Below are 144,179 nucleotides of genomic sequence, written 5' to 3'. Positions count from 1 at the left end.
GAAAGATAACGTGGCTTCCCAGAACTCTAAAATGGCTAGACATAAAAGATGTTTGCACCAGGTTGCAAAAGTACTTAAACTGGTTCTGGTTTAACTTTTTTTTTTTTCTTTTTTTTTTTTTTGAAATTATGTGATAAAACAAATCAAGGAAAAAATATGGAATGGTTTCAACATGTTTTGCAAATAAAATGTCACTTTTATACGCCTACCATAAAATTCTGTACTGTTAAATCCTTCATCTCAAACTGCAAAGAACATTTCACAGAAGTGGTTCTGGTCAGATGAGACCTAACATGCATGGAAAATCTAAACGGCGTCAAAAATGAACAGTGCACATCAACCTGAGCACACCATCCCTGTGGTAAAGCTCGATACTGGCAGAGTTACGTTGTGGAGGTGGTTTTCTTCAGCAGGGTCTCAGAGGTTGGTCACAAGTGTTTCTAGTGCTGCGAAAAATTTTATCCACCAGGACAAGGACCCTGAAGTTTACAGCCAGAGCGATAATTGAGTGTGAAACTCCAGTTCTTGAGGGATGTCGTCTGAAATACTTAGATGTGCCCCTGGGGCCAACACACCTGAATAAAATGATTGAATTCCCTGCTAAGGATGCAGTAAAATACTGCAGACTCCAGTAGAAAATCGAAAAGTTGCAGGATTCTGGACCTTGAGGAAAGAACCTCAACGCCTGTGGTGGATCAAAGCTTATTAAGGGTTAGGACTGCCGAGTCAAAGCTCAGACCTAAATTCAATTGAGAATCAAAGGCAAGAATTTAAAACTCGCATACAGTTTCTGACTAATATGACTGAGATTTTTCAAATTCAAATTAACTGGTTGAACACAGAGAATTATGGAGAATCAAGTAAATATATATATAAAAAAATACAGTCGTGAGAACTCTTGATAAAATAGTCTTTCCCTTGATGTCCTTGATGTCTGTCTACTTTTGACAGTAAGAGCTTGCCTGTAATGGTCATTTTTATTTTTTCACAAGACCAAACCAGGGCGGGCCCCAGGCCTCAGCTGCTATCTCAGCGTGACAGTGAGTTTTCTGAATGTGAATATTTATTAAGCTGACCAGATAATCAGGCGCTCACCGATATTTGTGTTGTCGCCTCAGGGGCCAGTTCGACGCATGAGGTTAAGTTTCTTTTTTTTTTTTTGCTCCAACAAAAGACCGAATGCGTCTCCTATGAGCAATACATCATCGCTTCTTGGACGTGATTTCAAACGTTAAGTAGAAGCTCAAGATTCTCAGTCATAATTACTGTAAATTATGCTGCGGTCTTTGGATGCACTCCGAGGAGACGTGAGAGCGAAAAGCCACAAATTGCCAAACTAAATGCTAATATGGTGCGGGTAAACGCATGCTTAACCTAAATCCTTCTGGAACAGTTTCATCACCAAATTTCGTCGAAAACCTTGGCGGGATCTGGCTCGGCTGACGGAAACCAGAAGATGATGCCCTGGTTCTTTCGGCCCTTGTGAGGCCAGACGATCCTGCGGAGGCCAGGATGGCACTGGGATGCTGAGCAGCGCCCGGAGCCTGCTCTGCTGAACCACATAATTCCCTCTCTGCTGGAGGTTTATAGAGCAACACCACTTCCTGGGAAGATGGGCTTTGAGCGCAACAACACCCGCAAATCACTAATTTCATGGCTTGACTTCCCCTACAAAGCCAGCGCATTCTCCCCTGTGGTATACTTACAGAGAGCGTTAATTTTCAGGTCTCTTTTGCCCAGTGCTGTTAATAAAATTGGGACCTCTGACTGGACAGGAAAAAGACTCTATTTGGGGGGATATGAGTAGGACCAGATGGTCAAATGCCCACAATTTGCTTCCCCCTGCAAATTAGGTTGAATGACATCAAGGCAGCTGCTGATGGAGAACTGCAGGAGATTAGGTGGATTTTGCGAGTTGAAATGTGTGTGTGTGTTTTTTTTTTGTTTCTCGTTTTTTTTTTTTTTATCAAACTATGTATTTTAAGAAAACCAAAAAAATAAGAGCCGCATTCTCACTTCCAGCAAAAAACCAAGAACCTCTCTGCAGATTTCAGGCCCCTCCTTTGGTACTACGAACCCTCTTTGGATAATTAATCAGAGTGTTTAGGTGAACATACCGCAAAGCACAAGTGTGGGGATCGTCTTTCCTTTACCAGTGGTCTCTTCCTTTTATTTTAATCCCATCCTCCCTCCACCGCGGCCAGAAGTGGCGGCGCGGTTGGCGGCACGCGGGATCTTCCAGGTGAGGTTTCAGCCAAAGCACCTTGAATAATTAACCACGTGGTGGGCGAGCCTGCTCGGGTTACGCAGCAAACTCGGGTTACCGTGTGTGTACAAACAGATGGAAGCGAGTACATGAGCACGCACACGGCCACGCAAGCACTCTCCTGCATACACACTCGTCTTCCTCCAGTGTGTCTTTGTGGGAGGCCATCTCTCACACCACTTTTCTGGCCACCGTCGGCCACCTCCCCTCCCTCTTACTATCTGCTGTATAATCAAACACGGCTTCAAAAAATAAATAAATAAAAAAAACAGCTTAATCCTTCCGACTGGCACACTGCGCCGTGTTGTTGCTATGCCGCCTAGATGTCCTGCATCAGGGTAAAATTTCACACTACTGTATCGCGCTAAGTCCGGTATTCACGTTTATCCTTAAGTGTTAATGAAAATGCGCTTTTCCTTGCAGAAGGAGCAGTAGCATTTCAAAAATGACTTAAACACACTTCTTTCATGCTGTGGGACCCTGTAGACGTGCGTTGACGGGTTTAGGTACCAGATTCTTTGTCAGTTCTCCTCATGGCTCCACAACTTAAATCTGTCATGTGGTGTAAATGTATGCGGTTCGTTTATGATCCACTGACCTCCACTGACCTCTCTTCCACGGATTATGTTCACCTAAATAAGGGTCTACAAATTCTCAACAGAGACTGGAATTAGTCGCTGTTGAGAACTCGGATACGAACTGGAAGCGGTTCAAACACGTAGGATATAATTGTAGTGTGGGTAAGGACACTCGCATTTAGAGGGATGCTCATCATTCTTTGAAGCAGAAACTTTTTTTTTTTTCCCCTGCAATCCACTTTTCTGAAGCACATCTCAGGCTACAACATGGTTTGTTATTGTAAGCATTCAGATGAAGCAATCTATCAAAGTCAGAGTATCATTATAACAGTGTCAGAACAGAACTGCTCCTGAATAAGCACGAAAACCAAAAGAATCCACTGCCACCCTAAATTGTTTCATATTTGTTGTTGAAAACGAACAAAGGCTACTAATTGGATTACAGAAAGAAAAGTTAAAGCTTAACCTTTTTCAGATTTATGTCTTGTAACAACCTCGAACATGAATGAATTTGATCAGAATTTTATTTGTTAGACCAACACAAAGTACTCCATAGTTGTTAAGCATAACAACTATGATACCATGTGAAAACTATATTCAGCTCTCCTGAGAAAGTTATATGAGTTATAATTGTATTTTAAAGCATTTTTGAATTGAACTGAGTTGGCACTTTGAAGAACTATTCTACCTAGAAAGTTAAATGCAGAAAAGCTCAGTCAGACTGAATAGAGAGCGTCTGTGAACATCAGTTTCCAGGTCTTTCCAAAACTTCTCTGCTAGATTTAGGTCTACGCTATTCTACATATGATTAGGATAGATTTTATATGGTGCTTTTCTAGTCGTAGCTGGCTACACTTTACTCATTCACCCAATCACACATTAATACTCAGATCAGAAGGAAAATTAGGAATAAGTGGTTTGCTCAGAAACAGGAGGAAGCTGGAATCGAACCTATAACCTTCTTATTGTGAGACTTAGCTCCATGCTAACTCGCATCCTCACACAATAAAGCTACCAGCACCATGTTTCCCCTTGGAGATGATGTGATCAGGCTGATGTTCAGGTTTCCATTTCTAATGAACTACACTGTAGTTTCATTGTCTAATATGACAAAATGTGATCAAGTTCAAAGGTCATTATTACTTTTGCAAAGTACATTTCGTTTTGGTACTGCTATACTTGCTTAACGTATGTGTAGACACGATAGGTATTTCTAGTCTTTTTTATTTTACAAATGCAATGGAAGCATGTTTTTAAAGACCCTATATCCAATGGTTTCCTTTTGTTTAACACTCAAATTATGTAATTTAAAAAAAAAAAGTCCACTGATGATAAGCTGTTGTTATTAGACTTCATCATGAACTAGAAACTTTTGACAGATTTGGTGCTGAGACCTGAATCAGTGCTTGACCCGGGCAGCGCAGGGGTAAAGCAAACGACTCACATACTGAGGCTCTAGTCCAGTGACAGGCTCAATGACCTTTGCCGTTTGTCTTCCTTCTTTCTCATAACCCACTTTTCTTTACGACAATTATTAAATAAAGGCCACTAGAGCGCCAGGAAAAAGCTTGAAAAAATACTAAAGACTCCCTCCCCCCACATACACAAACATGAATTGGAATAAAACAAATATAGAGAAATCCTGAAAGACAAGTTTTAGTTATTCAAGTAGTTTTGTTAATAATTTGTTTTGTCTTCCAGACCAGATTCAGAGAATTTGAGGGCCACTCCTGGCGACCTTATTTAGCCCATTTGTGGTTTGCGAGAGAGAATCCGAAACAGACGACTGATTCAATAAACGTTGTTGTACAGTTGATATTTCTGTAAAACTAAGTTTGCTAGTTGCTAAGGTTTTAAGGTTTTATTTTTAATCGAGATACAAAAAAATACACCCTTCACACCTCCTTCTTTTCAGCCAACTTCCTGCTTTGCCAGGCCGGCATCACCTGTCTAGGCTGCGGGATCTGGTGATGTGAAGCACCTGACCTGCTGCTGTGACACCCGATCATGTTTGGCATGGGCTCTGCACTGTTCATGGATGTTGGAACAAGTGTAATGTGACAGCTCATTCCTTTCACATGGCAAACCTCTGATGTCGTCTTCACGATGGGCCGATAGGGTGGTTGCTACTTGGTTACAGCTCTCTTTGGTTGCCAGATCACAGGAAGCGGCCCCCGTCCAAGCCATTGGGGGCTAGCCGGGCTCCGTGTACGCGTGTGCATTTCAGAGCCTTCTGATCGCTTTCATTACTTAGATCCAGATGGTAAATGTAACAAATACATCGCCTCGTTCGTGTGTTTGCACCTCCTGAAGTTTCTCTCGTGTTTCGACTACAAATAATAAATGCATTTCATTGGTATTCTACCTGACAGACCAACAAAATGTGGCTCATAATGCACAAGTGGAAGGACTATGATACACAGTTTTTTTAAAGATTTTATACAAATAAAAATCTAAAAAGCGTGGAAAGCATTTTTAAAGCACGTTTCAAAGTCTTGAGGTTCATTATACTCAAACTTTTATAGTGATGAAATATGTCTCAAGTAAGATTTACTGGAATTAAGACCTCTTATACAAACAAATTCATGTTTATTTATTGGAATATTTAATTGCAGAAAACTGCCTTCTAATGGCCCAATTATCGATGGAAGTTTATTTTAATTACCTAGAAAAGTTCTGCACTGTTCAACTTTAGTTGTTTTTTATTTGCTATATCTTAATACCTGCATCCAACCAAGGACATTTTCTGAATTTCTGACATGTTCGCAGTACGCGCTGCCATGCTGACAGGACGACAGAATTGAGCGTTTTGCACCTGGTAAAGCAAACAACCATTGGCTGAACGCTGCGATGGGTGGGAGAGCCTCTGGGCTTCCACCACCTGCTCCATTTCTCACATTCTGTCACACCTAAGGGGGACATATCTCATCCGGTCCACAACCCAATTACTCTGCAACACGTCTAACTGCCATCAAACGCTGCACAGCAGGGGTGCGAGGGAGCCACGGAGAGCCGGGCTGTTGCCATGGCCGCTGTCACTCAGCAGATTTCCGAAGATAGAGGAAAGATACGAAGAGCGCTATGATTGGTCGGGGTAGGATTTCGAACAACATAGCCACAGCCAATACTCACAACAATCACAGACACTGTTGTTATGTAATTGAACAATTAGAATATGCACATTTGTGGATACTGGCTGGTGCGACTTGTTCTGTTGGAAGCGTGTCAGCAGAAAGTGGATGGAGACAAATTGCAGCATCTCTCTATGATTTGCAAATCAGATAAAACATTAATTATTACCATGTGCTCCCTCATATGATCTGTGAAACTACAGTATAAGTAAAACGGTGGACGTTTTAACAATCTCCAAAATGAAAAGCCCCAAAAAGAAAAAGAAAAAATTAGAAACCTTCCCACAGTAATTGTTTGAAATTAAGCAAATGAAAACGAAAAACTGTATTCTGCTCGTGGTTGTCGAACATGCTGAGCGTCATAACAGTTGCACGTTCCTAGAAATTAAGTAGGAAACCAGATTCACACTGTGAAGCCTGGGAAAATAAAATCTGGGGGGGAAACAAATCAGATGGGCAGAGACGAGGAAGAGGGGAAAAATGTAGTATCAACAGCTCATTTTACCAACTGAGGTTTCCCACTTAAATAACAAAGAGATATGTAAGTTAGAAGTACTTAACCTTAGAAAAACATCGTGCATGACAGATATATTGACAGAAAAGGGAATTAGTTTTTCCGAGAAGAAATTCAACTCTAGTTTTGGAGTTTTACAGTTTTTTTCTTTTGCTCTACATCGTTACCGAGAAAGTATTACACAGGTCAGATTATCTCTGATGTTTTGATGTCAGGTTGTTTTGTTTTTTTTACATTTTTGGATATTTATGTGTTAATCAAAGAATAAAGAACTTCAAGTACAGCAGGATTATGTCTCCGTATCCTCACTATGTTTTCGTCTAGGAAGTTGTGGATGTAGAAATGAAGCTATGCATGCAGATGTTTATGGCAATCTCACATCCCTAGAAAGTTTTCACAAGCTTCTAGATGTCAATGTATTTTATCTAAGTTTTTACATGAAAGCCATTGTTAGAAGGAAGCCATAATGAGTCCTGTTTGGTCTAAGATTTTATGGTGTCAAGATTTTTAAAGGATAATGTTTTGGATGCTCTTTTGGTGCTATTTTACAATAGCAAAGAAAAATTGTGTCTAAATGTTCAAAACTGGACAAAACTGGGGGTCCTGGGAGGCTTCCATGAGGGCAGGGCTGAAGAAAAAGGCAAACCGCACTTTGTACAGTTTTTATAATTTCCCTTCCACTTCACAACAATGTGTGTTTGTCTGTCATTAACAACTCCACTGAAGTTTGTGGTTGTAACGTAACACGATGTGGGAAATGTCCAAGATTATCAATCATTTCGGAAGGTGAGGTATCTTTATCTTTCAGCCTTGCCTAAAAGGCTGTGACAGAAGAAATAAAGTCGTGTTTATACTTGCTTCTTGGTGGTCACGGCAGTCTGCCTCACAGGATGTGAAGGCATCAGAATGTTTAGCTGCTGCGCTGCACGTTAACAAATGCACAAATGTACGTGTGCAACGTGCGGCGTCAGCTTGGACGAGCTAATCCAAACCTGTCATGTTACATGTTGATGAAAAAAGAAAGTGTGAACAGCTTTGATTTTTCATGATTTATCAAAGCCTGTCTGAGACAAATACTTACTGAGCTTTAATGGTCCTTGGACAGTTTTTTTTTTTCACAAATAAAGGCATTGTGCAAACAGCCAAAAAAGGGGAAAAGTGAAAAAAAAATAGGGAAACTCAACATTTGGTTGCAGAAATTAAATGAGAATTCATTTGCCTGGAAGGTTTTGGCAACAGAAAGGCTATCAGAAACTGTGTTTCTTCTGAAGCAATCAATTTCTGTTGAATCCTGCAAAAACAAACAATTTGGTGAACTGCTATCAAGTTCGGCATATTATATTTTTCCAATCCAACGTTTGCAGAGTGTCACATTTTCAGCTGGCTCCAACAAAACATCTCCACTTTCTTCACTGCTGACAAGAGCGCTGTGGGATTTGTGCAGACAGTACCTGCAAAAGTATTTATGTAGAATTGTATATGATAAATAAAGAACAAAAACAAAGCTGTGAGAATTATGCCTGCTTTCTGTTTTCAAAAATGTTCAAATCTATAGAGGTTGAAATTATTGCCAGTTCTATGTTGAAAAATAGCTCCGGCTCAGTCATGTCTGATGGAAAGTATGCGAAAGCATCATTTTTTTCAGTAAGTCTAATTCAGATTCAGGTCTGCTGCATGAAAAATTGTTCTCACAGCATGAGGCTGCAACCTCTATGGTTCACCCTGTGGGTGGTGCATCAGAGGAATATGAATTTTTAATGTTCTACCACTTAGAGAAAATGTACCCTGTATAAATAAACATGGCTGATTTTTTCTTAATGACTGACATTAAATCCAACTTTACTTTTCCTGCTTTGGTTAGTTATAATTAGTTTATTTATATTTGTTAAATGCCAAAACAATGAGAGTTTCTTCTTTTTTCCTCTTTTTTTACTTTTGACAAATTCAGAAGACTGCGCTTTCTTAGCTTTTGTTAGACTTTTTTTTTTATTATTTTTTTTACACTGTACGTCATTCTGTAAAACTTTCTGAATTGTCTTTACACTCAACGCCTCACAACAGATTCCTGAAGTTGTGTCCCACTCATCCTGGACAGAATTGGTGTAACTTAGTCAAGTTTGTAAGCCACTTTTGTCACACACACATACGCACATTCAGATAACATATTTGTCGAAGACAATCCACTTTGCCCTCTTTAAGTCATTGGTATCTTGAGTGCAAACTTTAGCTTCCAGCTGCTTTGAAATTCTGCTTGAATATTTCCACATAATGTTTTCTTTCCTATGAAACAATCTGTTTTGTGAATTGCGTAAGCACTCAGGAAAATAACGATGCTCACATACACTCATGCCAAAGAGGAACTTAGAGACAGCTGTGTTCATGCTGAGATTAAATTACACACTACTACTAATTAGAAACTGCTTGCACTGGAGTGGAAAGGGTTAAATCCAAATGCGGGCCACACCTTCGACATGTTTATTGTTACAAAGTTTGAAAACCATGTTTCATTTTCCATCAGTCATGCGCTGCTTGTGCTGGTCTATGAAATAAAATCCTGATGAAACACATCTTTATGACAAAACAGGGCAAAAAGAAAAAAAAAAGCTTTCATGAATATTATTGCAGAACAGACATGTTCCTCCAAAGGACAGAACTGAACTGATAATTGTGTTAGGCCTAATCACTAACGCACAGCTGCAGAAACAGGTCTGCCTTCGCAGGACTGTGGTCGGAGTGACAACAGGATGAGGACCTGACTAACACGCTAATTTCCTCAAGTCGTGTTTCCTCTGACTCATTGTCTTGAGCCATGAGAGTAAAGCGAACTGAAAAAAAATGCAGCCAGTTGTTCAGCAGACTAAGGACTTGCACTTAATGTCCCTGTATCTAAAGAAAACAGCTCTTAAATGGGCAGCGATAAATAAAATCAGAGAACCCTCTTCAAAGAGGTGGAAACGCTGCGGCATTCAATCATCGTGAAGTGCTGCAGGGTAGCACTACAAACACAACGCTGAAGCAAGATACCAGGCCCAAAAGCTGGAGCAGACAGAGTCTTTTAACTGTCCAGAGATACCGTAAGGGGGTGGGGGACTAATGGGGACCAGAGGTCTGCAGGCTACGTGATGCAGGCCAGAGGAACCAGATGACCGATGACTGATCTGGAAGGAGCGAGAGAGAGAGAGAGAGAGAGAGAGAGAGAGAGAGAGAGAGAGAGAGAGAGAGAGAGGAGGGAATTATTAAGAAGCCGCTCTAACTCTAATCATGCAAAACCACGCCTTACCTCCAGCTCCACCTCACAACAAAAACCAAAAAAAAAAAAAGTAATGCGAGCATCAGCGGAGCAGTGAAGTTCACTGATGAGCGTCGATGGAGAAACATCTGGAAACCATCCACTTGAGATGGGACTCGAAATGAGCGCAGCCTGCCAAAACAGGGAGGATTAATTGGATTATTGCAAGGAGTAGTTGTTTGCTGGACTCATTATGTGAATCATGATTTATATTGTGTAAGAAAGGCATGACTGCAGTGTATCATTCTGTAGAGTAAACCCTCATTCATGCTTGCCAGAAATATGTATAAAGTGTAGGGTTACTTTATTCGGGAAGGAAAGGCCGGCTTTAGGTTGAGAAGTTGGCTGTAAATCCAAAGAAGCATCAAAATGTCTGAAGAAGAAGAAAGGAGGCGAAATGTCTTGAAACCCATGTGTCGCCGCTCTGCACATCGGCAGATGAAATCACAAGCAAAACGCACGCTCCGATCCACCTCGCTAATCTGGTCAGAAACACCAGACGAGATGAGTGAATCGGCTCATTCGGATAATTTGCTTTGACGTTTTCATTGCCAAACGGCCAGCAGATCCAAAGCAGATCTCGAACTGATTAAACAAGCTCTGGGAGCGAGCGCGCAAGGAGGGCATTAGTTAAGAAAACAGAGGCAGAGGCCCGAGAGCGACAGGGGTTTGGCTTGCCGACCCTGCGAGCCGGGGCGCTTTTAATTCGCTCGGAATGAGCCCGGTCGTGTGTGCTGAAATAATCGCCCCTTTTGTTTATTTGCGTAGATTTGGGCGCAAGACGTTTTCTAGGATGGTAGAGCGGTGACAACACCCTCACAGAATGCTGCCTCTCTCGACTCTGGTCTGTCTACCGTAACGCCGTGTGGAAAAACCAAGGTCTGATTAGCAGGAAGCGTTGGACTGAGGGGTCACTGGAAGCCCGTTGGACGAAATCACCACTTGCTTTCTGCAGGCCTCGCTCAGCCCATCTGTAGCTGGAGAGCGAAACTGGGTTGAGTCACTGACAAGTCCTAAAGGGAAAACCTGCCTGTCAGACCAGTGTTTTCATTTAAAAATGACCCCCACACCCGCCACACACACACACACAAGTTGGACTGTATCACTTATCCTTGGCATGACAAGCAAATTAGACTGTGACTGAAATGTAGGTATTACTCCATATGTGGGATGACAGCGTGAAAACCAGAGTAAAAAAAAAAAAAGAACCTTCCCCACCACAGTTCAGCTGCTTAACATAATAATACAGACACACGCTCCAAGTCTGACAACCTGACTCATGGCTAGAGGCAACATTTGGAGATGTCAGTTTTGTTTGTTGCAGCACAAAAACCTGCGCTAATCGTCCGCGACACACGTTCACCAGAAAGCCATTATGGATTGTCTGCAACCACAAGGAAACCATGAAACGGTGTGCAGCACGCCTCATTAATTGTAATTGTAAGACTGATTCACTTATAGGGGTGCGCAAACATCCCAGCGACAGAACAGAGCACAACGGACAAATCCAGATGACAGTGATCTGCCTGATTTCAGTCATCACCCAGAGGAAGAAAACAGGCATCTGTTAGTGAGCATCTAAGGCTCTGAAAGCGTCTTGTGTCGATGGACCACAAGAGAGATTCTTCTTGATCGAGTCAAACCTCAGTCGTCCAGCTCTTGTGATTTCTTTTCCATTCCTCGCCTCTCGCCCCGTGAACTCGCCGTTTGAAAACATATCGCATAGCCCATTTCGATTTCTATTGTGAATGAGTCAGTCATTAAGAGCGCAAAAACAATGGCTCGAATGAGTGGTGCCACAGTAAACAGCTCCCCTGTGAATCCACGCTCAACAGTTCCACTTTGCGGGATCTGGGTAGCATGTGACACTCGTTCCCGAGCTGCAAATCATCTTACGGCACCTCCGCATGCATTCTCATTCCCACACAATGGCTTTAAATCAAGTCTTAACGGAAAAGGGCGGGTGACTGCAAAGATGATCATTTAGAAAGCAGCCCGTCTTTTGGTCCTCTGCGCCCGAACCATGACCTCCCGGTGGTTTGACTGGTACAATCCGGATTGTGTTGGGGTGGGTGTGAAGTGCCAAATGTACAATGCCGTGCTGCTTGAAATAGCTCTCATTTCGTCACATTACAACAGCAATTTTTCATTTTTTTTAAAATTGGAATTTAACCTCATAGACCAACTCGAAGAAGTGCGTAGTTGTAAAACAGAGATAAAATTATACATTTGTGGGGTGGGGGGTTTAACAAATAAAAGTTTGAAGGCACTTATTTGACATTGAGAGTGAAAGTTATGTTTGCCAATGAGATTTGTCAGACCAATTTCTTTACCAAACTAAAACTAACTACCAAATACTACCCAACTCAACTCAGTCCAGTCCAGGTCCATTTGAATTCTTCTGTTATTTTACAATTGAAATCAAAGTTGTTTTCTTTTTTTAGATAATCATGAGAAATGATGTAGCGACTATTTATTTTGATGGGCAGAGCCTACGTCTGAAAAAAACAAAAACACATTTTTTAAACGGTAAAAACAAAAAACAGACCACAAAAAAATGAGCTTTTCTTCTATCTAACAATCAGTAATGTAGCAGATGATGCCTGTTAGTCCAATATAAATAATTTACTACTTAAAAAGTCTTAGTTGGAAACCTGTCAAACATTTATTCTACTATTCTACTCAAACAAGCCCATTAGCAACACATATAAGTCTGCCTGGAAAGGCTGCAGAAACTTGGAGTGGAGCAACAAACTGCAACTGGTCTGAAAACAATCGCGATAATAAAATGCCTCCAGTGGATTGACGAGAGCAGGTGAGTTGTTTGGTGTGATTGAATTAAGCCACACTCATCCTGCATGATGTGTGAAATCAGGCTGGATGCGGAGAAGCCTCCGCCTTTCATCGGCGGCTCACGGATGTTCTCTTGGGGCAACGGGGAAGTGAACTGGCAGAAACATTTCTTCTGTAATCTGAGACTTTTCAACAAGAAACCCATTGTCCTTCAGTCAAACTCTTAATTCTGGAAAGCAAATGTATTAAAACTAGCCTGACTTGTGCTATTGTTGTTAATGAACGGAACAGGACACGTGTTGGAGTCGTTTTGTTGCAGCAGTTGTCATTTGCTGGAGCAGGTGTTGCAGTGGGACAGTAAAACCCATTAAAAGAATTAAGTCCCAAGTGAGAGCTAAACTCGTACTGTTATCACTTGTCAGCACCCCACAGAAAACACAATACTGCACGGAGCAGTTTTTCCACTCTATTACACTTCAGTGGCCCTTTAGGGCCCGCCACTGTCAGCAACCGATTAAATGGTGCACTTCTCCGTATACTGGCAAACACCCAACCATCTCTTGCACCGAAACGTTGCTTAATATTTGAGATGGGAGTAATAATTGGTGCCGATTAGCAGAGAACGATAGGGATATTGATAACGGCATAGCGCAAAATGCAATTAAAGCTTTTACCAGTTTGTGCAATGTGGCTTAAAAGATTTAAAATTCTCTAAAAAGTTACTCATTGACTCACATGTTCTCCTTTCTATATGTCTCTATGACGGCGTACAGAATGTGTTGATGGGATGGGTTGATGTTCTTGGTGAAGCCTGGAAGGCAGATCCCGTCTCTCTAAAATCTCTCTGTATTCTCAAATATTTAGCCTGAGGACATATGGACGTTTTTTTGTGTGTGTGTGTGTTTTTTCACATGTTGTTTGTTCTGAGTCGGAGCCATTCCCAGCAACTCCATCACATGTGTGTCAGTGGAAACAGAGAAATATTTTGACTTCGCTCGTTTCGGTTAAGTCGGGAACGATTCTCAGACTGACGTTGATCCAGCGTTGACATTAGGTTTAGTCGGACCATCTGGGGCATCTGTCTGTCAGCGTAATCTTTCAAAGCTGTGTGCTTTTCTCGTTCAAAACACTCAAAGTAAGACATTCTGATGATTTCCAACTGGAACAAGAAAAATCATTTGCCAAAACGGTGACGTTCAAACAGCAGCAGCAGAAAAAAGGTTGTTAAATATGATTGGTGCATGTTTGCGGAACGTTTTCAGCATCGCTTCAGAGTTCCAGGTTTTCATCAGCTGTTTCTCCCATTGTTCTGAAAAAGGTATGCAGGTCCTGCGAAGTTGGAAAGGAGTGAATAAACTACATCCTGGCTTCCCTTTCCATTTCACCAGAGGCTTCCCACCTGTCAAACACAAATCCTAAAATATGAAATTCACTTAGTAGCCTATGGGTCGAGGAGACGAGGAAGGATCCAAACAAATACTGAAATATGAGCGCTTCTCAAGATCTAATGATGCCCTGGCTATATTTGAAATGAGCTATTGCTATCGAATAACTTCTATTCAACTATGTGCCACTTCAAGTTGTGACGCATTTGTAATTCTTAGAACTGGGGATAATCACAACATCTCCGAGGCATGTCTGCACAAATTCAAACACATTATTTGGGCTCTTAAGGTACGTAGGGCTGCAGAGATGCATTTTAATCAATTTATTTTTTTACTCATTTTAAATGGAGTACTGCAACTCTAAATGACCTGTTCAAAACGACCTTCAACTCTTGTGAAACCATGAATAAGTCTGGTTCATGCTTGAGTTCCATTTCCATCTTTACCCTTTTGCACATGAAGGCACGCTCTTCAGAAAGTGTCATGGACATCAACACAACCTATGTGAAGCTTGTCAAAAAACAGACAGTTGGCAGATTAAAATTGCTTTTATATGTTCAATTAAATTTTAACAAAAATTTACTGTGCTGCACAGTCAGCTGCACAAACACTCAAGGAGAAAGAAGACGCCGACGGATAGCAGCAGTCAATCATAAGATCTGGCAGGAGCTAGCAATTAACACTTTTTACAAGTTAAGAAGATTGACATTCATATAATTTATAAGTAAATAAGATTAGTAAGATGCAATCAAACACTGAATTTTGAAGGAGGTATGTGTCTAATCATCTTAACCACGTACAAAATTCCTACCATACACAAAAAAGCTGGCAAGCAGATAACATTTTACACGATTTAAAATCTGCTCCAGTGTTAGGGGAAACATTGTTTACAACATAGTGAGAAAAAAATCACGTAGCCCGAATTGAAGCAGATTTGATCAAAACAACAAGTCAGCTGTTTCTAACTTTTGCAAAGCCCCAACTACACGTCCTACTTCCACAGACAAATCAGCTATAGGCTACAACTTGGAAAAACTGTTGCAGTTTCTCCCTCCAAAGCTCCCATTCCTCACTTCCGACGTACATAAAAGAGTCTCAATGCTATTAGATGATGTAGTTGCAAAAGGGTCAAAATCTGAAGTTGCCACATTCATCTGTCTAAATCTTATCATCATAACATTCAAGAGATTTTCCTCGGGGATGAACGTGTCATGGTGAAAAGTGCATATCAACCTCATAGCAAAACCAGAAAACCTTATGAAGATTTTATAGACTGGGAAAAATAAGAAAAGTCCAAGAAACAGTTTGATATGTTTCCTCATCCTGAAAGCAGCTTCCACAGTTTGCAATGGATTCCAAGATTTTTTTTGAGGAGGGTTCCGGTATCTGTAGAATATACTCATTGTGCAAAACTGATTTAGTGTGCCTTCGAAAAGTATTCATTGACCCTTGAACTGTTTCATACATTGACCCTCTACAACCACGAGCTGTACTTTGTCACAGAGCAACACTAAGCAGCTCACATTCATGAAATGGAAGGAAGATGATTCAGCTTTTCAGCTTTGTGTGTGTTTCTTTACCTGTAACTAAAATCCAGAGCAGCCAACTTCTTACAGAAGTTACTTGGTAAAATCATCTGTTTGTAATTTATCTTCAGTATAAATGCAGCTTTTCTGTGAAGACCTTAGAGGTTTGTTGGAGAACATCAGTGAAGAAGCAGCATCTCAAAGACCACAAAACAGCAAGACGTCATGGATGACGTTGTGGAGATGTTTAAGCAGGGTTAGATTGTTAAACAATATCCAAAGTCGTGGACGTCGTGAAAAACACTGTTCAACTCAAAAATGAAAAGAGTTTGGATAATTCTAACAATTTATGAAGGTCCACTTTAGCTAACTAGTCTGGTAAAAGCAGTATTTGTCAGTGAGGAAGCCAAGATTCCCTTAGTAATTCTGGATGAGCAACAAAGATCCACAGCTCGGTTGACGCCACAATTCATTCAACAAACCGCACTGTAGTGAAAGAGTAGAAATTAGAGTCATTGTTGAAAGGAAACTGCAGAAACAAAAAAAATCCTGTTGTAGTTTCATTCAAGTCATTTCAAGAACATAGATGCTTCTGAAGAAATTCAGAGAAGGACTAAATATATGTAATTTCCCTTTCATCTTACAATTATGTCCCATTTTGTGGTGGCTTGTCCCACACAATTCCTCTAAATTACTGGAGTCTGGGGTTGCAATTGTGGCCAGCGGGAAAACTTTTATTTTATGTGTACTTGCAAAGCACTTTTAATGTGTTTTAAAATTTTAGTCTTGCCTTTATTTTACTAGTATCTACTTTGCCCTGTTTTCCCCCACAGACTGCCTTTCTCTCTGGTTACGGGAAAACTTTCACAACTGAACCTTCTTGATTGCATTACGGGTTGCTGATGGGAGTTTCAGAAAACGAGGGTTTCACTTGAAATTCTTGGGAAGCATTTTGCTTTTGATGAAAGTATTTCTGACCCCCTTCTCTTGCGAGCAATCACCTCTGAAAATCACTCTGATCTTGTCCAGTATGTCATGGTTTGACTCAAGCGCAGATTCAACCATGGACTACAGAAGAAGTGTTTTATTTGGAAAGAGAAGATGATCCTTCTCTTTTGGGGAAGTCAAAGGAAGTAGAACTGGTGAAAATATATGATGAGGAGATGAAGAATAAAGATTATAAACTGATTTTATGTTTTCTTACTTGAATCTTTAGTATGATGGTCAGGAGGAGAGCGTGCTGAATATCTGAGGTTGGCTGGAACGGGTGAGGTTTGGTGGTTTTCTTTTTGCTTTTCTTGCTCTTGTGAAGCAGTGGAGATGCAGGCAGATGGCAGACAAAAGTTTTTTTTGTTTTTGTTTTGTTTCATTTGTTTTGTTTTGTTTTCCAGAAAGAAGGCAAATTCAATCAGCTTAGAGATGAAGTTCGGGTGAGCGGCAAGGAGAAAAAGGAACCAGGAAATTAGCTTTGAAGCCAACAAGTTACAAATCCAGGGATCATCTCAGGAGCTGTGGAGAAAAGGAGAGAGATCAACAAGTTAAGTAGTGAATAGATAAATTATTCTATCCTGTTTTCCAGCTTTTGTCAAATATGTGCAATTCATTTTCTAAGCCTTTAGATAGAGTTAAAAGACATTTGAAAACAATAACTCCATTCTAAATGGAAATTCAAAACAGGACTGTTGTGATTAAATAACATGGCACACTGGCTTGATTTAAGATATTTTCATACTTTAGATAAACAGGAAACGTAGAAAAAGAGACATGGCTGCATCGGTTTTCTGCTTTCGCTTTGCACCCAACTCCATGCAGCAGTGTGTCCAACTGATTTTAGCAGTCACTTCAGACCAGTTCAACCAAGATCAAGCATTGTTGGAGCTCTTGTTTGTGATTTTTGGACTGCTGTGAGCTCATTAAACTAATTCTTCGTTCCAATAAATTCTCTAAAGGTAAATACGGCATTACGTCTGGTTAAAGTCAACCTAAGGCTGCTGTCGCCACTCGTGAGCTGGAATAAAAAGCTCTTTGGAGCACAAATGTTTTCACTTACATGTGAATTATGTGAATCAAACAGTGAGTGACAAATTTGAAACTAATTGTTCCTGGGATCAGATCAAAGATAAGGGACTCAAAGCTGCATATCTGTGTTTAAACGTGCAGACTGGGGCAACATACACACGTCTGACAAAAAAATATATATATTTGTCTTTTTGTTTAACTCGTCACTAGCGCACGCTGGTAAGTCTTCAGTCAAGTGTTTCCAGTTAAACGTCACTTTCGTTATATTAAATGACCTTACTGTATCAACAGAAGGGGCCTCCGCTGCTTTCTGCCAAACCTTTTCCCTCCCATGCGAAGCTAAATGAGAACAATGTGTATCTCTATTTGAAGGTAGCGCTCCTTTTGTGTCTGAGGAACACCCAGATAGTAATTTGACCTCCTCACCTATGAAACAATTTAACATATTCAAAAACACAGTTAAATCCACACTTTGGGAGAGCAAAAGCAAACCTTCCCAGAGAAAAAGAAAAGAGAACCGTGCTCGTTCACAGTCATATGTATCCCACCCAAAAAGGAAATTACATTGCTATCAACAAAAAAAAACGTTGCCCCAAGGCAATGACTTTATTAAACTTTTTAAAGGCTTAAGTGGAAATGTTAATAACTCAAAGTAAACTCCCAGTAATCCCTCCATAGAACATCATTAAAGTGTAACTTTTTGCGTTTTGGCCCTGGGTGAAGCAAAACTTGTATTAGACGCTGGTGAAAACACACTGCGCAAAAATGCTCCTCTTAAACAGAACAGGCCAGACGTAGCTTCTGTGAAGAGCTGAAACGCAGAGAGCGTAGTGATCAAAGCTGAAATGACAGGAGGTATCGCAAAATCGGAGAGTAGTAGGAAGAAATGGAAAATTGAGGAAAAGTGGTCCTCCAGCAGCCTAAGCCATCTCCCATAGCAACAGATAGCTTAGGATAACTTAAACCGCTCAAACTAAAGACTTTATCAAAAAGGAAAAAAAAGCTAAACTAAAACGAAAACTGGGAGCTGGTTCCACAGGAGAGGAGTCTGATAACTAAAGGATCTGCCTCCCATGCTAATTTTAGAAAACTCTAGAAACAACCAGTAAACCTGCAGTGTGGGAGCAAAGTGCTCCACTCTTCACTTAGACAGGAAATATGTAAAGACAAGAGATTATTGCATGGGTAAATATTGGCAAGTCATGGAAGACATAACGCCACATGGAAACATCATTGATAAATGTCACATCAAAAAGTGGAAAAATGTTTCCTTTTTTTTTTCTTTTCTTTTTTTACATCCTAAACCCTGACGTTTCGACAAGGGCGCGTAAACTTTTCGACAGCCACTGAACGCAATCCCTCATCATCCCCCAGGAAGAGCACACATCTGGCCCATCTGGCCCACTGTATCGGTTCACTGTGTCACAAATAGTTAGTTCCAAATGTTTAAAATATTTCCAGTGTTTGAGCCAGCATCTGCTTTTTATTTACCTTCTATAGAAAATCCACAACAGGGGGAAACAAGGAACCAGATCACACTGGGCGAGCGGTTCTTAGAAAAAGGTGTGTTTGCTAATCACAGCAGTTTTGGAAAATGCTTTTCATTTAACAGGTTTGCCTCAGTCGTGACCTATGGAAAACACTCGAGAGCGCGCTTTCTGTTTGCTGCTTCCATTCACTAATCATAAAACTTTGAAACGGCATTTTTTTTTATTTTTCCAGCATGCTTTTATTTAGCCTTTAGATGGATCTCTAGGGAGTCTCTTATTGTGTCTAGGAAGACAGATTTAAAGTTTTTTATTTTTTTATTTCTTGCCTGCTCTGCTTTACACATTAAATCATAAGTGATTCTCACATAGAAGACACAGATGGGAAGAGGAGTCGCTATGCAGACGCTTTGTGTGTGGTGGTGAAGATTCTCTCACCTTGGCGTGTTAAAAGTTTGGGGAAACGCAGTCAAACCTATTTTGTGAATAATTAATCCAATAATAATTTATAAGCATTAAACTTTGACTCCAAGATGGTGAGATGATTATAAAGTATAAAAAGAATCATTTTCTGTGGCATTATCATAACTAGATGTCAAAATTCAAACATTAAACATGTTTCACATTGGGATGACCTAAAGACAACAAAGAACTAACTTACTTTCTTTCTTTCTTTCTTTCTTTCTTTCAAAATTGCAAAACTGTTGCGCTCCAGAAACCTGGCATCTTGCAGGTTGGAGGCAGTAAAACAGTCATTAAAAAATTCTTAAAAGATCCTGCGAGAAGTTTAGACTCAAGAAAGGTCAAATGGTTAGACAGAAAAATGTTATGTGTGTACTGGCCATCTTTTATGGTTCCTTTGAGCTAGGCTCCTTTGAAAACATTGGGATGGATGTTAAAGTTAGCTTCCAAAATGGACATCAGTTCCAGACTTTGGACCACATGGACATAATGATCCTACTAGCCCACTGGAAACCCTCATTTTAAGCTTATTTAAAGGGAATCTATCTGTGGTCTCATTTTTCAGTCACTACCAAAAGCTCATGACTGTAGATGAAGGTAAGAATATAAATCAAACCATTAAATGAAGAGCTTCACCTTCCGACTCAGACACAGCACCAATTAATCTTTCGATCTCCCGCTCCATTTCCCCCCCCCCTCATTCATAAACAACACCCAGAGATACTTGAACTCCTCCACTCGGGCAGGACCTCTTCCCTGATCCAGAGAAGGCACTTTGCCCTTCTCCGGCTTGAGACCACGGTCTCAGATTTGGAGGCACTGATCTTCCTCCAGGCCGCTTCACACTCGGCTGTGAACTGCTCCAGTGAAAGCTGGAGGTCACGATCTGATGAGGCTAAAAGGAGAACATCATCTGCAAAAAGCAGAGATGCATAAGGCAAAACGGAGTTCCTCAACACCGTGGCTACGACTTGGTGACAAAGGGTTAGCTTGGAGGAGTCCAACTCTCACCAGAAACGAACCCAAATTACTCCTTGCAACGATCCCCAGGCTCTGACACCGGTCATACAGGGACCTAGCATCCTGTATCAAAGGACCTGGTACCCCAGAGGATGGGAGGAGACCCACCCAGAGGAATCTTCAGGAGACTCAGTCTACCTACTCCACATCTACAAAACCCATGTAGGCTGCTTGGACAAACTCTCATCACTCAGCTGGTGATTTATTTTATTTGTTTATGTATTCTTTTTGCATTTTGAACTTCAAGCTACCACCTATAATTTCGAATAAAATTCAAATACTTATTTTTTCCCCCCAGTTTTAAGACTTTGTCCAGTAGTGAACTTCACTGAGATAACAAAAAATGTATGTTTACGACATCCGTTTTGTTTTTTACACAATTAGTTGTTTTTTTAAACATGATTTTTGTTTTTTTGGTTTAAAACAAATGACAATATAAAAAACATTGAAACATTTCTGTATGACTGTCTCCTCATTAACGTTCACTTTCCATAAGCACACAAATGACAAATGATAAGACAAACAATAAATGCAAATCCAAATATAGGAAGGAGAAGCATTTAATTCAAGGATGTCAGAAATGAGGAATTGTAAGAGTGCATACCAGGCTCAAGCATGTTTAACAAAAATAAATACAACCACTGGTTAATCTCAAAGTTTTTCTCCCTTATTCTATGACAGATTGACCTCTGGAGACTTTATACACGCAAAGCATTTCTGCCTTGTTCGGCTTGTTATTTAAGACAGCTTCAGAAGCCAGGATCGCAGCGTCTCTTTTCTGGCCAGGTTGCTCAACAAGCGATAAGAGCTGAGCTGCGTGTGACTGCATCGTATTACAGCCACGCAGGTCAGTCAGGTCGGCCGCAGGTAACACATATACTGCTTTAGGCAACAAAAAAACCAACAAAAAAGAAACAGTCAAGTCAGTGAACTTTGCTTAAAAGATTTACAAAAATGAAGGAACATATGCATGACTACTAAGCACATCAAAATATCCAAGGCTTTAGGAAATCTCAGATGGTAAGACGTCGACCTGTACACCTGTGCTGTTACTGCATTGATTGGTTCGTTATTTTCAGACATCACAGGTAGGCTTTGTAAGATCAAACACCTCTGAACACGTTGGTATATAGCTCCAGCGTGCTGAGCTTTCCATGTGTGAGTTCTTGTGTAAAGATTTTCAAGGAACCGGAACAGCGCTATATAAATTCCCCCCCATTGCGGTCTGCATATGTCGACCTCTGCAGACGTAAACGGCGTCCCTTCTGCCCATGTTTCACTCAACTAGAACAGATCTTGACTAATGGATAAAACAGAGAGGGAACCACCTAAATGAGTTAAAGTCGCTCAGACGTTCTGCGAGGATATTTGAAGCATTGAACTTTTTCACATTGTAATGCTACAACCGTAACGATGTGGGAATGCTTTTTCTTTTTCTTTATTTTTTTTTTAAGTCTGCTTTATAGACATTGACATTTGTGATAAGTGGTTTTAAAAATATATATAGATATCAGAAGGGGGGGTGGGAAAAACACAAAAGGTGTTAAAGCTGACAGTTTTGTGAAATTAATACCGTTTACGTTTGGAATGTGCTCAAAAAAGACGAAACCCAATCGTAAGAGCTCCTACTGCTTTTCATTGACCGAGCGGCATTCTGGTCTCTGACGGACCAGAACGTCTTCACGGTTTCAGGCAACCCGCTTGTGTTTCCACGTCCCGCACATGTGCGCCGTGTCTTCTTTACGGCCTCGAGCTGTATTTACAATAAAATATTGGAAAAGTAAACTCCACCCTGACCTGTCATAACTGTCAACAGGCTTAGCTGTTTCTGCCTCTGCCCGGCAGAGACTGGCAAACGGCTCAGATGTAAACACACACACACGCACACACACACACTAGACCGCACGCTCCAAAACAGGCCCACAATGTATGCGCACACAGCGGTCTTAAAGGGCCCTCAAAGAGCACATTCTGTTTCCTTTTTTTTCTTCTCATTGTGCCCCAGTGTGTTTGTTCGAGGGGCATGGTGTCATGAAGATAAGGACAACAATTCACGAGGAACCGCGAGTGGCTGAGAACAGTTTACGAGAGCGTTTCTGAAATGCGTATGCCATATTTCGATAAGAGGCATTGTATATTATTTGGATTGTTCTTTATAAACATGTGTCCATGCAGCGGTTTCAGCTCATGGCAGCTTACAAAGAGAAATACTGCATGCCAAACTCTCGTTTCTTTTCTTTTTCTTCCTTTTTTTTTGGCTAATTAGCCACTGGAACATTACAAGCTACTAAAGCTGCGGGGTGCTGCATAAAGCAGTTTTGTTGTTTAAATACAGAAAAAAAGGAAAGAAGTCAGTCCTAAAAGATATGAATCTGAGCAGATAGGATTGTTCGGGTGGCGGTTCCCCCAAATTAAGTCCAACAAAAAGTTGGACAGGGTTTAGTTGTTTTGTTTTTTTTTTTGTCTTTTTTTTTTGCTGATATGGTCATGTCATACTTTTAAATAGTTCCTTCTCACATCTAAATCATTAAATTATGGCCTATTTAAAATGGAACTGGAATGTTTTGGTCTGAATTCCTTGTTATTGTAGCTCCGCAGGACCCTCGTTGTATCCCGTTCAATGGTGTTGCGTTTGAGAGCGGCTCGTTTTTGGTGCCATCTCTTTAAATGCCACAGAAACTCTCACTCCAGCCCCTGCTGATCGTCCCACACCACCCAGCTCAGCTGTTTGTGTAATCTGACAGTAGAGATACGATTATTTAGCTGCACTAAAAAATGTTTCCCAAATTAAGTAAGAGACACCAGCAGTGTTTTAATGCCTGTTCATTCATTTTTCTGCCCTCAATGACACCTCAATCAGACAAAGTCTTTTGGCAAATCCTTCTCAATACTGGTGGAGCTTACTGAAGCATTCATCCTTGAAGTGCTTCGTGAAAACAAAGAGGATTTTCCCCCCCTGATGTGGGTAGATTTCTAAGAAAAATTAAGTTAGCCTGGCACTTCAAAGAGGTTCTGACCTCTGATGTTTGGGTCAACAACCAAACACTTTGACTCGTAGCTTCAGCATCCTTGAACTTGGACCACAAAATGGCCGTGAGAAATAAAAACGTGGGATTCACAATGTTTGTTAGCTAGAAGTCCATGACCCTGGTTAGTAACACTACAGCAAATACTGTAACGTAATAGTTCAAAAAGCATAATAATAGAGAAAATTAATCGTAGTGGAAAATATGACGCAAACAGAAAATAAAGATATAATGTTTCTGCACTCCTAAAGAATAATCACATGATAAACTGTATTCAGAAGCTAAAGAAGTGGGTTTTGCATGATATGTCCCCATTAAGTGGTAAAATTGGGCATTTTTATATTTTGAACCATTTCAATATTTACATTTCATATGTACGTAAAAGTTTATATAAGAATAATTTTTTGGAGGCACTTTCGAGAGTTTTACTTCATTCTTTCTTATAGAGAGAAATATGCGTTTTGAGGGTTCCATCATTGTTGCTCTTTAGCCTGCTGTGTTTTTTCTCCCTTCCATTAAAACCCCAGATCCAGACGATCACCAGACGAGCTGTCATATTTCCAACCTCTGGAATGTCTGACAGCCTCCTCCTGATTTCACACGTTACAGGGAGCAACAGTGAAAAAGAAAAAAAAAACGTGGCCAAAGCTTATTTATGACAACCTGGCTTCTGCTCAAACAAGCCGTAAAAGTCCAGATTGATTAGGATTGTTTTTTAAGACATTTACACAAGCCTTAAAACAAACTGCTAGTGACCCCAAGATGCCACTCGTCGTTGCAGTTCTCTTAACATTGAGCGTTGGAGAATTTTTTTACTTCTTTTTTTTTTTTACCTTTTTTTGCCATCCTCGTCACTGTGCATGGTGCCAAGATAAATCTCGGTGACCCTCACGCTTCTCTACATCCGCAAAAAATCAAAATACTCTGAACATCGTTTGCGATTATCAGAAAAGCACACATGACGCCACGATGATTTGTTGATTTTGGCTCATTTCTCAGGTTTCTATTAAAGCTTTTCTTGGCCGAACCCCGGAACTGAAAGAGATTGTACTATTTTTATTATGACTCAGCAACATGAATGTTTGTTGACAAGCGTTTCACGACCTGGACTAGCAGTTCCATTCAGAGACGCGCCGCTTTAAGCATCCAGAGATTCGAATTGATTCAGGTGTCTTAAAAGGGACAATCGCTTAATCAAAACAATGCTTCTCACAATTTTTGTTCGTTTTCTTTTTCCTCAAACAAAAAGCACCCCGAAACCTTCCAAAAGTCCCTCAGGCTTTTTGCAGTTTGTTGATTTTAGATGACTTTTTAAGATGACAGTGCCCGAAAACAAGATCATACACGCTTCGAGAGATAAGGACTGTAAAGCAAGGGAGAAGGAAAGTACCTGACATTGATCTATGATCAGGTAGATAGAGGGGATGTTGTCAGGAGTGCTGCAAGGGACGCAGAGCAAGTCAGCGCAGGACAGAGGCTGTGATCTTGAAACTGTTGCAGTCCTGAAGGAGAAAGAAAAATTAGGCGTCGGGTTTTAAGCAAAGTAAAATCTGACCGTGTCGGTGCCTGAAAGTCGCAAATCCATATTATTATTTTGTGTATGTTATATTTGTTACTTTTTATCATGGTAAAAAAAAAATAAAAAACACACTTCAGAGTGTATTGGCTGGTACAGCGCTCTCTTTGACTGCTCCTAACACGAATGGTGTGTCTACTGAGAGAAGCTGCAACACTATTCATCAAATGTTATGATGTGCAAACAAAGACCAAAGTTTATGAAGGACCACATCGTTTTTCTGGAAGCAGTCTCCACTGGAATAACTCTGAAATGTGTTACAGATTGATTAATCAAAGAGTCATATAAAAACTGAAAGTAAAAATGCCAACATTAGCTTAGCACTTTATCAAGCTGCCAAACACAAGGTCATTGTATATGGTAGCTGTATTTTTTTTATCTTTAGAAACAAGATTCTGCTTGAACAAAGAATCTGATTGATTTCAGTTTGAATTCATGCCTACTATAAGTGACTTGGATAAATAACTAAGACAGAAAAAAGTTCTGACGTGTACATCTGTTTTTCCAAAACTTTATTTTTGTTTATTTTTATATAATTTCTTGTTAAAATTCTCTTAAAATGGCTGAATTGGTTTCGTGTGATTCTGTGTAGAAATGTCATATCAAAAACACAAATCAGCTGCTCTTTACCCTTGAATCATTTCATACTGTGTTACATTATATTGCTGGGTAAATACTTGTAAAAGGACAACATACTCCTCCAACACAGATGGATTAATATTTCTTTATGCAGAAAAACAAACTCTAACAAAAAATGTTTTATCATTTCACTGTTTTGCTTTAACATCACAGGATACCATTCTGACACACTGACTAGTGCAATTGCTCTCACTACCAATTCAAATTATAGGTTGATACTTTCAGCGAACACAAATCAGCTACGTGGGTAATTTTGAGGTGGAGAATATCTGTAAATAGCGGAAGATGTTCATATTTTAAGGGCACTCAAATGTAACTTCACACAGATAAAAAAAACTCATCCTATGTATGTTATTAAAATTGGTGTGTGTGTGTTAAGTTCATCGTTTTATAGCTAGAATGTTTAAAATGTCTGCCGATTTGGGGGAAAGTATTGTAAACATTATTTGTGAACTATAACGCAGGGTCAACAAAATAATACAAAATTAATAAACATTTAAAACCAACCCTCTCAAGTTGTTTTCTCAGCTGCATTTTGTTTGATGTCCTCCGACAACAATCCAGTTCGTTTATGATGGTAATTTGTCCCACAACTAATTCCAGTTCGGGATCCCAACTACTCCAAAAACCTTCAGTTTCTCAAGATCTACAATTCCCAGAGCACTCAAGGAAACATGTGCATATATGACTGTGACATCTTGAAACAAGTGAATTATTTGTTTCTCACAGCTGGAATATTTCAAGGTAACTGAGCCAATGTATCAGCAAAAGAGGAAGGCAACAGCCAAAGACTTTGGATGTTTAATTTGTTTCGTACGCAGACTTTTACGTTTGTTTATTGGCGTTGTGGGAGGCCTCTTTAGGCGTTTAAAAAAAGTTAGCAGAGAGGAAACTTATTCCACATTTATTCTGACAAAAGTATCCAACGCTTTTTGTTTTTGTTATTGATCTTATGACATCAGCTCTGGAGAGACACAAGGTAAATTTGATGTAATTGACGCCTGCTGCTTTCCCCCAGATGACCCATTTGCTGTGTGTGTGTGTGTGTGTGTGTGTGTGCGTGTGTGCGTGTGTGCATGTGTGTGTGTGCGTGCGGGTGTGTGTGTGTGTGTGGGGGGGTGTGTGTGTGTGCGTGCGTGGGTGTGTGGGGGTGTGTGTGCGTGTGTGTGTGTGTAGAGTGTGTGATTTTTTGTGTAAAAAAAAAAAAATTAAAATAGGCCATGTGTTTCACTGCATCATGCAGGAGCTGCATTTCTCCCACAAAAATCCCACTCTGGCCTGTGTCACTCTTTTGCCTTCAGGGGTAAAAACAAAACAAAATCTGGGAACCCAAAGCCACTCGTGAGAAGATAAAGTAACGTAAATCACTTTACCCAAATATTATAGCAAATAGGATGATTTTCTTTTTACTGAATATTTGTAACAGACGTGATATTTTTTTTATTTAGTTTTTGCTATTTCAGTGATAAAGCATTTAGTTGTAGGGGTCACTAATTTGACCCCCAATCAGCTTGCATTTATTTTTTTATCTATTCCACCTCGTCTCCCCATATAATCAGCATACAGCATCACATTTGTTGTAATCCCACTCGAGTGCCCTGCCTTAAATTAGACCTTTCTCACGTAAGCTCTCTAAGCATCAAAAGGCCACTTGAGGCTTGAGGGAAAAGAGCGAGAGTTCATTCTAAGAAGGATCCCTGTAAAGTACAGGGCATTAACAAACAAACGCCATCAAACCAATGCCCCATTAAAAAGGAAAATTGCACAAAATTCCCCCCTCTAAAGTCATTGGCTCATTAGTTTTTTCTTCTGTTTTTTGGGGGACAGGGGGACGCCTTAAGGAAACCGAGTGAGCTTTGATGGTTGCTTGTTTCAGCCAGCGAGGTCAGAACGGGGGAGACGGAGGGGCTGAAACACCTGCTTGATAACAACATGGATGTACGCCTGAACCGTCGTGACTAAAGTGCCAGCGAGGCGCAGCAGCATTTACGGGAAGGAAGCGACTTGCTTTAAAGGGAAACAGAAACACAGCGTGTTCTTTGATGGTAATGGGAGATTTCTGTGAGCTTTTGTTGCAGGCCAGATGGTCGCGACAACACAAGCGCCTATCTAGACGCGATAAGGGTCTGCTCTGGTGAAACAGGGCCATATTCTTCTTTTTGTTATCTCCCCACAGAAGTTTTCTAGTCTTAACTGAGTTGTCGCCGTCCCAGAGGAATCAAAAGTGGTTTGGCGTTTTGTTTCCAACGCACGCAATGTCTCCTTTGGCTCCTGCGCTGCGACACATCTGCAGTGGCAGAATATAAGAACAGATTCAGGATGACATGTAGTCAGAAGTTTACTCCAAACCTGCTAAATGTCCGTTTACCCGTCTCTACGATGTCGTGGTGAAAGTGCCCAGTCTGTGTCATGTGACCTTCACTGTGGACTGCGCTCAGATGTCCCAACACAAATGTCCGTTTGGAAGAAGGCTTTGCAGAGAGCAGCAGAGCCACGAGTTGTTAGAAAATAATTATATTCAAAGAAAGGCTTTAATCTCATGAATTAGGACAACGTCCTTCTCTGTAAGAGTTAAACTCAAAAGGATTATTTGAAACAACACTGACAAGACTAATTAAGAAACAAGCCATATCAAAACAGAGAATAGACATCTGAATATTAGCCTACAGTCAAGTAAGACACCGAGACTCTTATTAAACATTTAAGAAGTGAATTAACAAACGGTCAGAAAAGTCAAGAATGCTAAATATAAACAGATGGAATAAAATAGAGTAAATCAAACAGATATTTGAAAAACAAATAACATCAGCAACAGTAGTTTGATTTTTTATGTGTGTGACTTTTTTTTATGTAACTGGGGGAGAGGGGGGTTTAAAGCTAATTCTGTAATAATTACTAAATCCACTGTAAGCCTATAATAGCACATCCACAAAACAATACTCCATGAGCTTCTGGGAGATCTCTCTGGGGAACAAGAAGACAATAATCATAATGGCTCTCAGGCTTTGTGGGAAATATTGTGGAGAAAGCACGGCTGATTACAGTAATTTTCATAATTGCTTGAATAGTTCTCCTTTGAGTCAAAAATAAATAAATCAGTGTGTTAGGCAGATAAAGATGTGTGTTATTTCAATACCATCGTGGTTAAAAATCCTGTGTGGAAAAACGCATTACTTTTTTTATGATAAAGTACATATTATTAAATAAATGTCATCATATTCGGAAAACTGCAGGCTATGTCTTCTCTGCACTAAGTGTCTAATTAACACTGGCCAAATCTTGTGGAGTATCTATCGCAACTTTTGTTCAAAGATCTTTTTGTCAGGGTTAATGAAAGGCTTTAGTTGATATGGCGTGCTTATGGGAAAATACGGTTGCTATGAATTATTGCAGAAGAAATGTGCATTACACAGCCTTTCCTTTCAATAAAAAACCTTGAAAAACTTCTGATTTTATAATATAGCCATAGTTATTTTACTGCATTAAGAGGCTAAATGATTTGTGTCACAAGGAAGTACGGCATAAATAAAACTAACTGAGTTGAACGTTAAAACATAATCATACAGGAACGTATAGGCACTTTGGATTATTTAAAAGGATGCCATGGCTCTCAAGTACAAATCCATCCACCTCCTTCTGGTATAAATATTGGTTCAGGTGGCTTTTTTTTACTGCCTCCACAAGTTAGTCTGACAGAGTCGAAGAGAAAGCGAGCCCTGCCACCAACGAAAGTAATTAACTCACTACTTTTAAGGCCAGTTTGATTACTGCCGCGCATGAATGCACTTTCGTTAACGTCCTAGAGCAGCTGGGACGCCGTTAACTGAATAATGTCAGAGTTCGACCATGTTGGAAAGAAGAAAAAACACACTTTTTAACCATACATTGTTGCTTTCGCATATTCTTTTGTCTATGGATCTAGCCTTTACAGATCCTAAATGCAACAAAGATGGTGTGGATACATTTTTTATGAACTCCATAATAACTTCTCCAAGATCCCAAGAGAGTTTTAAAATGAACTCACCAGACGGCTCTTTCTGGAAATGGATCCAATTTGAGATCCAGGAAACAGTGTTTTATAACAGGTCAATACCAAATGAGATCACCGAGAGGAAATGTCATCACAACCAGCTTCTGATTTTCACTTTAATGGAGGTTGTTAGGCAGGAAAGAAAAGAAGGGTGTAAGTGATGGTCTTTGCAGTTTTTCTGTTTCTTTCCCCTCACATCAATCGGAGCATTGGCTTCGGCAACCCACCTGTTCCCTGCATGGGACCTGAAAATACAGTGAGTCGACTTCGAAGGGAGAAAGGAAAAAATCCTGCTGATAGGCAAAACACAGTTCAAAACCTCTGTGGCTAGAAGGTAGAACAAAAAACACAATGCAAGCATGATGCATGTTTGCTGTAAGCAGGAACTTATGTGAAGGACAGCGGGGGTTCATTGATCAATTTGTTTGGGAACGATACGTAGTAAGTGCAAAACAATCTGACATTGTCTCTGTTTGGTGGTCGACAAAAATATTCCCGACCGCACAAGTCCTGTTTCTGATGCAAAGAGATCCATTCAGTAAAGGAGATTATTCAAAAGTTTCGTTCAAGAACTTTACAAAAAAGTGAAACATCTCTTTTTCTATTAAATATGACGATTTTTCGCTTACGTTTACTGAAAATGTGATATTTTAATGTAGGATATTACAGCAGCTATTTTTAAAAACCGCTTTTAAATGTGGTCTTAAAGAACATCGTGTGTAAATATTGAAGAGACATTGTAAGATACCAGACAGTTAGATCGAGTTTAGGCAAAATTTTGTCTTTCAAATGGTCAAGCAGCCTAAGTAGATCATCAAATTAGTTACAAAGTGGCTTAAGATCAACGAGCCCAATGTTTTAGAGAATCACAAAACCCTAATTCTCAATCTCATACGAAATGTGTGGGCAGATTTGAAAAGGCACACTTAGAAATATATGTAACTTTTTTTTATTTCAAAGGGAAAAAAAACATAATTGTCTCTCAGTCATCTACTATTTGGCATATAGATAATTTAAGTAATCCTAACTGACCAAAACCAGGAAATGTTTAGTTTTATTACTGTCAGACAGTGATTAGAAAGAGCAAAGGAACTTTTTATACGGCTTATGTAAATATCTGGTTTCGGATTGTGTTTTCCAAATTATCTTTTCTGTCATCAACTTTCATGATATGCATCTGCAGACAATGGTCCCTACTCTGAAAAAAACCCACAAAAATTTCCGACTCCTTTCAAAAAAGTCAGAAGACATTCCAAAGTCAGAAGAGATAATCACTCTTCCATGCTCTGGATCTTTGTTGGGGTTTCCTTCCCCTCGTCCGGAAGTCTGGAAAATTACCAGAAGTCTTCAAAACAGATCTAGATGTATTTAAAATGTCGCATTCATGCAAACAAGTTGTTGTTTTTCATTGTTATAATCGATAGTCAAGCTATCTGTCTGCTTTTTAACAAAATTCTTCTCATAACTTGCCGATAGTATTTTTTTTTAAATGGATTAGCTAAATAAAATTAATGGATGGCATTTCTTTGGTTGTTGCCTAACAATTGCTTGTGTTTTTCCACAATCAGGCATGCTTACATGATTTTCAAAAGTAAAAAAAGAATGTCTTTTGTATGAGGGAGGGAACAGTCACTAACAGTATGCAGCAACAGGGATACTCTGTTACTCTCCATACAATCTGAATCTCTGTGACATCTCATTAAAAGGACTTTAAACCACAGAAACAGTATGTTGGAGCATGTTAGGGGTTTTGAAATAGTGTTCAATCTTTTCATACCTTGATATCAGTAAGTGACCCATCTACATGTTTGATTAACTAGATTACATGCCATATCCTTCCAACCGTTGCTTTATACTTCTGAGATTAGGTCACGAAGGCTTACAGGTTCATCCTGGGAGCTCAGACACCCTCTCCACAGCATATCTTTCCAGCTCAATATGGTAATTCCCAAAGCATTCCCCAGGCAAGGAAGTATACGTATAGCCTATCCAATGTCTTCTTGACCAGTGTTAGGGCCTCCTCTGAGCAGGATGTTCCCAGAAAGCCTCCACAAAATTTATGCTTCGAGGTGAGAGACCTATCAGAAACCTTTCCTGACCTGTTCTGTTCAGGATTGTTGGGAATTCTGTTCCAGTAATCCAAAGCTTTGAGTCTTTGCACACTTCAGTATGATTCATGTCGATCGCCTTCAAACTGCAAATATGAAAGTGGTTCAGGAAAACACTCTGTTGACACGGACATCGATGAACAAAACGGAGTTTTATTTCAAACAAGCTTCACATTGCTACACTCATCTGGAGGAGTCGTATGCTGACTGTCCGCATTCATCTCTAATCTCAGCCTTTTTCATAACCTTGCAGATCGTACCTATGCAGTATCAGCATTTCCCAACACATGACTATAATGTTAGGCATGGTCTTTTCTACAGGCACACACTTAACATATTTGGCACTCCACGGTCTGTGACGTCCACTATCTTTAGGCACGTTGAGGCATTCTTTATCTCGCATGTTTTACCCTCTTAGCGTATGGCTTTGACTTAGGAATGCACTCCAAGTTCACCCTAAGGACTCAAGATCTAAAGTGCTATCAGAAACTACACACGTTTAATGTGTGCTAACGTTGCCAACTGATGAGTGAAAATTGATGAGAAGCACCACTGTGCTGATTGCTCTCCGTATGTATACATAGAAAGTTGAGAGCGCTACTTGGCTTCTGCTAAAACGGCGCCTAACGCGATGCAGATAAGGGCTCGTTAGCAATACATGTTGCTTATATATTGCTCATAAATGAAGGAAAGAAAAATGTAGAAAAAAACTTAAAAATTCACAAAGTGGCTTGTCTCGTGTCTGTGTATTACTAGATTGCATGTTGGCTAATTCGCTTAACATTTAGACAAATTTATTTTAGAGAGATTGCGCTCCACTTTTCCATGCAACAATCCGCTAATTCTAAGACTGAACATGATAAGAAGCGTCTCACAAGCCGAGTCAAACGATAGACCTCGGGAGAAGTGTGTGCAAGACAACAAAGATCAATGAGCTCCAGCAGAGGAACAGGAGGAGTCTGTGCCGGCCAATACCGGCGGACCGCAGGGAGCAGCATCTGACGCAAACCAGGAAGCCACCTGATGTGAGAGGGGTCAGATAAATGCAACACAACCAACGGTCACACGGGACAGGTGCTTCCTTAATGATACACACCACACTCGCACACACATGCACATCACAAACAAGCACATGCACCAGCATGCTATAATAGGCCTTTTGCTCATCTCCTCCCTAGGATGTGTCAGAGGCTTTCCCAGACATCCAGCCCACGCACATGCACACATGGATCCTCAGACAGCAGGGCCAGGGTGTAGAGGAGGGGCGGGGGGGGGGGTAAGGTGGACGGAGGACAGGGCACGCACGCAGACAAGCCCGACAACAGGCAGGAAACTCTAGAGAGTGGCCGCTGCTATTTTCTCCCCTATTTCCAGTCTCGGTTTCCACTTTCGTCAGTGCAGGTAAGACGTGAAACGTTTACGGACGAAACCCCCCAACCCCCAAAAAAAGTAAACAGGAGCACAGTGGAAAAAGTCAAATAAACCTGGAATAAAACTAAAAGGAAGCCAAGCACAAACATAGGAATGTCTGTGTTTTACGTACAAAAGGGATTAAGATGGGTCATCCTTCCGATCCCGTTTCCTCCTTCAGCAGTCTACAGGAAAGCATTTATTGAATACACAGTTTGGGAATTCTGCCAGAATGCCCTGTACCACCTCCATACAGTGACTGACATGCGATAAGGTGGTGAGGAAAAGGGCGTGGGGGGAGTTTGTGAAGTGTCCATACGTGCAGATTTAACACCGAAGGAAAACAATGGGACTATCAAAGCTCTTAAGGGGTCCTGAGAAGGGGACCGCTGGGGTTAGCGGTGGAAGTGGAGTGGGAAGGGGATAACCTGGTGCACATTGTGCTAATCTGGACTGCCTTCTAAAGAATCACTGCAAGACACACATTTGGAACTTATTAAAGCCCCAACCTCAGGAGGGCTGCAACCAAAGATGAGGGACTCCTCGTTCCGATCTAAAACTGGGCCAGACGTCTTCCTGCCTTCCGCGAAGCTTTGTGGAAATCTGAAAAAAAAAAAAGCTGCCGCAATTTACAGAGTCACAGGAAATAAAGGTTTCTGTAAATATGATAACAGAACTGCATCCTTTCTGTCAGTGTGTCATCCTATCCACTTTAATAGTAGCTGTCTGTGTACATAAATAGGACTCTATCATTTAGTGCTGGGACGCGGTAATGCCTCAGAGACATGATTAAAGCCACCAACGGGCTTTCTCTTCAGGAACTATTTAAGTGAACTGGAGCAAAATGGGTTTGGTCACATTTGAAATTCCATGCTTAAAAAAAATAAAGGGCCTCTCAAAACTGCTCTTTTTCTGTTTATATTCAGTCATATTGCAACCACAGACTTTCATTTAGTTGGATTTTATGTGATAGACAACAAAAAAATAGTGCACAGTTAGGAGGTGGAAACAAAATGAAAATTGTTTTCAAAAATGTTTGCAAATGAATATCACAAATGGAAACGAACACAATTTGTGTCAAGTTTCCTTTAATAATGCAGTATGTATTAGTCAATGCTGAAACTACTACTGCTGCTTTTTAGGTATGTCTCAGTCAGCTTCTTCTTGACACAGACTCTCAATTTTAGATGAATGAAAATGCTTTCATCAAAACTCTGCTTAAGATTATACTTTATTTTTTTCTTTGTCTTTAGTCTTTTCAAGAATCCAGTAGATTTTTGTACATAATTGCCCTGGTCTGAGCTCCTTCTCCCTATCAACTCTGATCGGCCTCCCTGACTCTGATGACAAAAAGCATCCCAACATCATTATGCTGCCATCAACTTGTTTCACCACAGTGACAGTGTATTCAGTGTGTTGTGTAGTGACAGCTTGGCATTTTGGTCTCACATCTGGCAAAGCTTAAACAAGACTTTGTTTTGCTTTCTTTCAACACTGCTGACCTTGTCGAGTACACAACTCATAGTCTCATCTGCGGGTCTCTGCAGGCTAACACGGTCCCTTCATTTTCTTTCCACTGTACAACTACAGACTTCTTTGTGTTGGTCAAAGACATGAAATCTTGAAAAGATACGTAGGCATGACAAACAGTAAAAAAGGTGAAAAGTGCCTGAACACTCTCTTTGTATGCACTATTCCTGTTGTTTTATTACACGTCCATCATCTATCTGGCCATCTTTGCAGAGTCAGCGTGCCTATCTCTGGTCAATAGTGGAGAGGTAGGAAGGGTACATCCTGGACAGTTTGCCAGGTCAATACAGACACACACTCTCTTCTACGGGCAATTTAGTGAAACCAAACAACCTAACAGAACCATAACAGAACCCACACATGCAGAGGGAGAACCTGCAGAAAGTCCCTTGCTGGCATATGAACCTGGAACCTTTGTTCTAAAAGGTAAGATACTAACACCAGGTAAGTGCACATTTAAGTCATGCACAGATAGTTTATGAGGGAAGTGGGTTGCAAAAACGTGTAATTACTAAAGCATCAGCTATCGTTTTATATGACAATATTCTACAACAAAACAGGTTATGCTGATACGCCAGCAGGCGGGCTCTCAACCGGGTCAAGCCCACTTGGAGTGATATAATGTCAGTCGGCTGTTTGTTTGAGCCACTGTCGGTGGGGCAAAAGTGGGATCTTTTCTTTTTCTTCCTTATGTTTTCTTTCAATGGCCCATAAACAGTCTGGATAAACCAGAGTAAAAAAAAAGGCCCCTTCCTCCTCCTCCTCTTTATTTCATTTCTCTCACTCTCTCTGTGCGCTTACGCCGCTTGCCTGCCTTGCCAAACCCCGTACCCACAAACACCCTGGGATTGTTTTGAGCTGTCTGGTGGAGGAAGGAAAGCAGTGTGAGAAAGTGGCTGTTTTTTTGGAGCGAACAGGAATTGGCCTCACGGCGCACGGTTCCTCTCTGCGCAGCGGGAACAATGCCGTGGCGTCACACCCCTGCGCTGACCCTCGCTGTTTCACATGGAAAAATGTTCCCAGAATTCCGCTCCCAGGCTTGGAGGTATAAGGCCGACACCAGGGAGGGAGAGAGAAGCAGATAGAGAGAGAGAGAGGGGGATGTCAGGGAAGGTAAGTGTGCAGGAAATCTTTGCTACCAGAAGCATTTGTAGCCATGGCGACATAAGCTGACTCCTGAATCTGATTTGTTGGATTGCGAGGAAGAAGGCGGGGCCAGAGATTCACGCAGCCAGGCCCATCAACAGCCAGATATTGGAGATGCACTCACCGTGTCAGGTGAACAGAGTGAGTTGCATGGTCACGGTCCTGACGTCTAAAGTGGCACACAAATATTTTCTGCCTTCTTTAAGTCGTCTGACAGAGCTGCAAAAGGATAATTCAACAGATAACATTTAAATTAATTTTATTTTAACTGCTGGTTTGAAGCAAATTAGAAATATTTGTAGGCATTAATCCATCTGTAATGTTCCACCCACTTTGTGGCGTTTAAGGGTGTCAGGTTTTCAGCAGTACATCTTACTTATCACTCTCTTCATGTTAATTAACAGCCCAGTTCACATTATCTGTGGTGTACCAGGACATTTTAGCTAATGTTTACACCTTGATGGTTTGTGGGTTGTTCTGTAACATTAGAACATTTGCAGAAACAATTTTTTTCATCAGTGGTGACAGCTTGGATGAGATGGTTGAAACATGGCCACTGTAGGGTCAGTCAACAGGAAAGGGATCCTAAAGAACTCCTTTCAATTTTCGATCTTTCTCCGATGTTAATATCGAACACAAGTTAACTCTTAGTATGCCCTGCTTTGCCATTCTCAACTAGGTGGATGTTTACAAAACCAATCATCGTTCTGGTATTTCTTGCTCACCCGTTATAAAGTGATCATGCTCGAGGCCTTCTGTGTTTCTGTTGAAAAGCAGAACGGCAGTAGAGGTCCTCGAGTTTTGTAGCTTTGCTAATTAAATTTGCTGCAAAATGACATAAAGCATTCACTGCTAGACACAGCTACAAGGTTTATTTGTTTGGAAAAGCAAAATTGACAATGTTCGCTCATTAAAAAGGTGCACTCAAGTGTTCATTTAAAATATTTCTTGGCCAATGTTGAGGCAAACTGCATTCTTTTCAGAGTAAAATGATCTCTTTCCTTCCTGTACTGCACCTCAGGAGAGTTTAAATATCTGACAACATGTCCAGGGGGTATAGTTAAGGCTCTTTGTTTTAGAAATAATGGAAGCCTTTGCTTGCCTTAAAGGTATTGTTTCCTTATCTTTCTGTGAGTCAGTTAAATATTAAATCTAATTGCAGGAAATCTGAGGTGGAGAAAATGTGCCTGAGGTTTCAATTTAGTCTGCCAGTGAAAGTATTCAGACAACAATTAATTTAGGGCAGCTACACAACTATGCAATGGTGGAGTTTTATTGGCTTTCGCCTGTGAAAACGTATCTCGTGCACAGCTTGGCTCACACACCTACGGTTTTATATGTCCTTGTGAACCTGGAGTGTTTTCCATCCTGTGTTGAAAATATCAGGAAAAATATCAGTTGACTGAGTAAGCGCTTGACAGGTCAGTTTGTAGTGAATCAAAAAATATGTCTGTGTGTTTATTTTCCAATAGCGAATGTGACCAAAACATTAGCCTTTACCAGTTTGGCGCCCTTCACCTGAAAGTCACGCTTCAGAGACCGACAACGAAACATGCTGAGTGGGACAATATGGGTGATAGTGGTGGAACTGTCAGGTATTTTATGAAGGACTGGGTGTTGTGGGTTGTTGATCGATGAATCTCAATGTTTTAGGTTGACTGGGAGGCCATTGAAAAGATCGGTTTTGCCAATCACTTTATGAAAATATAGCTAATGCAACTCAACACCTAAATAAAGCTGTGCAATGAACTAATAAATTGAGACGAATGAGGAAGCTATGCTCTATATGGAAATGAGAGAATGTTACAGAAAGCCAGGAGGAGAATCAAAACTTTGTGGTTGATTAAACTTCATGCACAATGTCTAATGCAGTCATGCCAAAAGGTTGATCACATAAAATATATATATATATATATATATATATATATATATATATATATATATATATATATATATATCCACAAAACAACCACATGAAGTTATCCCAAAAATTCAACATTAACGATGTCAGCCCCGCTTCTTCACGCATATTTGTTATCCAGGCAAAACTCACACTGGAAATTCATTCAAAACTTCTTTAAAAGTGTCGACTCAATGTGGATAAACCACGAAGGATGACCATGCAGTCTGGGATCTTCTGAAAATGACACGGGGGACATCTGAGGAGGTTTTTTCCATTTTTCCAACAACTCAGCAACAGATAAGCACCCAAAAAGGCATATTTAAACTCTTTGGTTTCTAATGGTCGGCTACACTTCCATATTTAAATGATAGTCAAACAGGAAGTGTCTTGCCCAAGGACACAACAACAGAGGCGGGTGGAAAGGGGATTGAACCAACAACCCACTGATTGTGGGGTTGAGCTTCTAGCACCGCCTAAAGTATCAATTGCAAAAAGTCGCCAGTTCCTCTTATTTTATAGATAACTTGAGGGTGGCTACAATGATAGCACAGGCGATCTAGCAAAAACAAGTAGTAATATATTTTCCTCATAAATATTTTTCTAAATTTGTCAGTTTGGGACAAAAAGCGGGACATTCACTGTAATGCTTTTAATATATCTTAAACAAAAGTGCTAATAAATAAAGCTTAATTATAATTGATGCACAAAGGATACTGTCCATTTGTGATTAACATAGAGAATAAAACCTGCATACTTCTGCAGCTAATATGCCTTTCCTTTCCTATATAGGAGTCTTAAAAAAAATGTCTTACAGTTTACTCGAAAAGGTCAAAGGTTACATGATGTCTTTACACTCCTCATAAAAATAGCTTACCTTGGACCACGTATCCCCCCACGCAGACCCCCGCCGCCCCCAAAAAAATAGTGATGTCCGTGATGATCTCGGGGCCAGGATGAGGGCAATAAACAGGAAGTGTTCCAGCAGCGAGCTGCATCCCATAATAATCCCGGCAAAAACATATACAAGCAATCACAAAACGCCGCACGACGTGACAGAAAACAGACAAGCCATCGCCAAATAGTAAGTTACACAAACTTATAGCAGGCCTAAAAGCAAAGCAGAAGAGGAACATAAACAAAACCGCGTTTTCATACAGCGAGCCTGAATGCACAGATCTACAAAATCAAGATAAAATCCAAACAATCCAGAAAAACAGAGAAACACACATGCAGAAACAACACAAGGTGTGTGCAGTGCCGGATAAGCAATAGCTAGTGTGAAAAACAACGTTGGAAGCATTGTAAACCATCCATCCATCCATCCATCCATTTTCATACACCCTTGTCCCTTAGTGGGGTCGGGAGGGTTGCTGGTGCCCATCTCCAATCACATATTTTATGTTCAACTGCTGAAATTGATAATACTTTCTTATTAAATAAGTCGATGAGAAGTCACTACATTCGAGTTAGCTCAGTGTCTCATGCAAAGCAAAACTTCTTCTTTCGTCAACTGATCTGTCAAAATTCACTTTGCACCAACTGCTTTACCGTTGACCAGAGATGGTTGGTGCTTTAATGCACTACAAATACAAAGAGAAAGGTCTCATATACAGTCACAATTTTCACACATTATGTCAAATCACAAACACAATCTTCAATCTATTTTACTGGCTTTCATGTGAAAACGAACACAAAGAAAAACATCACTTTGAAGTGGATAGAAACTGGAATACGTTTGTATAAGCCGCACTTTACTCACTAAGTCTACTGAATCAAAGACCAGTGCAACAACTGCCTTTGTGAGGTCACCACAAAGGCTGGTGTTCCTGGCTCAACACACCTGAATCAAATGGACACTGGGAGTTGCTTAAAGTCTTAGAGGTTTGTGCGGCCGTTTGGGTAGACCGTCTTTCTTCATGTTGTTGATTACAGCCACCTGAGAAAAACCATCTGCAATCAATTTCTTCCAGAGATTAAGACGCGATGCATTACCATTTAAAGTTGAAGGAATAATCTTGCGATCCTACAGCTTTAATCGAAAAAACACACGATTGTAGCTACCAGCCGTTGCCTGATCTGTGCTTATGACACATTTCACCGGAGCAGGCATTTGTCTGGAGCGCCCTCAGCGTTCCAGTACAGCTGCTAACTCTGCTCCCTCCCATCTTCGACTACCGACCACAGCAACAGAAGGAGGGCGAACTTGAAACACAACCTCCGAGACTGTACTTCACACCTATTCCTCCACTGCCTGACACACAATGACGCTTGCACGCACACACACTTGTCTGTCTCGCTGTTTTCGCACACAAGCACACAGCTGCCTGGATGCTTAAGATAAGGAGCAGGAGCTGTGAGAAGAGGAGTGGGGAGGTAGGTGGTGTGGGTGTGTAGTTGCTGAGATGAAGTATGCGTGTGTGTGTGTTTGTGTCGGCGTGTTTTGCTTTTATTTGTTGGAGGGGGGAGCTGCTCCACAGGACGTCCTGAGGATCCGGCTGTACGTCAGCACGTATACGTTGCTGATCAGACCCGTCTTATATTAAAGCACACATTAAATATCAGTGACATCGGGTGGAACATGTATATCGGCGGACGCTCTAAGAATTGTCACTGGGTCGAAAACCAGTCACCGCAGTCTTACCAAGTCAAAGGGCCCAAAGATTCTGTGAGCAGCAGGAGTCTATTGAAGGGACTGCCTTTTCATTTCCCTAACAACAGCTAGATAGGAAAAGAAGCAAGGTCTTCTCAGCACTGATTTTCCTCCTGGGTATGTGTGTGTGTGCGTGTGTGGGTGGGTGTGTGTGTGTGTGTGCGCTCGTACATGTGTCTGTATGTGAAGGAGGTCTCAGCAGAAGCCTTCCTAATGGGATGTGTTGCGTACAGGAGGGGGGGGGAGCTGGGAAACAACAGTGCTACCAAAGGGAAGAGCAGAGGGGGAAAACAAGGGCTCCTCCCAGTCCGAGTATGGGATAAACATGGTCAACACACACATCAACACGCACACACATGCATACACACACACACACATGGCTTGTTGCGCCTCTTTCAGGCTGATGCAGTTCCTTTTGGACACCTTTGCCTGGAGGATGTTTTTTTTTATGTCAGCGCTAACCACGTCCTGTAAAGAAGCCAAGCCTCGTGCAATGCATGAGTTTCGTACTGAGATTATGTTGATCGTCACATCAATCTTCGCGTACGTTCTCCTTTCATCTTGTTTACTGACCTAGTGTGCCCTGTGGTCTTGAGAGCGGTCAGCCAATGGAAAGACTGGGATAACGGCTGGCACATTGCCTAGCTGGAGCAGGTGCAACCAGAAAAGAAGATAAGGAGAACCTGCTGACAGATCTGGGGTTGGACCAAAAGAAATGATTTAGAGATTAAGGTTCTAGTTTTATTTATTTATTTATTTTTATTGGGGGGGACACAGCTGTTTAACACAAGACCCCAGTGGGTGTGGGTGGCTCTCTTTGTGTGGGATTAGAGTACGCGAGTCGGCAATAGTGCCAGGGCTCCTGTTCGACATCGTGGAAAATCCTCCTCTGTGGTTTCCTGTGGGTCTCCATTATCAGGCCTCGTGGATAAACCAGCTTTTCCCCCCTACTTCCTGGCTCGCTTCCTCCCCTTCCACTCCACTTCCCCTCCCACACTCTTCTCAATCACATGAATCACTGCTGCCATGTAGAGGGCGACAGGCAAGGGGGAACTATACCACTCTCCTAAATCACATTTAGTCACACCGTTTTTCACTTTTCACTCTGCAGTAAGCTCATTTCATCTCTTTTGTACCGGCGCTGTTTGGTCATATGCATCAATAGGGACATTGTCGTATGAAACCCTGACAGTCTGCTTTACATAGTGTATGACTTAAGACAAATGTTGAGTCACTTCAAGATGAGGTCATCCATTCCCTTTCAAATCGGTGAGGATGTAGATAGTTCCAATCGACCTCTTTGGCAAGCTCATGTACACTCCCTTCCAAAAATATTTACACCATAACTTTTTTCGATACTATTTAATGTCATTATTAAAATTTTCCATTTTCATGGGATTTTATTTCATAAGCCAACACAAAGTACTACATGATGATTGTGAAGCTATAGGTAAAGGAAACATGGCTTTGAACATGTTTTACAAAATGGAAATCTGAAATGTGCTGCATTTGTACTCAACCCCCCTTTACTCTGACGCCCTAAATAAAATTCCAATTTTAAAGATCTCAAGAGAGTTGTGTGATTTAATCTCCGCAGAAATACTCTCACAACGGCTTTCCCCAAGAGCAACAGTGAAACAAACACCATCGTGAAGACCAAGGAGCAGAACCGACAGGTCGAGGAGAAAGTTCTGGGGAAGTTTGAAAATGAAAAGATTATTGCCTGATTTAAAACCTAACAAAAATATGGCCCTTCAGCTAAACTGACAATCTGGAAAAAGGGAGTGTTCGTCAGAGAAGAGCCTGTTAGTGCGGCACAAAGTGGAAGTCTGGCTGATGTGGGTCTTTGCGGACTCTCAACCGTGTCAGCTCAGTTAGGCATACAAAACCTGTTAATGTGAGCACCTTTTCCCACCAAGCAATTTACCGTTCGACACTGAGTTCACGCAAAAATTTACCTTTGCATGCACTTGTCCGCTTTCAAGACAGCAAATATGTGTGGTAGAAGTCTAACACCTGCACATCACCCCAAGGACACCATCCCCATGGTGATGTGTGGTCCTGCTGCATGGCTCGTTGTCTTCAGCACCAACACGGATGCTCATCTAAGTTGATGGACTGCAGAATGACAACCCTGAACATGAGCCTGGAGAAACAGTAGAGCGTTTTAGATGAAAGTGTAAATGTTAGAATTGTTGAATCAAAGTTAAGGTGTCAGTCTAGCTGGAAATCTGTGGTAAGAACTAAAAAATCACCGACTTTTTCTGTCTATTCTGAATGAGCATGAGCTGCTTTGCAAAATAACATCAATAAATGTTTCTGTTTGTATGTGTAGCTGAAGAGAAGGCAAAGTTCTGCAAAGTATTAACTCAATGCTAACACATCTCACATTCTGACATTGTGTGACATTATTTGTAAAATGCTTGGAAACCACTAGTTATCGTCCTTCCAACTTGCAATAACGTGCTAAGTAAAAGTTTGAATTTTTGACTTTTACATAACAAACTGAGGAAAACTTGAAGATGTATGCAGTTCGGGTGCAAAGCCGACGTGGCACTTTGCAGGATAGATGTTTTGAAGATTTTGACTTTTCACATTCTGACTGTCCGACATTCTAGATGAGTGGTTATGATGATGACGACAATGTCTTTTATTTTTTTAAACCTCTTTGCTGTGTGGGATTTTTGGCATAAAGTAATAACAATAGGCAAATTTGAATTTTCAAAGACGTGGTGTCTTAAGAGACAATGCTTCAGGGTTTTAATCCCTTTATCAGTGGCCAAATGACTCACGGCAACCTGTGCTTGTTACTAAGGCAACATCAACAAACACGGACCTGATGAAGATGATGAGGGTTGAAAGGTGACTTCTGGTAAGTGAACACATTTGACTACGGTAAATTACGTAGTGAGTGAGTTTCGAATATTTTTCATAATTTCAGATGATTCAAGAGTTTGAAAGTTAAAAAAAAAAGGAGTCATGCCATTAAGGTGTGTGTTCAAAGGTGTCACTGTGAAACAAAGAAAACGAGGGTTCAAATTTTCCTAAAGGCGCTGTCTTCTAAAACATGCTCACAATAAATATTTCTACAAGCTTCAGATAAATTCACTGCTGCTCACTGAGAGGACTGATCCATGGCATGGATCCTCGTGCCTTCCAGGGAAGACAGGGCTGTTGTTCGCTACAGGACGTGACACAAAGCATGTGTGAGGGCCCTGATAGAGAGTCAGAGGCCGATGAGAAAAGGAAAGAAAATAAAGTGAGGGAGGAAAGGGAAGCACTTAGGTGTGCTCGATATCCCATCAGCACCCAATACCCATCTAGGGCATGGAAAAACACCATCCTTATCATGTACGGGCCTCGTAACTCGGTTTGCTTGGACGCGCCGAGCGCATTTTGGACCGTGAGCTGGAGAGCGGAGATCAAATGTGGACGGATGAAAGCCGGGAAACAATACCGCGTTCCCCGTGTGTCTGAGAGCCAAATCAGTAGCGGCAACGTGAGGTGTTTTTTTGTTCTTGAAAACCATCTTCAGATGTTTGATGCAAGATCAAGAGCAGAGAAAGAGGCGGGGGGTGGAGGGAAGGGGGAGAGAGACAAAACAAACGGCAATTAAGGTAGTTTGTGAATCTGCTTGAAAGGCCGTGTGATCCATCCTTTAGGAAACATCTGCCATACTGATGTATGAGTCCAGGAAAGGACAAATTCCATCCATGTCTGTGAAACAAACGGTAGCAGTGATGAGCTGCACATTCATCCATTTCTAACTTGAAAGAGTTTCTATGAAATTCTAGAGTCATAGTGTTGAAACCAGATATTTGAATAAAACAGTGTACAAAAACCCTCCCGTCCAGGCACTTATTTAAGGTTACTAGATTCCAGAATTCTACGTTGCTCTCCTGAAGCCACTTTGTAACTAACTTAGCAGAACATTGTCCACTTGGATTCATTTGTGCTCAAACATTGCTGTCCTGACTGGTGTCATGGCATGCTGTTTCAACACATCCACATAATGTTCTCTTCTTATGATGAGAACAAAGAGCCTCATCTCCGTACTTCACATTTTTGGTGATGGTCTCAGTCTTGCAAGCCTTCCTTATTTATTTTTTTATTTTTTTTTTTCAAAATGATTGTTTTTTGTTGTTTTTTATTCAAACACTTTTTGAAGATTTTGACCCATTAGACCACAGGACATATCTTCAAAAATTAACGTCTTTGCCCACAAATGCATTTGAAAGCAGAAAGCTAACATTTTATGTTTTGTTTGAAAGGTAAAGTTGTGTGGCTTGAGGTGTTGTTTTAAAATGCAGCCTCAGTTGTGGCCACAAGTTAACTAATCAGAAGGCTGCAAAGTCATGGCGTCATCACTCAGGTTTTCCTAATTTATTCAAATCAATAGTAGGTTTAGTGCATGTAAATATCTTAGCTTAAACCATGATGTTGCTATTTAGCAAAAAAAACATTTTTTCCTTCTAAGCCAAGCTGAAACAGAAGTTTAGTCTGATTCAGTGTCAGACGGTCTGAATATGGTGTTCTCTCTTTATCTATCTTATGTAAATACCGGGTTTCATCTATATGTCTTTATATTAAAGTGTCATCACCAACACCCTCTACACGAGTGTGTTGGTGATGTGTGCTTTGCTACACTCCAAAATGTATTCCTGATAAACATGTACAGTCTAAACATCGGCAACGCCACCCCCATCGTTTTGCTTTCAGCTGGAATTTCCAGACAGCTGGCCGATGGAGGAAGAGGATAAGGATAAAAGTTAGGAATCAGAAAGCTATTGCCAGCAGGGAGAAGAAACAGTGTTCGTGTCTCAGAGTAAGTGTAACATTTATCTCCTTTGAAGATGCAACTCGAAGTCCGTCGTGCTTTTGTATTTGTAGAAGAGCTAAGTGAATGTAAAAGCAAAACTGAGGGAATGCTGCTGTGCTGTTTTACGTCACCGGCCTTTAGAAAAATGCTCCTCTTTGTAAGTTTCCATGTAGTTTTAAATCTGATAAATTCGCAAACACCCTACTGATGTGACACAGTCAGACACAAAACCAAAGATTTCCCCTAAATGAAGAAAATCTAAAACACGTTGCCGTGTTTACCCTCCGTATTTGTGGCACATCCGCTTCTTGCAGCGCAAAACTAAAGAACGAGAAAAAAAAGCACTCACAAAAACCGGCAGCATCTTGGGAAGGTTGTTGCACGATTTAGAGAGGCGCAGGCTACAGTGGGCCTTTGTTTTGATGTCAACACTGTAGCTGTTCATCTAGAGGACACACACACGCACACATCTTTTGTCTTTCTCGCTGACCTTTCGCCATCTGCTGTAAATACAGTCAACTCAAACATAAAACACTGCACATTTTAACCACATTAAACAAAACACGAAAAGAAATGATGGATGTAAAATCTGGAGTGAGACCAAAGCCAACAAGGAAGAGCCTCTAAGTGCAGCACCGGGTCACGATGTGGGTCAAATGCAGAGGTGAGCTTACCGTGAGTTAGTTCAAATAATGCCAGGGGTGAGAAACGGTTCGGCCGAACAATAAAAAACAATGCGGTTGCAAGTGGCTTGGCTAATACTTGTTAACCCTTTTTTTTAAAAATAATAGATTTTTTAAAAATGTTTCACAAATCAAAACCTGGAAAAGCTCATTTATATTTACGGATACACTGTCAGATGCTACTAATCTCACAGGTATATCATATCTTGCTGTATTTACACCGTCTTGGATAGATTATCTATAAATTGTATGCTAGTTATCAGTTCTATGCAGATGATATTCACCTGTGATGTTTGTTCAAACATTCTGTGATCTTCAAGCTGTCTGATTACTTGATGTCCTTCACAAATTACCAGCTGGTTAAGTGTTGCTCCAGAAGATCGGAAAACTAATGTGTCATTGGAATTTGCCTTCAAGCTATACTTTAGCAATTTGTGTCTTTTTTTTTCTATAAATCAATGTCTCTTTGAAAGTCATTTAAAGCAACTTCACCAAAACCATTTTTTTTTTTTTTTTTACATTTGAGATAGTTTCCCAAACCAACATAAAATGTAAATGTACTGTTTACATACCTACATTTACCCGTACACCCAAAAATAAGACACAACACAACCATTTCTTCCTGAGGGTAACTAATAAGTAAACAAACCCCTCAGTCTTCAAAACTAGATGACATTTTAAGACATTTACATTGTTGAGTATACTGAAAAAGCACTTCTCCTTTGTCTTGTTCGACTTCAGCTTTATCTCCCTGCAGCTCAAACATAAATTCTGCTGTACTTTGTCCTCCGTTATGTACAGTGTGAGTCATGCACCACTATGTTTGGGCTGCGCAAAGAAGAAATAAATCACTCTTTGTTTATCTACTGCTAAACGTGGAACATAGAGAGAACAAGCTTGCGTCGTAGAGATTCAATAATCCCGGTTTGTGCATTGGTTTTCGAACTGAAACGCCAGTTCCCTGCAGAATTCCTTCTCCTCCGAGTGTTTACGGGAACGCTCACCGATTAAATTCCAAGCGCACGAGGCGGCAGTCAAAATTCGACTTTGTAAACATTCTCAATAAGAATTTTGGAGTGAAATACGTGAATTTGGCCCACTTTATCTGACATTTCTAAACTACATGAAGAGGTCAAGAGATAAAATGTCAATCTCCGGCTCCAAATTGTCAAACAAAAGTGTTTTACCATAATAAGCATCGAAGTAACATGATTGATCTCGTGTCGATAAAAAGGCTACACGTCCGCCATGTTGTTTATGTCTCTCTCCCTCTGACGTGCAGACACATTAAATAAAATCATTTTCCGTGCAAACCTGGAATTTTCATGCATTTATCTTTTTTTTTTTTTCCACTGGAGTGACGCTTCGTTTAATGTGGCTACAATCTTACGGGGAAGGATGCAGAGTAATTTGGCCTGCAGCAGGACATTCAGACAACATCGGCCAAAGGAAAGATCCATCTGTCTGTTTCTTGCTCAGAGGAGCGTGTTGGGTGTAGAGCGCGCGCACACACACACACACACACAGACACACACGCACACACACACACACACACACACACACACACACACACACTCACACCTCCCTTCACCAGCTGGATCTGAGAAAGCAGCACTTGGGGAACAGTTGACACGCTGATCTCTTTTAATGGTTACATCCTCCACACCCTGCACCCAAGACGCTCCGAAACACACGCTTTGATTAGTGCAAAACGTCTGACAGAAAAAGAAAGAAAGAAAAATACATATTGCAACATTCCCGCTTCCTGATTTGCAACACACACACTCGCTCGCTCACGGATGCAAACACACACGTGCGCATACACTAAAACCACCCCCACCATGCAATCAGAGGCTCAGAATAGGAAGGAGGGAGAGGAAGCGGCTCTGCATTCACAGGCTGGGAACAAGGAGAAGGAAAAACAGCCGGAACCTGGAATTTATGGAGGAAAAAACAGCAGCCATCCAAAAATACCCTGCAACCATCTCCTCAGATAAACAGAAATATCATTACTCTCATCCTCCTGCCCAGGAGTTTTCCTCGCATACTTCCTTTATCTCATCCTTTGCTCCTCGGCTCAGCTGCTGGCGACTCAGCCTCACTTAAGGAGACATTTGTTGATGAAGGCTAGCGTCCGCCCACTGTCCAACCAAAAGGTTTCCCTCTGGTCTGGACAATTTAGTTTTAGACCGTCGGTTAAATAAAGGAGACAAACAGGATACTCGGATGCATTCTGCCATGATTGCCAATTATTGAAAGATCTGTATCTTTAAGGAGATTTAGATGAAGCAAGTTGCCAGATCAGTAGACAACTTACTGACAGAGCCCTTCCTGTGGCTAGGAGGTGGGGGGTTCACTGACCCAGAGGTCATTTCCTTTGACCTCTTCTTTCCTAATTGATTCAATTTCCAACCCATTGGCCCTCTATTAGGATGTTCCAACAGAGTCTACCTCGTTTCTAACATCCTTTGCTTTTGTCGCCACAAGAAACACATTTCACGCTGTCTCCTTTGAAAACCCTTCTGTCCCCAGACTTTGTGCTGCCATCAACATGTGATACCCATTAAGTGAATTCTTCCCTCCTCGTAATTCTGCTCTCAGATGTGGCCATAACCTTCGGATGACTCAATTAACCTTCCAGGGATGTGATGACGTCCGACGCCGAATTCAGGCGGCGTGCCGAAGATGCGGGATTGCGACATGGAAAAACAAAGGAAAATGAGTGCGACATGAGTCATCATCAGTTTACCTGAACTAAATGACAGCACACAGTTTTTAGAAAACTTCTCACGGGCGCCTTTTGTTTGACATCTGACTAGATTGCATAAAAAAAAAAAAAATTATATTTGAACTTAATCTGAATAAAACTACATAAGTGGAGTATACTGGAATAAACAGGATTGATTTGAACCAAATTTGCGAAACCTTGAGATTTGTTGTGAATTTGATTTGAACTGAACTTAGACATATTAAATTAAACGGAACTTGATTAAATTTAGTCAACCTTGTGGTTTTCGTGTGACCCAGAATGCTATATTATAGGTTTTTTTCTTAACTTATATCAGTATCAGTGTTTTTATAAGTAACACTGCCAGAGTTTTCCAACAGAAGTTGACAGTTTCAGTTTGTTGAAACATGCTTAAAGTGCAAAGCAGGCAAATAACAACATTGCTATTAGTTTGTACTGGTTAGCTTGGTCAAAAAGCAAATTTCACAAGTTTTTGTCGTTGGAATTGCATCCTGGTCAAATTCTACTGGTCAGATTCTACTTACATAACTTCACTTTATAACCCCGCTAAGGCCACATTTTTCACAATTGTTGCTAAAAGTCAATACGCATAATCAATAAACTATAGAATACGACTCCACGCCCTCTTATGTAACCAGATGACTGTAGGCGTACACGTGACCATTATTTCACCAAACCATGTGCCATGCCTCCGATCGGCTGCATGTGACCACTATTTTGCCTTGAGGTGATACCTCACTTATTTCATGGCTATTTGTCTAACTGGGAGTGTGTAAGAATCCCTCTCAAGCTCACATATGGGAATATGCATTTTATTTTGTCACCAACCGTAACTCCTAAAAACACTCCATCTGCAGAGATCTGTAGTCTGACAACTGTTGATTCATTGAGTCATCACTGAAGTCCACGCTTCCAGCTTCATTTATTCTAATTATTTTTACCGAGTTTGATATTTTTTCTAATGGTCCATAAAAAGTTGCTACTTCAGCAACAGATCGCTTTACAGCCAACAACTGCTATTTGTTTATTCTTCCTTCCTCCTACACTGCTGGCGCTTGGCCTGAGGCGGTGAAATCACTTGCAGGGAATTCTTCATAAATTACCTTAATCTTATGTTTGCTTAGATATGCTAGCCCTGCAAACATTGCTAAATGCGTGGATTAATTTTGTTTGGAAGTCTGAGCGCAAAGCGCAGTAAAACGAAAAGACCCATGTTGAAGTAAACCTTCTCCAGTTTGCTGACGCTGCATTTCCTGTGACTCACACCGTGGCTCTCTCGCTTTCACTAAGAGGTGTCTTCATCTGCAGAAGTTTCTTGTTTATTGGTTCAAGTGTTTGACATTTTCCCAACACAATGTCTTTCTCAAACAAGTCTGCCCTTAGCATGCTGCTTTAATCACAAACCCCTGTTTTAAGGTAAATACAAGCGCCAGACTGTCAGGCAGGCATTTTCCCTAAGCTGAGTTTGTGTTTACTGGATATGACATGTCAGATGTGTGTGTGTGCACATACAGGTTTGTAAGAATTTGTGTGTGTCGGCCGCACTCAGTGCGTTATTACAAAGAGCCAATAGGAGCGAAGGACCACACTCTTGCACATCCTGTTTGACTTGACCTCAGAGGATATTCTCCTTTCCCAAGCAAACAAACCACTGGTTTTTTGGATCGTACCAACGTCGGAGGGGAAGGGAGGGGACAGCAGCCAGGAGATGTCTCTGCTGGGGAATCAAAGGGTAGAACTGATGTTTAATGTTTTTGGCAAAATTGAAAGTAAAGCATCGAAGGAATTAAAAAGACGCCAGCTACAGACGGTCCATTCAGTCCATCACAAAACAAAGAGAAGGCATGTTCTTAATGTTAAAATTAATAATGGAACAAAAACTTTCTGTCTAGATTTTCAACAGATATAAACAGAAATGCTGACTTGTTTTTTTTTTTCTAAAAAAAACCCCCCAAAAAATCATTTCAATTCAATCACATAGATTTCAATTGATCCTAGTTGTCAGAAAGTGCAGTGAGCTCAGTTAAATACTCAAACTAGTTTAGAAAATATCTTTCTAAGGTAATCCAGCAGATTGCATTGAGTCATTGACTTGCCGTATTTTGTGTTCACCTCAGGCGTAGTACAAACCGTGTCTATTGGACGGAAGCAATTTGATTGACAGCAGACGACATTCGTTGATTTGCCCGTTATTTACGTGACTGTAAACTCCAAATAACATTTCTCATATGTAGCATAAGAGTGGAGCGGCAGACTGCTATCAGGGAGCTGCAGTGTGGAGGAGCATAATTCTGAATTTAATCATGAGTCTGGGTTAGAACCGAGCCGCACATTAATCCATTAGGGTGACACTTGCTGATAGTCCCTCCAGCAGGTCCTGGGTCTTCCTATGGGTCTCCCCATCGAGGGATGTGCCTACAACACCTTGCCAGGGAGGCATCCAGATCCCCGAGCCACCTCGACTGGCTCCTCTCGGTGTTGAGAAGCAGCAGCTCTACTCTGAGTCCCTTCTGGAAGACCAAGCTCCTCACCCCATCTCTGAAGGAGAGCCCAGACATCCTGGGGAGGAAACTCATTTTGGCCACTTTTTTCTACAATCTTCTTTTTTCAGTCACTTCCCAAAAGAGGAACATAGATCGACCGGTAAATTGAGAGCTTCGCCTTTTCACTCGGCTGTCTCTTCACCAATATAGAAAGGTACACTGTAGATGCTGCACCAATCTGCCTGTTGATTTCCAGCTCCATTTTTCCCTCACAAGACTGAAAAACCACCACTTGAGGCCGAACCTCTTCCCAAAGACACTGATCTTCATCCTGGCCACTTGAGTTGTGAACTGCTCCAGTGAAAACTGTAGATCACAGTCCGATGAAGCCAATAGGCCCCTGTCATCTCCAGTGAACAGAGACAAGATCTTGAAGCCACCAAAACGGTTTCCTTCGACACCTAGGCCATGCTTTGGGAATTCTGTCTGTAAAAGTTATGAACTTTATGGTGTCAAGGGGCAACTCTCACCAAAAATGAGCCTGACTTACTGCCGGCAATGCAGACCAAGCTCTGATACCAAGGAGTCACTTTATTTATTTATTTATTTTTTTTTTTACATTGGCCAAGGTTATTTTTTTTCTATTCATAACCGAGATGCGAAAACTTATCTGAAACTTTTTCATGTGAAAAAACGCAAAAGCAGAAGAAATCCATAAGCCGGAAAGTACTTTTTCGCCGCACTGTGGATGTTTCAATGATGAGCTGCTACAGGTAGCAGCTCCCCACCTCCTCTTCCAGCCAACCTGTCAAAAACACCCCCAGCCCACACCACCACCCGCCCCCTCTGTATCTGATTAATCCACTGTTTGGTTAAGTCCCCCTACTCCCTGTGTGTCCCCTGGTGTTTTCCTCAGCCGAAGGTGGGCCGGCCTGATGCCGGGAGACTACTGGGATTAATGCTGCAGACTGACACTAATCTCACTGTGGTTGAGGCTTTGGAGAGGCAGCGCATACACCCACTTCACTCTCCCTACCGAAATGCTCTCGCATTTGTGGCACCAATCCGCCGGGCTTTCAGCACCCGGGGAGAGATTTGCGTGGTAGATTTTCCTGCTTATTGCTCATCTCATGGGCGATTTGATTGGATTTTTTTAAACAGCTGATATGTGATTCCCTGGAAATCCAAATTTAGGATACTCTATATCTAAATAAACACTCGTGAAGCATGTTTGTGTCTAAAATTAAACATTTAAATTGAGTAGCAACTCAATTTGAGGTGAGTGGCAATATTAGATTGTGTTTATCTTACTTGACTTATTGATGAATGCTGCCTATGCTGAATTATATCCACTACTTTTATCAACTTCGGGAGCTTCAGCTGTCACTATATTTAGCCTATATAGCCTGTGTTTCCATGGCTACAACAGTTCAAGAGCGGGAAAGACACCAACCCTATAAAAAATCTATTTTTGTAAGATTATGTTGGCATGTGTCAGAAGAAAATCCACCTGCATCCCAGCATAAATTTACACCTTAACTGCTACCTGCATCCTGTTTAAATAAGCTTCCCAAAACACGTTTCTTTATTTTCTTTTTTGCAATAAAAAAAAAAAAACATGGATTTGTTGTTCATTTAAGGATTTTTTTTTTCCATGACAATGCTGGTTTTGCATCCCTAAATATTGAATATTTAACTGGAAGGAGCCAGAATTAACAAGTGACACTTCTGGCTTTCACTCAAAGTGAGTTTCATGAATTCCCATTGGTTTTTACATTACAAAGATCCAACTTAATGTCCGCTCCCTAATCGTATAAATCTGGAAAAGCTGACCTTGACTCCCCCTTTTTCCCTGACTCCCATTTTCTCAGATCACGATGTTCTCAGAATAAAGCCGCACTCCGAGGATGGTGACGACACCCTCTCTCTCTCTCTCTCTGTATAGTTTGCAACACAGCTGAACAACCCAGTCGGTTCGTGTTGCCGCTGTACTCGTCAAAAGGCCAGGTCAGTGCTGGTACGGTGCTGTTTGGAGTAAACACGAAAAAAAGTCGGAGAAAGGAAAAGAAAGTTCCAAAACACAAGGTGAGGGAGAATATTGTTAAAGTGGACAGATTAACTCAGAGGTGCATCGTCCCTTTTTCATGCTCCTGTGAAGTCATGAAGTATGTAGGAAAGTAATGAACTTGAGAAACGCTGCCAGGTCACACCGACGTTTTGCATTTCAGTTGAATGCGCTCTGTGTAATATTCCATATTAAGAAGCTTAACCTGTATTATTTATGATTTGTGTAAACAAAAATGTTTTTTTATACACTCAGCTAAAGCATATTTATTCTAATTGTTCCATTGTGTTCTGGCTCGCATCTTAGGATAGTCAAATTTATTTCTACACCCAAAAGTGATAGATATAGAAAAAAGAAAAAAAAAAAAAATATATATATATATATATATATATATATATATATATGCTGAAAGAAAGAAAATAAGAATAAGTCTTTAGCATAAAGACGTAGCAAAGATTTCTTTGCCGATTTTTCCATTTTAAAGGAGGATTGCTGAAAGAAAAACAATACATTGCATTTGACATTCTACCATTAGAACATTTTTCTGTCCATGTTAAGCAGCGATACGTTTTTCTCTAAGCTCCTTTTGGTTCTAGAGTGTGTAAATGCACCTTTTGTGTGTGTTGCTGAAATGTTTGTTACCTTGTGGGTGTGTCTTTTGGAAGCCATCTTGGAATCCTGCCAAAGGGGGAGGCCCGCCCCAAACCCAGCTCAGTGATGAGAGCTGGAGTCTGATTGGTTGAAGCTCAAAGTAATTAAAAGAACATAATGGATTTGTAAAGTGTGCTTACATTGTATCTGTGAAAGTTACCTTTGTTTCCTTTTTTTCCCCCCATAATGTGGAAGGCTGAGGTGATTGGCTGGTGCAAATTGAGAAGATGGGGTTTATCTAGTATATATGTGGACTTCTGGATGTAGCAGGAGGACCAATGGGATGGCTGCCATTTTTTAAATCTTCTGTGTTGCACCAGACTTAATAAACCAGCTTTGTTTGCTGTCCAGCCAAGATTGACTGACTTCCCTTTCCACACCTCACCTCTTGGCATAACAGTTTATTTTTTGCGATGATGATGATTGAGTTAGAGATTTCACTGAGTGGTTCCAGATGATGCGTCAATGTCCATATGTGGTAGTGTCTTTCCCTTTTTACAGAGGTGTGGGAATATTTTTGTCTTTTGCAAAGTTTGCTTAAAGTTGTGAGTCTGGAAAAAGGACGACAGAGAAAAAATAAGTATCTATTTTTAAGATTTCATATTTTACGGCTATGAAAACATAACATTTTCCCTTCTGATTTGTGTTCTCTTCTTTTTTAATTTCAAAATGAAACGAGTTTCTTGAAAGAATGCCGTAAAACTGAACTGCCAGACCTCTAGGAGTCAATTCCTTAACCCGTAATAGGGCTAAATGAGAAACCCAGAAAAACTCCGTTTTAATATGCGACTTTCTGTGCCTCGTCTTTTTATGCGGGTCACTGGCCGCTTCTTTAAAGGAGCTCTTTCAGGTGCAGCCATAGGAGGGATTCTAGCTTGAACCGAACCGGTGGCCTTCGTAGAGCGGGTCGTAAATCCGCCTCCCTCCTCCGGTCTTACTGCCGACGTCATTGTCAATCTGGTACAACATATTGGCCTCCTTTTGCCCCAATCAAGATTTATAACACATTTTACAATAAAGTCCAGCTGGACGTCAAACATAAGCGAGACATTGAGGAGGGCAAATATGGCCCGGGCCTCCTGATCAATATAACAGCTGGCCCTCTGACAGCTTAACAGAATAGATAAAAATGGCCAAACGTATGTGCATATGGCGCATAGGACTAACTCGCTTTTGCTGTCATATAACCTGAGTTGTTACCGGTTTTGTTGCTTCTCTCCAACATGCATAGAATCATGTGAAACTGTCAATGCCTTAAATAAATGCATGTGTTAACCTACACCGTTTGAGCCGACTCCGGCCTGGCGAGGTGAACATTTTATGACTTCTTTTCATCAAAAAAACACTATTGAATTTGTCCCTGTTTTGAATTACAAAATAGGGAGAAATGCTAGAAAAACATGGCCCTAAGTAAACACAGAAATGTTTTTGACAGCTGCTGAATTTCAACCAGACAACCAGAGTCCTGACGGGTTAAACAAAAACGTGGAAAATAAATTATATTTAGAACTAAAACATTTCAATTTTTCTCCTCTTGTTGATTCTACACACCCTGCACTGTCATGCATGTAATTTTTTTTCCCTCACCTTGCTCTTATTATCTTACATTTAGCAGCTGTAGCCCACATTAAACATCACCTACGCTCATGCTGGCCTCAAAGCTTACCACCTGGATTGTTAAAGAAAAAAAAAACTTCACCTGAACTGTTTTTCTTTCATCTTTGGTGGTTCGTGGTGAATAAATATATCCCTTCAGACTGGTTCCCACTATTTTTATAACTTTTCTGTTTGAACCCCACCTGTCCTAGTCATAATCCGAGTTCTGACAATTGAAAGGGAGGTCTGTTTCTGAGTTCCTTATGTGGTTAGCAAAGACCCAGAATGTTAAAAATAGTATTTGTGTAAAGCCTTTATAAAGCTTCACACTAATAAAAAAAAAAAAAGGCAGTTTTTTTTTTATATCACTGAGAAACTATGAGGGTGGCATCATAGGGGGAACATTGCTTAATTTTTATTACAACATTCCTTACATTCCTCTCTCAACAATAGATATTCAGAAGTCCGATTTCTGGCATATCAGCCTGTTTACACTTCATTGTCAGATCTTGGTTTAGTCACAAGAATTAGCAAGAATGGTGAGAACAGGAACTGTGGCTTTCTCCGCAGCCGCCACGCAAATCCACAAACAACTGGAAAGGAATCTGAGCGGGAATAATCCGAAGCCACCCCGTGAACCTGCGGGTTCTCTCACTGAAAGACAAAGGGACCTATTGGGATGGCGGCTGCACAAGCTCGCCCACGAAACCCAAATTCAAGTTGTTTTAGTCACAGAAGCACACGCAGACATTGACGTATGAGCAAGAACTTACATTTTGCCGGTCAGGAGAACTGCTGTGCCGCTGGAAAGCGAAAGACCTTTCACGCGACACCGTAATAAACTCAAGATCCGAGCTTGCCTTTAGGAAAATGAAATAGTTTCAGGGTGAGCAGCTGGTAGCAGCTGGTTTGTTGCAGGCTCAAGTTGCTGCCTTGCCTTGAATTAGAGTGTAAGGACACAATGCTTTTCCAACAAGGCATGTTATAAATAAAACCACAGAAAGCTTTTGTTGACAGCAGTTTAAGCACAACTTTTGCAGATGTCTGTATGTGTAGAAATCAAACAACATGCGCTGAAATATTTTAAATGGTGCTGTATTTGCTCTTTACCACTTCACCGAACTGTGGTACAAGTACTACTGGTGCTACTTTGGCATCCTTTGGGGATAATCAAAAGAAAGTTTGACTCTAATCGCAAAAATATCCCACTGACTGCGATGTAGTGGAGTACAACGAACAAGGAAGTGCTAGTGGATATTTGTGTTTTTGTTCTATCGAATAAATTTCACTTACGTTTATTCATATACCACATGTTTACGACAAACGTAATCTCAAAGCATTTCACAAGAAAAACGTCAAATTCATTTCAATTACACATAAATTAGCAAGTGATCAAACTCAAACCCACACAATCTGATCAACCGTAGATTCAGCTACAATTGAGAGTCTTTTGGAACAAAATCATAGAATGTAAGAAAGTCGTATCAATTTCATTGAGTCATCAATTTTGCCATCTGCAGTAATCTCATTTGGTTGGCTACCCAACTGATAATATTCTAGAACCAAATTAAAACACCAGTGGATTTTCCTAATTGATACGTTAGCTTACTGATAGTGATGGATTTTTCACAATCAAAACCCAACATGCTCACTAAAGAAGGAGCAACGTCTTTGGGTTTGAATTGGTTGGAAAAATACAACATTTCCTTATGAAAATCTTTCCACATTAAACTTAATAACCCTCCAAAACACTACTAACAATCCCTGGGCCGTTTGGCGATACCTCGGTTTGTGAGATGTGTACCCAGAGCAAGCAGCACTATAATAAAACAAAAGCCATCTGACATAGGTGATACTGTAATAAAGGTCAGTTTTATGAAAAGAAAAGGCCATAAGAACCCTCTCCTCTCTATTCACAGTGTGGAGTTTTTTGTTTTTGTTATCGCCTCTGCTCACCTGTTAAATACATCAACTGTGGTTGTCGCACTTTTTTATTGCTATTTCATGTTTCCTCGACTGAAACAGATGGCTATAAAACGAGATAAGCGAGGCAATATCCACGATTAAAAACCATCACCGGCACCAACTAAAGAGCACCAACCTGGAATAAAAAGCCAAATCAAAAACAAAAAAAAGAGCACAACGCACAAAAGTTCAAAGCGCACATGGCAGCAACAGATTCCTCCTTTTGTACAAAAAAAACGAAACAATCAGAAAGAACCACCAAGCATGTTATGTCACCGAGTAGCAGAAGGAGAAGTAGGGCTATATAGACATTAGAATACAGTCCGCCAAGCCAATGCTATTGTGTCTATGTGGACCCGCTGCAGACAACAGGTGTGTCAATATGACATGCATTCAGCCAGTCCATCATGTCTGCCTCCCATGAACACTGAACAAATATAGATGATCTCCATTTTCACTCTCAGTTGTGCACAGTTTATCGGTGGAAAATGACAGATGACAAGCAAACACGCTGAAATCAAGTGAAGCTCAGAGAGAAAATCATAAGAGAGACTGTCCAAGTCTTGGTTTATACTTTTATTAAAAAAAAAAAAACCAGAACGGATTATCATCTAAAATATGACTGGGGTTGGACGTAGGGTTTTTTTTGGGGGGGGGGGTATTTATTCTTATTTGTAAGTTCAAACGATACTGTTTTTTATGACTATCTAAGGCTGACTGCTTCTTGTCATCACCGAAAAACAAATAAATGGTAAAAAAAATAATTATTCCATAAGTCTCGTAGAAATTTATTTTATTTTAAACAGAGATGTTGAAAGCCAGGCTTGGTAAATCCCAAAAACCTTTCAACCACATTTAGATATCAAATTGCATCTTTAAATTATGAATATCTTTTTACCCTGAGCTTTAACCACAAATTTCAAGATGTGTGTGGGATGACACAATGCATCGTGTTGATGCTTTGATATTAATTCAATAAAATAAAATGAAAAACTTTATTAAAACCAAAGAAAAATTCAAAGAGTTGTTGTAGATGCTAACAGCAACAGGCAGGTAAAGTGGCAAAACAGGCTCAGCAGATGGCACATAAGCTTGTGAAAAAAAAAATTCACTTTAAGCTTTTATTTTAAGTGTAAGCTTGTGTTTTACACATTTTTGTGAAAATATATATATATTATATATATGTTTCTCGTTTTGTAAGAGTAAGTTGGATAGTGATACTTTAGAATGAAATAAGTAAAAGCAAAACGTATAGTGCTGTAAAACTACTCCTAAAAGTTTTTATTGTTTTTTTTCAAAAAAAGTTAATGAAGTAAATGTAACTGAGTAAATATGCATTAGTGTAGCTATTGAAGTTTGGTTTCTCTGCTCCTTTTGATGCGCTTGGACTCCTATCACCCACCAGATGGTACAAATGAGAGAAATGGGCGATCGGATAACAAATACTTTAAATCAAATTATAAAGACCAAGTAAAGTGCCGTTGGAATGGTGAGGGAAAACGCAAAAAAAGAAGAAAAAAAAAGGAAACATTTTTATTCTAGAGAAATATAACAATCTTTCTGCGCCCGCCTTTTCCGTAAAGCTTTTACGCTTAGGTTAGAACTAGGCGTATCTTTCCTTTTGATAAACCGACTGATTCATCTCAATCCTGAGAACCTGGAGCTTGAAATAGCCTTATTCTCCTTAAGGCCACAAGTAAGCGAACGAGAGAGGGAGAGAGGGAGAGGAGGGGGGTAGAGGGAAAGGGAGGGACGGAGAGAGGGAGAGTGCTGATTTGCATACAGCTGAATAGTTATGTCTCCCGTCCCGCACAGAACACCCGCATGAGGGCGAGAGAGGGACACGCGCGATAACAATAGGAGGCACGCTGCTGTTAACCGTAAAATGTATGGGTGGGCACGAAAGGGCACACGCCAGGTACAAGACGAAACACGCCCACAGTAGCAGTAAAAAGCAGTGATTTAACGTAAGCGCCGACAATCGTGCGTAAAATCAAAGGATTGCTCATGTTTTCTTGAGGCCATTGATCACATTCTAAATCAAAACACATATTTCCGATCGCATCGGTTTGGCGTCTAAAAGCACATACAATTAACCAACTGTACCACTGCAATTCAGTTGGTTTAACTTTGAAGTGAACTATTGGTTTACCGTTTAATCTTATTTCTGTTGCCATTGTCTGTGATCCATCCCCCGGGGAGACTCCCGTGTCAGAGTGCTGTCTCCGGGCGGACGCGTGGTCCCCAAACCTGTAGTGAGGGGCTGATTAGGCGTGCAATTGAGTGGAACCAACTGCGAAAACAGCACACGAAGAAATACCCTAATTGAATTGATCTTCTCTACACTCAAAGTTTTCTCTCCTCTTAGATTGTCCCCGTGCGTAAAGCATCCCAGTGTGCGCACTCGGTTGTAAAAAATAATAATAATAAATTAAATGAATTAACAAATGTTCCGGGTTCGTTAATAGTGGTGCGGCATCTCATTGCCATTGAGAATTAAATCTGGATAATTGTTGTTAGGGTGGAAAGGAAGGGGGTTGAATATGTGAACGGGGGCGGTGCCATGTTGGGTGAGTGACAGTTTATGTAATGAGCAGCGCAGTGTACATCTATATATCCAGGAGGAGACGCTCTACGGTTCATTCACTAGTAATAAGGAGGCTGATGAACGTCCGTGGCGCACTGACGCACCGAGTTCAGCACCAAAACAAGCTTTGAGCCTTTACACGCACTCAGCGGAGGGACACACTGTGGAGTATACACAAGGAGAGGACGCCTGCTGACCGAAAAAGACGCGCGGCTGTGGATATTCTGGTCTTCCCTCGGCTTCTGGATAACTTTGAGATTTTGGGAACCGTTCCTCTGGACCGTTTTTGACGCACGGCAAGAAGGAGCTTTCGGAGGATTTATGTGTGTTTTTTAGATTGTTGCTTTTTTTTTGCCCAAAAAAAAAAATCTTTTTTTTTTTCTTGGGCGTAAATACTTGGGAGTAAGAAGGCTTTGCGGTTTCTGGCGGCTGGTGACACGGCTGCCCTGGAGAAACGAGAAGGATGGCAGCCTGGTTCACCTTTACCATCGCGTTCAGCACCACGTTAATATTACAGGTATGAAGGAGGATGACGAATGAGGATCGAAAACAAGCGGAGAGACGCTTGTTGTCGTTTTGTTTTCACGCTTTCTCAAATAACGTCTCACTTTCCCTCCCCCCCACCCCTTTTTTGTTTTTTTGTTGTTTTTTTTTTTACATTATTTTAGGTATTTGGCTCGGGAGTTTTTGAGGTAGATCTCCATGAATTTAAAAACCACAAAGGCTTGCTGGCAAACGGGAACGCCTGCACGCCCAGCTGCAGGACTTATTTCAAAATTTGCCTGAAGAACTACCAGGCTGTGGTGTCGCCAGGTGACTGCATCTTTGGGAGTAGGGAGACACCGGTCCTGGGGACGAACTCTTTCAGCGCCAAGGACAGCGGCACTTTACCCAGACCCATTCAAATCCCCTTCAAGTTCGGATGGCCGGTAAGGGCGTGGAAGGCGCGCAGCATAAATGCATCCCCGTTATTATTTTTGTGTCATAGCAGCGGCCCCTATTGTGCCGTTTTGTTGTTGTTGTTGTTGTTGTTGTTTTTAACGGGGGAGCAGCTGTGCGTTTTTTGGGAGCGCACAGGTTATTGGTCCGCTCGTCTAATCCATGTCATTAGGTAATGCTCTGGCGACGACCAGATTGCGCCGCTACGACGTGGCTCACTTTAAAATCTACAGGGGCCCATACGCTGTGCTGTATGTGGTTCACTGTAACTCGAAAATCTCTCCATACATCCTAACTGTAATACATTTGAACTACCACACAGAATCAAAAAAAAAAAAAAAAAAAACACAGACAAAAACATTTAAAAGTTGTGAAATTATAAACTAAACAGTTTCACCGACTGCATGTGTTTTTCTCCTCAGGGGTCATTTTCATTAATTATTGAGGCCTGGCATTCACCTTATGGAAATCTACCTCTAGGTGAGTGCAACATATACTACCACAGGAGGGAGCTCTCCTTAGTTTTTTTTTTTTTTTTCCTGTATCCTATTCACAGATACAAATTAAAACATGGCTATGTTTGATTCGAAGGGGGGTGATTAAACATTTACTTCTTAATCATAATGCTAAATGTGAATACTTTGAGACATTTTTCACGCCTCTGCATCCCTTTATTATGAACTTCAGAGCACCTTTTTCATTCTTATGCCCAATACAATTGAACTTCCTCTAGTTTTATTTTTGGCGTGGGAAAGAGCTGTGGGCTCTTGGTGAGAATACACAGCGCCTGCCAAAAGCCCCTGACTACATCTTCCTGTATTTTACACCTTACTCTGTTCTGCCCTTTGGAAGAGGGGACTGGGCCTGGGAATGTTTTTTTTTTTCTGCTGACAGGAAAAAAAAGAGGAAATTTCGACCTGAGTTTATCTTTCATCTCAGCTATATGGGATTTGATAAGGGATGCAGTTCGGGTGCTTGGCAAGTTATTAAGACGAAACTGGATTACTCTTTGACCTAATCATCACAAGACAGTGGCACATTTAAAAAAAAGAAAAATCATTTTACTATTTTAATTTCTTTCTAATTGATGTTTCATCTTTTACAGATACCAACAATCCAGACTTTATGATTAGCTTTTTTGCCATCCAAAGACAGTTGGGCGTAGGAACCGACTGGTCCCAGGACACACAAACCGAGAAGCAGACGGAGCTCAGATATTCCTATCGGTTCATCTGCAACGAGAGCTACTATGGGGAAAGTTGTTCCAAAAAGTGCACGCCCAGAGACGACCGGTTCGGTCACTACACCTGCACCAGGGACGGTCAGCTGTCCTGTCTCCCCGGCTGGAAAGGGAAATACTGTGAAGAACGTAAGCCGAACCTTTTGGTCTCTCGCCTGGCTGGCTTTCTTCTGGTTGCGATATAAACTGAAAACTCTTGGTTTGAACTTGACCGCTGATATTTATTTTGCAAACTAAGATTATGAGCCATTAGATGCTCCCTGTGCAGTTTGACTTTCTTATTGTGTTTATACCAAGAAAAGAAGTCACAGATAAAGATGTCATCCCCACTGAAGTCCAAGGAGATCTTCAGCCAGAGATGACCTAATAATACCTTTGTCTATCAGGCGGTTTTGTTGTGGAATGCTCCTTGATGGCCCATTTCTATCACATAATTCTGAAATGTAACCGGTTGTGGGATTGTAAAACAACATTGAGCTGGTTGGAACCCACTTGACCACATTGCGGACCCACACTCTGAAAAGCTCCAAATGAGCCCACAGGAGAGCCCCTGATGTCATTTTAGTCCAAAAATACCAAAGGCCTCCCATCACCCCACATCCCCTCTCACCAAAAACAAATTAATCAAAGAGTAGATTGGAAGGAGGCACCGTGAGAGTAATAGCTACCATGTGCTGGATATGTGACCACACGGGTGACAGCGGATCTGTCATCCGTGTCACACTGGTGGCGAAAGAGAAACTGGCATGCGCTATTTTGACCGTGGCGCCAAATTCTAACCAGATGGGCTCACGTGTTGCAATTACGCACACACATCAATCGTGCGTGACTACAGAAAATATACATGGGAAAAGACAGATTGAGCATCTTTCAGACACCATAATTTCCCCTCCGCTCCCACACTCCCATGGATGGATGTGAGCAAGGCTGTTCATTTGGGTTTAGTGTAACTTACACTTAGAGACTGCTGAGCCGGCACAATGCAAAAGCAAACTAAGCAGCTGTTCAGAGGACCCAAACCAACCAACAGGGGGCACCAAAGAGAACTAGAGTTGTCACATGCTTTACAATGTACTTTTTTTTCTAAGTAAATCAGAAAATTGTTGTTGCACAGGTTAACATTTTGGAAGTAGGCCACATACACTAGCCTAATTAAGGACAAACTACCTAATGGAGTGTCAATATTTTGACACAAAAGTATCTCAATTATTTCTTTAAAGGTCCAAATGAAAATGGAGGCATAGTCTATTAGATAGCTACCATTTTCTACCAACACAGCAACTAAGGCATCCTTTCTGAAAGATTTAAAACTACATTTGTTTTGATATTTAAGATAGTGCCATCAATCCATAAATCATATGAAGCAACACACATTTGGTTACTGTGTAGCAGACAGTATTTTTTAGTTGTAAGCCATAATAATGCTTATGCAAGATGTGTAATGCATAAACATTCAAACACTGATGATAAAAACAGAGCCAGCAAAAGGCACAAGGGTGCTAAGCTGCTGATTAGGGTCCTTGGGTCTGCAGGTGCCCCTTATGAATGCCGGATTTGTAACATTAAGATAGAAATGTCAAAACTTTGAAATTAAGTTGCATTTAATGGACCTACTTTTAATGAGAGATTAATGAATAGCAATTTTAAGTCATTAAAAAAATCTCTCAAATGTGTAATTACTTTGGATTTAAAATACCTTAGAAATCCTTAGTTGTAGCATTACAAAGGGAAATATTTGTGGTTTTAAGTAATTTTTAGTGTATCATTCAATATTTTTTACTCTATGCAACAAAGTTTGTTGTGAAACATAATGCTGTGGAAATGAGCTTCCAGAGCAACTGAGTGTATTATAAAAAAATAATAATAATAGCATTTACTACTAAATATTTATTTATTTAAAGAATTTGAGTTAAAGAAAAGAAATTGTTGATGTAAAATGTATTTTTAATGCACAATACCCAAACAATCAGGCTTGAAAAGTGTAAAAGAAATATTAGTGGTACTGTAGGAGCTTGTGGGTATTTTAAAAAGGTTTTCCGAAATAAAACTCTGCTAAAGGGAACATACAACATTGAGCGGCCTCCGGGTACAACTCTGGGAGAGTTTTTAACACAAATTGAAACAGTAGCGGAACTTTTCATTTTTCTTACCTCCCCTCAATGTCCGTCTTATAATGCAATTAAAGTAATCATTTGCGAATTTTCTAGTCGTGTAAAAGAAATTTTGAAGTGAACCCTCAATCAATATAAGCACACGATTTCCCCCTTCAGGGAACACTGTATTCGCGCGTGCCCGGTAACATAATCCGCAGGCGGGAAAGAAGGAGGAGGGGGCGCGCGAGCATCGATAGGAGGAGTCCGGGCGACAGCACGCGCCAAGGTTAATCGCGGCATTATTATCCGCCACGCGCCACCGATGTTTAGCCCCTTCCATTGTTGGGCGCGCAGCAGTAGCAGCTGCAAATATGGCTGCGGCGGACCACAAACAACAATAGTGACAGCTGTCTGCTATTGAGAGCAAGCATCTGTTCCGGACTTAAAGCGGGCCGCTTTACTGTCAGCCGCCTGATATGTTGTCCTGCGAATCAGTGTCATGCAAGACCGGTGCACTTAAAACAGGACAAACAAACTATCTGCCCTGCCCACCCGCCACAAACCCCCACCATCCCATCTCTCTCTTTAAGGGGCAGCTGTAACTAGGGTGTGTCGGACAGGTTTAGATTAATGACCAAAGTTAAAACAGACTAAATCCTCACGTACTTCAACACGGACACTCGGAGTGTGCTATTTCAAGAAATTGCCATCTCTTTAGCCTTCATGGTTGTTATTGTGAAGTATTAAAGGATTACCTGACATCTTTACAACCCAGCAGTTATTTTTAAACAGTTGCATTTTTCTACAAAGTCAGTGCCTTCGCACTTATTTTTAAAAAGTAACTTATCTTTGTTTTTTGTTTTTTTTTCTTTATACTGTAGCTATTTGCCTTGAGGGGTGCAGCGAGAGGAATGGGAACTGCTCCAAACCTGGGGAGTGTGTGTAAGTATCAAATATTATGAAGTGTTGAAATATGTGTTGGGACACAGGCTATGAGAACAGTGTTTGTTGCTTTCACATTTGCTTGTGCTTCTCGTCAAGCATCATAGCTTATTAATAAGAGAAACTGTACTGTACTCGTCGGTATATTAATAATATCTTTACCAATACAGTCCTTAAAAACAAGATCTGGACTAAAGTAATGAAACAAAGATTTTAAAAAAGACCAGAGGATGTAAGGTACAAAAGCAAAAAAAAAAAAAAGTCTAGAAGAATCTAAAACCAGAAAAATATGTATAGTAGAGCATAAAAAAAAATTTAGTCAGTCAGCATCATAGTAGTTAGAAAACCAAAGAAACTAAAAGTGTAGCTAACTAAGATTTCAGCAAAAACAATCATAGATTCCAAATTGGCAATTTATCTTTAAAACCACTAAAAGAAGAGTAGTAGAGAAGCTATTTTAGTGTAATCCAATAAAAGAGGTTCAGATCTACCAAATTGTGTGAACTGCTTTCACAAACTTCTCCTATTCCCACGTTCCCTTCCTGTCACTGCCCCGTCCCATTCACTTGCTCAGCAGCAAGAATAATTTGCACACTCAACCCCATCCCTGGGAGAAATTCCTCCTCAAGTTTCTGCTGCTCTCGTTTTAGACATAAATCCATCATTTGCTGTGCAAAAACTGTCCCTGACAGGGAATAAATACTTGAGATATAAAACAATGTGGTGCTCCTTCTTTGGCTCAGGTGGTTTGACAGAAGTTGTAGCGCAACATTTAAAAACAATATTGACCACGCATAACAATTGATCTATAATTATAAGTTGCTTATTCATGATTTTACATCGCTTCAGCAAAAGCCTACTATGCATCTTGTCATTTTGCTGCAGTGAATTCAATCATCATGCAACATCAATGGGATTTAACTGTGACGGAACATCTGCTAATGTTGCAGAACTGCCGTCTGATTTCTTTAGGTTCTTGCCAGTAAATTCCTAACTAAACCATAACACATGGTTGTTTGCTCTTAATCAATCAAAGTCAATAGCTCGCGTGTTTAAAACTGTTGATGTTTTGTAGTTTTGTAAGCAAAGAAACTCTGACGCTCACTCTGAAGAGAGTAATCCAGAAACATCTGTTGTCATTTCTTCAGATGCAGGGAAGGCTGGCAGGGCACGTTCTGCGACGAGTGCAGGAAGTACCCGGCCTGTAAGCACGGTACCTGCCAGCTGCCGTGGCAGTGCAACTGCCAGGAGGGTTGGGGAGGCCTATTATGTGACCAAGGTACGCCACACACAACTTTTACCACTTGTTTCTTTTGAGAAAAGATGCTCTCATATTACTGACTTGAAAGCATTAGTAAATTAGGTTTCCCCTAAAGTGTATTCAGAGCTTTCCGCACACACACGTCAAGAGTAGGTAGCTCTTTTCCCTCCCCTTTGCCTCTCTGTAAACAAACCCTCTTTTCTGCCCTCCCCTCTTCAGACCTGAACTTCTGCACCCATCACCATCCCTGTTTGAACGGTGCCACCTGCATGAACACAGGCCAAGGGAGTTACACGTGCACTTGCTTGCCAGGATTCACAGGGGTTAACTGTGAGCTGGAGATGCAAGAATGCGACAGCAACCCCTGCAGGAATGGAGGCATATGCACTGTAAGTAGACTGAATAAGGGATCATACCTGCCGATTGTTGCTTGTGCTATTTGAGGCCTACATTTTATTTTTTTCTTGTTGCATTTCTTAAGAATTTGGAGACCGGCTACAGGTGCACATGTCTCCAAGGTTTTGAGGGCTCACACTGCGAGCACAACCTGCTGACGTGTGCTGACTCCCCGTGCTTCCACGGCGGCAAATGCTGGGAGAAAGACAATGGCCGCAGCTACATGTGCGAGTGTCCTCCCGGCTACACCGGACTCAACTGTGAGAAGAGAGTGGACAAATGCACGTCGCTTCCCTGTGCTAATGGTACGGTCTTCCTCTGCTCTTTGGCCTCCCATTCCCCCACTTTTCTGAACTTCCCCTCGCTACCCCTCTCTCTCCCCACCACCAAGCTTTTAAATTCCTGCTGCTGGAAGCAGTGTGGAACAACAGGAATTGTTGGGAACTTGGTGTCTATTGTCTTCCACGTAAACATTCGGCAGCTCGGAGCAACGGCTTGTAAATGTCACCGCAGCTTGCTGCGGTTGTTGGTGAAAGGCGATAAATATCCAAACACAGTTCAGTTTTGTGTCTTCTTGTAAACATGCAGCCCTCTAAGATATTGTTCTCTGTGGTCCCAATGGATTTGACAAAGATTTGTGAACCCGAGAGGGATCAAGTTCTTTGTGATTTTGAAATGCTTGTGACTGAAGTTGTTTCTCATTATGAAATGTCTGTACCTAGTCATCATTGTCCGTTTCATCCTTGTTAGGTGGCCTGTGTCTGCTCCAAGGTGGCATGCGCATGTGCAGCTGCCGCGCAGGATTCACTGGACAGCGCTGCGAGATCAACATCAACGAATGTGCTGGGAACCCATGCCTTAATGGAGGAACCTGCCAAGACCGAATAAATGACTACGCCTGCATTTGCCCCGCGGGCTATGGTGGACGAAACTGTGACAGAATCCTGGACGAGTGTTTCGTACGGCCATGTCACAACGGAGGCATTTGCACCGCAGGCAGTGGCCCAGGGAAGACTCCGGCGGTCTGCACCTGTCCTCCAGGCTACACCGGGCCTCGGTGTGAATCCTTCGCCACCTTCACCTCTCCGGTGACGGGCGACGACGGCTTCCAGTGGGCGGCGGTCTCTCTGGCAGTGGGTCTGGTGGCGCTGCTGGTTCTACTGTGCATGGTGGGATTTGCTTTGAGGCACATCCACAGGCAGGCACGGGGTCAAGGAGCCGAAACGGAGACTATGAACAACCTTTCAAAGGTGCAAAGTGATAACTTGATCCCAGCGTCGCAGCTGAAAAACACCAACCAGAAACTCAGTCTGGAGGTGGACTGTGACTCAGAAAAATCAAACTTTATCCACAAAAACTATCACTTGGACTCTTACAACTCGAAAACAAAGGATTTTAAGGATGAAAAGTCACAAGAAGATAAATGTCTTATTTATGACAAGAGTTTAGAAGATAAAATGCCTTTGAGCAGAATGTACAGGTAAGGGGAAACACTCTTTCAAAATAACACTTTCGGGATTTTTTTAAGGGATGTTCTGTTAAGAGGTTCTAAGCATATAACACTTTCAGTAGATAAATCTTTTTGTGTCTTCAAGTCCAGGAAGATAAGCTAACGGCTAGTCCAGGATGGTCCAACACCAAAGCATGCTTATGTAACTTAAATGTAAAAAACATCTTAGCAATTTACATAAATACTATTTTATTAATCTTTTAACAGATTTTTTTTTCTTTTACATTACTCAGCTAGTGTAAGTGATAACAACTTATTGGAGATTGGATTTGGATTTCTTCTTTAGTCTTGACTTTCTCTGACTAGCCATTAGCTTTAACCCCAGATTTAAAACAAAAATAATAGCCAAGAAACACATATATATATTTATCTACTACAGAGAATAAACTTGCTGTTTAGAACCTTTTAATACAACTTCCCTTCAAAGAATCTGAAGAATACATATAAAGCACACAAACTGCATTAATGATGTCCTGCTACAGTAGAAATGCTAAGATTTCCCTCTTACTTAAGGCCAGGGTTTTGTTTGTGTGAACACATCAGCTTGTTGTTTTTACTAGCTTGGATGGGAAACTTTACGTTGTTCCTCACCTGCAGTTGCTAACACACAGTTGTCCCTTGTGAGTATTGTTACATTAATACAACTTTCGCTTTGTGTTTGAAGTGAAAAGCCAGAGTGTAGGATATCAACAATATGTTCCTCAAGAGACTCCATGTACCAGTCGGTATTTGTTATAGCGGAGGAGCGGAGGGAGTGCGTCATAGCAACTGAGGTAAGCATTTTCTTGGATTTTAAACGCATTACTTTGTCCCAAGTGCACCATCCCTCAATAATCATCAGGCTATTTATGGAAGAGCTGTGGATTTTTGGAGTTAAGATTGGGAAACCCCATATATATGCATTATTGGTTTCTGTAAGTTAGACTGAATGTTCTTTATCTTGGCCACATGATAACCTAAAATCCTTACGCATAATGTTTTCTCACACATTTTTGGCTTTGCTTGGTCTCAAAGGTACTATGTTTTATTTTTGTGGCATTTGGCGGAATTCTTTTTATCTTTCCAAGTTAAATATAAAAGAAAATAACTTATGAACTGTTACGACGCTTGGAAAATCTTTTGTTTTAATTGATTCAAACAGTTCAGAACAACTAAACAGACTTGGTTTTTACTCTAATTTCATTTTCGCCTCTTTGTTTCTCCCACAGGTATAAACTGCGAGGGGTCAGAGAAGCTTTGGACGCATAACTGAGACACAATCGAGGCAGAATGTAATGTTCTGGATTGTTTACAAAATGCTGAGAGGAGTCCGGGGATTGTTTTAGATGCTCATTGCTGCTCTGAAACACTGAAGAACTGTTGAGGGCCGAGACGTTAGCCCTGTAAAGAAATCGAAACACAGCAGAAGGAGGACAGGGCTGACCGACCTAGTGTCGACCAAGTGTTTGTATGCAAAGCGTGTACAATGATGGACCTTCCTTAAGTGGACGGAAGGCAAATAAGACTGACCAGATGTGGTCTGAAGATGGACAAAGCATCAGGGAAATGCTCGTTTAGAATCTCAGCCAACCTGGACAGCGAAAGGAAGAAAGAAAGGTGGATATTTGCCCCTCGTATCTGACCTGGCCTTGTTTGATAATCATGATGACTTTGAAAGCCAACCAATCAGAAATAAAAGGTGCCTAAGATCTGACTCTCCAAATCACCCCAGCCCCTCCTACCCCCCCATTGCTCCCTCCTCAGTAATCACTCCTGCCAGCTTTGCCTGCTATGCAAGACTCAGGGTCGAAAGGAGTGAATTCACCCGCTGTCCCCAGTCCAACGTCGGCAACAACGAGAGCTACGAATATGCGAAAATATCCCTCGGCTGTTCATCGTGTTGAAAAAAGAAAGGACTAGTTGGACTTGATCAGCGTAAGGGTGGAGATTGTATGCAGCCCAAATTCACTACAGAAGCCTTAAAAAGAGGGGGTTTCAATGCTAAATTTGTGCCCTTGTCTGTTCTTTATTCATTTGCACTACCATAAAAAAAAACCTAGAATGGAAAACAAGAGAACACTTTTTAATCAACAGGGATTTCACGAGAAAAACCACAGGAGCCCAACAGTCAGCGCAGTGCCAGCAAAAACCCAGAGAAAGTGTGCATAGGAATGTATTTCTTATGCAGGCTCACTGAAAAGACAAAAATAACTGAGTCAAAAGGAGAAGGAAAAGACTGTCACACCACTGCCTGCCTATAGTAAATTTCAAAAAAAGTAGAAAACCAATAATGTAATTTTTTTTTTTAAATGATTATTTTCAGAGTTTAATTTAAATATGACACTGCTCTTTATATGTTTTATAATATTATTTTGTATATAATGCATATTTATAAGGACCAAACTTCTGAAGAATAAAACTGTTTGTCACTAAATGGAAAAAAAAAGAAAGTTATTTTTTTGAGGTGCTTTTTAAATAATGACGTTGACAAGAAACGATGCCATGTGTCGTGTGCTTATTTGTATCTGGTTTGAAAGCTTTCGAGTTGTGAAAGTCAGCTGTTTCCCTGCACTCGCACATTTTGTAGCGCCTTTTAAGGAAGTGAAACTCGGGGGGGCTAAAATTAAAGCGAGAGTCGAGATTAAAATACGGTAAGAATGTTATGCAAAAATAATTTAAATGGGGAAGATGGCTTTGACATCAATAAAACTAAATAAGCATGTACAGTGGAGGCAGCTTATTGCAATGTGCAATTTAAATGAAAAAACTTACTAATAAGAAGCTCTCTCAAATATTTAAGATTTTGTCTTCTTATAGCAGAAGGTCAAGTTTCTGGGTGCCATCTTGGTTATGAGTTAAGGCAGAATGGAGCAGGAGATGGATGGATGCATTGAGGTCTTGATGTAAATCAGCCTGGTCTGTTAGGGTGAAATCAAACTAAGTCAACACAGGAACAAGAAAACAATACCCTGGATACAAGTCGCTAAAATGGTCTTCTACTGTCAGACAGCTGCACTCACCCTTAGAGAAAGGGTGGGATCCTCCACATTAAGCTGAAGAGAGTATTTGCATTGACACCAAGGTTCCCCAACAGTTGCATCTGGCGCTTTATTTCCCCTGGACGTACTTATAGGCCATGTACCTAATCAAAAACATCTGGCTTCACATATACATAAGGCAGGGTGTCATCAGTGTACCATTCAAAATTGATACATGTCACTACATGAGAAAACGTGTACATAACGGTTTTTATTCAAACAACAGGACTCCAGCGACAACTAGACTGCAGCGCCCAACGATTCTTGTAGAATCGGTTCTCTTCAGAAGCGATGTTTCTGAAAAAAACTATCCTTAACTCAAGTCCAGTTATCATATTTGTCTCTGCACACTTTACCAAGACATATCGAGTGTATGTTGGATTCATAAATGCTGTACCATTGATCCCGATTAGATATCCTACTGTCTATAAGAGGTTGGAATCAGTGGTGTCAGATGCAGCGTTGAGGTCCAGCCCTAAACACAACGACTAGGTCACATAGAGACAAAAAGCTCCCTTTGCTTGTAGCATCACTACCTCGAGTAATTCCTGGAAACGCTTTTGGCTCCTACTCCACTCGCCCGCCCTTTCTCTCTCTGTCTCTCTGTATCTCTCTCTCTCTCTCTCTGGCCCCTAAATTGGCTTGAAATTCAAATCCGTTTCCAGGGAAACCACCCCCTCGAGCTGGAAATGGTGAAACAAAGCCAAGGCGCAGGGCAAAGGGGAACCTCAAGCCCCTCACCCCTCTCGTAATGCTCGTGTAGCCAGCCAAACAGATGCCGTGTGGGGGGTGCTCGCAGAGTGAGTCTGCGGTGCCATAAAAACAGCAGCATATGCCATGCCTCTCACCTCGTGTGCATGACCCTCACTGCGCACAGACCTCCTCCCATAAAAAAAAATACAAAAAAATACTGAGGCTCTTGCAGGCTCCCAAACTGCCTGCTTCCCCCCTCAGGGTTAGGAGCAATATTTCATTGCCCAGTACTATACCACCCACTCCAGTAAACAAAGCTGGGGGAGAGGCCCTGGCACGGGTCCCCCACGTCACCAGAGGGGACGGCCAAACCAGATGGGAGCCAGTGAATCTGGGAGGAATCCACATAAATAAAAAGGAATCTGCTTTAGAAAAGTTGTCAGAACGAACTGATTAATCTAGACAGCTCCAACAGATTGTTGCTCAAAACGACCCCGTCTTGTCTTATTCTTCATCGCTCGTCCGGATTTTTGAAAATGCCTTCTGCCTCCAATTAACAGAGATCCTGTAAGAGTCAACACCCACTAATCAAGAGCAATCAACACACTTTTTTTCGTTTGTTTGTTTTTGCACTCCTCGCACACATCCTGTCAGCAGTTTGACCTGGGCATCCTCATCTCCCAGATTATAAAGTTACGGCAAAAGAAAAAGAAGAAAAGTTTAGAAACGGGAACTTCCTGCTCCGCTCAGGAAAAACATAGATGCCACCGCAATGATTAATCATCGAGTTAAAGCACCTCGTGCTTTGGTCTGCTACCTGACCCAACCTGATAGCTCTCAAGAGTTTCTTCCCATGGTCACCGTCCTCACACCAATCAGCAGACGCACACACACACACACCCTGGTTCGCACTTGCTAGGGCTCTGCTCTTTGGCCTCTGGGTGTCCATAACACAGGCCGGTATTTTCATTGTGTTATAATCACAGCATCCTGTTTGTGACCCAGTGACATCAGTTCCTGTTTCCTCCTTGATTAAAAAATGCAGAACATGCCGGCGAGGGCCAGCGGTTTTTCTCACGCATCGATCTCCCTTCGTTCTGCTCTGGCTCGCGCTGATGACTCAAAGTCTCAGGAAGCAACCTCAAAATAATACAAAGTGTTGCAAGCAAACACCCCCAATCAGTGTTTTTTGTTGGTTTTTTTTACACTGAGGAAATGAGTAATTTTTTCTGTCATTGCTACAGCAACTTTTCCCATTTCGAATGCAGTCGAGGAATCTGGAAGTTCCTCCGTGCACCTTGCTTTTGTTTTCCTTTTCTTTAAAGAACTGTTGTTTCCACTCAGGAGCTCCAGCTGCTTGTCACCATCTTTAAATTTCTATTTTAGCATTTCTAGTTATTTAATATATTAGAAATTCAACAGTTCAACACAATACATTTGTTTTTTAGCCACCTGAAAACAAATAATGATAGTTACAGCTGCACTTTTAAAAATGAAGTTTTTTTTGTGTGTGTTTTTTTGTTTTGTTTTGTTGTTTTTGATTGGTTTAACTTAAAAATGTGCTTTACTCTTGTTTTTTTTTGCTGTTGTGTTTGCAGCTGACTAGCAGTCATGCCTCTCCTCAGCTGCAGTTGTCTCTTTAATTAACACTAGGTGTCAGTAAGAACCCCATGCACAAGAAGGAAGTGGTCAGCAGAAGACCAAACAAAACTCCAACCCCTCTCACGTTCTGTCTATTCAGACAGCATTCTGAATTAAAAATTGGAAATCATTAAAAATCATTTCAGTTACAAGACAAGATGCCTTTATAAGTCAGATTAACCCTGTAGAAGATCTGTTTTTGAAACCAGATATTTGCTTCCCCTTCTCCCCCCCTAGATAAAGAATCATAATTTTCCCCCTTCTGGAACCAAATCAGTCATTTATTTTCCTCCCGTTTTAGGTTAATTAAGATGACTATAATTACTTTTGGTAGCTAAATGCCAGAATAATTACCAAAATACTTTTTTTATTATTATTTTACTTCAAATTAAGAAGTTTACATTTTACTGGGTGATTTGAAAATAATAGAATAATAAAAAAAAAAACAGTCTTTATTGAGGGGGGAAATTCAGAATTTGGATCAGACATGTGGATTTCCTTGCACAAGCTTTTCAAATGAACTTGCTAGAGTTTTGGCCCATCCTTCCTGGTTGTTACTCAGACAAGTTCGCAGACTGCCTTGCTCTCACATCTTTTTAGCTCTGCATGCAAATTATAATGGACGAAGGATCAGGTCACTCCAAAATAACATCTTTTTTGTCCTTAAGTGTTGTTGACGCTGCCTCCACCGTGCTTTACAGGTGAAATGGTCTTCTCAGACTTGCTACTTTATCCCTTTTTGTCCCTCAAAATGTGAAGGGGCCAACACTTTGATTTATCATACCTTGATATATTAGATATACGTACAGTAAAGTTCTAGTCTTATTTAACGTTGGGTAGTTGAAGAAGGTTACGTGTCTTTTATCCAGTGGGTGTAACCTGGTTTGAGCTGCATCAAATCGATCAGTCTGTTTTGTTGACGTCGCCTGGCGAGTGAAAGCTTGTTTGTGTGCAGATACGACTGACCTGACCTGTCCTCGACCGATAAAGAGGTGTGAGCAGCAAACTAGAAAAACAACACTCACTTTCCACAAAGCAGGAGCACTGCCTGGCTCTTTACGCAGCCTATTGCCCTTTCTTATCTCACAAAAGATAAGAAAGCAAATAATCTATTTGCGGATTATTTCTGTGAATAATTCACAGAGAAAACACTACCACTGTGGTGTTAGTGAAGTCACCTGCTCTGAGATATGGTGCACATGGAGATGAAAGAGCGAGGCGTGAGGGGCTGCAAGCGCGTTCAATCCTTTTCTGGACTGGATCTATGAGGAGATAATACACTTGAGTGGCCTCTTATTAAACAGATAATGCCACCTATTTATAGATAATCTATTTATTGGGCAGAGATGAGCTTGTACTGTCCGCTGTATTTAAGATCTGACGGTAGAGGGAGGTATCTTGGTATGTTTTGAACAAACCCTACAGCTGTTTGGTCATCTCCTCATCCAGTATGTTCTCCATGGTGGCCAGCGGTTGAAAAGAAGTCAGTTTTTCTTTTATCTACTTTTATTTTAGAAAGATTTCTTATTCCACATGGGTAGTCTACATGAACACGAAATAATAATTACCCAACATTTTTGGATAAGCAGAACCTGCTCATGTGTGTGTATAGAAACTAAAACAAATTTCCTGTTTACTGCATTCTGACCCAGTGGATTGCCACACATATTCCATTGAGTATGTCATGGTGACCCTCTGCTGGACTGAGCAAATACCCAAAATGTCACCAGATATTTATGTGTATAAACACTTCTCTCAACAGTTCTCTCCAAGTTCAAGAGGTGTGGTATGAAAGGAAGGTTGATCTTAATCCAACTCTTGGATACTTGAGCTGTGAAACCGGATTACAGTTCCTATATGTTTCAGCCTAATGTAAACATCCATATAAGGCTTTGATTAAACTCCCGTCAACCTAATCATAAACATTTATACTTTCTTTAATTTTACTGAAAAGGAAAGCTGTTTACGTTTTAATTGAGACGACTGTAACTAAATTCAGTTCAATTTAATCATTCAAAGGTCAGTTCACATAATTTATAGAAAAACATGAGGCCTTGAAATAGTACATTCACATTATTAATAAAGTGAAAATATATAAATATATAGATAGATATATATGATGCAACGTCTTAGTATGTTACTGGCTTGTTTCAAGAGATCTGAAATGCTGAGCTAAGTTGCATCAGCCAGAGCAAGTAAAAAAGACTGACAACAAGATGGTCCAATCAAAAATTGGGTACATTAGAGTGAAAGTTCAGTGTCAAATCAGTGTGTAAAATGAAACTACGTCATAACTGGAATTTGGACTAATCATATGTCGAGTGTAGCTCTAAGTCCCGCCTTACTTCAGCGCACCGACAATTGTTTGGCTAAAAAGGGCTGGAAAGAAAGACTGCATGTATATCATTGGTCGAAAGCATTAGTGAGGCTCCGCCTATATTTGCCAGTACTCTATAAATTCTCGAACGTCACCTCGCCATCTTATCGAGGAAATGCGTCAGGCTTGACCAACATCTCCGCGGGGGGGGGAACACTACAACCAGCGGCGTATTTAGAACGATTACATCTCGAAAACCTCGATCTTTACATTCATTTCTCTTAAGCTAACACCTTCACAGGCCGGCGCAGCGGCTGGCCAAACAATTTTGTCGTTTTTTTTCCCCCCTTCGCATCGAGCCACAAGGCCCAAGCGGCTGCCATGGATTTTTAAGGCATAATGCGGCAACTCTAATGCAATGGCGATGCACAGTGCAAGGCAAAACCAACCCCGAAACTCCATCTTCGCAACTGCCAAGCAGTTGGGCTCCAATACCGGACGCGGTATCCCTGCGAGCCAACCGGTACCTCTCCTCCTGGACCGGAGGAAGCTAACGCTAACCACCAGCTAGTCACCTCACAGCTGATTTCTTTAAAAAAAAAAATCCCATCGATTCCATTTGAACGTCAACACTACCGATCAACATGAAACCTCAAGACATCATCGCAGGGAAGAGCAGCCTGTGGATCTTCGGGTACGGGTCACTGGTGTGGAAGCCGGACTTCAAGTACAAGAGGAGCGAGGTCGGTTACATTGAAAACTACAAGAGGCGTTTCTGGCATGGAGACAACTTCCATCGCGGGAATGATGAGTCGGTGAGTTTGACAGACGGGTTTAGATGCTTGACGTATGTGGTGGTTTCTAAAGATTGGCTCGGGACCCCCATTGTGGTTCGTGGAGCGCTTGGTTGCGGTCATTGGATAATGCCCAGAAATTTAAAATAAATTTACCATTAAAACTGCTGCTGTCTTTAAAGAATGATTTCAGTTTTAACATCAATTATTTACAATGATTGTAACCCATTTGTGTTCCTCTCCTCAGCCCGGAAGAGTGGTGACGCTGATCGAAGACGATGATGTAAGTGGAACGTCTTCCTACGCGTCTGAACCTGCTGCGGAAGTTCCCCCACCGACACCGAAGCTGACTTTCTCTTCCCTGTTTCCCCCTCAGGCGACCACTTGGGGTGTGGCTTTCGAGGTGTCGGGCTCCCAGCTGGAGGAGTCCCTCAAGTACCTCAACGTCCGAGAGACGGTCCGTGGCGGCTACATCACCAAGATGGTGGATTTCTTCCCACACGGAGAGGACCGGTCTCCCGTTCAGGCGCTGGTGTACATCGCCACCGCCGACAACCCCCTCTTCCTGGGGCCGGCCAGTCCGGAGGAGATCGGCGCCCAGATCGCCGTGTGCAGAGGGAAGACCGGCCACAACCTGGAGTACCTGCTCCAGCTGGCGGAGTTCATGAGGAGCAGCTGCCCTCACGTGGAGGATCACCACCTGTTTGCCATCGAGACGGCCGCTCTGACTGTGGTGTCTTATCTGTTAGCAGCTCAGTAGCTCGTACCCTTTGTTTCACTAGCTTAGGATGCCAAACTCTCGAGAAAGCTGTAACCCGTCAGTTCGGTTATTTCCTGTAGGTTCAGACATCATGCTAGTATTTGAATTTGAATGCCACCAGAGCAACGAAAGGGAAGTCTGTCGATAAATCACTAAGACGTGCAATTACTCGACATTATGTGGTTTGGCTTAGAACACGGTTCGTTTTTTCCTCTGTTCTGAAGCCGTACAGTTCAGTAAGGTACCAGGAAATGTTTACTGTAAACAAAACTCGCTAGATGACTGTGGTGTGTTTGTGAAGCAACATCCATCCAGTTTTGTGTCAAAACACCAATAAAAATCTGGAAAAGAGAAAAATAAATTGCCTCTTTATTGTGCAGGGTTGGATAAGCAGCATCTATTATACCAAACTGTTTATTTAACCCCACTGACCTGTGGTGTTCTAACCAATTTTGCTTTAGAGATGCAAGGTAAAGCCTGGAACACATCCTTTTTAAATCCATGGTCTGGATTTGACTGGGTTGTGTATTGTGTGTGTGTGTGTGTGTGTGACCCCAGGAATACATGTAACAGAGTTGGACACTCCCAAACTGACCGGGGCAGCTTGTTCTTTGGACACCATTCAAGTAGTCTCTTTAGGTGCTCCGGTTTGTGTAACTGGCCGGGAGTAAACCCAGACCTGGAAGTCCTGTGTTTACAAGCTTGATCTGTTGATAGAGGGTTCCGAAGAGCTTGACTGAGTCTTAACATGAAATGATTTAAACCCCAGTGAATTGGATTAGGCAATCGCATAGAAACTCCCCAAATTTCCCCTAATTTAATACTTTTAAGCCTTGCAGATTTGGAGTGTGGGGATCCACACCACGGTTTATTCAACTTTGTTTTGGAAGAGTCAGACTTGCATCTACGAAGCATTAATGTATAAAAAATGCACTTGGATATAGCAGTGTTGTCTACAGTTAATAAAAAAAATCACGTGGAAATATTGGAGCAATAACTCAATTTATCAAAGCATAAGTGAAAGCTTGGCCAAAAATGGATTCAAAATAAATCAGGGGCCTCTGGAGCCACAAGTGGGATTTTGGCCCTTATATGTACAATGGCTCTCAATAACTGGCTAAAAATAAAGTTTATAAATACAGATATGCCACTTTAAGCAGTTTTTCCATTGAATAATTGCTGTAGATTTACCAGTAACATTCATTCAGATCCACTTCTCTAAGCATTAGGCTGGAAACTGCAAATATCAACACATAAGACGATGGATCTTTTTGCAAAAGTTTGTCTTTATTTTGAAGCGATGATATAGAAATAAAATGGTTTGTTCTCTAAAAATAACAGATTTCCTGGAGTAGATATGCATAAAAAAAAAAGATACGTCCAAGTAGGTCTGCTTTCAAAACTGACTTACCCATAGCAGTTCTGTCAGGAGGAATGGGCCAAAACTTCAGCAAACTATTGCTATAGACTTGTGGATTGATAGCTGACATGTTTCACCCAAGTCACAGTTTAAAAGGCAATTCTAAACCAAAAAAATATATAGAAATGTGTTTAAATTGCCAGCTTCAAGAAAGTAATAAATAATTCCCTCACACATAATTCTGGCATTTGGCAAACAGAAATCATTTTGGCAACTCTTAACTAGCCTGAAACAGGAAAAGTTTGATTTATGGTCAGTGAGGAAAATTTATTTGTATATAATACTTAAACATCTGATATCAACTGTATATATATATTTTTTTCCTTTGGACATAACTTCGAGGGATGAAAAATCAGAAGCGGCCACACAAGAGAGAAGGTTCAAATTAAAGCACCTTTATTTTTCACCTCACACCTCCACGGAGTAAAACAGCTGATCCATCTCTTCACATGTACCCAATCTATAAAAATAAAACAGGCGGATGAGAGAAAAGAGCCACAGCGCTGCTCTCATCTTTATGTACATCAAATATAGAACTTTCAGTTTTCATCACAATATTAACAGAGAAACAAAAAAAACCCCCAGAACGAATGTAGTGCTCAGGTTCGGGACACTCAACGTGAACCTTTTCGTTTTTATTCTAAAAACGTACGAGAAATCCACAAACAGGTCGTCACAGAAATGTCATGAAAAGTAAAAACAGCGACTGAATTCACATTTTACAGTTGTACATGTGACTTCCATCACAATTAATATAAACTCCCCATTGTAAATGCAAAAAACAAAAAGAAATAAAAGTAATAATAACTTATAATAGCAAACAACCAAATAATCTGAATCAGTATTTTAATTGTTAGCAGCACGGCTGAGTCAACCAGCACACTTCCATTTGAAATATATATCTTTTAAATTTCTTTACACTATTCTTCTTTTTGGACAAAAATATCATTTTCACGTGGATTTGGGAATACTGGAAAAGCGTAGTTGAAAAGGGTTTTCCGTCGCCATGTTGGTTCGTCTACTTAAATCCTCTGTTAGAAAAATAAGGGCTTTAGTAGAAAAGCTGTAGATCTACTTGGGGAGGGACGGCGTGGGGGGTGGAGGGGTAGAGGGCGGGGTCGACGTTAGAAATTCGGATTCCTCCATAGCTTCGAACTGAGCGTACATATCTACGAAACAATTAAATAACCTAGTGCACATCTATGATACTAGTTAACACCCAAAGAATGGAAGACGTGGCTCAGTGACAGAAGTTCATCACTAACTTGTCAAAGAGAGAAAAAAATGTAAAAAATTGAAGAACCCCCTTTTACGGCTTCTGATCGGTCTCCACAAGCACTTGGAAGCGCTCTCGTTGTGACGCCGACTCGGCTAACTAAGATACATCCAAACAAAACTAGAACAAGGGAAAAAAAAGACCAACCATCAGATTGATGTGTGTGTGTGTGTGTGTTCAGTTTCTGAGCCAAAATAGGGCAGAGCGTTGTCTTCCATGAAATGGGTAGTAAATACTGCACTCTCTTTATGAGCGTAGGCATAAAGCGTCAGTGGGATTCACAGTGAGCAGCAGGTCAGGAACCAGTCTGTGCCTTCATCATCGAGCCCCGGGGCCGCCGGGGCCCTTGCCCTTCCTGGCTGCGCCGTGGCTGCTGTGGTGGTGGCCGTGGGCCAGCTGCGCGTGGGAGCTGTGGCCGGAGGGCGCTCCTTTGGCGAGGGGGGAGGAGCTTCGGCTGGGGTTGAAGGCGGGGCCCGTGGCCGGTCGCGCCAAGGAGGGCTGCAGGGGGCCGGCGGCGGTGGAGAGGCCGGCTGAACGGAGGGACAGAAAGCACATTGTTACTCTGCTTGTAAAAAAAAAACAAAAAAAAAACAACTAGTTACGGCCTAGTAACATTTTTAGTGCACATTTTCCACTGTTAATTCACAAAGACGTTCTTTCACTATCCGGGGGAACGTATTCTACAAGGCAAACCGAAAAGGTCACGGGATCTTCAATGTTTGTTTGTTTGTTAGCTCAATTAATGTGAAATGGGGAGTTTGCTTGTTTAAAAAAATAAAAAATAAAAAAATAAAAAACCTCGGCCCAAGAAGGAAACAATGAGACTCTTGGAGCAGCGCGGTGGTCCAGTGGCACGGGCGTAAACACAAAAGGAGCGGCGTCGAAAGAAAAACTGTTTTTACAAGTAGCACAAAGACCGCAGGCGGCCAAACATAACAGTTTCAGCAACATCGGATTATTTTGCAACAACAGCGAAGATTGCCACAGAGCTGAGGTCTGCAACCTGCGGCTCCAGAGCCACATGTGGCCCTGCGGCCCCTCCAATCTGGGCCCTTAGAAAACCGATGAAATAATTTCAATTATAAAGGAAACAGAGGCATTTTAGCAGCTCTTCTGTATCTTCTTATGCGATAACAACAAAGAGTATCTACAACAGAAAGGCACCGATGGTACAAAGCTTTCAAAAATATGTTTTTTCAAACTACATTCAAACTATGTGCTTTTATATTATAAAGTGGACGACCTATTTTTCCTAATTTTGATTTTATACAGAAAGGGCTCGCTCAGCTGGAGTTGTTTTCTTTCTGTGTAAAAAAAGTTAAATGATTCATTTTGTTTAAAAGTCTGATTTGGAAGGAAAAATAAGTTGAACTTTCTTAGCTTTCAAAATGAAACATTTCATCAAGTACATATTTGATCAAATCTATCTTGTTTCGCAGATCCACACAAACGTTATTTCATAGCTGTAGGGACAAAATTGCTCTAATCATTGTAACACAAACTTTAACGTCTTTTCTGGTTGTGAAATGGAAGAAAAATGATTGTTGGTTTTTATAGCCGATCTTCAGATAAAACTGGGAAAAATGTGGCATTTTTATGATTTAAAATCGTTTTTGCATCTGTTCGGTCAGTGGCACAATTTTCAAATTAAGACCCGCGTTTAATAGCGAAACGTGTTGCCGTAGAGACCGACCTTTGGAAACACTGTATCCGTAAGCAGCGTAAGCCGCTGCTGAGGCGGCTGCCGCCCCAGCCTTCGCCCCCGCCATGGCCGCCGCACTCCCAGCTGTTGACTTCCGGCCCCGGCCCTTCCCTCCGGACTTGGCGGCTCCTCCGGATCCTTTGGGCCGTCCGCGACTCCGACCGGACCGGCCTCTGCCCGGGCTGATCGAGTCGGAGGCTGAAACACCTAAAGACGCAGAGAGAGAGGGATAGAGAGAGAGAGAGAGAGAGAGAGAGAGAGAGAGAGAGAGAGAGAGAGAGAAAGAGAGAGAGAGAGAGAGAGAGAGAGCTTTGTTTATTTTCTAATACTGGGTTCCAGCAAAAGTTCTCCATTTCAAAAATACTTTTCCATCCTCGGATTTCCAGATATTCTGACACTGAAGTATGAAATGACTAAACGTGGAAGTGAACTTTTAAACTTTGTCACTGGAGAAAGTGTTTTCTACTAAATCTGTATGAAATCATCTCCTAATATGGCTTTAACCAATATAAAAAGTAGCAATACTTTTAATTTCATAATTTTCAACCACAGGTTTAGTTTCAAACTAGAGGCCAAAAAAAAAAGCAGGAAAATATTCCTTATTTATTTTTGAACACACGTGCCTTCATCTGTAAGTTCTCTGACAGAAACTCAAATTTTAATAGTTAATATTCCATTTGCAATGGGCTAAATATAAAGACAAATGACGCTGTTTAAGTATCAATCATATTTTTCTTTTCAGAAAACTAGATTTTTATCTTTTAGGTAATAAAATTAAAGAGTAAAGTCTGGAAATTCAACCTTCCCTCCATAATTTCTTTCTTTCTTTTTTTTTTTTTTTTACAAATTTTGAAGACAGCTTATGAAACCTCGTCAGGATAATAAATTTATCAACTTCACAGACGTGTAGTTTCTGTAAAAAGGCCTGCCTTTACCATTTTACAATCAAATCACAAAGAAATCCCACACATAACGCATGAGAGCTGCTGCTTGACTTGGCCTCGACTCACATCGCTAAACATACTGCGGTAATTTTACGGCATTAAAGAACCTTAAAACATTAATCATCTCATAATTGCCATAAATACAGACTCAAGCAAAAATATTACTCTCCATTTTCCATACTGCTTGCAAAATCGGATCCAGTGCTTGGCTCGGTGGCAGCGCGTCTACTCCGGGGTTAGCTTCTCCTCTCTTCTTCTCCCACTGCCCACATCCCACTGGTGGTCTAATTTATGTGAATGATCCGCTCCATTTGATGTGCCATACAGCCTGTAATATCACCAGCAGCAAGGCATGCGTGAACGTTTCCCTTTCTTTCGCTGCAGTCCTGCTCGAAAGTCACTCGTCTCTGTCGTTTCCCTTATATGTCCGCGTTGGCCGGCGGATCCTCCGTTCGTGACGGTTCTCTCGGACCCTTCATTAAGCCGTCATCGGCTCTTGGAGGCATCAATTTCCCTCCAATAACACGAGGCCTGACGATCAGCGGGAATCAATTATCTTACAGACAGGAGGCTCTTAGCACGGCTCAAAGAAATCCAGCGTGGGTTTCAACGACGCCCCGATGAAGGCAGCGAGTCCAAAGTGTGTCATTTATTTCTCATTTTCAGAGTAAATGAAAGACAGTAAATCTCTATCAAATCTCTATGAAAATAAAATCATAAAAAGCAAAAAAAAAAAAGTAATAAAGGGCATAAGTGGAGCGTCAAAATGGGAAAGGTTTTTTTTTTTTAGACCAACACAAAATACTGCAAAGTTGTGACCAGGGCTGGATCTACAAGGATCTGGGTCCCGGGGCTAGAGCCAGTTTTGGTGCCCCATCTACTACAGAAAAAAGCTTCTGCTAATGTAAATTATAGTACATTAACAGGTAGTCCTAAACATAACCTGGTATGAACTGAAGCATGGTGGGTTTAATGCTTCCTCTGAGCAGAAGCTCCATGTTGTTCCCCCCAAAAATGAACTGTAACTTCATCATTTTCCAAATACTTCAGTATATTAAAAAAATTACAAAATATTAATATAATTCACTTGGTGTGGAGTTATAAGTTTTATATAAAGAACCACACCTAATGCGATACCTGCATTCATAAATAAAAAGATATGTAAAGAACCCCAAGAGGTTCTGGCTTCTGGCCCTTTAAGTCCTTTCTAAATTCTGGTGCAGGATGTGACTAAAACTGAAAATTATTCAAAGTTTGTTTTCTTAAAAACGAAAAAAAAATCAGAAAAGTAAGTTGTGACTTTAATAGTCACCCTCTTTTCCTCCAGTAACTGTTTGTATCCAGGGCAACCGGCAGCCTTCAGAAATCACTTATTTCATAAACAGAGTCCACCAGATTGTGACTTAATCTCATGCTTGTTAAATATTAAGCTTTCTACTTGCATTCAATAACGTTTTCTATAGGTCCTCAGTGAAAAAAATGTAGGAACAGCAAAACCCTAAATTAGTACGGCAAGCACACAGTATTTCTGACTCCTCACCGTTCATGTTGTCAGAAACCGATCCGGTCACGGAGGCGGGGGAGTTGGTGGCGCGAGACTGCGGCGCCGACGAGACGGGATCGTCCACGATGACCAGCATGTCGCTGCTGCTTTCGTCGGCGTCGGCGTCCGGCGGCAGAGAGCCGGGCTGCAGCTCGCTGCTCAGAGAGATCTGGCCACGCACAGACGCACACACAGACACACACACAGGCTGGGGGTCAGAACCACAGCAGGGGAGGGCAGCGGGGGCGGATCAGGAACCGGGTCGGTAGTGCAAAAGGGCGACGAAGAGAAGGAAGGAAAGGAAGCAAAGGGCGCGACAGGAGTGTTTGATAAAGAGAGCGAGAGTCGATTAAAAAATGAGGGAGAAATAGTAACAAATAAACAGAAATATAAAAAAAAAAACAAGAAAAAAAAGAAAGAGGTTTCAAAATGCAAATAAAATCTAGTATCATGTATCATGTTGCACAGCAGGAGATAAAGCTAGTAAAAGGCAGCCACGACTCTAAACTCTGGATGACGCACGTATTTAATCTATTCATCGCCTCGTCGTTAACCGAGATTTCAACAAACCCCCCAAAACCTCAGAGTCCCAAACCGCCTCACCTCGCTGAACGGACTGGGCATGGCCGAGTCCATCTCCACGCTGATGAATGAGTCGTCCCCGTCTGCGGACAGGTTGGAGTTATCGGCCGAGGGCGCGTGGGAGATCACCAGGTTCATCTCCTTCCTCCTCTTGTTCTCCGACTCCTCGTTCTTCTTCTGCTAGAAAGAGGAGAGCCGAAGATGGATGCGGTGGATTTGTCAGGATTCATTTAGATTTTTCCGACTTTTCCGGACTCCTTTTTGAGGCCTCTTCTAGACAGATATCAAAGTTTATCACGAGTTGACGACGGATATTTCTAGAGTGGTCGGGTTTTAAATGTGGAAACTGCAGGAAAAACACACAAGGAGGAAGGACGGATACGGGGAAGCGGCAGGGTTCACACACTTTTCCCACAGTAAAATTCAAGCATTTTGAAGGACCGCAAAACCCTGAAGCAGGTGATCGGGTGACTGCGGCGTAAGGAGCCTGGAGAAATCAGTATTTTTCTATTTATTATTATCTTTCCACACAAATTCGGACCTTGAACATCTCCTGCTACGCTGTGTTGTTTTATCATTGTGCCGATACCTTCTCTGCGTACTTCTCCCTCTTCCTCTTCCTCTCCTTCACCTTGCTGCTCTCCTCCTGCTGCCTCTTTTCCTCCTGTCTTTGGCGCACTGCAGGAAGAGACACGTCGCGTTTTATCTCCCCTCCTTCCCAACATCTCTCCCAGCGTTACTTTTGCACCGAGAGGCGGGGGCTCACGTTTCTTCTCCAGCTCGTCGTCGTCCAGGAGCAGACTGACCACCTCTTTGGGCTTCAGCGTGTCCGGTTTAAAGTTGCCTCCGGAGATCACCACCCTTTGGATCTGAAGACATAAATCCCACCTGAGATTAGCTCGTCTCCGCAGACACGTGCGCGGTCAGATCTTATTTTAGCGTTTTGTGGGAACTTTAAGGACCTCGCTTTTCTCCTTGGCGCGCTGCAGGATCCTCTCTTCGATGGTGCCCTGACAGATGAGGCGGTAGACGGTCACCTGCTTGGTCTGACCCAGCCGGTGAGCCCGGTCCATGGCCTGCTGGTCCACCGTGGGGTTCCAGTCGCTGTCGTAGAAGATCACCTAAAGACAAGAACGAGGAAGTTAGCCTTTTGCGCGATTGTTCCAATTCAAATTGCCGAAGCGCCAGTGATCGTTGAAATGCGGAGCTCACCGTGTCCGCAGCGGTCAGGTTGATGCCAAGTCCTCCGGCCCTCGTACTGAGCAGGAACACAAAGATGTCCGTACTGTGGAGGGCAGAAAGCAAAAAGGCGAGGTTTTAAAAAATATATATAAAAAATATTGTATTTTCCGCACTATAAGGCGCAGCGGACTATAAGGCGCATAGAATAGACGCTACAGTTGAGGCTGGAGTTACGTTATGCATCCACTAGATGGAGCTGCACTAAACGGAATGTCAACAAAACAGTCCGACTCCAGTCGGCGTGGAGAGCCTTCCGTGAGTGGGCCGGGGCGTGGCCGGACGATGGTCACCCTTCTCGGTTCGCGCACAGCATGTTGGTGGAGAACGTGGTGCTAAATGACCTGATTCTAGATGGTCGGTAGGTAGATAGGTCAGTCAAACTTTATTAACAAACCAGGTTCTGACAACTATCCCAGCATGCACCGCGCACTTCTTCTTCTACGGGCGAAAATGAAGTCAGCGGCTGCTTACCGCATTTGCTAGACCTGTTGTGGCTCAATATTGGTCCATATATAAGGCGCACCGGATTATAAGGCGCACTGTCGGTTTTTGAGGAAATTGAAGGTTTTTAGGTGCGCCTTATAGTGCTTAAAATAAGGTAATATTTTGATATTGCATCTAATTTCCCACGCATTCCCTTTCTTAGTTTCAAAACAAACAAAGAAAAAAGCTAATCAAATATCTTAGGAGTTGAGCAGGAAATGTTGAACCCGTTGTTGGTCAGCTTTCTGTGACAGACATTTAACCAAGTGAACAGCCAGTTGTTTAAAAATGACATCTTATTTTTGCTTGCAAAGCTGCATTTGGGGCGTTATGTCAAATCTCCCACCCCACCAAAAAAATAAATAAAAAATCAAGCAAATGTCATAAAAAGGTGAAACATTTAAAGGTTTTTCACTTTTAGATAAGAACTGCATCTGTTATAATCTGGTGATAATTTATTTGCCAATGAAATTGAAATAGTTTTCCACACCTTTCATTTCTTAAAAATATTTCTGACTGTAAAAAAAATAAAGTAAAATAAAATGGTTCACAAGAGTGCATTTGAACAATAAAGCTGCATTAAGAGTTTACATCCATAAGTTTAGTAAAATAGTAGAAGAAATAAAATGATTAGAAAGGAATTGGAGCAAATTTTAGTGAAAAAAAAAAAAAAAGAATCAGCAAAGCAGAATGTTTTGTTTATTTTCTCCACATAAATCATCTTCTTCATTTCCCTCTGGTCACCCCCGCGCTCCCACTTTTTTCCAGTAACTCTCTGCACCTCCCAGTTTGAAAACCACCATCCTGAATGCAAACAATGGAGTAACACAGGGGCCTGTGAGCCACTGCACTAATGCGATCCAGAACACGTGGACGCCAAAACACAGGCGGACACGCGTGCTTATAATATCTGGACACTTGATAAAACTGTTTACTGATTGCTATAATATACAAAAAGGAAAAATTACACGGCGTTATTAGCAAGGAGAAACATTCGGTCTCAGCCACAGACAAAAACCACACGACTCACCGGCTCTGGAAGTCGGCCACCATGTCTCTGCGTTCGGAAATCTTGGAGGACCCGTCGAGGCGAATGTAGGTGTGTTTTCGATAAACCATGTACTCCTGGAAGGAAATCAAACGACCGAAAATGTTCAAATGGAAGGATGACGTCCAGTTTTCAATATTTAGAGCAACCAAACATGAGTGACCTCCGCGGCCTGGAGGCCCTCGCAGACAGAAGAGTGATTTGAAGGCAACAGTTTGTTAAAACAAAGTCGTCACGAACGATCCAGGAGAAATGACAGAGTAGCTGCTGATTAGACAAACTACTGCGCTTGCTTCCACTTTTCAAACAGAATGAATAAAACGGGTCAAATCCTGCATTACGCTTCTGAAAAAGCACAAAGTTGGGAATTCGGTGGACCTTCAAGGATCGAATTTTGAAACCTACTGACATTTTTCCTGTGGACTTGTTGAAATCCGAGGGATTTTTTTAAACCTCTGCTTGCAGAAACAATAATAATAAAAAAAAAATCATCACAGCGACTGACCTCAACAGGATCTCAAATATGTAATTCTACTTAAGTCTTCCTCTAAGGAACAGATAGACCCAGCAGTGCTATCGATGTCATTTTAAGAGTTGAGAAATATTCCTCTTTATCACAATAATCTGTCGGTGATGGCAGCATTAATTGTCCAAAAAATATCCTAATTCTCCCTTTTTTTTGCGTTCATTTGCTAAAACCCAGAGAGACACAAAGAAATGTAGACACTGATACACCGACACTATATCCTCCCAGAAGTCTGCTAAGCTGCCCTGTGTGTGTTGGCGTGGGTGCGTGTGTGTGTGTGTGAGGGTCTGAGGAGCAGGAGCGCTGATGAGGTGACACGCTGATCCCTCTTTAAGTACTGCCGTGAACTTGCGACCTCCTGGTTACAACGCGCGAGTGCCCCCCCCCAAAGCAATGAAGCAGTCACAATCACTAAAACCAATCAGGGTTCACCTCACGCAATTATTAGCGACGATAGCAACGATTTGACACCATGTTTTCTGCGACCCTCTTACCCCCAACACACACGCGCACACACACGCGCGCACACCCCCACACACACATACACCCACCAACCACCCCCTCCAGATCTCCGTTATGACACCCGGGCCCTCGGTCCCACCAGGGCCTGCCCTCCTTGGTCTGTCTGGCTCTGTTCCCAACAACCCCATCTGCTCTGAATGAACACTACATTAGGAACCATTAGCACGTTCTGGTCTCCGAAAATGCTCCCAATCTTCCGGGATAAGGTTCTTATTTCTTCCCAGAACAAAGTCACCCAAGAATAACAAGGGAACGATCGGGATGGAAGTTTCAGGGACAGCATCTTGGCCGTTGTTTCATAGAGAGAGCAGAGAGACTGAGATCTTGACCTCTAACAGCTGCTAAGTTTCTTTAATAGTCAGCTTTAGGGTTTTCTTTTTTCCCCACAAAGCATAGATGAGATAATATGTGGGTAGTTTAACGCAGATGACATGATTTAAGGAATACGTTTAGGTCATGCTCAATTTCTACGCTTTATTTTATTCATTGAACCATCAAAAGCTCGTTAGGGATTGAATTTAAATAATAATAATAATAATAATAATAATAATAATAATAATAATAATAATAATAATAATAATAATAATAATAATAATAATAATAATAATAAAAGAATCTTAGTAGTGGATACAGAAAACTGTGGCGATTAAAATAATCATCACAGTTCCTGTTTTCTGCCTTTTTTTTATTTTGGATGTTTGCAGCCAGTTTAAAAATGTTCTAGCAAAGAGAAGAACTTTTATCAACACTAAATGATCTAAAACAAGAAAATTATAGTCTGAAAATTGAAATATCTGATTTCAACTGATAAACAGAAGGCGAGAAGAGATGAAAGGGAAATTTAATTCCTGAAATTATTAATAAAATCCCCTCCTGATGTTGGCATCAGGAGGGGATTTTAGTCACGTTCTTCTACCTCTGTTGCAAATAATGTTACAGGTTTTTAACTGGCAACTTGTTTTCTAAGCAGCCAACTCAAAAACAGAAAAAGAAAAATTGAAGGTATCGTTTTGGCAGGTAATTCTCGCTGTCGGGTTCATTTTCTTCAGGCTGCGCTGATCTTGGTTGTCCATCACCCGGTAAAATGACGCCACCCAATAAACCAGCAGCCAACAAGCCACAAACTCATAAAAATCTAACAGAGATTAGCATCAGCCTCTCCTTTGCTGGAAAAAGGAGCTCTTATTTTGTGGAAATCAAAACCATCTGCAGGATTTCTTTTTTCCCTTTTACCAGTAAAAAAGAAACACAATGCAGGAACGCCGCAGCCGGATTGGGTGAACGTATGATTTCATTCCGGATATCTTTTCCCTCTTAGTGAACTAGATGCCGTCACACCTACCCTAAAGCTCCCTTCCATTACATTGTGAGGTCACCTGTCAACAGTCTTCAGTGATTCACGAGGCGCACAACCTGCGCTGGGAAAGCCGGCGAGAGGGATGTTAAAAGAGAATGGCTAGCCTGCTTTATCTCGGCTATCTTAAGTGCTTTTATCAGTCCTCCGGTCTTACGGTCTTAAAGGCGAGGTATTCCTGCTGTTTTCCAGACACGCAGGAAGACGGCCCTTAACCACCTGGGTCGAGTCCATCTGCCATCAAGAAATTTGGCTGTGGAAACAAGCGCTGCGCCGTGTTCGACAGGGGAAGGAATTCCCAGTGACATCATGCCGGAGATTTTTGGCTCCACAGTGATGTTTGCAACAAACATGGTGGCAACAATAGAGAACCACATCGAGCTTGTTTGTTGCTGTAGTATTGCCGTCAAGGCTGTGTGAAATTCATTTTTGAACATGGATATAACTTTAAACCTGACAGCTCCCGACCTCGGATCAGGTTAGCGCTAACCTAGAGGTGCGGTATTTGATCTAAAGATATTTTTCATATATCTGTTTATTCATTTATTCAATTCAGATAAGAACAAAAAAAAAAAGGTCAGGCGCTCGTTGCCATGTTGATCATTTTTCTGGTTTTACCCTAAAGGGGAGAAAAAAAACTATCGTTTTTTCACTTCATCTCTTTCCCATTAAATAGCATTTCTTCCCCCTCCAACCCAAGGGTCTTTCCATCTTCTAACTCTTCCCTCTTTCTTCACTGCTTGTAGTTATCCCTCCCATCTGCCTGGTTCCGCTGCAGATGAGACCCTTCTAATTAGCCCCGACCTGATAATTATCCATCTACTAGGCTCGCTAACGAGGGGCAGGCTGGCATATCAGGGGCGCTGGGGCTCAACAGCTAAGTAACAGAAGGCCTGTGATTCAACAGATCAGTAAACTCATCTGCTTACATGTACGGTATATGTAAACAGATAAGCTGTGGATATGAGGGGTGTCCGCAGGTGTGTCTTTGTGTGCATACCTCCAGCAGGTCTATCATGCGGGTCATCTGGGAGTAGATGAGGACTCTGTGGCCCTGGGCCTTCAGTCGGTTTAAAAGGATGTCCAAAGTGTGGAGTTTGCCACTCTCTGTGATCAGGCTTTCTTTATCTAAAAAAATAAATAAAAAAATAAGGAGATTAATTAACCCCAAACCATTCAAGAAAGAAGATCAAGAAATACGAACGTTGAATTGTTGGGAGTCTGTTTTGGAAAAACTAGCTGCGTTTCTTTTTGCTTCTCTACATAAGGGATTTCATGTTTGCACCAATGTCTGCTTTTTAAACAGATATGGACGCATAATGTCGTTTTATATATATATGAACTTCTAAGTAAGGGCTGCGCATTATGCTATCATCATCATCATCTAATGATGATAGCATAATATCATGCGATATCAGTGTGGACAATCTTAAATGACAATATTTGTTCTTGTTACATCTGTCATTAATACAAACTTTGCATGCCAATGACATGTTTAACCTTCTATGTTAGATAGAATCTAAGTGGTCAAGCAGTCCACACCCCACACAGGCCACTGTGACTAAGATGCTTAAAAAAAAAAGCTGAAGGGACCCCAGGATTAAACATTGTGGTACTCCACAGGTGATGAAAAGTTCCAATTGACACAAAGAAGTTCCTGTTCTTTAGGAAAGACTCAAAAAGTGTCTCATTTTTGTTGAGAACAGATTGATTTTTCTGACGCATCACAGCTTATATTAACTGAACTAATTCATCTTTAGCGTTTATTATTAAATTAAGTAAGCAAAACAGTGGCGCTAATCAGCTGACACCACAGTACTGCATTTTAAGAAAGACACAAACGGTGAAAAACTGAGCCTCGTAGCTTGAGCTGCCGGCACATCAGGCGTTTGCTCGACTCTGAGCAACTGGCCGGCGAGAGCAGACTGGTCAGCAATCTGACCCCGGCTCTGCTGCTGAAATGGTTCTCTGATGAGGAATTAACAACATGTGGCACAATGGCAGAATGAGGAAAAGGTCACGTTGCTATCGACCCAAAGACAGGCACACTTCGGTGTTTGACCCAGGGGTCGTGGCACTGGGAGATGACAAACTAGGGCTGACCTGGTTGGCCAGGGGTTACAAGAGGGTCTCAATGGGGCAGTCGAGCCTGTCCACCTAGGGTTTGAATTGACAAAAGTCTCCAAAGCACTTATTTGCAGTTTAAACCTAAACTGTATTCTACATCACTTTCTCAATAATTTCTTACACTTTAATAAAAAATGAACCTCTGGAGAGTTCAGGATCACTCGGATCCTTTTGACATTTACTCAACAAAACTCTATGCTAATCTGTACCCAGACTCAACTCTGCACTGTGACCCCGGCAGGATAATCCCCTAAAAAAAAAAAAAGGTCACGTCCTGCAGAAGTGTTAAAGAGGAACAAATGGAAAAGATGAATAGGCAAAATGCTCTGGGGAGGTTCTCAAAAGCTCAATGACATTTAGCAGCAAAGAGGTGTTAGCCTGGTAAATACTTTAAGTCCCAGTTACATGGATGTAAATATCCTTGAAAACAGGATTAGTTAAAGTCATTCGCTCCCTCTGACAGATGACTTTCAGATTTTCTACCTTTTTACAAAATGAAAAATGCGGGACAAATAACTTTTAAAAAATAATAAGTAAGCAATGTTTCATGTCGGCGTGATCGTTTCTCAAGAAAAACTTATATTTTCTGTCATCTGATGAAGGAAATGGAGAAAAGGAGGATAATAAATTATTTTCTTTGCGCAAATGGAAGAGAGTGATCAAAATTTGGAGCGGATTTCACAAAATGCACGTTTTACACTTTTGTTGGCATGAACTCCCCACTGAGGCTCCAATTTGGTGTGTACTTGGAGGTCAGCATCAGACAAGGTCTCAGATAACCGCCCTAAACCTGCCTTCGCTGCAGCTGGAGCCAGTGCAGCGAGGGAGTATTAGGGCGATTCTGTTTCCACAAAACCCTTCTTTGTAATTAAGAGAGACGGTGATCTTAAAAAGTGTGAGGCAGAGGAGACAGTCAGACTTGCAGCGGATTACACACAAGCAGAGAAAATGGTCCAGACAGAGTGAAAAGGGGATATTATCCCGACTGGTGATGGTGGTGATGTTGCGGTTTTGGATCAGACCGGGCCTCCTCACCACACGTGCCAGCCGATCATTCACTGGTGCTCAGTCAAGGGCTCCCTAAAACCCGGCGGGGCACACTGACATGCAAGCAGACAAAGTCACCACTTGGCACAGACATAAATGCTCATATAAGGCTACAGTCCTCAGCTCTTGAAACTCATCTGTTTCTGTTTAGCAGACTCAAGTGTCCAGACGCTAAAACTTTCAGTCTCAGTCGACCACAGTGATAACATTGCATTCAGATCTGTGTGTATTCGCCTATTTAATAATACCGGTGGACGGCATTCAATTTACAAAGGAAGTGATCGGCAGAAGGGAAGCAGATTGAATCCAACTGTGTTGACAGAGGAGGGTGGAGCAAAAAAAAAAAAACATCCCTACAACCATTCAAACTTCTCTAAGCACAGAAAGAGGTGGCTGAGTTCAAAAGCATTTACTGCTGCGTGCAATCTAAATATTGCTGCCGAACTCTTACGCAGGGATGCCAAGAAAATGAATAATTACAATTTGGGAGGGCTTCAGTGGTCTGGGCGATTCTGCCATAACACTTATGGCTCACGTTATGAGCTACATGTGGTTGCAGAGAAATGCACGACCGCTGCAAACTGCATGCAGTAATAATGCTTTTAAAATGAATTACTCGGGGCTCAGGGAAGCTTGAACTTAAAAGATCGATCCACGTGAAATGCTCAGCATTCGGTTTCTTTCGCTTTTCAACCCACGAGCTTTGATGTGTTTTACTGGGGTTTTATGTTATTGGGCAACGTTAAGCAGAGCATAATTAGGAAGTGAAAGGAAAGGCACATGATGGACGGAACATGATGGCTCCTTGAAATGTTCTGAGTTTTGGATTTTACCCTCGAACCTTTTCTTTTTATGCCCCCTGAGTTTCACGATGGTGTGTGTTCCCTAATGTTCACACAACAGCTTGGTTTATACTGAGATTGACTAACACGCAAGGAGGGCTGAAACGATTAATTGGATTAGATCGGATTAATTGTGATTAATCGCGATTAATCAATTGCTGAAATAATAGTCAACTAATTTGGTAATCGATGAATCGTTAATTGTAGGATAAGGATCTATTGCTGAAAGAACACAGTGAGGGCACATATTAAAGCGAAACTTTACAAAAATGAAAACATTTTGCATACAAGATATTAAAAAAAAATCTTCTGTCCCTCAAGCTCCGGTTTTAGCTTCATCTAGTTTAAATTGAGCAAAACCTTTCGAGATCCAGTTTTTCATCAGTTAACCCAAAAATTAAGCACTGAGAGCTTTTCACATGTTGATGTTATAAGTATTTTTTTTAGCTGCAGATGCATATTTTGCTACAAATAATCAAGCGTAAACTAATTTGAAATGCTTTGTTGTTACATGTACTTATTGGAATTAAATGATTTGTTTATTTGTATCTTTTAATCTATTCATAATGTTGTATAGAAAAGGGCATAGATGAAAAATCAGCAGAATGCGAAATTTTTTTAACCGAATAATCAATTGATCGTCACAAGAATACAGAGAATAACATACATATTAATTGATTGATTATCAGAATAATCTATAACTAAGCTAATTGTTGCCTGCAGTCTTACACATAAGTGGAATCTATTTACTAATTTGGTGAATTTTGTGTGATGTCTTTCATTTATGATGATCAGAGTAGAGAGGCTAGAATACAAATTCACTACAAATTTTCAGGGTTTTATTCTTTACTGATTCTACAGCATCGTCATTATGAGGAGGCTGAAGGTGAAATGAAACCCAATTTAATCTCCTGAATCCAAAACCCAAACCTGAAATCACTGAGACTTTTTAGCTTACTTGGAACTGTAAATAGCAAAAAAAACCAACTAAACAAATAAAAAAAAAAATCAAGGGTATTAGCCACACCCCACAACAAATGCAGTCACACCACTCTACGGTTGCTATGGGTACACATATCAAGCTACACCACCTGCCCTGTCCCGCTTTCAAAACACCCTCTAAACCCCCCATACCTCCGCCTCCCCTCATTCCGCTTCAGTCCAATCCAGCCTAACAGCGGTATTCATGCAGCCAGCCCTCCCCACCTCCTCCTGTCCTCAACGCCTGCTGGCAGATTAAGCTACACTCCCCCTTTCTGCCTCATCCACCCTCCAGCTCCTCCTCCACCACTTCAGACCCCCCCTCCCTCCACTCCCGCCGCCCCTTCCCCACGGCTGCTGTCCCCCGGCATTGTAATTCAATCCCTGTAGGGCCAAAGCCAGGGGCCTGACATGGTCCTGACCCAATTAGAGGCGTGCTGCCAGCTAATTAACCCTAGCCACAGCTCCTGGTGCCTTATACTCCCAACCCAAGTATGGCGTTAATTTCATTAATACGCCACTACTACTGTCCTGTCCCCCGTCCCCTCTGCCGAAAAGCGGACCTTCCCCTGAGCGGCGAGGGGATCAGGCCAGATGCGAGCGAAAGAGAGGACGGCGAACAACAGCCTGGGTCCGGGGCGAGAGCTGGTAAAGGAAGATGGATGGACGGTTATGTGAGAAAGAGAGACAGATGGGGGGCCAGGGAACAGGTCGAATTCGCGATCGAACCGGGCATCAGCTTCTCACTGTATAATGTCACATTACACTGTGCAATCAATAAGTCAATGAGCAACACTTGTTCGCCACCCGCCGATAAAGGAAAGATTAGCTCGGAACAACTTTGCTGCTTCTGCACATATTGACAAAATCAGATCTAAACTTAATTTTTTTCTCCCAGCAGCGGCGTTGGGGAGAGATAAGAGCCAGATGCCAGTGGGAGGCTTTGGGGGCCAGGCTGCGGCAGGGTTTCTGACAGAAAACAGGAGGATATTTACCTTGGTGATGGTTTACAGACACAAAACAGGAAGAGAAAAAAATCAGCCTCTAGAGAGAGGGAGTACAAAGTTAAAAGAACACGCATTTCCCATAAGCCCAAAAATACGCCCGGGTGACAGAGTAGGGTAGAGATTGAGTGATGAGCTGCAATGATGTGAACAAACACAAGCATACGAGCCGCCGTCTCTCCGCAAAAAAGGAAGACGGAGCTCTTCTTTTTGGGTTTTCTGGGAGCAAAGGAAGAGACAGACAGTCACGCCACACCGCAGTGCCTCTGTCATTAGAGGTATATTATCGCCGCTGGCCCGAGCCGACACTGAAACGCCTCAGGAGCGCAGATCAGAGCCTCCACAGCAGAGTCATAGCCGGATTGTGTGGCTAATGTCTCCCCCTTCAGGCTGCTTTGGATTTCAAAAGTTTCTCAAATTTTAGAGCTGACCTTTTTTCTTTTTTTTTTGTCGCTGACTATTTCCCATAAATTAAAGTAGGAAACCTCGTCTTAGGCGCACTCGGCTGGCTAATTTGTTTCCCTATTTATGCTGAGAGTTAAAAAAAAAAAAATGCCACAGACAGCTGGCGGTGCCAGTTTAATGCAGAGTCAGTCGGCGGTGTGGTGAGGCTTGGCCGTCTGTGTTGTTTTGTGCCCGTCTATCAGAGGGCTGGGGAAGTTTCCTGCCATTTTACCGGAGAGCCGGGTTTCTTTGAAGGGACAGGAAGGCAGGACTGCATTTCCCACAGTCTAATGTGAGCTTCATGGCCTAGAAGTGACAAGCCTCTCTCTCTCTCACATTCTCTCTCTCTCTTTCTTTCTTGAGGTCTGGCTGATACCGAGGCACCAAAGCTTCCTTAACAATCTGGTGGACTATTTAAAAAAAAAAAAAAGTTATCTGCCGTGTCCTACATGCATGCAGACTTTCACAGCAGACAGATTGCAGTTCATACAATAAAGCTAAAAACAAACACGCAAGGAGTCGGGTTTACAGTGGAAAGCCTGTTATTTTGTTAAGAGCTTGCTTCTAATTACTGTATGTGAAACACAGGCCACACAGATAGCGAGGCCAACCGCACCACAGCGTACTCTCACTGCAGGCAAGTTTACAAGTATTTCACTTTAAATAGAGTTAATTTGACTGATACCGAATGTGGTCTCAAGCAGAAGTACTTATACGACTTCAACCTTTTGCATTTTATCACCTTACGTCGCTGGAATGAGCTGGAATGTTATTGTTCTTTCAGAAAAAAAACTGAAAAAAAAAAATGTAATGCTTAAATTTAAAGTGCGGGAAAAACAACTAAAAACAACTAAAAAAAGTAAAAATGTGCCTACATTTAGGCATGTTCTCTAACAATCCTGTTAGGCCTTCACAGAACAGCTGTGTAGTCCACTTTTGTGATTAAAATGACACAAAAGTGGACTCTATATAATTCTGAAGATAAATGGTTGAACTGGAGAAAAAAAAAGTGAAAAAACATGCATCAATGTTTTTCTTTCAATTAATAACTAAGCATAAAATCACAATAAAAATGTGACTGTGTGCTGTTGCAAAGCACGTTAACAAGAGCCGACACTTGCAACATTTTCCAGCTCAACTTCAGAAATACTAAGAATAATTCTTGTTTTCCAAAAGGCCTTCACAGCATCTGTGTTCGTCTGTTGTTTGTGGCTCTCTTCCTTTAGCTGTGTCATCAAGACTTCAAAAAGCAGCACAGCCTGTTTGAGATTAGAAAGGAACTTGTTTAATTAGAAAAATAAAGCTTTTGTAATGACTTCACAGCATGTTTTGGTTCATTGTTCATCAGTTCTGTGAAACCACAATGTTTTTTTTTTTCTTTTCCTGTATTTGGCCTGATCTGAACCAGGAAGAAAGTCCATTCCTTCCAATTTGTCTGGCTGTGTCTGTCTTCTGTCCTGTCCCAGCTAACACTCAGAGCCAATAATGGCCATTTAATCGACTAATTTCTAAGTTGATTTGTGATTATGATGCATAATTGGAACAAAGTTCCTCTTTTTTTTCCCTCTGTTATAGGTTGATATTCAAGTGCCCTCACTTTAAGGTGTTTGGTTTTTTCATTTTCATGCTGCCTTTTGATTAAAAAGCTTTTTAGTTGCAAGTCAAAAACACAGTGGGATTTGTTTATTGTGTGTGTTTAAAACACAACAACAATACAAATGTGTGAATTTTATGGACTCAGTCACTGAAGATAAATGACCACAAGGTTCAAAGTACAAAGTAAAAATGGTCAGAGATGCTAATAAATACAGTGGTTCACACCTGCACCCTTCGTTTTATATATATATGGCAGCCATTTAGGATATTAAACTACGGTTTGTTTGGACTTTTCAAATCATAATATCAACTTTAAGAGGAGTTTGGTTTTTGTATTTTTTGACTCAAAGTCAAAATATTATCCTGACAAGAAATCTTCAGCCACTTGACTGTTTGAATAGTGCACGTTCATTAGGATCAAGATTGTGAAATTCACATCTATGAATTGAAATAGGCCGGCGTATATTAATCCTGCCTTGACGTCACTGTCTCTTTTTTAACTGTCTATAATTAAGGAAGAATTGACAAACTGTAAATTAAATTTACCCTGAATAGGATACAAATTAGTCATGCTGTCAGTTTCATTCTCAGCTTCAAGTATCCAGCATGCCGAGGTGAGTCAGTTTTTATCATTACAAACAGTTTGTACTCACAAGCCCACAATTATTCAAACCCCTGGTATATTTAGGTATAAAGTAAAACTTGAATTTTGCCAACATGTTCCATCTGACTGGAAGTAAAACTGCGGAGCCGCCCAGGCAGAATCGCAACTCGACTCTGATAAGAGAATTGGTGAAGATTAGTGTGATGCGGTTCCATCAGAGACTCCTTTTTCTCTTTGGAAGAACTGAACGGACGATTTGATCACTTCTAATGTTCTTCTTCACTCTTTGGTGCAAATAACCTTGTCTTTACGGCCTAAAGACGACCCAATTCCCACGAACCAAACTTCCGTGTGACAGTTTCTCTAAACCAAACACTGTCCTCTATCCTGCCTCATCCACAGGACTAACTGTCAGGTCTTGGTCGTCTTTACTTATGTCGTTAGAAAAAATGCTTCTTTTTTTATGAAACATCTTTCCGTCATGGAAATCCTGCCTGCACAATAAGATCAAAAAACAAACAAAATCTGTGGCCCAAATCATTACAGCTTCAATTGTTTTTTCCTCCTCTGTGTCCTGATTCCTAATAGGTCCTCTGATTAGATTCCTCCATCGATATCAGTAGGCAGCCCTACTCACGCCATGGCGCTCAAACAAACAGTAATTCAGCTCTGCCATTTGTTCCTAAGGTGTGGGGCTGGGAGCGCGGAGGAGCGGGGAGGGTGGGAAACTTCAGCTGAGCTACTGTACATATCTGAGCCTTGATGTGGCAACAATGTGTTCAGCGCAGGACGGGTGCCGGCGCGTTGGGTCACTTCCTTCCTACTGAGGCTGAGAAAGAAGTGGGAGACCAGACGGGCCGAGAGGCCATGGGCCAGATACCGATTCCAGAACAGCGCTCGGTGCTGTCTGCTTTTTTCTTTTTTCTATGTTTTTAAAATCCAGAAACAGAGGTGAGGCCGTCTTCGGTTTCGTGTGCGAGGACAGCCAACGCCGACGAGCGTGGGAGAGTGTGCGCGGCGAGCTGGGAGAGACACCTAGGGCCCCCCCCGTGTGAGCGCTGCACAAGTCCCTGAATGGGCCCGATTGTACACAAACAACGCGCATACACACACACTCACTCGTACGCGGACGGACCATTTATTAGTGTTACCTAACTACGCACTTGAACAATGAGCAGTGGCTAAACTTCCTCGCTTTGTCTGCCTCCGTAGAACTTCACAAGAGCTTTCAGGCTGTTCTCACACAGACACACAAATAGTTGTTTTGTTTCTCACATTTACATATAAGCACTCTTTACGAGCAGATGCATGCATAGATGCAGGAAAAAGGCCAAATAGAAAGCCTTAGGATATTGCAGCTTTATAATTTAGAAGACCTGTCAACCATTTTAAAAGCTGGCAAGTCGGACATGTGCAGGCATTCATCGCAAAAGAGAGCAGTCATCAGAATCTGAGACAGACGCTTTATCATAGCGAGAGCGGGTGAGCGGGTCAGTGAGAACGGACATGTTGTCTGTAAAATGGCAATGGCCTCAGTGACCTCGGACATCTATCAGTCCTCTGAACCCTGGCGGCAAATCATCTTCCACTCTACTTCAGCCGACGCTTTCCGCTGATAAAATTCTGGTAAACTGGAAAACCCGCACATGGACACAACTGGCACTAATGCTTTGAACCAATGAGCTGCTCTGACTGATACAAGTGAATTTCAGCGAACGACTTTTGCAGGTCAACTTGATTTTAGGTTGAGAGCTGCTGTGCCAGAGAATGTATTTGTATCCAATGATGTTTTCCACTTTTTTTTTTCCTTTGCAACAAACATTTTATGCATAAAGTAAGACTAATAAGAAGTGGAAGAGATATCACAGATGGTTTATAGTAGTTACCGTTGGTTACCATGGGCTTCTTGGTTGCTCGTCTTGGTGGGTTTGAAATTTTCCAAACGTTGGGAGTAAACATTCAAGTCATTTGAATGTAGTAGCCGAGGCAATGATGACCTTCCATAGTGACGTGGCTCTTAGTGACTTTATAACTTAATGATGAAATTTAAAATAACCAATTGGTGTTTTCAAATATAGATATAAAATGCAGGTTTTTAATGTTTTTTGAAAATTTTCCCACTACATTTGCACTGAATTTCCACAAAGACTGACAATAAAAGTACCAGTAATATGCTTTTAGATCTGGGTTTTTTTCCACATCTATGTGCTTACATCATTTTCCATCCCACAAAAAAAAAGTATATCTATCCTCTTTTATGTTTATCTTCATTTAAATCCTAAAACCAGAAATAAAACGGTGGTTCCATAAAGACAATGACACACTATATGAATTACACATTATACGAATCTAAAAGTTGACTTTTTTTTTTCCAAAAGTCATGTGACATTCGCGGCTCTGACCGAGTTTTATTTGGCTGTTCCGGGAGCCAAACTGGTTCTTTATCTTGCAAAGGTTGCGGTGAATTAATTGGCACTGTTCAACAACATCACAAAGTAATCTGTTTCAAACTGCAGAACTAAAAATCTGTATCCCAAAGCGACTAGTGCTTACCAGGTATCCGTATGAAGGACCATCCGTGGCGAGGCTGGAGGGCCATCAGCCCCCCGGGGCATTGTGGGTGGATGGCGTTGGCCCTCATGCGCCAATCTGAGGCAAGTTCAGGGGAGCCGTACAGAAAGCACTGCTTGTAGACCGTCCCCCCACCACCACGCATCACCCGCCACTCATACTCGGCACTCCGGTCGGCACAATACCGCTCCATGGGAACTGCCGTCACCTAGGCAACCAGAGATAATTTGAGTGATGGAGAGGAAAGATTGAGAGTTCTTTTTTTTTGCTTTTTAAAATAACATTGAATCTGAATAAATTAGATTAGATGCATGCTCCTGTAACTATAATGTCATTACGGTTTTAATGAATCAGCAGGTTCTCATTGTGTGTGTCCGCATGTGTGTGTTTGTGTGTGTGTGGGGAGGAGATTGGGAGGAAGCCCAACAACTGAAGAACAACCTGCGTGAAGAGCTCTTTTTAGAGGCTCTGTTTGTTTTAAGTGCAGCTGGAGGGCCTGACGGTCACCCCCATACCCCAGCCACACACACACGCACACACATTTTCATAGATGAGAGCTTGTCATTGTTAAAAACCAACAAAAAGCAGTGCTTCCCTCTTTTACTGCCACGACCACCCAAACACAGTCAAACCGACAACGGCGGCCATCCACACAAATCGGAGTGCTGGCGCATTTTCTTTGCGCACTGACCTTGGGCGCGGCGGCCAGCAGGAACTTGGGTGGCAGCGTGGCTTCACAGGGTCGAAGCGTGGAGGTGGCAGAGTTTCTGTCGTGGATCCTCACATCTGTGTGGCCCAGGATGCCAGGCCTGGAGGCTGTAAACACCAGATCCTGAAGGACACGCACACACACACACACACACACACACACACACACACACGCACACACACACACACACACACAAACAAAGTGTATAAATGATGAGAGGTGAGTTGATTCCTGAACCCCTAAAACAGCAATTAATCTCAAGTTGAACTGTGGAAAAATGGAGTAATAAAAAAAGATATTAAAGATGTGTAAAACTAAGTAAGAGTATCCAGGGGTCACTGAGTGCAGAGGGGCTCCTGGTTTTTCTAACTTCTCTGTCAGCATAATTAAACTGAGCTGACTAAATTTCTAAAACATTTACATAATAAGTCCCATAAAGTCTGAAATTGCTGTGCTAAATCTAAGATTACCAAAGCTTAAATATGCTGATTAAAACGTGTGAGAGTGAAAATTGACTGTATAACAACTGAATATAACATTTGGGCAAGAAGGTGTGAAACAAATTTATACATCAATACATTTTCGGAACAAACGTACTTCGTGATAACAAGTAATCTAAGAATAATGCAGAGGTTGAGTTTAGGGCAGCATGTAGGAGTGTTTACCATTGGTGTGTAGTCTCACTGTGGCTACACAGTGCCACCTAGTGGCAGACCGAGAAACAGCTTTACAGATAACATTTAACCAAATATAGGCACAGACACCCAATGCTGATGGTTTCTCTGCATAAAATACATCCATCCATCCATTTTCTTACACCCTTGTCCCTTGGTGGGGTCGGGAGGTGCTGGTGCCCGTCTCCAGCTGACTATCCAGGCGAGAGGCGGGGTCACCCTGGACAGGTCGCCAGTCTGTCGCAGGGCAACACAGAGACACACAGGACAAACAACCATACACACACACATACACACACCTAGGGAGAATTTAGACAGACCAATTAACCTGACAGTCATGTTTTTGGACTGCGGGAGGAAACCGGAGTACCCGGAGAAAATCCACCATGCACAGTGAGAACATGCAAACTTCCATGCAGAAAGACCAGGGCCGGGAATCGAACCTAGAAACTTCTTGCTGCAAGGCAACAGCTCTACAAACTGTGCCACTGTGCAGCCCTACATAAAATACAGTGCATTAAAAAACCTATTTATATATATTTTTTGGCAAATAAAACTACAGGTTTATTAGGATTTTAAGCGCTAGATCAAAATGAAGTTGTGCAAAATTTGCAAATTGTAAAGTCATATGATGTCATATAAATGTTTTATTAAAACATGTGGCTTGAATTTGTTCTTTTTTCAACACTTTTTAAAACCATGTTTTAGTGCAAGTCTTGAGATGTCAATGATTTCATAAGGAACAGCGCATGTTAACCAACACAAACGACCATGTAAATCTACCAGAATGGAACAAAGGGTTAATTTTCATCTGTAGTCCACAGGCAAGTTGATGGTTAAAAAAAAAAAATAAAGAACTGGTACACATGAATGAACACGCATAAAGTATAATGTACAGAAAATTACAAGAAATGGTTTATAATGGTACAAAAATTAGCAATTTTAAAAAGCTACTCACACTCACAAAAACATCTGTTAATTCAAGTATTTTAATTTAAAACCTGAAAGCGACCGTTTAAATTATTTTCTAAAACTGCTCTAATTTGTTGCACAGAACTCCCATTAGGGTGTCTTAAAACAAATGCGTGCTACTCCTTTTGGAAATTTACATTCACTAACTACGTACTACTCCATGTTGGTTTAATACATTTAAAACCCTGAAGTTTGTGTTCACGACATGAACTTTTGCTAGGCACTGTAAACGGAACATTCAGTGGTTATATGTGCAGGAATATTCAGACCCTGTTCTTCCACAGGAGCGCCAGAAGAACCGATTATAAAAACTGACCACAATGTCAATCATTCAGCCAGACAACAACGATGAGCCAAGGAGAGAGCTGTGGCGCTCCGTGCCAGCGGCACCGAGCTTTACAAGAGAAAGGAGCAGCTGCAAGAAGCGGGCCAAAATCACAGGAGTGGGAGTCTGGGGGTTAGCGTGGTCAAACGGCACATATACAGTCTAAACACTCCTGGTATCCACAGGTTTCCAGGTTTTACTTTGGCCGCTCCGGGAGAGGAAGCCGAGATGTAATTCAGCTGTGATGAGGCCGTCAGAGGAAGAGGAGGATGAAATTACCCCAACAGTGTTTTCCAACACATTAAAACACATGAAGTGACAAGGGTTGGTGATATGACACAAATCTGGCCACAACTAACTGTTTACTGGGCAAAAGTTTACTGGACATGAACTGCTGAACTTCTCTTGAAGCTCCTAGCAAACAAATCAGATGCATTTTTGTCCCCTGGTGGTCTGTATATTTAAACTGGCAGAGGCGGCGATTCCCATAATAATAATAATAAAAAAATCCCCAAAAAACTATGAATAATGCACTGTCTCGATCCAGCCACGCACCTCGCAGCTGCAGAGTCCTACACACATGAAACAGTTTGTGTGCGCCTGAAAAGAGCTGTGTTGTGCTGCGTCTATCCCCGAGGTAAAACGTTGGCAAGCATTTCAAACTACTAAGCTGTTTTAAGGGAACAAAAGAAAAAACAATACAGTCTTTTTCTTTCCTCCCTCACTGAATGTTTTGTTCTCTCCCACAAACCACCAAAACAACCAATCATTGTTATGAGACTCGTTTGCCTGTTGTTTGGCAGGCGAGCTAAGTTTCAGTTATTTTGTATAGGAAAAATTACACTTGTTTTAAGTTTATTTCTGTCGAGCACAAGACTGGGCATTTATCGTTTTGTTTGTTATTTATCATGATAGGAATTTTGATTTATCGTTTTCAGGGACTCTGCAGGTTCCACCAACTCAAATTTAAGACTTTTAAGACCATCGTGACTAGAATTTAAGACCAATGTCCTCACAGAAGTGTTCAATCTTCATTCAGTCAACAAGCCTTAAATTTGTACTTACCCATGATGGAAGCAAAAGGCTGGCTAGCCAGTAAGAGTATAATAGCAGTGAATAACCGCTAGCTTACAATTTCGAATGCAATAAGGATGTCTGAGTGCAACTCAAACTTTTGCCTGGCAGAAAAAACCCACGCAAAAAACCATTTACTGAATATACAAGATTAAATATAGTCCTTTCATGATAAATTTAAGACCTGTGATTAACATATTAAAGGCCAACTTATGTTCAAAAACTAATTTAGGACATTTTAAGGCTAAACTGTGGATATTTGGGATCGCTGGTTTTAGTATTTTCTCCGCTGCTGTTTCATTGAGTGTATCAATAAATTTGAAAATACGGCTAAATACAGTTACTTTGTGACGTTTAGTGATGCAAATTACATTTCTTTGTGCAACTGGCGTCCTAAAGAATCACAATACGAATATTAAGGGCAGCATTTGCATGTATGGGACTCTGTTTGCTATGCCATGCAGACACAACTATTGCTTAATTTTAAATGAACAGCAATCCACCAACACTTACATGTGAAACCAACCTTACCCACCGATCTTGTCTACATCTGCATAAGTCTGAAAATCTGGCACCATCACATTTCGCTCTGCTGTATTAGAGGGCTGACTGACAGACTCGCCCACAATCACATCTGTACTTGCACAGTTAACGCTTTTCATCTCACTGTTGTCAACTTGACAACTTTTGCATGCCAGATCAGGCTTTTTTAAGGATCAGCGAAAACAGGAATCGGTGCACCTTCAATTTTTCCCATTGGATATTGGATTCCTTATCTCCTTAAAATCACATTTTAATTATGTTTTTTTAGTGTTTAATGTCTTCAACATTTCACAAGAAAATGCAAGGTGGCTATTTGTTATCCACAAATGGCTACCTACAATTTTCTTCTTCACAGCCCGTGTGTGACTCTGTTATTTATTTATTTTTCTAACTCACCTGGAGGACGGGACTGGTTTGTGTGTTGGGGAAGGCGGTCGGTCTGTTGAGCCACAGGATCAGATCCTTGTGAGAAAGACACACACTCTTGTGCTGTATCCTCCCTCTGTCGCCTTCGTCTTGATGCTCCCCGACGGGGTCGAACAGGCGTTGATAATAGAGCCGGTAAGCAGCTTTCAGGGACAGGAAAAGACCTAACCACCTGAGAGGCCGACACAAAAACACAACATCTAATTATAAACATTGAACCCCAAAACAAAAGTAGGGTAAACAATGCAGAATAAATCGCTTCCATCAGATTAAATCCCAAGCGACAAACGGATGACTTTTAACGCTCACCTCACTAAGGTGCCTTGCAGCATCATATTGGACATTTCTGCTGGTGACACGTCAATAAAGCGCAAGAAGGAGAAGCAACTTCCTTTTTCGTTATCTGAGAAAAGAACAGCCAAAACACAAAGTGGTGAAAATGACGTCGCACACAGAGTGGAGTTGTTGCCACTTTTTTTACGTTTTCTGCTTGGTGCTCACCTTTCCTATGAAAAAGGGACTGCTGGATGTGATTTGGCGAGAAAGGAGATAACAGCACTTGTAGTAATCTGAGAAAGATGCAAAGAGATACAAGATCGGTTTATAACGCTAGTTGTGAGGAGCAATGCCATCAGAATGCCAGGTATTAGAAAAGTATTTACACCCTTAGATATCCAGGATTCAGTGGATTTGATTCGGATTTTATGTGACAGACCAACATAAAATAAATTTTTGCTCCGTATAACTATTACAGCTGCAAAAAGACAAAACAGAACAATGCACATGAGATGTCCAGAACTAAATCTGAGGTTTTGTGACAAGACTTGAACATTCCTATTCCCAGGCAGTCTCCATCCAATCTGACTGAACCTGAGATGCGTTTTGAAAAAAAACTGGTGGAGACACTAAAAACATGTAGCTGTGAGGAAATGATTAGTTTTTAACGACTTTGGAGATTAAGCAGCAGCTTTGATTGAGCTGGTGTTTTATGGTTTGTTTGTTGTTTATGTTTTTAGAAGGATTGAGTGAAGAAGCGCATACTTGTTCTTGGCCTGGTTGTGTGTGTGGACGAGACCATGACGGTACAGAAACTTGGAAATGACGTATGGCTTGACGGACATGTGGAAAGGGGAGCGGGTTTCCTGACGCTCAAACAGGTCAGGGTGGTTGCAAACCTGCATACAAAAACATACAATTAAACGTGGTTCTTTCTGAAAATACAATTTGTGAATACATGATTTTGTGGATAACTAGGAAAATATGCAGAAAAAAGTCAAGTAGTTTTACTTAATTTGGTTTACTTTGGAGACTGAATAGAAAGAAAAACAAAAGCAACAGCACATGCCTTCCTAAACTGCATGACCAGGTTCATGAGCGAGGAAGTGGTGCTGCTGGCCTGCTGGGCCGTGCCCATGGAAGACTGGAGGAGATCCTCGATGGAGATTTTGTTCCTCAGAGCCTGGTAGAGCAACCTCTGACGGGACGTAAGCTGGCAGTAGGTCAGGATCTCGATCTGCAGAGCGGGAGAAGACAAAGTTGCTTTGAACAACACATTCATTGGGCCTCTCACGGTGTAGCGGTGGGGCGGACGACCTGTAAAAAGTGGCTAGAGTCCTCGATGTGTCCGTTTCCTGTCTGGTAACTGTCAGTAAAGGCCATTGCATTCATCAGTTTATCATATGTCTTAAGAATATATGTTTATATATTTTTGCTCACTTTCTTTGCTAAAATAAAAATGACAGAAAATATTTTCAAAAAGTGGCCCTTTATTTTAATCAGAACTTCTGTGAATTGTAAAATAGAGCAGGAGCCAAGCTAGGAGAAGTTTTGTTCAATTATGAGAATATAGTCATAATATTAACCAAAAACAGACACAATGTTACCAGCCCAAAAAAAACAACAACATTTTAAAATTATAAGAAAAAAAAAGTTATTTTAATGAGAACAAAGTTTCTGGTTTTCAGGTTCTAGTCTGACCAGCTCAGTTTGTGTAATTCTTTCTTCGAATTAGACACAGCTGTTTCAAAGTACTGCTACTAGTTTTATATAACAATACCATTGAGAAGAACCAAAGGAAAGGAGCAGTTTAAAATCTCATTTATACACGATTTACTATTTTATATAATTAAGCGTTTGCATTTCAGATTTTTTCTATCAGGTACCGAGCACTGTTAAGCTGGATCTCACATCATAATCCCGAGCTGAAGGTCAAATGCCAGAATGATCTCACTATGCAGAAACATAATAGAAGGAAAGGAAAAGCACAAATCAACAGAAAAACAAGAGACGACGAATGAGTGTGGAGAAGGAAGAGAAGTACGCTGGCAGGGCTACTAGTGGGCGCCGAGATGGAGAAGTGAAAAAAGACAGATGTGGGGGAGTGATGAACTCTGCCATTCCTCTGCATACCAAAGCTTAAGTGTGTGTGTAGCAGGAGGCCCTGAGTCCAGCATACAATCAGGAGGATCTGCCAATAAAAGCTTCACTCTCAGTTTTATTGCAACACTTTACGTGTCACTGAGGTAAGCAAAGAGGCAGAAAGAGTGGAGAACGGGGATAATTCACACAATAAGGATATGAGCTAATTGTGAGGATATGAGTTTTAGATTGAGCTCATCTCAAAAATATATCAGTTTTCATAGCATTTTTACAATAAAAATATGCCTAATCAATTAAAAACCCACATTCCTTCTTGAAGGCAGTTCACAACTGCAACTAATCCAAAAGATAATTTGACCAAGAGGTTTGCTCAAACAAACAAACAAAAGTTTGTTTTTGTTGGGTTTTTTTTTACCTTGTCTGAGAGTTCATTCTCCACGTCCTTCTTGATCCTGCGCAGCATGAACGGCTTGAGGATCATGTGCAATCTGGAAAGTTGATCTTAAAAGAGAAAGCAAAAAAAAAAAAAACACACACACACAACATATTACATGCAAAAGTATAAATAGCAAACTGAGAGGAACATTTCTGTTGCACTCACTCTCATCGATGGCAGACTTGTTCTCAGCATGGCTCTCGATGTCCTTGGAGAACCATTCGTTAAACTCTTCGTGGGAATCGAACAATGTGGGCATGATGAAGTGCAGCAGGGCCCACAGCTGAGAAATAGCAACAACATATAGTTGTTAACCCTTCTGATAAGAACACATGCATTTAAATGTATATACACACACTACAAACCTCAGCCATAGTGTTCTGGATGGGCGTCCCAGTCAGCAGGAGTCTGTTCCGACACTGGAACTGCAGGAGGATTTTCCACCGAACGCTAACAAAAAAAAAACAACAAAAAAAACATGTTTGTCACTGATATTAACATACATATTGATCCGTCTCCAATAAAAACTTGTATGATGCATAGCTGCACAGCTGTGGAAGTCAGTGGGAACATTTTTCCAGATGTTTTTGTCGATTTTGAGCTTAAGAACAACGTCCCTGAAATCTATATCCTGCCTGATTTATGATGTGCCGACCTCACTGAATAGCTTAACTTTTGTATCGGCTCTACAAAGTGTTAGTTCAAAAATAAATTGGCAAACTCTTTTTGATTTCAATATCAAAAGATTGTTTTGGTTTGCAGAGATCAAAATTTCTCCTGTGTCGTAACTCTGCTAAACTGAGTCTTAAAACAACCAAGCGTAAATATTAACATAACAAGCACAGGTAGCAAAACAGACATATAAAAAAATCAGCTTTACCTGGAGCTGCTTTTCAGAGCCTGGGCCTCGTCCAGAACCATGTACTGCCACTTGACCCTCTGGAAGTACTTCACATCTTGGACGACCAGCTGGTAGCTCGTGATCACCACGTGAAAAGGTGCGTTTTGCGTATAAAGTGTTTTCTAAGTAAGAATTGTCAAAAGAGAGAGACGGTTACAGACTACAAGAGAAAGAGAAATTACAGAAGAGAAAATAATTGCTTAAAAGATTATAAGCAGTTATCGTTTCTGAATAGATATCTGTTTTAGTATCTCGGTTTAGCATAAATCCAGATTAGCTAGCCTGAAGCTAAAGCTAAACAGAGAGACAAAGTCAACTTCTGCCATCTCAACAAAATCCTGTTAATGTATGCAATGCAATTTTAATAACCTATAAACAGTCATCATGTTTGCATTGAGCCATATTTTTACATAGAAGCCAAAGATTATTTACACAGGAAATGGAGGATGGAGGCAGTGTGTCACTAAAGACCTTCCTGAGTGAAACAAGAACTGGGCTCAGAACATTTTAGCCATTTACATTCAAAGTAACTACCTAAAAAAGTAAGGCAGTGTAAAAATTTATATAATAGTGTTCATGATAAGGTACCAGATTATTTTTGGACTTGGGTTCTTGAAAGACATAAAATGTTCTGGCCAGAAAAAAAAAAATTGTTCTCATTCTCTTGTGCAAAAGAAGAAATTTCTCTGATTTCGCATATTACATAGGTTGTTACTCTGACAGGAAATGATTCACCAGATTCCATTTAAAATAAGTGTTTAGAAAAGGACAGTTACTGGTGGCGGATTGCTTCCTACCTCCATTTTCTGTATGAATTATTAATGGTCCCTATGTAAAAAATAAATAAATAAATAAATAAACAAACAAAAAAAAAGGACAACCAAAAGATTGAAGATTAGTAAAATATTATTCTCATAACTGCTATGAGCTTTTTTTGCCACATTTAAGTTGTTTTAAAACAGTGGGAGTCCACTTTGGTCTCTTACTACCTTCAGACTTCAGGACCAGACAATATGGATTTTAAGTGCTATTTATTTTACCAAAATAAATAACACTCCATATATTCAGTGTAATCTTATTTGTACCTGGCTCCAAAATTTCCGGATAACTTTGCGGTCGTGGGGATTCCCCCAGTATGGCAGCACCTGCGGGACACAAATCAGCAACGTGACAAAACGCAAAAAGCTGCGTCAGCTGTTATCGGCAAATTTGAGCTGATCAAAATAATCGCCGAGTTAATCTACTCCCATAGAAACCACCTTCCTCTAAACCCTTCACGGCTACGATGATCAGCAAGAGAAAGGAAGAAAAAAACATAAACACCAGGGATGTTCACAGGGGAAACATTCAGGTTACAGCACTCGCCGTAAATCACAGGCTAACCTGCTGATGTAGAACATGATGTGAAAAGATGTAAATGTCGCTACATAACTCAACACCAGCTGTCATTCCATTGTTTTCGGTCAGCTTTGCTCTCACAGCTCAGGAAGCTTATCTTCAGATTGTGTAATGGGGTCTTTTTGCACCCCATTAGCAAAACAAACTGGAACTGATTCGCTTCCAGAATTAATGATAAAGCAGGCTGAATGCAAAGGATAACAAAGACATATTGTGTGTGTGTGTGTGTGTGTGAGTCATCTTACAGCTGACATTAAGTGCCTTGCAAAGGTATTTATGCTGAGATTAAATTACACATGTTTGAACTTCGCTTAGCATAGAGGAACAAAAGTGGTGAAAACAATTAGATTTTTTTGAACATTTTAACATCCATGTATTCTTTTGTTTCTAACTTCATGATTATGCACTGCTTGGTGTTGGTCTATCAAGTAAAATACAGTAAAGCTACATTCAGATTTGTGCTTGCAATGTGGAAAAAAAAGAGAAAAAAAAGGGTTAAGGGTTATGAAAACTTTGGCAAGTATATCCATCCAAAAGCCAGAAAGGCCAGCTATGCTATGCGAAAAGATTAGTATTAAAAAAAAAAATCTTAAAAATTCAAAATAGCCTTCTACTGAGTAAAAAAAAAAAATTATGTTACAATACTGTCCCCTAATGGATGTTTGTAGTACAAAAAAATCAACCAGTTTTAACATTTTTGACACATAACTAAAGAGGAACAGAAAAAAAAGAGAAAGAGATTTCAAAGAGGAACGTTTTCTGCGGGTGTTTCCGTTGCCACATTCGGTCGACATTTACAGATTCCCACCTTGAATTTAGGAACAAAGCGGCTGAACTCCTGGTGCCAGTTGTTGAGCGTGGACGCCGGAGAGATGATCAGGAACGGACCCCAGATGTTGTCTCTCTGCGGGGGAAAAGAGCAGACGTCATCAGCCACCATCAGCCGCCACACCAGGTGGTCTTTGCGTATGCGGTTGAAAGTGGGACCCGAAAACAGGAAGTCCGAGGAACGCAGTGCGCGTCTTTCTGTCATCGATCTAAACAAGCTGCATACAACCTCTGATTACCACTTCTTCCCTTCTTAAGAGGAAAGAGACAAAAGCTGGCAATTTCGCTATTCACATGTGTGAAAACTGACATATTTACTTATGCAGTCAAATGTTCCAGCACCTGCAAAAAAAAAAGAAAAAAAAAAAGCAGAGTTGCAAACCAGGAACTCTTTAGAGGAAGCAGGTGCACAAAGAGGCAGCCCGGTAGATGTTTCCACGAGTGAAAAACAATGGAGACGAGATAAAATTCCAGCATGTTATGGAGGAGAGGTGTAAACGAGCCCGTCGCCCCTTTGACCCAGTCCTCTCTCTCTCACCTCCGCTAGGTGGGCCAGCAGGGCGATGCTTTGAACCGTCTTCCCAAGTCCCATTTCATCTGCCAAGATTCCATTTATCCCCTGTGGCAAAGAGAAGAAAACAAACGGAGAGCTAAATTACTCCATGTGGGCGTTTTAATAGTGTAATTTCATGGTTTGCCAAGAAATAATACAAAGCAAGGATTGCACAACAAAAATACCTTAAAGTTTGTGTTTTTTGATGTACGCTGACTACGCACTCTCATCTAAACACTCGGTTCTTTTAGTAATACAGACAGAAAAGTTACCAGTATGCAAGAGTATTTGCAGCGCTTTAAGTTTTTCTGCATTTCGCAACCTTTTTTACAGCAACAAAATTGTGTGAAGTAAAAAAAAAAAAAAAACTTACTTCTTTTTATTTTTTTATCTGAAAAGTGTGTTTTGGATTTTTGTTGTTCTCAAACCCTGACTGCGATGCCAGATCAGAACACACGTAGTGCTTTTTCAACATTATAACGTTATAATCGGAAACATGGAATCCATTTTCCCCCTGAGGCGAGCTGAAACGCTGACTCAGCTCACCACACAACACATGTCCTTCTAGCAGTCCGAGACGAGGCTGTGCCCAGAAAACCTCTGCAGTGTTTTTGTTTATGGTTTCCATCTTGTGTAATAAGGTTTCGCTTTACATCTCTGCTGCGGACTGTGTAGCTAGACTCAGTATCTGACCTTTTTTTTCCCTGTCTTTTTTCACACTTCCCAAAACCTTCTGCAATATTTCATAATATTGCTGCTGAAAAACCAAAGGTTTGTTTTCTTTACAATTCATCTTCGAGGTATACTTTTTTTTTAAAGGATAATTCATCATGTGAAGTCATACTGATGAGAACAGACCCAGACCATGCTTGGAAAGACTCAGCCTTCAGTAGCTGCCCCCTATATAATATAGAAGAAACTTTAAAAAAAATGTAAATTAAAAAAAAAAAAATATAATAATAATAATAATAATAATAATAATAAGCAGCCTATTTGAGGCCCAGTTACATTTTTAGGCTAATGCTAATGATGCGATTTGGAAACCAAAAAAGCAAAACAATGCTCCAAAACCTAAAAAAAAAAAGCTTTCAGTTTTCCAGTCAAGTTTTTACTGAGAGACAAACGAACTTGCCTGTTCATAGAGGTTGGCCAGCCAGTTCATGCCTTTGAGTTGATAACCCTTGAGTTTTCCGTTGAAAATGGTGGGCTGAGGAATGTCCTCGCCTGCTTGGATGGAGGGGTTTGACAGACTGTAGCTCTCTCCAAACCCAGAGGCCAGTCCTGAGGACATGCTGCCCGCAACATGCAGAGAGGCACTGCGGCTGTCTTTGGCCTCTTCGTCAAACATCCTTGTCTACATGAAGAGACGACAGAGGGATATTTAAGAGTTCTTCTTTTTGTAGGCGATGACAGAATCTCCATAGATGGAGGGATATCAGCTTACTCTCTCTTGGTGAATCTGATAGGCTTCTCTAGCATTCCTCAAGGCCTGCGATTTGTAGTATTCGCTGTCTGTAAGCACATAAAATCATTTGATATAAACGATTAGAATCAAATTCAATATGAAGTTTTTACTGACCACATACGGTATTGGTTGAACAAAAAGTAAAGCTGGAAATTTGGTATGTTTTATTTTTATTTTTTACAATTGCCTCACTGTGTTTGTCTAATAAATCAAATAAATTACTCAAGCTGCTTATCATACCATAGTCCTCCTGCCCAACATTGACCATCACTCCTCCCCCCACATCGATTTGTCTCTGGGACGAATTGTCTTCGAGCTTTCGCAAAATGTCCTCCTGTGTCGTGTCCCCCCCCGGCGCCCCCGTGCTGGCCTTGCCGCTCATGAAGTGAGCGTACAGCTCCGTCTGAGTGATCAGAAAGTTCAGCTTGCGCTGCTGACGCTTAGCCTGCGGAGAGAGTAAACTTCAGTGCATCCAAGATTGTAAAAGAACATTTTTCATGTCAAAATTCAATCCCTTTGCTGAACAAATCTCTTTTCTCAGTCCTTTTTAGTCAGAAAATAGTTTAATCCAATTGAATGCCTTGTCCAGACTGTGTATCAACTCCGTTCTGACGTCTCCATCCACATCAACCCTTTAGTGACCTAACCTCTCTCATCTCTTCGTCGAGTTTCCGCTGCTCCAGAGCTTCCTTCTCGGCTCTCTTCCTGTGCTCTTTTTCCACTTTGTCATATTTCTTCCAGTAGAGCATCATCTCCTTGGTGAGGCGTCGCGCGCGGGGCAGCGTCTCCTTGCAGTTCTTCTGAGCCTGGATGGCGGCACGCCGGACCTCTCGCATGCACTGGTGGGCCAGCTGGAAAAAACACCAAGCAGCTGTTAACGCTCACAGCCGTAAAATAACTTGACGACGTCAGTAAAAGTTTATTTTAAGCATAATAAGCTTGTCTGTAAAGTTTACTTACTTTCTTAGCATTGGTGAGGACTACGTTTTTGGCAGACGTCTTCTGCTTGAAAGACTGTATTAAAGATGAAGAAAAATAAAGGTTATTAAGGGCAAAAAACAATCTTCAGGTCATGTTTTGTCCATAATCGTAGAGTAAATGCGGGTTTGTCCCTTGGTTCTCACACACTGACCTTAGGAATCTCCTTTTTAGCGATGGTGAGCCACAGTTTACGCCGCCGTGCATTCAGCTGTTCAACAGTGAGATGCTTTTTCTTCACCATGGGCAGTGGAGCATCGTGGGAAAACTTTGCAAACACCTTGGTGATATACGGACGCTCCTCGTTGAGAAATTCTTCTCCTCTTTTCTTTTTCTTCTTCACTTTCTTTAATTTTGCTAAACAAAAACAACAAAAATAAAAAACGTGGAATATTTCATGCTTTTTAGCACCAACATCATCAACATCTTCCCTTACCTTTGATTTTCTTCTCATCTTTAATTTTCTTTTTCTTCGTCCCCAGGTGGCGCTGCTGCTCATAGAAAGGATCGTGGCTTGACAGGAGTCCTGTGCTGTAGTACTGATACTGATAGAGCTGCACGGAGAGACGCACAAAATGATCAGAAGGGGGAACTCTTAAGTGGGCGGGACTCTTAGCATGGATCCCGGTCGCCGGCACCTCTCGGTCGGAGTAGAACTTGCTCTGATGCTGCCGATTGTAGCGGTGTAACCGAAGCATGTCGTGGAGCTCCTCCCGAGACAAACTGAAGTTAGCGTCGTCGGACTCTGCGTCCGAGTCTGTGGTGTCGTCACTCAGGAGGATGTTCTGCAGAAGACACAAGAAAGGAGGCTAAAACGGAATGCAAATGGTTCAAAACAAGCCAATAAAAAAAAATGGAAGCAGCATTTCAAGTAGTTACTAACTGTAAATACCAGATTGTTAAGCTATATGTGTCAATCCTTCACAAATAAACTATCAAATAGTTGTTTATTGAATGTTAATTATAATATAGTTAACTATAACTGAACTGGTCATTTGTGTAATAACATGTTTACATGCATAAAAGAAAGTGGCTGTCATTACCTTGAGCCATTTCCTGTTCTTTTTCAACTTTGAAAAATTGTAGAGATTTGTTTTGTCGGCCTTTTGGTCTGCTGGATTGAAGTGAGGAGAAGAATATCATATTTTATAAATAAACGTGATGCAGTGAGGTTTGTGCAGGAGAAAAACATCTCGTCTCTGAACGTCCTCTTACCTTTGCTTTGCAGTACTCCGTTAAGGGGTTTGCAGTCTGACAGCGCATCTTCTTGCTCACATGGCTCATTCTTCACCGACAACGCTGCGTGTTGGTTGGAGGCGTCCAGGGAAAGGCCCGTCCCCAAAGCGCCGTCGCTGTCATCGCTATCGTCGCTACAATAACGACATCAAACTTTAGTGCATGTAAACCACTGGTCTGCAGTCCGTCCCTGTGACATTCCCCCCTCCTCTTCTCTATACCTTATGTCTCTGTTAAAGATAGAAGCGGTTTGTCGCAGGAAACTGTCCAACTTCAGAGATCTTTCCAAGCGCTGCAGGTAGAGAGGCTTGGCCAGGCCAGAGAGCCCCGGCGTCCCGTCCTCCTGGCGGCCATCTTGCCCTGACGCCATGCAGCACTTACTCCTCTGCCCAACAGGGCAGAACCCTTTACTGAAGAAATGCACACACTGAAGATGAGTAAGTTATACACGACTGGAGGGGTGCCAAGAGGCTAAATCCAGGATGCGTAATATTCTAGAAGCACATAATCCATGCACAAAGCCACAGAGGATCTTTACCTTTTGGGTAAGAAATGGCATTCCTCTTGAGTCCAAGATGAATTACCTCACAAAGGTGAAAAAGTCTAGAAAAGAAGAAATCCAATCATTTTCTGTTACACGTGATGCATGTAAGCCTGTCATATTTCAAAGTGTGGAGACAGCTATTTACTTAAATTCTAACAGTTTGTTAATTCTGCCAAAACTGGCTCTTAGAGGACATGTGTGATGTTGATATGGCTCAAAATGAAAATGAGTTTGACAGTCCTGCTGTATTATTGCTTAGCAGCAGAGTTTCTCTAATTTTATGAAATGGAGGAAGTAAAGAAGTGAATTAATGCGAAAAGAACATGCGAAAAGTAGTACGCATAAAAAAACTATAGATGGAACAAGGGTCACTATTAGGGCAGTAACTAACAAATATTTTCATAATCGTTTATTCTATTGATTATTGTGATAATTATTCTGACAAGAAATTGGGACAATCTGCAGACTTTTCATTTAACTACTTAATATTGTATGTCCTACAATATTAAAAGTAATTGTATATATACTGCTCTAAAAAATAAAGGGAACACTTCAGTGTTCACTTAAATGTTAAAGTGTTCCCTTTATTTTTTTGAGCAGTGTATATGAAAATACAAATAATCCAATTCTTTTTAATGTCTAAAATGCAACAACAGCATTTCTTTAGTGTATACTTGATCCTTAGTAGCAAAGGATGCATCCAGGTAGCTGCTAAATAATACTTCTAACATGAAAATGTGAAAAGCTCAGCCCTTCCTGCTTCACTGAACATCAAGTGGTGATTACTTTTTGGATTATGTAATTGGATAGCAGTAGGAGATTTTTTTTATTTTTACTGAATTTGAACCAAGTGGAGCTTAAACTAGGCCACTTGATGAAGTCTGGGTTGAACATATTTACAAATATGTAGTTTTTTTGTTGGTTTTTTTGTATTTTTTTCAGTCTGTACACACTAGTTAATGAGTAACTGCTAAATTAGTTGACCATCGTTTCAATAATCAATTAATCTCAGTTAATCCAATTATGTTAGTCCTTGTTGCTAAATTACAGTAGTTCATAGCACCTGCATTACATTAGTATTTATATTTTACAGACGAATTGGTAATTGGAGGACACTTTAATATGTTTCTGGATATATACCTTGATCTGCTCAAAAGGTTTTTATTAAACAATTGCACTCTTTAATGACTCCATTTTTGAGAGCATGTATAGCACATAAAATAAGCAAAATACATTTATGCGGTCCAAAATTTCAGGAGGATTGGCACTCCCAAATTCCTTGCTGTTCTACAGGACCTCAGCGATAAAGCCTTTACATTTCTGGCTCATGTAACGTCTCAAATTATGGGAGTTGTGATTATTCTTGGAGTATCTGAAACCTCGCATACATTAACCAAAACTGGATCACAATTTCCTATTGCCTCATAACAGCAGGGGAATAAAACAAATAAATGCTCACATTATGGAAGAATAAGAATGTTCCAACAATTAAGATGTGGATAGAGGGTATAATAAAGACATTCCATTGGTAAAAAAAAAAAACAAGATATGTTTTGAAGCATAGACTCTAAATATTTGATCAAACTTGCCATCCCATTATGAGATACAGGTGTAGCTCACGAGTGGGCCAAATAGAATCCATGATATAACCTTTGTAACCCTGGCTAAATCTGTTAAATTGGTCATACTATAATTATCCTATCTGTAAAACTGTTCTGTTTTGATTGAGGATCTGTAGATACAGATAAATATTTAAATTATTATTTTAATTAAACAAAAAATAAATAAATTCTAATGCCTGGAACAAATAATCTTGAGTCACGCTGTAAGAGTCCCAACTTGAATCTAAGGGAAAGGATTTGTTGCAGTGGCAGGAAAGATCAGTGACACTTTAGTCAAAAATTGAAAAAGAGGGTTCAGTGTTTGAATCCAGTGATGTCAATATAGCTTTTTACAATAACTGAGAAGGGCACAAATATTTTTACATGCTATATTGTGTGTGCGTTTGTATATAAGGATCAAAACAAGCAAGAATTGCCAATTGTAATGTGAATTGGCATGTTTGGTTTGCTTTAGACGTGTTAAAAACTAAATTAAAATAAAGACAAGCTTTGTTGTTTTTAGAATGCAGAAATGTGTTTTATTATTACTATTCGTCTGTCATATTTCGTTAAAGAGAAGCACATCCAAGCGAGTGCTGATGGAGGGCTCCTCTTGCTAGCTAGCTAACCTTCGGACGGTTAGCATACAAGCTAACGACCGTTAGCTGGCTCCGATCAGTTATAGAAAGGGGTCAAGGTGCTGGTGCACACATGCGCTGACAGCTGTTTATTAAACCAGCCCTAATATTCAAGTCAATATTGGTAGATTCCTTCAGTAGCCACCAAATGTAATTAGACAACTGTTTGTTGTATCATTTTTAACGTGGTTTATTATCAGAAATGCTAGCTGGCTAGCTTATCAGAAACGAAGGCGTTCTGACGAGGACATCGTCTCACGCCATAAATATGAAGTATTCAAACTGGTTCTGTCTCTTTAAGGCCACCACCTCCCAGCCTAAACAATGTATAAAGATATATCAGTTTAATAATAATTTGTTGGCTTGCTTGCTGTTACGACACCGAGGCCCACCGCCCGCGCCTCTCGTACCCTTGCAGCGGGTAATAGCAGAGGCTCGGCTGCCTGGTGTATGCACGATCCCCATCTTTTAATTCTTTCTCCCTCCTGGCCATCTTCCCCATTGCTCCTTCGCCATAACAACCACCGCGGAGTCTCTCACCTCAGCCCCGTGTCCCCCCTCCGGTCCCTCTCGTCGCTGCTGCCGACTCTCGGCTCTGTGGCTCCAAAATGGCGGTTTGAGGCACCAAGCGAGTCTGTGAGCTTTGAGTCGGCAGCAGCAGCAGAGAGGCGGCCACTTTCTGTTACTGAGAGAGCAGAGACACGACGCCATGGCCAGGTTACAGCAAGGAGCAGGCGCTTTAATCAATACCAGATAGAGAGACGAGAGTCAACCGGTATATTTGAGCCAACACCAGCAACCAAAAAAATTAGCAAGATTTCTTTACAGTTAAAAAATGTTATATTGCTCTCACATATGACATTGCAAGTCGTATAAATATGCATAATACAAGCAGGACGATGAATTTCCGATCTCGATTGATAGTGTCTGCTTTCTGCGAAGATTGCCGAACTACGTCTTTCGTCACCACCAGGGAACTCCGTTTTTGGTAAGATGAGGCAGCAACGTTTAAGAATTTTAGGGTAGAGTGAATAAACCGGATTTTGTTTTAAAATACGAAATAAAATAAGAAAAAACCCTCCATAGTATTGCTTTAGTAAAATAAAGCAACGTGTCTTTCATTTCTATAACTGTAATGTACAATATGCTTGTTCCCAGAAAACACAACAAATCTTACATTATTTGTTGTGATTATGGCTGACTGGATGCATTAATCTTTAAATTTATCATATTCAGTTCAAAAGATACATTTTTATACAGATGAAATACTTTTGATGCATCTCCAAAAAGTACAAAAATGTCTGTGGTGAAAAAAACTTTTTTTTATACAAAATGGACACAAAGGCATGCCAGTGGAAGCTAGCGAATAAACCCAAGCGCACATTAACAAATTAAGATAAACTTCTTAACAAAGGATTTCATAAAGATATTTCTGTTTTAAGAATAGCTTAAAACTGTTTTTTTGTTTTCAGTATTCCCCACAAAAATAATTCTACATATACACACCCACACACACAAACTAGTTGTAAATACTATGTGTCTACTAGTGTGATTTATCTATGAACTGGAAAAGTCTTGCAGGTGTGATCCAACTAATTATACAGCTTGTTATAATTATGCAATAAATTTAATGTTGGAGAAAACAAGTTATTGCTCGTCATTTAACCATTTTCCTTAAATATAAGTACAATTTAAGAAGAGCGCTCATGTTTTAGGTATCTAAATGGTACAATTTACTTTCAGATTCAAGTAACTTAGAATTTTACAAATTTGAGCTCAAAATCAAACACTTCTGGATCTTTGCCTTTGCCTGCTGCTCATACTGTGCTTTCTCCAGAGATTTCCCTCTATAGCCACGTTGATGTGCATTTAATTTTGTACCCTCGGCCTAAAACGAGTCTTGACATTTCATCAGTTTTAAACCAAATTTTTTCAACCTAAAAAAAACCTTCAAGTCTTGATGTTGCAGCAATTCAATCCCAAAATGGCTTTAATATGAAGTAACAGTTTATTTTCCGCAGTTACTGGATAGTAAATTATTACAGACCAAGAAACAGAACGAACACAGATGCTGTTGTGTGTTATGTTTTAAGTGCCAAACAACCACCCGACGTAATGCTAAAAGCTAAAACTTGTATTGTGTGGTGACAGCTGCAGTTATCGTCACATTTATGCAATGTACTGTACTGACTGCAAATATTTGATATTACATCGTCTTGCATCATCTTTCACAAAGTCAGTTCTTGACGATCGCTCATTAAATACTTATATACAAAGTGCAAAGTTTGTTCCATCAGACTGACACACTGACAGCAAAAAAGCAAGGATTCTGTAAATCAGAATAGGCACTACCAACAGGCAATCAGGCAAATATCGTCTTCTACCGAGTTCATTGGTCCTACGGGTTTCACAGACAAAAAAGAAAGGCTTTTGCATCTTCGTTTTCAAACAGACGCCTTCACAGCCAGCTGGCTTTGTCCTGTTCAAATTTCTGCGGATCAATGAAAGGCTTGTCGATGGATTTGATCATCAGTTCGCCACAATACGCGCACTCAGACGCAACGATGTCATCGATGTCCGATACGATCTGCTCACGGCTCGTTGCCCCGACGCCCTTTCCCAGACTCGCTGTGTCCCCTTCCTCCTTTTGAGCGGGACGGTGGCGAGATTTAGAGGACTGTGTCGTAGCAGCCAGTTTCTTCTGGAGCTCTTCCAGGCGATTCTGCTTGAAGGCTGAGAGGTGAGGGGTCACTTCCTATATGGTAGGAAAACAAAATACGCAAAACAAGTCACGTCTCGGTTGCTATATTAACGTTACTGGTTAAAGTTAAAGATCTCTCAGTTTATAAAGCCTTCGTATAAAGCATTTCTACAGCTGTACTACGACTGGAAAAACAGGAAGTTTAGACCTGTTTTTACCTGAAACAGGCAGTCGTTATGGAACATGTGTCCACACAGAAACAAATAGAAGGGCCTGTTGAGTAACGGGAAGTCACATGCTGCACACTTTTCTTGGGAGTCCACAACGCCGTACTTATTCCTCATTTCCTGGATGTCTTCCCTGATTCGTTTAGCACTCTCCGTGGCTTCCTCCATTTCCTGCTTCAGCTCCTCGATGTGCTTGTTGTACTCCTCCAGGGAGCTGCAGATTGCCTCCTGAAAAAAAGGATTGCATTTCTAAAACTAATATATTCAACATTGTGATATTTTAAAAAGATTGTAAGCAAAGCTCCTAAATATACTCTGCTGTGTCATTTCGTATCAGCCACATCCCACGGAAGCTGATCATTTCTTAAAATCACATCTTATTTTCTTGAGCAAAGGCTGTCGCACAGAATTGGTTTTGTTGCTACAATGTTCAAAATATCATGAATGAAGACCTTAAAGTGGTCGATGGTGACAAAATCTGGAAAGAAAGGCAAGATGTCTTCGATCTTGAGCAGGTTGCAGCTGGACAGACAGTTCATGGCTTTCTTCACATCCTTCTCCTCCTGCACCACATGCCTGGCGATCTTCAGCCAAAGCTTTTTCCTCATCTCCTCGTCGTCCTCGGGCAGATCTGCGCAGGACTTGGCCAAGTCCACGTCAACCTATAGAAGAGAGAAAACCCATTTCTAAAACCACATTCAAAGCATGTGAAGAAATGGAACTTCTGTACGAGCATTAAAGGTGACCTATTATGCTTCCTTGAACAGGTTCTGATAGGTCTATCGGCTGTACAAAACACATTCATTTCATTTTTTTCACAAAATCATTCTTAAATAGTGAGATTTTCTGATCAGTTCGGTTCCTTTGGGGCCTCTTGTCTCTTTAAATCCAAATAAGCTGCTGCTGGCCACGCCCCCCAATTCAACATTTACACTTGCACATGAAAATGACTCCAAACAAATACGTAATTATGTACATCTTTAAAAAGCAAAAGTGGAGCCTCATACACGACCAACAAGAATGCAGCAAGTAGTGTCTTCATTGTAAGTCAACAACAAAACACTTGGGTGTTTTTCTTTCAGTGCTTGGGTTGTTATTAGAAACAGTTGAGACCCAAATGGAACTACAATAAAGTACAGCGAGTGAATTTTACATAACAAGCCCCCTTTAACAAACCAAGAAGGAGCATCACTTACTTGTAAAGCCAGATCCACTGCCTCCTCGTGCAGTTCCATTATTCTATAAACCAGCACACAGGCCTGAAGAAAGCCATGCTCCGCACACAGCCTGAGTGCATACTTCAGGTCGTAGTGGATCTCTGAGGGGTGAGTACCCGCCTGTCTGAGATACTGCAACAGAGAGTCTGGCTTGTACTTTGCATAAAGTGACAGCAAGTAGTTATGAATGGCTTCCTCAGTGACATTCAGCTCGTAAACACAGAACTCCATGTAGCGGATGGTCTCGTTGATCTGCTGGGCGCTGCCCATCTGGCTGTAGTTCATCAGAGCCGGGATGAGCTTCTTCGGGTCCAGCCTCTTGCCCATCTGGATCCACGCATTCACCACGTTCTTGGGAATGTGCTGCATGAGGACCGGCGAGAACTTGTAGAAGAGCTTTTCGTCGCAGTGCTTGGCGAGCACGTCCAGGGCCGCGCTGAAGTTGTCGTGCTGGCAGTAGTGGGATATGACCCTCTCGTAGTCCTGCATGACGACCGAGAAGTAAACCATGTCGTCCACGTTGCCGTGGCTGGCCAGCAGGTCGTAAATGGTGCTGCGGTTGTTGAACAGGCAGTCCCTGTGCTTGGAGCTGCTCAGAAACTGGCGGAACTCATCTCGGGTTTCCTGGAAGATGAGGCTGTTGTCGTCGCTCTCCAGCTGCCCGAGTCGGTTCAGGTAGAGCTCGGTCAGCCAGGTGACCAGCAAGGTGATCTGCGTTCTCTCGCTTTGTTTCAGATTGTTCAGTTTCTTCAGCAAGAACTCCTTCAACGCTTCTTCTTGCTTCGCTTCGATGAACTTGAGCGCTATCTCTTCGAAGTAGTTCTGAGTGAGTGCGTAGCACTTGGCGCTTTCCAGGTATCTCCTGTTCTGAAAGCAGTACTCGGCCTCCTTAGCCAGCACCATGTCCATGCACTCGGGACGGTCGCGGCAGTACTCCTTGGCGAGGTCAAACTTGTTCATGCTCATGTACATCTGCCAGACGTCCCTAGACTCGCGCTGGATGTGATATCGGAAGACCGCTCGCTCCGTGTAGATCCATACCAACCCACCAATCGGATCTTTGATCATTCTCTTAAGGGGACCAAACTTATCTGGGAACACGTCCTCGTACACCACCTGTCCGTTCAGAGTGCAGATTGCCTTTATTCGGTCATGAAGCAGCAGCAGGAAGTGGAACTGTGTCAGCACAATGGATATGGGTTTGTTCTGGCTAATGTCGATATCCGGTGTGTATTCCCATACCTGATTGGTGGTAAGAGAACAGATTAGCAGATTAGCACATACTTCATCTGAAGCTGAACAGGCAACGCGCAGTCGCATGGATTCAGTACGTTTGTATTCGCGCACACCTTTCAGACAACAGGGCGGACCAGTGTGGGGAGACCCCTCCTCTTTCTTTATACGTCATGGTTCCCCCTCTCTCCCTGTATCCTCTATTTTGCTTTTATGACACTGTCACAGAATAAGCGCCACACATTTCTACCTTCAGCTTCTTCCTGAATGGAAATTTTAACAAAGTTAACAACTTTACAATTTCCATCCAGGAGTTACTAATCACTCACCAAACATATTATTATAGTAGTCATACAGTGAAGAATTTCTCAAATGTACATAATTCGTCACAAGTTAAATGTTCCTCAAAAGTATTCATGTGTCCTGCCGACACAAAAACCGGATAGAGAAAGTGAACGAGTTGAAGGAAAATATCAACTTTGCTAACTGAACGCATTTCCCCATAAAACATGGCAACAAACTTCTGATCAATCAGATAACAGTTCGCACAAAGTTCTTCTGGAACAGTTCGACCAGTGCCTGGCGTCGAGTTCGGCAGCCAGATAAAATGATTTTTGAAATTTTCGTCACGCGTCTACGTCGACGACAACCGATTTTGACTGTCATGTGTGTGGGAGCCTTTAATCTTAAACAGGTAGAACCGTCTATCAGATATTTACCTGGACGTCACTCAGCAGGGAATCAGGCCGGATGTAGTCTAGCTGGCCATAGAGAACGCCATTACCCATCATCCAGGCAAACGCTTTGGGGAAGTTCCTAAGTTTCGCTGTGTAGAAGGTAATCTCACTGTATCCCATGTTGACTGGGAACTCCTGGAAACTGGGCAGCAGGTCCTGGTTCTGACTGAAGATGGTGCTGAGACCTTGCTGCTCCGACCCTTCGGCCACTTTACCCACAAACTGGAACAGGCGCTTGCGGGTGGTGGCGATGATGAAGTACTTGTTTTCTGGGCTTCGCTCTATTTCCAAGCAGCAGACTGGTGCAGGCCTGCCGTCCTCTTCCAGGGAGTGAACCTGCCACAAGGCAAAATCAAGTAAGCAGTTAGTCACATGCAAGAGGAATAAATAATATAAACATTTGCAAAAAAAAAAAAAAACTAAAGGGAAACTTCAATCCAACACTTACCTGTCTGAAGTACTGATCCGGGTTGGTATTGAACAGGCTGCCCTCGTTCGCAGAGATCTCCGCCTCAAAGATGATCCCCTGACTGGTGCCAACCAAGATGGGCCCTGTGCTGGTCTCGTTGCCCAGCAGCTTGTTCCAGCCCACGCTCTCGATGAGGTGACCTCTCCAGCGGGACAGACTGCGCACCTTCTGGGTGTTCCTGTTGAGGTACAGACACTCGCTGGTGTTCAGGCTGATCAGCAGATGGGAGCCTGCGGACGGAAAATACAGAGGAGGATTTAGCTGTTGGTTTTATGCATCTCGTAATCATACCACTGTGATAAATTATGGTGTGTGTGAAGCTTGTGCGTTTGGAATAACAACACGTCTGAAAAACGAGAATAAAGTGCAGAAAGGTGTAGTGACGTAGTAACTTGCCGTTTTTACAGCTGCACAGTAACGACAACAAATATAATAAGCAAAAATCTTTGGTGAAGGTCTTTTCTGGATCTTTGGAGTAATTGGGACTAAACACAAATGCACCAATTCTGCTTGTAAAAAGGTAGGAATATCTTATGAGGACACAGTTATGCACTTGTTCGTGGTGCATTATTGCACGAATTTCCAATAAAATGTATTATGTGTGCTTTTAATTGGACAAAATGTTTAAAAAGTACAAGAGTTCAGAATACTTTTGCAGCAACATGTTGTTAAATTATTGTTTTGGACCACTTAATCGTGTGTATTTTAAAATTTTACCTGTCGGGTCCAGGAACAGCTTGTACACTTTGCTGTCGTCTTTCCTTCCTAATTCGGTTTGATTGAGTTGATCTGGTTTTGCCAAGTCAATCCTGAGCAGAACCGAAAACATTACTGTCAAAAGCTTGACTCGGATGGCAAATAACTGACAAATATCAGCAGAACACCTTGAATGATCACAAAAAAAAATATAGCCTTTGTTTTGAAATAATTAAACGAAAACATCACAGAACCCCACTGATTTTAAAAAAGAAGGACTTTTTACCTCAACAACGTGTCTTTTCCCAGACTCATGCAGAGCTGGTTGTTGCAGACTGACAAGTGATTTATCCTCTCAGGTGGAGTAAAGTCAATCCTCTGTTTGTTGAATATTGGCTTTTCTTCCTCCAGTCTGACGTTCACAAAGCCTTGGGTAGGAGAAAAGAGCAGCGTTTCAACTTTGCAGGCCTTGGTTTGAACGTAGTTTTGCAATGCAGTGCTCTTTAATTCACTGGTTCCTCGTTAGCTAAAGACAGAGCATGGAAACCTTACCTGAATGTGTTAGCCCGATGTTAGCAGAGCTCAGGCGGCTGTGTTGCTGAGAACTTTGCCTGATGTTTTGAGAATCCTCATACTCATCAAGAATAGAAGCCATAATGAAACGAGCAGAGGAACACTTATTTTACGCCCTGCAAATTACTAATTTAGATGGTCAACATTAGCTAGCTAGCTAGCTAGCTTTGGCAACATACACAATTAAATGTTCAGCTAACCTATTTCTCAATTTGTATCTAAATTGAAAATAAATACGCACAGCAGGCTGCAAAATGTTCACGTAAACTTCAAAGGCATTGGGGGAAAGTACGTTTAAATAATTCGTGCAAAAATAGCATCCAAAATAGCTTCCGACTGCACAACACAAGGCGAAACCTCAGAGTCAGGTGATCGGGGAATCATGTGATCAATGTGGGTGTAGTGCTGTCTTGGACCAACAGAGGGCGCACTTAGTTTAGATTAGAATAGTGTGTATTGAGATATTAAAAAACAAAGCTAGAAAACCCTTAAGTGTATATTAACTAATAAGACATGAAGTCGTGTATATGATTTGTGTATAATGTGCAGATATCTCTTTTTTTCTGTTTTTGAATCTTACTGTAGGCCAAATAAAGGTCAATTTTAAGGACTTTTAGAGTGATTTGCAAAAATGTTCACAACTTTTTTCACATTTTGTCACATTACAATCAAAAACTTCAAGCAATGTGGAGGGTTTTCTGTGCTTAGTCAACGCAACATGGAGTATAAATAAAACTGAAGCAGGACGGAAAATCTTGCCCGCGTAGTTTTCCAAAATAATTTAAATTCAGCCATCGTGAATTGAGAGCGTCTGCTTTCAAAGCAATACACAATTGTTACCAAAGTTTTCTAAATGGATTCAGGTATGGACTTTAAATGGGCCAGTCTAACTCATGCATATGCTTTGATCTGTCGTTCTATTGTGTGCATGCATGTTTAAAGTTGTTCTTCTGTTAAAAGGTGAATCTTCACCCCGAGTCTCAAGTTTTTTGACTCCCTGAAGAGACGATTTCCTGGCCAGCTGCATTATGTGTCCATCAATTTTCCCACAAACTCTGATAACGTTAAACCCTCATCCATTCATGCACCACAGCATGATGCTGCCACCACTATATTTCACTGTTACCACCGTCTATTCAGAGTGATGTGTATTACTTTTTTGTCACAGGAATAATCTTGACTATAGGCGTTAAGAGCTTCAGAGTCATCCAACCAGTCTAACTATCTTCCATAGCGCTTATGCCAAACAGGAAGCTGAGCTTATTTTGTCTTTCTTTTGATACTGACTTTCTTCCTGTAATTCTCCTTTTCACTGTAATTTCATCACCAAACTTTCCTTTTATCTTCTCCTAAACTTTCCCCCATGACCCGTTTGCTGTGCTGTTTGTGCACTAAACAAACCTGAAGGTCTTCACTTGACAAATGGAGAGAGTTGCTGCTAATCATGTGACTTCTGGAAGCAACTGATTTTAATGGGTTTTATTTAGGGGTATCATTTTGTGAACTAAAAAAATGCTTTATGCTTTAATGACTACTTTTTTGAAAGGATTATTATTTGTTTGTTTTGAGGTTATATATTCAAGTTGTCCCGCTAAAGTCTCTATTCATTTTGGGTTGTTTATTTTTTTATTTATTTGTGTTTTTTTCTTTTTTTGCTTAATTTTGTTTGGTTTTCCATATGTGTTGGAATACATAATTTATACATTATGATACCTTTTTAAAGTTGATTGTGTATGCTTACATTAATAATAATAATAATAATAATAATAATAATAATAATAATAATAATAATAATAATAATAATAATAAACAAAAAATATGGTTATTAGACTTAAAGACCTTAAAAGAAATGTATGCCACATCAGATTTTAATTTGCAGATTTTAATTTGCAATGCACTGTAGTGTAGGTGTGCGACATAAAATCCCAATAAAACACACTGAAGTTTATATTTTTTTTACGAGACAAAAAAAAAAAGGTGAAAAGGTCTCCACATGTAGAGGACATAAATTATAAATCATCATATGCAATTTTAACCCTGACTTTGAAACGCAACCCCGGCTAAACCTCTTTGTTTAGAGCTCTTTTGAAGCTCTCTTATCATCGTGGGAGTGTCTATGCAAATCGTATCCCTGTCGGAGCAGAAGGTCGCGTTAAGAAAGGCGCCTCCCACACTTGTTGCTGCGCATCACGCCGAGGGAGTCGCGTCCCTTCAGTCACAGCAGTAATGCGCGGCGTGGACACGCACACAGGCGCTTTAACTCTGCAGCGACACTCTGCTTTCAAACCATAGCGAGCAGGCAGGTGGGGAGGCAGAAGAGTTGGCGCCCCGAACTTTAATGCTCACCTCGACATGCCACCCCAAATGGATTACTTTTACCACGAGTCCCGAGTCCCTTCAGCTTGCGGGCTTACCCGGGAGGACGAGCTGGACCCCGATGTGATCAGCTGCATGCTGGTCGGAGACGGAGCGGTGGGGAAGACCAGCATGATCATCAGCTACATCTCCAACGGATACCCGGCGGAGTATCAGCAGACGGGGTTTGATGTGTTTTCTGGTGAGTTTTTTTTTTTTTTTTTTTAATCTCCCACTAAGACATTTTTGGTCTGTTGTTGGGACTAATTGAGTGTGTTACTGCTCTTCAACAGGTCAGGTCCAAGTGGAAGGGTCTCCAGTAAAAATTCAACTTCTGGACACAGCTGGACAGGTAAGATTCTTCTTTTACATGCGTTTCCAGCATTACTTAACACTGAACGATGTAGATTTTGTTAATATTGTCTGAGACACTTAAAGTTACACTTTTAAAGAACACTTTGGAATATTGTCTTTTCGCGGTTTAACAACCAATCAGTCAAATACATAAGTAAACTAAGAAGCTGCATAGAGCCTCCGAACCAATAGGGGACACCAAAGAGCACCAGAATTGTCAGACAAGTTGGGTTTGTGAATGTAGATACTTTTTGTAAGGGGTAACACATCAGCAGTTTTGATGTTATCATTTTAAACAAGCTATTGTTATAAATGAAGATGCATCAATCAACCAGCCACAGATTGGAAATTGCCCATTTTATCTTGATCATCTTTGAACGGCAGGTCAAAATAGAATATTTATATTTCGATGCATTTAACTCATTAAATGAATCAAAAATAAGAACTTCAGCCACACATCGACCAATGGCATTTATTTGAGTTTCATCACAGCCGATTTTGAAGGAACACGAAGCTTCGATGCATAAACGGGACAATCTTGTGATTCCTTTATTTTCAATGGGATTCTAAGTCCATATGTTTACAAAACAAAATCTACAGTACTTTTAAAAAAAAAATCTTTTTTTTATGTTACAATTCTTAGACTTTATTCCAATTTTGTTAATGTGTTTGTTTTATTATCATGTCAGACCAAAGTTATTTGCCTTCTATGAAATTATCTGAATTAATTTTTAAAAGCGAAGCTGGACAGCAATATCCAATGGAAATGCATGCTTGGATATATTTACACATACACACGATATCCTAACAAATATTAATATATGTGATTATTTGTTTGCTGATGTTACTTTATAATTTCAAAGCATAAAACTGGCTACTTTTCTTGCGTGTAAAAAGCACAAAGGGCTTTTTAGGCTGATTTTTATCGTTTCAAGGTGTCATGCATGAAAACCTTGACATCCTCTGATGAAACCAGTTTGTGACTCAGCAGCGAGATTTCTCAATGAATTTTAATCTTTTCCGCTCACATCCAGTGAGTCAGTGCGTGCCGCTTCCCCGGTCGTGTCTAGAGATCTTGAGTGATACTAAAGCAATTCTGCGCCTCTTTGTTTGCCACGCAGGAAGAGTTTGACGAGTTCCGAGCTCTGTCCTACGCCCATGCCGACGTCTTCCTCCTGTGCTTCAGCATGGTCGATCCCGACTCGTTCCACAACATCACCAAGAAGTGGGTGCCGGACATCCGGGCCCACAACGCGTCCTCGCCCATCATCCTCGTCGGGACTCAGCTGGACCGGCTGCTGGACGTCAACGTCCTCATCGACCTGGACAAGTGCAAAGTCAAGCCGGTGCTGAGCTCGCGGGCCCGGAGCATGGCGGACAAGATCCGGGCCACGGACTACATAGAGTGCTCGTCGCTGACGCAGAAGAACTTGAAGGAGGCGTTTGACGCGGCTATTTTCGCCGCCATCAAGAACAAAACGCGCAAGGGAAAGAAAAGGAGGTTTTCCGACAGGCGCACCAAAGCTTTCTCGAGGTGCAGCTGGAAGAAGTTCTTCTGCTTCATCTGAACTCTTTTCGAATTCAGTTCTTTGAAGACTCTTTATTTATTTAAGTCGTGTATCTCCTCGTCTTTTCATGCATTAGATTCGTGCCGTCGTTTGTCAGTAAAGTTGGCTTGTCTTTTCTTTGATGCCTAGTGTAGATAGAGAGGTGGACGGTACTATAAACTAACCAAGTAGATACGGGGACATCCCCAGCCTGTGATTGGTGTCACACTTACCAAATTGATACATATTCACATAGTTGTTCCAAGTCGACAGGAGAAGCAGAGTTTGCACATGCTGTTTTTTGTGTGTCCACCACTCGTGTTGTACATACGTCAGAGAGATGGTACATTGAGCTGAGGCTTTGTGAGATGCAGCTGCAGAGGCCAGACCAGTATATTAAAAAAAAAAAAAAAAGCAAAACAGCGAATTTGCATGCTGTGCTTTACTACTGGCTACAAACCGAAAGTGTCGGGACTGACTCTGTGTCCTGGCCAATGGGTGTTGTTTTCTCACTTTTCTCGCAACAATGCCTTATTTTTATGTACCGGCTACAATTAGGCGCCGCATTCTTACCTGTTTGTGAAAGCTTCCCCGGCTGGTTTGGTCGGGCTTTTTTTATTCTTCCAGGAAACCAGGTGACACACCTGCTGAGCCTGACTCTTGTATTTTGATCTGATTTTTATGATTCACAACAAAAGCATATATATATAAATATTTTCATTTAAAGGAAAAGTAATGTCACTCCCTTTTTAATCTTTTGGCTAAGATGAGAACTGGTTCTTGTCTGAGGTATAAAGGTTCAGAAGAGCAGACACCATTGGCTTTCTGTCTCTTTAATGTGCATTTGTAAAAGCAAAGCACTGCAGGAGTCTTTTTTTTTTCCCTTTTAAAAATCACCCGTCATTGTTTATTAGCTTAATACACTCCTGATCTCTGACGCCCAGTGAGCACAGGCAGAGAAAAGACTCAATAGCCTCGATCTGAATGGCACTTTTCAACTTTACGCCTTTCAAAAAAAAAAAAAACCTTTTTGAAAGTTTTGCACTCCAGTGTTATAATATGAGGAACATATATGTCTATATAAATACAAGCTTTACTATGCTTCTTGTGGAAGTGAGTTTGATGTTTGTTTATTTTAAACAAGTGCGGGGCCATGCTGACTGGCACCACATGTAGAAATGTGTAAAGTACCTTAAAATGACTTAATTTTGTTATGCAGTTGCATTATATTACAGGGAAAACTCTCTGCAGATCTCTTTTGCGAGGTTTCTCACCTCCCTTACACCCTCCTCAATGTGCAAAGTTGCAAGATAGTCCAGCCTTGTTTGTCACAGTTCCAGATGTTTGATGCTTTTTCATAAATGACTGCGGATATTGGCAGGCATAGACATGGAGCTGTTTTTCTGCGGCCATTTCCTGATTTATGAAGACCTGTTCTCTCGTCTTTCCCATTTTGAAGGAGGGATAAGAGAAATCGGCATTTAACGTTATATTTACCACCCAAGGAAACAGGAAGTCACAGATAACTTATTGACAGTCGATTGACGTTCTAACAACATAAAAAAAAATGAAGTAGAAGTGTTGCAATGCACCACATGTAATGTTTTGTGTGTGGTCTGTTTTCTGAACTGCGGGCAAGATGAAATATAAAGATGAATGATGTCAAGCTAATGGATGGATTTTTTTTGTTGTGCGTTTTTTGTGAGAAAATATGCAACTGCAATAAAATATTATTTCATCTTAAGGGCTTTTACATAGCTTTACTAGTGAGTTTATATTTATGTGGGGCACTGGGTTTTAAAAGCTCCCAAGCTTTAAAACTATGATTTGTTACATTTTTGGCATCACTGTCATCTCAAAACCATCCTGTTCCTTTGCTTTTAATCTCAGATTGACATGATGGGAAAAAACAATAAACAAAAAGCCTTTTACAGTAAATCTGTGTGTCGTTGGTGTTGCAGCTCAACTGTGCAGTTTGTAATTGTCATGTCTGATAGCAATGACTGATACGAAACATACTCGCCCTCTTCTCTACAGGTTTTCAGTTTTGGAAAACTATAAAGCTGACTGGTTTGTAGTTACCTCACTAAGGATAAATCCCATTCTACTTCTTGGCCCTTAATCAAACATTTCTAAAAGTTAAAGTGAAGCAGCTGTTTTGTGGTGTCAGGGCCCCTAAAACAGGCAATTTCTCAGGAGAGCATTTGAAAATAAAGTAGCCAGGCTTGCAAATGAGCATTTTTAAGGCACCTCTGTTATGTCTAAATTAACCCTTTTAGGATTTTTTTTTCCCACAAAGTGGTTTTGTTAATTTTCTTAAGGCATTAAAAAAAGGTAGGGAAAAAAATGGTTTAAAAAAGAAAATAAAAGAAATTCCAGGCTTTTTTTCTAGATGATCAGTTGTAAGTTTCTCCAAATACAAAGTTATTTGTAGAATACATCAGTACAATAGTATTAGTATTTAAGGGTTACTTGATGTCACAATATCATTTTTTTTTTTACCTGTACGAGTCCTCTACAGTAGAAAAAGGGACTGGATATTAATGAGTTGCTTTTTCGTCTGTCTCTCATAATAGCTTTAACAAAAATGGCTGGCAGTTGACAGTGTACTGTATGATGCCCTAGTGTCCACTTCAGGGGTCCGTGTGCATTTATAACATAAAAATTCACAAGAAACACACACAAAAAAAGGCTTCTAGATGGCTGACTACTGCAGCAGGCACTATGCATGAAAGAGTTACATTTTTATGACATATTAAATTTAGTGTAACTGATTATTGTCTATCACTTCATATCTTCATCTCAACCTAAAATGTTTTACTTTTAAACCAATCAGTAGAAAGTGTAGTTTGATACAAATTAATGTATATTGTTTAATTAAATTCAAATAATAAAAAAAAAGGTGGGGGTGGGACTTCTGTTATTCCATATGTTTACATTTTTATTGGTCTTGAAGGAGTGTCCCATTTTTTATTCCCCAGGAACTGGGGGATTAGAAGGGCTGGTGGAAAGAGTAAATGTACTAAATGGGATTCAGCCAAATTGCCTTCTGAATTGTGTTTTGAAAGTCTTGTCACATGACCAGTAACGTCTGACTGGTTTTTATGGCAATCCGCACGACGGGTGTTAGCGGCAATCTCTTACCAAGTGCTTTTGTCTGCATAAGTGATTACAAAGGGACGAAGCCATGAGAGACTGTCTTAAGGTTAAGTCATTTTCTGTCATTAACAATAAACTTCTTCGGTGGTCTGTTAGGAATATGAGGCTGAAAAGATTAAAGGGTCCATTATGGTCATTTAAAGACTGAGCTCTGCTGACGCAAAGTGGAAAAGACTGAGCTGAGAAGGGTCGTGAAGTGCTTGGAGGACACGACAGCTGTGCGGTGAAGATGAGTCACAAGTGAGCCAGAGGACAAAAACACCAGCTCAGCCATGGTACAGCGGCCGTATGTTTGCCGTTAGTCAGTGTGCCCTCCATCATGTGCTCGTGTGTCAGGGCTCTGTCTGAACTTCGGCTGTTCTTGGGTGAACGCGGGACATCCGGTTTCTGACCCTGTCTGGAGAGGTCACACACGGGAGCTGATGTTTGGTCATCTGACGCTGTCACAAGTTGGAGCAGTGAACTTTGAGTCGCCTCTCAAAGGTCACGGCTCTTTAGCAGCATCTGATCATGCTGCTAAAGAGCCGTGACCTTTGGTTAAAATGGTTAAGATATCAGATTGAATGTGGCCTTTTATTCAAATGAAAAAGTTTTAAACATATGGATATAAATATATAAACATCATTATGAGTGTGTAATAAAGTTTGCTTTGGGTTTCTGATCTGCTTGGGATAGATTTTCTTTTTTTTTCAGAATATCAGACTGGTTCTTTTTTTAGCTCCTAAAAAATGATTCTCCAGCACCCGTAGAGAGGTCTTAAATTACATCAGCAGGAGGGATGCTTGGCTGCACTGTTGCTAGGCAACTGTTGATACCTCAAAAAATGCATAAGGCATGTTTCTATTAATTGTTTTGAAAATATTGGGGTAGACTGTTCAAGTGTGTAGAAAGCTTCAAGTGCCGATAATGTACTCATGCTGAGCAGAATCATTTGTGTAAAGCATGGTGGATACTGGTTAGGGACAAAACTTAACAATGAAGAAAAGCAAAAATAAAACAAGCATGGATTTAAGAAAAGCTGAGAAACCTAGAGGCACAAAGGCTTGACTGATGAATCGCTTGGTAGAGTCGATCAGAAAAAAGAAAAAACATGAATCAGCATTCATTTCTCTGATCTCATATGTTATGCATTTGGAAGATTGCAGTCAGAGTGTTTCTGTGATTACTGGTCAAAGCATTTATTTGCATGAAGATGGTGTCAGGAACCAGCAGTTAACGAGTTAGCACACCACAGCTTACTTAGCTAAACATGTTTTTATTCTAACCACTCCTAAATATTGCTTTCTACCTTTTAGTTTACATTAACTAAGTGAGTGACCGGTTTTGCAAGACGTGTCGCAGCAAACTTGCTTTACATCCCCAACTCCAGATGAATTTAGGTGTTTTCTGTAAAAAAAAAAACAGGAAAAGATTACGTTCAACCAGAGCACAGGACGGGGTACTAATGGACGGTCACTAGCTTAACCGGAGTTAATTCCTCCTTTGTTAGCGTCAGTTTCGATAGAGAGAGTTAAGTTCAGACCAAAACTGTACTTGGGTTTTTTATGACATTTTGTCCAAATTTGCTTTTCAAAAGAACGGCTAACTCGGCTTTATGTGTGTCTGAGTCGATGACCTCATGCGAGGTATAAGAATCAAGTTCATCGTGTAAAATTAGCAAACATTATAGTGAATAAAATAAATGAAATCCAGCCATTCCAGTCAGCCTCGGTCTATGTGTGTGTGAGAACAGGTTGGAAGACTTTTCATTGCTTTGCTGTGCAATTAAATTATTTTTCGATTCTTTATCGAGAAAGACTCAACAGAATGGCTTTCGAACACCTTTAACACAACATGTGATGATAAGCAAAAGGTTGAGATGAATGTAAAGTACACTCACACATGATGCAAACACAGTCGCTTTCATTGTGCAGGCACAATACCCTCGTTGAGCAATCATCATAGCTCATGTTGGACAGGTTTTAGGTTCCCATGAGTTAAGTGAACTTATCCTCCTCCTCCCTGACTTCTCATGATTAGTCACCTTTTTTTTTCTCTCATCTTCTCACTGAAGATCTCCCAGGATCCCCTGCTATAAGCAATTGTGTCAGAAGTCATCTACCAACTCTTCTTCTGGCATACGGCCAGTATCACTCTAGGTTTCACTCTACTTTGAGACTGGCAAGGAGGCCTGGGAATCAGCAGGTGCACCGACAGGTCTGCCCGGCTCACGACAAATCTGATTGGCTCGTGGCTCGTCGGCCTTCCTAACTGGCAGTTAAACAGTTATGCTCTGAGGAGGATTTGGCACCGCTCACACTGTTGCTTCCAGATAGATGAAGGCTTTTGTTTTGGTTGGATTTCTTTTCTCATGGACTTTGGGCTTATGAAAGTCTGTGGCGGGTGTGAGTGTGAGAAAGAGAGTGAAATTTATTGAATGGTTCAACAGAAACAAAACAACCGTATTGGGTAGTTCGGGATTTTTGAAGTGAGGCTCTGGTAAATCTGCAGCAGATCGCTTGCGGCGTCTCCCTTTAGCGTCTTTAGCATGAACAAAGATGAAGCGAATTGTTAGTCCAAGAGAGGGACAAAACTAAGTATCGGTTAGTTTTGTCCCTCAACACCTCAATAGTACCCTCACATAACCAAACGTAATGCCCTAATACACTTCTGAACTTGAGATAATTTAGATGCCCTCATCCTCTAAAACTAGTGAGCTACAATACGGAAGCTGCAAATCAGAAAACAACTTCAGATTTCTTAGTCAGGCATGGGTTACAGTCAAATTCTGTCATAGATGGCAAATGTTGCAAACATTGTGGTGAGTGCAGCTTCTCGTTTACTGAGTGTATAAACAGACGAAGGAAAACGACTTTGGGAACCTGTAACTTTTGTTTTTAATTAATTTGAGTGCTATTTCCTTTTGATCTTTTCTACTGGGTAGTTACTCTGATCCGGTATGCTTTGCATGTTTCATTCTGAGCATGTTTCTCATAGGAAAATTATTAGCAAACGCCACTTCCAACCTCCATCTGTTATGCGATTAACTTTTGTTTACATAAACCGCTGATTATTTTGTAAATCTGGACTAGCCATTAGCTTCTGGATAATCTGGATTATACTAAACGAAGACACCAAGAACAGCGTCTCACATAACGTATTGAAATCTGATATCTTAAAATCCATCCCCTTCTGAGAATGCAAAACTTCCTCAAATAATTTCTGTCTTCCTGTTTTAAGTTAAAATGAAATCCAGCAAGATCTACTGTTTAACATCAGCCCGGGTGATTTCTGTCAAAACATAAAATGTCAGTTTCGGCGCCGAGTGAAGTCAGTGAGAAATCACCCAGTTTCCAACTGGTTGTGCCTGGAGGCAGCAACGATTACTCCCGTCCCACAGTCAACAACACAAGTTCTCTTCGATGCATCTCATCCGCTGGCCTAATCATGCAGTTGTGTAATACGCAGACAGGCTGATGTTTACACTAATCCCCAACGCTTTCTAACAGCCAGAAAAGGCATGGTCAAAAGCTTTGTTGTTTTTTTTTTCCATCAAGAGGCGAAAATTAAATTGTAGTTGTTTGTGTTTCTTATTGTGTGTGGGTTACTTTTTAACCATTGCCCTGATTTGGCGTTACTGAGAGGGAGATGAGGACTTTCAGAGTGACCGTCAATGACCGCACATGATCAAAGGAGTGAACAGCAGCAGCTTTTCAGACGAGACGGACGAGGAGATAATCAATACTTCAAACAAGCATCGTCTCCCGGTCCCTTTTTATCCTCTGACGATGTCAGGATGCCCAAGATGTTGTTAATAGCCCACTACTCAGGAGACTGAAGGAGGTGTGAAAATCTGGTGATGAAATCAACTGTCCAGATGCAAGAAAGAGACGATGAGCTTGCAGTCTGGAGATAGTTTATATGTTTGGGGTTTTTTTTAGTATTATTTCTAGTTTAAGTTTAAATTCAAAGCAAACAATGACTTTGCTAATGACAGTTTGAACGAAATATGTTCCAACTCTGGTGCATTAATTTAAACAATACTTTGTCATATAATATCCAGCCTATAATAAAGCTCAACGGGCTACTTACCATGTTTCCATGCAGTTGTGTGTCTGCAGAAGATTTTACGTGGATCCCTAGGGGCACTGGCAACAGAAAACAGCCAGTGAGAGGAAAATCTGAGCTGTGTTGTGGAGTGAGTAACCCAGAAAATGATGTACGGTACATCATTTCCAGAAAATCGATACCACAAACTATCGTATGCAAATGTGATGAGCATGGAAATACTTTGCAATTAAGCATAAGTTGTGCATGAAGTTACTTCAGATGGTGGACAAATTTGCTCTGGAATGATATCAGCTTGAGTTGGTCTGTCACTTTTATTCTGGGTATTCTGTTGTTCGCTCTCTTCCACGTCCCAAAAGCCAAATTCAACCAATCAGGGCTATGCTAACTCAAAATCCCAATTTAGAGTTTTCTTAAATTCCAAAATGTCTGCCTTATTAGAAGCTTTGGTGTATTTATCAGGATTTAGAGATGATCTAGAGATCTTTCCCCTTTCCAGTTGAAGAAAAAAAGCATCCTCACAGCATAATGTGACCACCATGTTCCACATGGTCATCGTATGTTTTATGGTGATGTGCAGTGCCAGTTTGCGACACACCTACCAATCTGCACATAGGCTACAAAGATCAGTTTTGATCTCATCAGGTTTGTACATATTTGCTCTAATCCCTGTATAACTTGTGACAAACTGCTAAGAGGGATTTTTATGACTTGTCCTTGGGCCTCCGTTTTGTTGAGAAATACTCTGTTTAGGTGGACGGCCACGTCTCTGTAGATCTGCAGTTTTCAGACGATGAGCTTAACGATGCACTGAGATATTCAAAGCTACAGATATTGTTTAACAGCCTAACTCTGCTTTAAGCTTCTCTCTTGATCTCTGTCATGTCAGTTGTGTTGTTTGGTTTCCATCTAATGCCTTCACAGAACAGCTGAATCTATAGAGTTTCAATTACACACATACAGCCTCAATTTAATAATTAGATGATTTTTTTTCAAGTGCCGCTCCTGTACTTAATAGTTTTAGAGATGTCCAAGAAAAGAGAGCTTAATGCAAATGCCCGCCACACTTTTAAGATTTTCATTAGTGAAAATCTTGGAAAACCTTGAATTGTTTTTCCTTTTGGTCATACACAACTTTCAGTTGTCTTGTCACATAAAAAAAGATACATTTAGTGTTCAGCTGTGACAAAATATGGAAACATTTCAGGCATGTTTTTTACAATATGTGAAAGATGTAAAATGAAATTATTAGATTATCAAAAGAGTGTAAATGTGAATCATTTATGTGCAAAGTAACATAACAATCTGATTTCCTTAGAACTAAAAGTAGAAATGTTCAATGCGGAGTTTCAGAATTGTTTATTAGCCTCAACACGGCAGCGTTATGAACCATTTAAATGTTTTTGCAGATCCCATTCTTGCTGAGCCATAATTTATAATATATAAAGGCATTGTGTCTTGATTGCTGCTATTTTTCATCCTATGTGTATGCAGTTTTTTATTGATACAATTTTCTACATGTCATTAAAATATGCTACGCTATTATGAGCATACTTTTTAGTTGTGATCATTATATTTTTGATTATATTTGTTTACTAAAGTCCCAAAGTTTAAGAAGCCTTACATGACCTTTCTGTTTTACATGAGGAGACAAAATCACCCACAAACATGAAACATAAAAGAACAATAATTCAGACTGAAAGAGCAAATCTTAATCTGCAGCTGCAGAAGTCAATTCGGTTAACTCTAACGGTTACAAACGTCACTCTGGGTCCCGAAAGTGTTTTGAGTCGCAACGTAATCTCAACAGAATATGAAGCCGATGCTAGCAGACGGTTTGTGCTTTGTGATCTTTATCAAGTGAAAACACAATGACAACCCACACTGCAGAACAAGAAAATGATTGGACGGATCAATCATTTAAAAAAAAAAAAAGGTAACAGTTAAATCATGTCTGGGAGGGAAAACTAAGTGCCATTTGCATCCAGGAAGTGAAGGATCCGATTGGATGAGACCCTGTGCTTTGGGTGTGCCTTCGTCTGGGAATCAAGGGGGTGAGTCGTTCTCACAGAGGTGTCAGGGGGGGGATGTTGTTGTGACATTCACACAGCACACATGGTGGCAGTAAAAAAGTGAGCGAATGATGCAAGTCAACACTCCCGGTCGGTCTTCCTTTTATTCTGCACATCTGTGCGAACGCACGTGTAAATACAGGCACCGATATGCATATGAGACAACTGTGCATTGAGGATCAGGTCTTTGTATGCATTTTCGTCCGACTGGGAAGACGGGGAAAGATTCCCCCCCCCCCGATGTGGCTGTGATTGAGGAAGTAATGCATAATGCCTTACAATAGACCACGTATATTACAGAGAGGTTTCTGAGCACTCAGTGAGCTGCGTCTGGACTTGTTCAGCAGAAAGTGACTGTTTGCTGTCCGAAACTCACGGAACAGTAAATCGGCTTACTCAGCCTGTTTGTGTCACCGGCGTTAAAAAAAGGGTGTCTACAACACAACACAAGTTTATCCAGATGATAAGACTTGTCACTGTGGGGAAACTGTCTAAGCTGAGATTTATATCCCTCAGATCTCTCCATTGCAAAGACTGTAGGTGAATACAGATGATAGGACACTTTGCTTTGTGTCTGTTGATTGACATGGCATACACAGTATTTCCTAACTTTTGGATTAACTCAGGGATAAATGTTCACACAAGTTTTCCTCAGCACAATCTGTGCAAGCAAAACAATGGGAAGTGGAAATTCAAGAAGCAATAAATAACAAAAAATAATAATAAAAGAATAGTAAGTTTCAAAACAACTAAAAACTTTGTTGCCATTTGAATAAAGTAATTGGATAGTTAAATATTTTTCAGGGAACGCCAAATGTCTGGCGAAGAAACTGCAAAGTAACAAAGTTTTAATTACGGACACATCAACAGTTTATATAAACCTCTTGAGTCATCCCTCACTTCTTTGTATTTTGCTGCTAAGTTTCTTGTATTTCTCAATGTGCTCTTTAGTAATAGAAAAAATAAAAACAGAAAAGATTCAAAGGGCATTACTTCAGTTTTTATAGGTAATCTGTCGTAGTTATACTTGTTGCAGGCTGTAGGATGTCCAAATGTTTCTGCGTGATTTATTTATTTTTTTGCTGATTGAAGCAGATATCCAGGTGTTTTGATGATTATAGCTAACATTCTTCAATTTTAACTTTCTAGTCGGTATCAAAACATCCTCTGAGAACGTGGAGAGACATCTAGACATATTTTCAGTAAATATGTCTATTTTCAGTAAATATGTCTAGGTATCTAGAGCTCCGGGAATAGAAGCTAGTTAAACATAATGTAAAATATAATCAGCTTTTTTAGGGTGTATCAGTGATTTAGAGACAATGTTGTTTACCTGCTGAGAAAACACGTCTCTTCTTGTGACATTCGGGGTTCTTATAAGGGGTTTCCCTGCAGACGAGAATAATAGGACGGCCCAGAGGAGGGTCATTTTTAGTGACTTTCCACAGACTGTTGTTGTCAGTGCTGGATTAGTTGAATAAGACAGAAGGTCTTAATGCAGATGGAAATCTTTATGTTAACAAAGAAGAAGATTCTGAATAATTTCTCTTTTAATATAATACAAGGCTGTGTCCAATTTACTTGGAAATACTCATACTTCATTGGCTACCCCCCCCCCCTTCCCTCCCTGAAATTGAAGAAATTAATGAAAGACTCAGTCACTTCCTTAACGCTCACAGGTATCTGTTCCCCCTCCCTCTACCTCCTTGGCATCTCCTCAGCTGATGTCATGCTCTCTTAGCTCTAGGTTGGGATAGGGGTAGTTGTGAAGAAGTGTCATAGCATCACTGTGATGCTAATCTCCACAGCAGCTGATTACAGAGCACGCACGTATCACGTATTCTCCCTGACACATTTGTGCTAGCTGTTAATGCCAGACATGTGGAGAGGGGAGGCCTGTCATTACACAGGCCGAGCTGCTCCCTATAAGAGTCAGAATGATTCACTATTATGGCAGATGAAACTATTAGGATTCATCACCAAGATTTCACAACTTGTTTGTGGTCTTCTTCAAAGTGTATTACTGAAAAAAAAAAAAGAAAAAGAGGAACAAGTTTAACTTACAAGTGGTCTCTAATTTATTTATGGGTCAGGCTTTCATATATATTTGTGCGTGTAAACCACGCTAGCTTCGACTGAATCACTTGGTCACAGACAGTACGGCAAGTGAACGCGCTCACAGTCTGCCATCATTCGGCCGTCTCTGACTCATATTGCGAAGTAAATAATGAATAGAAACAATAAATGGAAAGAGAGAATTCAACTTATAACCAGCCGGACGTGAGTACGAAACGTCCAGGCAGTTTTGAATGCGGTAGCCATAAGGCCTGCCTTTATACCCAAACACAAAACCACATGCTAATAAGAGGCTCGTGACAATGGCTCCGCTCTCCCCTTTTTTTTCTGTGCAGGCAAACAGAAAGAAACGGATGTGCGTTTGCAGGTAGAGCCTTCTGCTTGTTAGCCGCCCCGACCGACCTGTAGAGCAGGCTTCTCGCTCTTATCTGCTGCCAGCCCGTCTGACAAGAAATTTGTCTCACTTACCTCACATCTGCCAGGTGACGCTCGCAAAGGTGTGGCCACAAAAAGAGCCATTTGTTTTCGCTGCGGTTAAAAGAGAAAAGAAAAGTTGATTTGCATCTAAACTGGCCGGGAAGTTGGAGAGGGGAGTTTGGGATTAGGGATTTGTGGAACAATGCTTGCAGAGTTAAGCAGAACGTTTTACTGAAGAGTAAAAGAAAAAGCAAAAGAGAAAATGGCCCAGGTAATTAAGGGTAATAAATTCAGTTCTACTCAGAAGTGGCTTGGGACTTTCCTGTAGAGGGAAGAATCTGGTCCAAAATGTTAAGCGGCGTCGTGACCTCACACAAAAACAACGAGCGAAGCTCAGTCTTCAGTCAGTGTTTGAGAAATGGTTTTAATAAAATCAGCTGAGTGGTGCTGTGTGCTAGCACAGGAGTTCAACATTTCCGAGGCAAAGTTTTCAAAGACAAAGTAAAGGCTTTTTTAAAATGGAAAATCTCTCGCAGACCATAATGTATCTGCCTTTTTTAACCCACGCTTTTCATTAATCTTGAGAAAACACAGAAAGCACATTAAAAGGAAGAAGTACCTATTATCTAGTTCAGTGACCGAGAATAGACAAAAAAAAAGAGAGAGAAAGAAAGAAAACAATCAACCTAAAAAAATTTGCATGCGAGAGTGCATTTTTATGTTTGGGATCTACAAGGATTTGCATATTTCTTTATTGAAAGAAAGAATGAAAGAAAGAGCGAAAGAAAAAAAAGAAAGAACGTCTAACAACCACAATACTCCATATTTGGCTTAATACTGAGCACTGAAAATGAAAAACATGTAGCCATAAAATTAGTTTTATGAAGAATGTTTTCAATTTGAGAATTTCAATCAGCAAGGCTGACTGTTTGGACTGAAATGCTTTAAAATAAAAGTATATGAATATTTATTTTTCAATTGATACTTTCTGTTAAACTAATCTACTTAGTAAACTAATCTAATTAGTAATTATTAAAATGTGTGTCCAGGTGGCAAATTTGAAATAAAACCA

The 144,179-nt window shown here is 41.1% G+C and overlaps 5 protein-coding genes across 8 annotated transcripts; 3 read left to right on the top strand and 2 right to left on the bottom strand.

Annotated features, from left to right (window-relative positions):
* The first annotated feature begins 59,936 nt into the window (after positions 1-59,936).
* On the top strand, positions 59,937-70,944 carry dll4 (delta-like 4 (Drosophila)). The gene is made up of 11 exons (XM_008398405.3): positions 59,937-60,603; positions 60,755-61,015; positions 61,448-61,505; positions 62,131-62,394; positions 65,240-65,300; positions 66,449-66,579; positions 66,781-66,950; positions 67,043-67,262; positions 67,708-68,437; positions 69,132-69,240; positions 69,676-70,944. The coding sequence occupies exons 1-11, from the start codon at positions 60,550-60,552 to the stop codon at positions 69,679-69,681; spliced, it is 2,064 nt and encodes a 687-aa protein (XP_008396627.1). The 5' UTR covers positions 59,937-60,549; the 3' UTR covers positions 69,682-70,944.
* A 5,348-nt stretch (positions 70,945-76,292) lies between these two features.
* Positions 76,293-78,050, top strand: chac1 (ChaC, cation transport regulator homolog 1 (E. coli)). Its single transcript, XM_008398406.3, has 3 exons — positions 76,293-76,950; positions 77,177-77,212; positions 77,306-78,050. The coding sequence occupies exons 1-3, from the start codon at positions 76,780-76,782 to the stop codon at positions 77,687-77,689; spliced, it is 591 nt and encodes a 196-aa protein (XP_008396628.1). The 5' UTR covers positions 76,293-76,779; the 3' UTR covers positions 77,690-78,050.
* A 1,433-nt stretch (positions 78,051-79,483) lies between these two features.
* On the bottom strand, positions 79,484-119,971 carry ino80 (INO80 complex ATPase subunit). 4 transcript variants are annotated; one of them, XM_081602145.1, is made up of 37 exons: positions 119,768-119,971; positions 116,983-117,047; positions 116,666-116,854; positions 116,424-116,578; positions 116,252-116,322; positions 115,847-115,993; positions 115,645-115,762; positions 115,363-115,565; positions 115,191-115,244; positions 114,878-115,081; positions 114,471-114,675; positions 114,210-114,277; positions 113,898-114,119; positions 112,751-112,831; positions 112,193-112,288; positions 111,072-111,131; positions 109,966-110,108; positions 109,451-109,535; positions 109,251-109,368; positions 109,065-109,150; positions 107,616-107,783; positions 107,312-107,445; positions 106,772-106,839; positions 106,580-106,673; positions 106,241-106,442; positions 102,239-102,379; positions 101,530-101,755; positions 91,332-91,459; positions 87,912-88,006; positions 86,369-86,441; positions 86,119-86,277; positions 85,923-86,025; positions 85,746-85,834; positions 85,178-85,333; positions 84,572-84,743; positions 82,079-82,294; positions 79,484-80,915 (listed from the first exon to the last, which is right to left on the bottom strand). In XM_081602145.1, the coding sequence occupies exons 3-37, from the start codon at positions 116,812-116,814 to the stop codon at positions 80,704-80,706; spliced, it is 4,701 nt and encodes a 1,566-aa protein (XP_081458271.1). In that variant the 5' UTR covers positions 116,815-116,854; positions 116,983-117,047; positions 119,768-119,971; the 3' UTR covers positions 79,484-80,703. The 4 variants fall into 4 exon arrangements, with proteins under 4 accessions (XP_081458271.1, XP_008396632.1, XP_081458270.1 ...); XM_008398410.3 differs by having other exon boundaries at positions 85,178-85,336; positions 119,768-119,970; XM_081602144.1 differs by having other exon boundaries at positions 85,178-85,336; positions 116,252-116,319; positions 119,768-119,970.
* Positions 119,972-121,190: 1,219 nt separating this feature from the next.
* Positions 121,191-127,483, bottom strand: vps18 (VPS18 core subunit of CORVET and HOPS complexes). The gene is made up of 9 exons (XM_008398412.3): positions 127,060-127,483; positions 126,794-126,935; positions 126,529-126,620; positions 125,791-126,041; positions 125,325-125,678; positions 123,352-124,614; positions 122,608-122,817; positions 122,147-122,383; positions 121,191-121,982 (listed from the first exon to the last, which is right to left on the bottom strand). The coding sequence occupies exons 1-9, from the start codon at positions 127,160-127,162 to the stop codon at positions 121,686-121,688; spliced, it is 2,949 nt and encodes a 982-aa protein (XP_008396634.1). The 5' UTR covers positions 127,163-127,483; the 3' UTR covers positions 121,191-121,685.
* A 1,589-nt stretch (positions 127,484-129,072) lies between these two features.
* rhov (ras homolog family member V) lies at positions 129,073-133,274 on the top strand. The gene is made up of 3 exons (XM_008398413.3): positions 129,073-129,637; positions 129,729-129,787; positions 130,911-133,274. The coding sequence occupies exons 1-3, from the start codon at positions 129,433-129,435 to the stop codon at positions 131,355-131,357; spliced, it is 711 nt and encodes a 236-aa protein (XP_008396635.1). The 5' UTR covers positions 129,073-129,432; the 3' UTR covers positions 131,358-133,274.
* The last annotated feature ends 10,905 nt before the right edge of the window (positions 133,275-144,179 follow it).

This window comes from Poecilia reticulata, chromosome 21 (assembly GCF_904066995.2).
Source record: "Poecilia reticulata chromosome 21, P_reticulata-male-v2, whole genome shotgun sequence".
In the NCBI taxonomy this organism is placed as follows: Eukaryota; Metazoa; Chordata; class Actinopteri; order Cyprinodontiformes; family Poeciliidae; genus Poecilia; species Poecilia reticulata.
Note: the sequence above shows the minus strand (reverse complement) of the source record. Positions and strands in the feature narration are given on the sequence as shown.

Coding starts and splice junctions, on each gene's coding strand:
- chac1 (XM_008398406.3), top strand. CDS start 76,780: ATGAAACCTCAAGACATCATCGCAGGGAAGAGCAGCCTGTGGATCTTC. Junction 76,951..77,176: donor ATCGCGGGAATGATGAGTCG/GTGAGTTTGACA, acceptor TCCTCTCCTCAG/CCCGGAAGAGTGGTGACGCT. Junction 77,213..77,305: donor CGCTGATCGAAGACGATGAT/GTAAGTGGAACG, acceptor TTTCCCCCTCAG/GCGACCACTTGGGGTGTGGC.
- dll4 (XM_008398405.3), top strand. CDS start 60,550: ATGGCAGCCTGGTTCACCTTTACCATCGCGTTCAGCACCACGTTAATA. Junction 61,016..61,447: donor CCTTCAAGTTCGGATGGCCG/GTAAGGGCGTGG, acceptor TTTTCTCCTCAG/GGGTCATTTTCATTAATTAT. Junction 66,951..67,042: donor GGAATGGAGGCATATGCACT/GTAAGTAGACTG, acceptor GCATTTCTTAAG/AATTTGGAGACCGGCTACAG.
- ino80 (XM_008398410.3), bottom strand. CDS start 116,814: ATGGCGTCAGGGCAAGATGGCCGCCAGGAGGACGGGACGCCGGGGCTC. Junction 116,579..116,665: donor ATCTTTAACAGAGACATAAG/GTATAGAGAAGA, acceptor TCGTTATTGTAG/CGACGATAGCGATGACAGCG. Junction 109,536..109,965: donor GCTCTGAAAAGCAGCTCCAG/GTAAAGCTGATT, acceptor TTTTTTTGTTAG/CGTTCGGTGGAAAATCCTCC.
- vps18 (XM_008398412.3), bottom strand. CDS start 127,162: ATGGCTTCTATTCTTGATGAGTATGAGGATTCTCAAAACATCAGGCAA. Junction 126,936..127,059: donor CATCGGGCTAACACATTCAG/GTAAGGTTTCCA, acceptor CTCCTACCCAAG/GCTTTGTGAACGTCAGACTG. Junction 125,679..125,790: donor CGGATCAGTACTTCAGACAG/GTAAGTGTTGGA, acceptor GCCTTGTGGCAG/GTTCACTCCCTGGAAGAGGA.
- rhov (XM_008398413.3), top strand. CDS start 129,433: ATGCCACCCCAAATGGATTACTTTTACCACGAGTCCCGAGTCCCTTCA. Junction 129,638..129,728: donor GGGGTTTGATGTGTTTTCTG/GTGAGTTTTTTT, acceptor GCTCTTCAACAG/GTCAGGTCCAAGTGGAAGGG. Junction 129,788..130,910: donor TTCTGGACACAGCTGGACAG/GTAAGATTCTTC, acceptor TTTGCCACGCAG/GAAGAGTTTGACGAGTTCCG.